We start from the raw sequence: 121,896 nt of genomic DNA, 5'->3' as shown, positions 1-121,896 counted from the left end.
AAAAAATGTTAAGGAGATGTCTACAAACTTTTGGACATCATGTATATGGATATGAGACGCATTTCCCTTACATTTCAGCTGGGGGCAGGACACGCGTCATAAGTAGGCAAATCATTCTGAGCCTGAGCCTGGCTGAGGGATGTTTGTTTTACTCAACCACTGTGTTTTCTGGTGCTATAAATAAAATGGAGGTGAAGCAAAAGTCTTCGTGCTGGCCTGGGACCAAAAACCCAAAGCACATAAACTGCCATGCAGTCAATAATTCAGCCTCCTGGCATTGAGAGATCTATTATTGAAAAAGGAGCAAAGCACTCAAGGCTGACAGAGAGCTATAAATTAACAGTGCAAATCAAATACAAGTCTTGTTCCTCTGTGAATTGTCTCAAGGGACACATAGGACAACTTGTTTACTTGTTTACCTTGCCTTTTAGAAACCAGCTGAATTCTGGTCTTATCAGTTGGTTACTGTCTAATCTGCAGACAACACTAATTTCTGTTTAGGTACACAGTGATGGCTGGTTCCCTTTACACAGGTGCATAAATAACGCCACTGCCACCTTGTGGCCAAGAGGTAGTTCACCCTGTGTCTTATTAAATTACATCACTCCCAATTCACACTTTCACATTTTCCAAGAACTTCAACCATCTTTCAGTTACTGGAATAAAATTACAAATGTATATCCATGTGTGATGTTAGACAACCTGGAAGTCATCAATCAAGTCAACGGTCATCTCCTGCATTACCTTCCTACCATTCACAGAAGCGTCCTTGCCTGATGTAGAGATTGCAATAAACTACACTGGCTGTCTGCAATCTCTGGCTGGAGGACAAATGGTGTTTTCCCCAGGTCAGTTTACCACAAATGATCCCACAATGATTTTCAGCCTTACTTTAATGCAATGAAAGGAGACAAAATCACATAATAACAAATTACAACAATAATTCAAATGTCTTAGCTAGACTTCAGTCTAAATTAACCAGCATACTCTGCGACCTTCTTTTATCTGTATCAACAGAACATTTTTGAGGTGCTGTTGTTTATAAATATTTAGCACTGAGGATACGTCCATGTATGGCTCATCCCATCCGCTTCATCAGTGGCTGTTACATGAATGTTTGATTTCTTTTGTTTATTATATCAACAAACAACCACTGTATAAATCAATCAATTACAGCTTAAAATGTAGATAAAATAGCTCCAGCAAACTCTTTTGGTTTCATGCCAAATGCACTGACAGAGTCACAATTCTGTTGTTAAATCAGATTTATACAATTTCCCCCTCAACTCAAATTTAGTGAATCAGCAATTATATGTTTGATGACCAAAGTGTGTTTTTTTTAGTTTTGCAACGGAGACAAAAGGCTAATGTAGATAACAAGTAGCGGAAGTGTACAGCCCAGCAATTAGCATTGTGCAAGCTTGACGCTTAAATCATCACACACTTGCCTCGAGCTTGTGTCAAGCTGTCAACTAATCTTAAGGAGACCTGCTTGTGCTGTAAATATACAAAATACTGGTGTCAACAGGCTTCAAAACTGTGGTTTTTAGAATGCAACACACATTTATCCACTTTGTGCTTGACACTTTATTGCTCTGTAATTCTCATTTGGACTCAGGGCTGGCTACTGAAATTTTGAACTTTTATGGTACTGATTGAACTTCTTCAATACTACCTAGTATCAAAAATTTCCATGTGCTTCAACACTAAATTTCAGTGCCTAAATATTCAGTCTTATCAGCATCTGTGAGCCAGTAAACATGCTTGTTTTGAAATCTAGATTGTTGATCAGCTGTCTACCTTGCATATACACGTCATTTACCTCAGCACTTCTTAGTTAGTTGGCAATCCATTGAGTTCAGTAGATATACCCAATTGTAGCATCTCACACTCATTTCTGGTTTAAGCCACTCCCGGATTTGGTTAGTAATTTATGAAAGTGACTGAAAAAAGTATCATTCAGGAATCAGTATCAGAGTCAAGGTATCAATATTGGTAACAGTATCAAAATATACCCAGCCCTGAGATTCATTTGACCAAGTATTTAGTCTGACCAGTCAGCGTGTTTTGATGTGCTACACTGATAAACTGATGATAATTAAATTTACATACACTGGAAGTGTAAATCAAAAAAAGAAGCTATAAAACAGTTCTTGAGCCAAACTGGGTGAAGGCCAGTCTGAATCTGGTAGAGTGGAAGAGGGCTGAAAGAAAGCTCATGAAGGGTTTGCATGTTCATCACTGCTCTCCTTCTTTCCCCATCTCTGCTTAGGCATTTACATTAAAATTATTCATGTGGCAGACGACTATGTTTCCATTTCAGGAAGAATGAAGATAGTTAAAGAGGATCCTCCAGTGCAAGACAAAAGGCTACAAGGCACAGCAAGAGTCTTGCAAAGTAGAACTCATCTAGAATTATACAATAAAGACAAGACAATCACAATAGCAAATAATGCAAGTCACATATAAGGCACATATAAGACAGCTGTAAAAACGATTGACGGAAGAAAAGCATCTTGAAGCATCTATTTTTGAAGGTTGCTGGAGATTTTACAAGCTGACTGGAGTTAGGTCACACGTCAGGAAGTGGCTGGGGCAGGGAGATTGGCAGCTTGTTGGCACTGCGCTCATGCCAGCATACGTCAAACAGTGGGTACACTTTGCCCTGCAGCTCAGCCTGATAGGAATAGATAAAACCCAGCTCGTCCGGACTGTCCGCATTGTAGAACGTCACCTCTCCTCTCTCATAGTCCAGGAAGATGCCCAGGCGCCGGGGCTGGGTTGTGAGAGGCAGACAGACCCGTGGGCTAGCGAAAGCCTCGTACAGCCTGCCCTCCTTCAACCCAATCAGCCACACTCCACCCTCGGGGCTCTTGGGCAGCTTGCTCTTGCGGGATGTGGTACCTTTGATTAGGCCGAGCCGCCACTTTGGCTTTTCCCCCACCCGGACCTCCCAGTAATGCTTGCCTGAAGAGAAGCCGCGGCTGGCCAGCACACAGTAGCTGTAGCTGAACCTCTCTGGATTATTGGGCAGTCGGTTGACGATGACACCACACTCCACACTTGTGAGGTCCTCGTTGAGTTGCAGCATGGGATGAGCTGTGAGAGGGTCGAACTTCAGACACTCAGGGGCTGCAGAAATGGGCAGAGTGAGTCTATGTATCCGCACAAGCATACAGACTGTAGTGACTTGCAAAAGCATTCAAAGTTCTTTTAACTTCAAATTTTTCAGCATTTCCCTGAATTACAAACAATAATTACCTACAGTTTTATACATTGCAAAAAAGTATACTTTAGGAAGGGTAAACATCTTAAACATAGTCAATATATCTACTATTTCTCATTATGAGACTGTCAAAAGAATATTGTGAGACTGTTTAGCTTATTTCTAGACATATTTTACTTGTTTTTAAGTAGTGAAAGTTCCATTGGCAGATCATTTTACTTGTTTTAAGCATTATTTCTTAAAATAAGCAAAATTTTCTTCATTATTTCTCAAAACAAATAAACTAATCTGCCAATGGAATAAGACCCTTTCACTAGATAAAATCACTTAAAACAAGTAAAAATGTACAAGAAACAGGTGGAATAATCTAATAATATTCTTACAGGAGTCTCATAATCAGAAATATTAGATTTATTGAATACATTTAAGAAGTTTTCACTTGTTAAGATATTATTTTTTGCAGCGTAATGAGTGTTTTTACTTGTGAACACTACATGTTTGCTGAGATTTTAACAAAAAGGAAAAATTTAAATGTGCGAATTCCCATTCAAACCCCAAACATCAATATTTAGTATAACCAAAAAATAAGAAAGAAAAGATTTAGTGTTAAAGCATATGAGTTCATAATAAAACTCAGTGGAAAAAAACATCCATAAGCAGCATATAGAAAATGTCTATAACTTTTGAGTGTTTAATAGTTTCGCTATGCACTGCATTTGTAAATTTGTTCAAGTTGATTTTAACCAATCTTCTTTTTTTTTTCTTAACAAAGTCTACAAACTACATGAATCTGTAAAGCACGGACATGGACCGGGTCAGTTCTGTACTACGTGCTATGATTTCTGTCAGTGACTGAACTCTCTTTACCTGGTAGAACTCTCCTGTGTAATCGCTTCCATACAGCGATTTTGATGTCACTGTGATTGAAGCCTGGGTTGAAGCTGATAGAGCTGTAGGTCCTCTCCTTCCTCTGTTCCCTCTGCTGGCTCTCTCTAAACCTGCAATGTCACAGAAAGCTTGAGCTTCCCATGCTGAGCAACCCCACCATACAATCCCTAATCATCAGAGGAATGTCGAAGCCAGCTGTCACATGTTCCGTGGTGTCATTTGGAAAGTATTAGAGCAGAATCTGGTTGCTTTCATTCTGCTGGAGCAGTATGTGATGGCTAGATTGTATAACAACTGTCACTAGAATAATTAAGAGTTATAGATGACTTTCAAATACTACTAACACCATGGAATGCTGTTGCAGATGATTCAGATGATACAAGCCAAAGCTGTTTAAAGAATAGCAGCAAAATAAGGCCATTTTTTACTCACTGATATTAAAACTGTCACCACAAAGAAAAAAGCAAAAACAAAGCAAATTAAAAAAAAAGCCACACTTAAGCAAGGTCTTGTTACAGCATTAGTATAGGCACTGTCGTTCAAATCCAGCTGCAAGTGCAAAGTTTTCAGTGATCCATACCTTGGAGCAATGGATCCATATTTCTGTGAAAATAATCAAACAAGTACTTTTAGAAGTCACTTTAATGTGAAATTACAGGGAGAGGTATGAGGACACATCTGCAGCAATTAAAGCCTAAAAATACTACTTCAAATGTCTTTATTTATGTTATACAGTACTCAGCAAATGTCAGAGGCCACCCTATTTATTTTATATATTCAGTCAAAATGTCTATTAAGTACATATTATTCATTTTCAGGAGATATTTGAGAGGAAATTAGACATAAGATAATCCACTTGCACAAGGATGGCAAAAGTCAAAAGACATATAGTAAAAAAAAGGACGTTCCAAAAGTGGAGTTCACACAATTATTAAACAATATCAAAGAAATGTGACTTTTAACAATCGTGTAAGACCCGACACACCATCAGATAAACAATACTTGAAGCTTTCATCTTTGAGAGAGGAGAAAATGTGAAAAAAAAAACTGTCCAAATCAAACAAAGTAGCTGTTGGTGTTCCCAGAACACTGCACTGACCACCCTAGAGTCCAGACCTCAATCGTATTGAATGTGTTTGGGATTATTTGGATCATGAGAAGCAGAAAAATATTTAAAAGTTTTCTATGATATTTAGTTGGTGAGGCCTGTATGTAATCTTCTGTTAAACATATGTTTGTCTTTTTGTGATGCTGTTTTGGCAGGAAACCCAATAAATGAAGGGCAGTCTCTGATTTTGGCACCGTACTGTATATGTTATCATATACTGTTCTATGATATGTTTGAAGGAGGAGCTGTTGTGGTGTTTATTCATGCTGTAATGGCTCTCTGTAAGGGTATAAGGGATTACTATTCAGTGTCAGTTTCATTTTTAACTACCTGAGATATTCATAAAGAATCTTTTAGGAGAAATGCTAGCACAGAACCAAATTTTTCTTTGGCCATGCGGATACTGGCTGGCTATTCTGACCCATTTATACAACTCCGTTTGGTGCAATGGTTTATGAACACAGCTCCACAGTCCAGATCACCACACCATAAAAAACCAAATGTTTTTTTCTATCACATATAGCTCCTCTGTCTCACATACTCCCCGCCCCTCCCTTCACTCACAGTGATAAAGTCCAGATGGCCTTCGTTGCTCAGGGCTTCTAGTGTGCCTTCGGCTTCCTGGAACTTGGCCAGTAATTGGCTCATGTGGTCAGCCTGGGCCTGGATGGAGGAGATGAGAGTGGAGGCGGTGCTCTCCACCTTCTGCATGAAGCGGGCCTCCTCCAGTTCCAGACAGCGCCGCAACTCACCAAACTCCTTCCGTACCACCCACTTCAACACGTCTGACTCATTCTGTGCACACACACACACATATCACCATCAGCTTACAGTCCAGTACAATACAGTTCCATAATAATTGGCACCCTTGGTAAAATGGTCATTTATTTGAGGTTAGCACAATCTCACATTGAAAATATGAGAAAAAAAATCTATTTAATAAGAGCATGTGTGTCACAATTGTTGGCTCCCTGCATTTAGTACCTAATGCAACCTCCTTTTTCCAAAATAACAGCAATGAGTCTTCACCAACGATACTTAATGAGACTGCAGAGCAAGAGCAATGAGAATACAGAGTAAGGACCCTGCGACCACTCATCAACACGGAATTTCTCTAGATCCTCTCTTTCTCCTCTTCAGCTCACTCCACACATTTTCAGTGGAGTTTAAGTCGAGGAAACTGGATTGCCATGTCAAAAGCTTGATCCTGTAGTTACTGAGCCGTTTTATGTGGATTTGGACGAATGTTTTGGATCATTATCATGCTGGAGGATCCAACCACAACCCAGTTTTAGCTTTTTGGCAGATACAGCCAGAATTTCATTTAAAATCTTCTGGTACTTCATGGAGTCCATGATGCCAAATATCTTATCACAGTTCCCAGGGAGTTTGGAGGAAAATCAGCCACAAAACGTCACTGATCCTGCATCATACTTAACAGTGGGGAAGAGCTTCTTTTCTGTATAACTAGCCTTTTTTATGAGTGTTTGTAAGCAAAAAGCTCTATTTTTGTCTCTTCTAACCAGAGAACCCAGTTTCAGTAGACGTTCCAGTAGCGTCTAGCAAAGTCCAGCTGCTTACGTTTGTTATTTGATTAAACACAAGGCGCTCTTCTAGCATGCCTTTCAAATGGGTTGCTGGCAAGGAGGTGACGTCTAACAGATATTAACTGATAAGGGTTTTTGTTAGACATTTACTTTAATTAGAAGTTAGATTTTTCAGTAAGATTCAGCTACTTGACCACATCTTTAAAAGGTTGAATGAATGGAGCTGACCACATTTTCTCTGCATATCTTTGTTTGCAGTAATGAAGTTAACTCACAGTAATGCGAGACTTGTTGTACGCCATTTTACAAGTCTGCTCTTCCAGCTTCCTCTTCTGAGTCTGAAACTCGGTCATCAGACCTGAAATGTCCTCCTGTGAAAATATAAAATGCACAGTGCTGGACTACAATGTGCTGCATCTCACTTTGTGTTTTGCAATCCATAATTGCATTCAGTAATGTTTTATGGATGCAGTGTGAACACATAATGAAAGGAAATTGAATTTAACCCCAGAAAATTCTATTATGGCTGTGCCTGTGACAAGGCAACAAAATCCTGTCTTCTTTCTACTGAACACTGTTTAATATTCTGTTTCAGCTCCCATTAAAGGCGTGCGTATGAGAGTACAGGCCTACAGAGACACTGCAAATTCTTCCTAATTACTGTGTATAGATTTACTGTTCCCAAATAAAGGGCAAGCACTGTAGAATCGGAACATATTTTATATGGGTCCCAAAGGGAGCTCCGAAAATAACGTTAAAGAAGACTTCTAGTCTCCTAGCCTTTTCTAAGATTAAAAAAACAAACAAAAAAACACCTAATCACTTTTCTCACAAAAGCAGCAGGTTGTGTACCTTCATGCGGCTGTAGACGCTGCTGATTGGGGTGACTTTGTGGGAGCGGTGTCCTCCAATGCTGCCGCACAGACCGCAGATGAGCGCCTGGTCCTCCTCGCAGTACAGGCTCAGGGGGTTATGGTGCTGGCTGCAGGTCTCAGGAGGGCCCTGGCCTGGGTCACTGATCTCCCGTAGGGCATCCACAATGCGTGCCAGCGCCACGTTGGGGGGAGGACTGTCCCCATCCACTGCACAGCGGCACACTGGACACTGGAGCTGGCCCAGAGGGTCCATGCCGATAGAGCGGACACAGCCACGGCAATATGAGTGACCACACTGCAGCATGAGAGGCTCAGAGAAAACCTCCAGACACACAGGGCAACGCAGTTGCTCCTCCAGTGACTCCAGACTGCTGCGTCTGTCCATCTGACCCAAAACAAGCAGTGATCGCCTAATAGGTTTGACTTTCTGCTGTAATGTAAGCAGAAATTAGAAAGAGCTAAAACAGCCAGATCAGTCTAAGAAAGACAGGTTGGGCTAGCTCTAATAAAAACATACCTCCTTATAAAAATGGAGAAGCAAAGCAGTTCAGCATGGTCAGATGACAGCGGTCAAGGCCAAAATGTTTTTCTCTAGCTTGGAAAAAGAGAATTATGTCCAGTCAGGCTGGACTCCTCCAGTTGTTTGTGTTCCTTGAGGTGGCTACAGTGGCTGGACCCTCTGCTAAATTAGGTTATCAGCCAAAAGTCTCTCGCAGCTCAGAGATAAGAGTTGCTCTCACCTTGTCTTCAACTACAACTGCTCTGATCCATGACCAGCCTTATGGAATTCAAATCAAACCCCACTGCCTCATTTCACAGTATAATCTAGCCACAAAGGAGAAGCAGTATTTTTACCATGGGTCACCTTCAGGTGACAGACTTTATCAGCAGCACTTTTTAACCACCTGGTCAGGCCACTTCCATTTGTAGCGCCTGATTGTCTGGGGGTTGTATCAGCTCTAGACTCACTGCACTAATGTATCTGTTATCAGCACAAGGTGAGATTAATAGCTGAAAGCAAATCAAGAACTGAAAGGAATTTCAAACAAACACTGCAAATGATAAAACACAACTCAAGCTCTGCTTCTGTTAGCAGAAATCCAAAGGTGCACATAAACATTACATGTACCCAGTGTAGGATGGTGGTTGTTGTGGTTGAGTAAGTTTACTGTTCAAGTCGTTTTCCAGGTTGTATCCTCACTGCAGTAATCGAAACTGTGATCTTACAAAAAATGGAAGATCATAGATCACAACTTATGACACCGATAAAAGCTCTAGAATTTTGGGACTTACTCGCCAATATCTTTTAATTGTTTTTTGTTAAATTTGTTCTTGAGAAAGGTCCAAAGAAAAAGTCCACATCAGATTCCTAAGAACTATTTTGTTTTGGTGTGTAGTAAACTAACTCAGACTAAACTGACTCCAAACAGTACTTTTAAATTTTTAACTTCTTCTTTGTAAGTCAGGTTGACTTCTATTTTAGTTATTTTAAAAGAAAATCTTTGTATGGATGTGTTACATGTAAAATTGTTCTAGTATCATAGTAATTCAAGTTTTCCTGAAGACAGATTAAGCCTAGTTTTGGACTTATCATTTTTACAGCTATAATCTATGCATCCTAGGACCAGTCCAAAGTCCTAAAAAAATCATTGTTTTAAGTAGTACAATCAGTGACAAAAACAAGTTTGTGGTGATAACCCTGTTGCATAAACACAAACACGGTAAAATTACTGTTTGTTTGTTTAAGCAAACAAACACTGTATTGTAAATAAGGCTGAGCGCACAAAAGAGGCTCCGCATTTATTTTCCCATCCATGCTGCAGCAGTGGGTCGCCTGCAGACCATAAAGCCTTTCAAGGTTTTTACTATAAGTAAATACAGAGCCTGTCTTTCATCACTTTGAGAGATAAATCAACAGGCAATTTGCAATGCATTTGATTATTATATTTGCGTTCACTTCAGATATTAAATACGAGCTCTTGAAGGGCCCATATTGTAAAATGTTTATTGTATCGTTTGTAGCTACTGACATGCAAGATTAAGTACTTTTTTTAACCACCTTTACTCAGTGCAACAATTAGCCAGCCTAATAAACTCTATCAGGGAACGTTAGAAAATACAAACTGATTACAAACTAAAGGAAAAAAAAAATAGTGTCTTTATAACGTGTTGGGCCAAGCTATAACAGCAATATCCCCCAAGAGCATAACAGAGCCATCAGATTACCCCAATGCAGGGGTCAAGCTCAAGCATTTGTATGCTCAAGCCTGTATGGTTCTCTTGGCGTACGCCACACATGCTCTCGTCCATTCAGTAGGAATATGGGAAAACTACTCTGCCCTTTCTCCACATCTCTGTAGAGGCAGTGCCTAAAGGGTTTTGCACCACTGAACTATCAAATGTGCATTTGTCTCTGTAATTAGGGGTTTGTAATCTGTAATCTCTGTAGATGTTATCAGACTTTTCTTGCTGACACAGCCTGGTCACGTCCTGCACTGACGTTCTCATGACAAGATGAGAAGTTACTGTCTAGACACACCTTTCCTCTGAGTGTTTCTAGTGTGCACAGTGTTCAGTGTGGCTTCTGCTATTTTTTCCACACCCAGTTCTGAAGGATGCTTGTAAATGCCACATTTTGGCCTCACTTCAGTGAGTGAAGACATACCCCAGTCACCCACAGTGTATACTTTTCAAAGATATCCTTTCGTATTCACTTTAATAACTGAAATGCATTGGATACTTTAGTCAACACAACCACTTTTTCAGAGTAACATCAGAACAGAAAAAAACCATTGGATCCACTGGACCGAGAAACCCCTGTATCAGTTCAGAGCTCCAGGTCCTGATAAAGTGTGATTTTTGATTGAAAGATGCTTTTACAGCCTCTGGAGATGTTATGGAATAAAGCAATCACAGTTTTGTGCTTTCTCTGCTCTATTACACCAGAGTCATGTCCAAGACCTTTATGATTTGAATGAAATGATTGGGGGGAAAAAATAAATTACACAAATTCATCCCTCAAACAAACGCAATTGCTCGCCCAAGACATGTTTGATCCTTTATTTTTGCTGTAGCAGTACAAGACTATAACAGAAGTGTGTTACTCAAAGATTATGGATGACAAATTTCCATTACTTTTTAACTACAAGGCTACAAGATCCAGTGAAAACCTAAAAAGCAAACTCTGGACATCAAGCACATCTTTATGAGCTATGACTGTGGTAAGAGGATAATTGTGCAAGTCCCAAGAGGGGCTCCAGAGCCAGACTTGGGAAACAAAATAAGAGACAGATCTGTCTGTAGGGGTCAACATGTCACACATTTTCTGAGCTGGATGTGACTGGCTGGACAGCAATGAAGGTTACACAGATTAGTTTTGCTGGAGGTTTTCTGGTGCCACCTACTGGCAAAACTCAGCCTGAAACTAAGCACTGAACTAGCAAATACCACAACTGTACACATGTTTAAAATCTCCTTTATTTTAAGTTTTTCATACAGATCTTAAGGCATCTGCACAAAGTACAGTTTCTGCAGAGGTTTAAAAAAAAATCACTTCCCTCATATGGCAGATGGATTTGAACACAAGGTTGATAGACATTTTTGGTGTTTGTCTTCCTCCCCTCTCCTTAATAACATTTCTCAAAAATCTTAAATTACAGTTCTTTTATATATATCTATATATAATAATATCATAACCTTGATTTATTACAGCGGTCAGACATAGTGAGTGATAACAGGAAAAAAAGTGTCTTTAAATCCATTAAATATGTACAGAGAGACTTCACATCATGGCACACATACATACACACATTCTCTCTCGCTCTCTCTCACTTTCAGACATACACACAGCAGGCTGCACAGCACTATAGGAGGGAATAGACACCAACTTGATGCTCCGACACATCTATTTACAGGTCCCTGCTTACTGCACGATGTCACAAGCTTTGTGTCTTACGGAGATGGCTTTGAGGAGGTTCAATGTGAGTTTACTTGTATTTTTTCCCCAGTGAAAGGGTTTGTGGGTATAAGTGAAGAGGTGTTAAATTAATATCTAGATTATGTATATTACGTTGCCCCTCACACACTATTTTAAGAGCAGCCCATTGCCCCACTCTGAACCTACCTCTATTGTACAGTACAGTACAGTACAGTAAAGTCAATCTCCCTTAAGGTGTTGGAAGGTAGATCGACATGGGAGGAGCACGGGTGTGCCTCAGGTAAGCATGTATGAGAAGAGAGGTGTGGGGTTTGAATGTGAGTGATGGACATCGTGCAGCTCCTGTGAGTGATCAGGGCTACTTGGTTACGTGGACACGGAAAGTGACTCGGCCCAGGAACTTGTCACGGTCGTCGTTGTTGCGCAGGTCCGAGCCTTCCACCTTGCACTCGATGGTCAGGTACGTGTCATAGTCCTGCTCATTCAGCAGCAGCTTCACTGCCACCACAGGCTGAACATAATTAGGCTGGAAAAGAAGACAGAAGAACCATTAAAAAATCTGCACCCTACAATTCCACAATCTGCCACAATTGCTCCAGCTAAATTACCCCTTCAGAAGTCCTTGACAGCTGGATCAGATGCATTAGTGTTGTGCGGTGGGAGGGCATGTTGGACACAGGTCGGAATTGAACTCTGCAGTAAAGCAGATCTACAGGAGGACAGTGACCACTGACCACTGCCCTGATCCACAGACATTACATGACTACGATCATCAGGCCTACATTTGCAGTTTCAAGCGGCTATCTGACTACAGCTGCACCCATATCATCTTTTCCAGTGCTGATACCAAATCCAGGCACCAAATCTCAAATAGGTTATCTGCTGATTGTCATCATCAGGGATGGGACAATATGAAAAATTCCACCATAATATCAGATTTTTTTTTTTTGGACATACAGTGTTGAGAGTAGGCTTCATCACATTATTATCACCTGGATATTACAGGGATGTGTATCATTTTGGTATGAAACCTTTCATATATTTACCTCATTTACTAACACAGCAGTGAGACACACCAAGGGAAACGTGTCACATGGCTACACAGGGAAGGCCATCAGAAACAGTATTTTTCATGCTTAATGTTAGTTTACTGTTTAGTCATCATGAAGTCTTCAAACAATGTTATTATGGATGAAAAAAGTGGATGCATTTTTTAAATGCACTGAAACTTCCACTCCAATGTGCTGCTTTGTTAACACTTGTGCAAAGAAGAAGGAAGAAAAAAAAGAAACCATGGAGCTATGATTTTTCAAAGAGACACTAACATAGGCTCACTGAAGCTATGTAGCTGTGCTGTGTGTGTAGGAGTTTGAGCTTCTGCTTCAGTGGCTTTAGCTTGGGGCATTAAAAGGAGCCAACAAAATCATGAGCATTTTGGACTGTAAACTTCTGACTCAGTGAGAAAAGGCCTTGGGCTTTGTCACCCCCCTCTGGCACAAATGGAAACTGTCCTAGATATGCTGGATGTTAGTATAAAATACCTGTGCCGTTAAATAATAAAAATATCACATAAAATATGTTTTTTAGCCTTGTCCACATTTACTGATTTCTCAGAATTGCTTGTTTTTTTAGCACTAGTAGTTACAGGAGTCTTCATAAACAAACCTGAATGAGCTCAAGCCGAACAATGCAAATTGACAGATTTTAACACTACATGAGATGGAATTAATGCAATATCAGAACATACTGACATTTCAGATAACCCATTATTATGGGTACTGACAGTGTTAGTATCCAGGATCAGCGCTGGTACATCTGACTGTGGTACTCACATGTGCTTTCTTGCCATAGTAAGGGAAGTACATCTTGTCAAATCGGCCCTCAGCAGGGAAATACTGCATCTGCAGAGGCATTTCTCTCTGAAACAGGAGAGAGAAGGAAGGGTGAGATCACACAGCTATTCTTTATGCAGGATGCGCCTCGGTGTGATTTATGCTGTTGCCTGTAGCAACAAACTGTTCTCACCTAACTGGCTGATATGGGTGATGACAACCAAGTGACGCACTTTGTACAAGATGCTACTATTATCGAAAATCTCACAACCAGAAATGCTAAATTTATCATCTCTCTCTCGCTCTCTCTCTCACACACATTCTCACCCACACACACAGCCTTTCAATTGCATTCAGTAGAGCATGGAACATATCACAAACTCTAACTTCAACAAATACCCCTGACTTTGTGATGTGTTCACATTCCTCTCCAGCCTATAAACTGACATGAGATGAGAGGTATCAATAGTTTCACATGTCCAGATAATCCAAGTGTTTTCATCTGAAAACACTTAATGTCAAACTGCTCACCATTGAACAAAATAATGGAAACACCACCCTATGAACAGATTTATCAGTAAAAAGGTGTTGAGTCCCTTGTGGTCTTTAGAACAGCGGGAATCTTCAGAACAAGGCAAGCTAATTTATAAAATACACAAAGGCAATTCAAAGCGATTTATAAACAAAAGCAATTTAAAACAGCAGCGCTCTTATAAAAAATACATAACATTAAATTAAACAGAGTAAAAAGAACAGCAAATAAAGAGTAAAGTGCCAAAAGATGCAAACCGCAGCTGCTTAATAGGTCTGAAAGACAGAGGTGAACAGACACAGAATTACCATACCGTGCTAAACACCGGTCCTCCAGGACTAGTGATGCTAAAGACAATGTTGGTTTAAACCTGGTCAGGAAGACTTGAGCTTTTTTTTCCACATTTCCTTCGTACCACGGTTTGAGCTTTTGAGACACTTTCTTTTTAATTTGTTTCAGTTTGACACTGTAACAGCTAAAGAACACCAACATACATGGGTGTTGCTTGTATCCCTGCCAAATTCCTCACTAGTCAGCACTCATATTGCATTCATTAGTGCCAAAAGAAATTACTTATTTTCACAGCTTTCACTAGCTTATCACTGTGATAAAATAATTATTAACCAATTTGAATCTAACCCATTCCTTGGCCCATGTGTCAATATCAATATTAAATTAATGCTTAATGTCACACAATGTCATTTACTTGTATATATCTGGTTAGAATTTAAATTTTACGAACATTATCACCTAGGATCCATTTTCAGCTGGTATCCCATCACTTTGTTCACACCTTGTCCAAAATCACTACAAGCAGTCATTCGGGCAGCTACTCCAGACCTCTAGAAAGCAGTTATCAGTTGACCTCTATAAGTGCTTTTATGCAGCTGTACAATGCAACCCAGGCACAAAGCATAAGTGCTGTTATTGATGGATCATAATGTGAAAGGGTCACATGTGAAAATAATGTGTCACATGCACTGACTGTGAAAGGTTTATGTCTGAAAAACAAAGATGGAATATTCAATTTCAGAGTCTTGGTTATAAACTACACCTCAAAGTATTAAACTAACTGATTAAATTGAAGTTAGCACTGAATTATACCTGAATTAATGTTGTTTAAGTTGGCACAGAATGAAAACAAGGCTCATCCTTTAGTCCATCTTTATAGTATGACACCCTGGACTAAACTCTGATTTAACTACAAGCCTCAACATGCCACAGCTTTGCTTGGCGGTCATTCTCTGCAGGCTGGTCCACATACATCCTGGCACAATATGTTTGCTTGCTCGCTTCCACACAAATGAGCGGACCTACATTGGCTGCCAGCGTAACAATGGGGCACACGACACACGACCCTAACTTCTATAAATAACGGCAAAAAACCTCACACTAACAAAAAGCTTAAAGTCAGTGTTTCAAATTCACAAGACAGACTAAAGACTTCAGCCGAAAGACCAGTAAGATTTATGAGATGGCACGTTCCTATAACCAGTCTCAGTATAGGATTGACAGCAGCAGAAAATGCTGGATTGGATATTGGAGGACAATAAATGAATAAATCTTCCCTGAAACAGCACAGAACTGCTTGCGGACCACATTAGCACAACAGTAACTATTTATAATGTCATGAGAGTAGCCACACAGCCTAATATTAACAGCCACAAGCACATGAAGATGAATTCTGATATTCATATGTTTGATTTACCAAGCCAGAGGAAACAGAGTACAATTTCTTTACTGTAAGACATGTTGTTGGTTATGTATTTCTTCCTGTGGATTACAATATTTGAGTAGTCTGAATATGCTAGACTACTTGATGTGATGTGCTTCACTTCTCATTTTAAGCCTTATGAGTTCTTAAGAAACAATATTACATCAGTACTGATAACAGCACTGGAAATGAAAAAGTGGTATAGAGCCATCTCTGATATTTTCCTCAAAAGTTCACAAAATAAAGCATTATTCCCCAAAAGAAATGTACAGTGAGGGGAAACAGAAGCCCTCTGGACCGGCTTGACCACCACTGAGCTTCTTGTTGTACAACGGCGTGCAAACCTCACCCCACTGATGCTGATGCTGCCGCCGCTGCTGCTGCATGAACTAAACTAATCAAATTAATCATTGCTCCACCTGTTTTCCTTGTTTTTGTACTAAGAATGTTTACTATCCGGTGTCGACCAGAGGAGGATGGGTTCCCCTTCTGAGTCCTCTCAAGGTTTCTTCCTGTTCCTAGGGAGTTTTTCCTTGCCACTGTCGCCACTGGCTTGCTCATGGGGGCTTGGACCCGGATTTCTTTCTGTAACGCTGATTTCCTTGTTAAGCTGCTTTGTGACAACACTTGTTGTAAAAAGCGCTATATAAATAAACTTTACTTACTTACAAGTATTCAGACACTTTTGTTTTTATTAATTAATCTACTTTAAATCTTGACTTTGTGCTTATAGATATGAACAAAAAAGTATGTATCAATAAGCATTACAAAATGTTTAAAAATCACATTGGGAAGATTTCACACAACCAGTAGGTGAACGTAAAGGAGGTTGGTGATCATGCTTCACCACCCATGCTCACAACACTCCAATGAAAAATGCTTCACACCCCTAACAAAGACATCCCTGCCTGTCAGTATAAATGTAAAGTTCATGGAATCACAACCATTTGTTCCCAGCAGGTGTAACGCTTATTTTTGAAATCTAAATTACGCTCTCGGACTAATGATAAGGAAAGTAAGAGAGAAGCCAGGAGTCATTCGAAAAGAGCTGCTGGTCAACCTGAAAGCAGCGGAAACAGTCAACAGAGAGCAAGTAATGAACTGCACCCCCAGCATCATCTTCATTCTAACATCCCACAAAATAAACAAGTACACACACACACACACAGAAATCAGAACTCATTTGTAACGATATAATCTGGTTAGATGAAAAGGCTCGTCAGTAGGAGCATCATGATACGGGGCTACTTCTCTGCAAACTGTATTGAGGCATTACACATCATAGAAGGAAAAATGAATAAAGAAATTGAATCTAGAGAAAAAGCTGGATGTATTAGTAGAACAAGAACCCCAAATATACATCTAAAATAAGTCAAGACAGGTTTCTAAAACAGAAAGTAAAGGTGCTTGAAAAAAATCAAAACACAATGCTACAAAAACTACTTTAATTACTTCTCAGTCCAGACATACTAATGTTATTTATTTGTGGTGTCTGAATATTATTTGCCTTGAATACTATGAATGTCTATGAATACATATTTTTTGGTCATAAGTACAAATTAAAAAAACACAGATAAATATGAGGTGAATATATTTACTTGAAGTATGTTACATAACAAAAACAAAAGCGTGTGAATTTTTATTTCCCTTATTCAGCCCATAACACTGCCCATTTGCTATGATATTGGCTGTTACACTCCTAAACCTCAGTGACAGAATTATTATTTATCACCATTTTGTATTCAGTCATAATAGTAATTGGATGAAGGCTTTGCAGATAGAATGAATCGTCACTGCAGGAGATGTGTCCTACCTATTGTAGACACTGATTCATTCTGATTGTCATATCAAGCTTTCATGTAAATATAAAAAGCTCGGCTCTGCGATATTTAAATGGAAGCAATAAAGCATTCGAAGTATTACAGCCACCTGCAAGAAATGTCTGGTTAGTGTGAGCAGCAATCATTCAGTCTCATTTCTTTTCGTGAGGAGGCACACTAGTGAAAGCAGAAACAGCCTGTTCTTACAGAGAAAATGACACCCTTCTTTTGTCCTCTGTATACCTTCAAAAGGTCACATACAGGTGACAACTCACAAAGAAATCACTGCCAAGAGGGGGGTTAGGCGCTCAAAGCCAGGAAAGGCATTAGAATAGGGGTTTGGCTAGTAGGGGTGTAAAGTGGTTAGGCAGGTTTCCCCCAGCCAAAACCTGGCACCATGGACAGCCAGTTGAAAAGTTCACTTGCTTTACAATTAGCCTGTCTCTGTTTTTTGTAATTGTATATATATGTTCCACCTCCAGCATTCTGTGCTCAAATACTGAGGGACAAGTACATAACTGAACTAATAACTAGTTGATCTTACCTAGAAACACCTGTATTTCCACATTAGCTTTAAAGGGATGCAATTTTGTTGGCTGTGTTCAAAATAGCATACTGTGTACTGTATACTGCACAAGTACATACTGTACACTGCATGCCAATCTTTATAGTGGTAAGAAGTATAGTATCTAGTATATGACAAAAGCCGTACTACAGAGAAGAGGCTGACATTAAGGACTGAGCCAATCAGATCCACCACGTTTTTCTAAGCCCTCTAATCAATGCTTAACAACCGCTTCTAGCCACTTTAAAAAACAGCAAGGAAAACCGATAGGGCTTAAGCATTGCTCACACAGTGCTGTAGCAGGACAAATGATTTCCTGTCATTTAATTTATGTGCCCATATAAGGTTGAATCCCATGCTGTTAAGCTGTTGAGAGCTAACTAGGTAGTTATGTAAGTGGTTATGTTCTACTGAAATGACTGCATTTTGGGATGATGAAGATAGGCTGCCTACTGGAATATTTGTCCAGAGCAGTATGTCATCTCAGTATCTTTGGCGTACTGGAGACATTCATGTTGATCACCCACTGCATACTACTTACTACTATAGGGCACAATCAGTACATGAGCAGTGTGTAATAATTTTGAACACAGCCATATTCTCCAATCAGCACAGTGACAGGCTGAGTGCCATTATCCACTGCTTATAATCCCACAGCATTAAGGCCTGTCCCAAATGGTGCTGCTGTGCGCTCATTCCTCAAGCTAGCACTTGATGATGTCAACAAGTGAATGTACTGGATTCCTTAAAAGCATGCACTTGGGACTCAAAAGCACACATTTGGGCTCAGAACTGAGCATTGTGTTGGTCTGTCAGCTCTAAAATGTCTTTGAACATTAAGATAAAAAAAAATCAAACACTATATGGCCTTGTGTTCTTGTGGTCATGTGCAAATGAGGACTACAAGACCCCACATACACCAGTTGGGACATGGCTTATTGTAAGGCCTGGGAAAAGGGACATCTATGCTCCAGTGTGACCTCTGGAGGACAAAGGGAGCAGGGGTGAAGAGCCTGGCTCAGACAGACAGTACTGTGAAGTTATAGCGGCACCACTGGTCCTAAGCTTCCTCTAGCTGGGGGGTTTGAAGGTATACAGTATGCTGATTTCTTGCATGAGGGCATATTAAAGAGCCAAGCAGTACAGGATAGGAGCTACACAAAAGCAGCAGAGATATGGAAAAGGGTCAGAACAAGGTTCCCTTGTAACAGCAGGGAAGTTGGGCCTTAATTCTTACCACAAAGTGAACTGCCAGCACCACAGGCAGCGTGGAGAGAAACCACATATAAACAGATGTTTGAAAAACAAGATGAAAGTACACATACATTAACTGTGATAAACAAAAAAGTCATCCTGCACATAATTTACCATAATATTCCACACACGCACCTTCATCAACACACAGAGGTAGGCAGACATTACCTTGGCTGTGCAGTTGATATATGGATCTCCTCGTGGCTTGAGTCCAATAACCTGCACAGGTCAAAACAAGCACAAACAGAGGGTTTACAAATAACACACAAAAAAATAAAAACAAAAAAAATTAATTAATTAAAAAAAGTATAACAATATAACATTCCTGTGAATTCAACTACATTTTCAAGAATGTTCCACTCCATAGTAAAAAATCCAATTAATATGATGTACAAGCCAAAGTCTTACTAAAATGCACACACATTAGCACAATTTAATATATTAGGTTACACAGTTTACTGTTAAATATTGTTAAACTATAGTACTGTACAAAATTCAGAGATGACGTTTCATTTATTTGATATATTCATTTTATTTTCTGTTAAATGGCCACTGAGTACAAGATATTCATTTTTTAGTGCCAGGAAAAAAAGAATGAAATTTACATTACATTTACATTAATGAAAATTACACCCAAGACTCAACAATTAAATATAACCTTTTTCAGTATTTAGTCCACTCTTTGCCTTTATTACAGCTTCCAGTTTTTAATATCTTTTTTTTTAGATATTTATATCTAAAAAAAATTATAGATATTTTCCCCACACCTTCCAAAGTTGGTTGCACTTTCTGCTTGTCATGATCCAAGCAATCCCAAACACATTCAAAGATATTGAGGTCTGGGCTGTGTTCAGTTTCTATGTTATAGCTCAAATTTTCTTTTTTGTGTGTTTCCTTTCCTTCTTTGTCTATTTGCTTTCCTTTCGTTTTTGTCTACTTGCTTCCTTTCCGGTAATGACTTCTTGACAATTATACATTCTTTCAGATTCATAGTGTTGAGTTGTCGTCTCACAGTGGAAGGATGGACAGAAACACCTGTGGATTTTTTCAGACCTAAAGCAAGAGTGGAGCTTGATTTTCTCCTCTCTCTCAAAGATGAAAGCTTAAAGTCCTTGTTTTTTTTGATAATGACTGTCTCTGTGGTCTACCAGGTTCTGTATAGTTGTTAGGAATTCCATTTTTAAACTCCAGTTTCAGAAACTTTTGTTTTTCTCTTTTTTCCCTTAACTCTTTTTTTCCCCCCTAACTTAACTTTCCCCTTCATTATGTAAGCGGATTATCTTACATCCAATCTCAGAAATAACTCCTTGTGCCATTTTAGATAAGCGGTTTGGGTAGCTGCTTGTGTGAATGTTCATGTCTTTTTGGAGGGGAAAATACTCAATAATTCCTTTGGGAACAGCTTTTATTGGGAGGACACAGCTGTAACTGGGTGGTTTTAAGACTGGATGGCTGGAAGTGGCAGTAAAGTCCACAAAAGTAAACAGTGGACATATTAAATTCTGATAGATGTGATATATTTACTGTTGGAGACTTTTGTGTTTGTGTTTCTGTTAAGTATGTTTCTAGCTTTTTTCTGACACTGAAAAATGAATAACAACTCACAAAATGGTACTTAATGGCTTAAATCACATTTTGACTGGAACGTAAATAAACAAAAGGGTGGTTGCAGCGCTATATATCAACTCCAATGTGCTGCCCAAGATTTTTTTTTTCTTCATCAGCATGTCCCCATACTTGTTAAAGCATGTACACTACAGATGGAGCAATCGATCAGCTATGTATTGGCATCGGCCGATCTTCACCTCAAATATGCGAATCATGATCAGCCGATATTTCTCTAACTTAGCTGATCCGGAGAAGTGATCAGTGACGTAAAATATATGAGCCATATTTACTTATTGCTGCCGCCCTGCGTGAGGCTCTTTGGTCACAGGAGGATCTCGCAATTCCTCTTTCAAACACTAGATGGAAATCCAGACCTTTTGACTACAGGAGTAAAGGCCTATTTTTACGGACGAAAAAATGCACGTCAACTTTTGAAAATGAACACACACTGATGCCGTCTGTCACACTGACTGACAGTGAAGCTGTGTACATTTTTAAATCAGAGCCTGCTCTATTTTTTGCGTTGTACGGATGTGTTAAAATCAGAGCTCTGTTGTCATGGTTGCAGCCCAAACAAACATGCGCCAGGATAGTGGCAGAACTCTTGTAGCAGAGCACAAAAGCGTATACAAGCAAAGGCTGACTAAAAAATGCGGAGGTTAAAGACAACATATGGCAGGCGAGAGCTGAAAGGCTATGAATGACTGAGTACGTTACAGCAACTGAGTTCATTAGCGCCTTTTAATGAGAGAAGCAACAAGCAGAAGCAGAGCCTCAAATTCCCCCACTGACTGACAGAAATACCTGCAGAATCCCTTGTTACGCAGCTTCAGCTAGCTCTTATAAAAGGCAAAGGGACTACCTGTGTTGCTGCCTTTTTTGTAGAATGGGATGTACCTAGTGCATGCACTGTTTAGTGCAGTGCTTAAAAGGAAAAAAAAAAGTATTCAGTAGTGTTTACACAGAAAAAATGCTTCGGAATGTGAAGTTCACATTATGTTAAAACTGCAATCGTTTTTTTGTCAGAAAAAAAAAAATCTTTTGGTACTTGGTGTGATTAGGCCTTAACAGTCTAGCCCCACTCTCGAACGGTTTCGGCCATCAGCCGATCGTGCTGAAAGGTGATATCAGCCCCGAAAACTGATCGCTCCATCTCTAATGTGCACGATTATTTATCTTCGGCTAAAACAAAGAATCAGAATCTGCAGACTCAATTTCCCTGGGTTCTGTTAGTCCCCACAAGAAAATGAATGTGTGTATGTTGTGAACTTACCCGGTTCATCTTGATCAAGACGCAGGGCTGTCCCTCAGCATAGCCAAAATTTGTATCAGCCAGGCCTGAGCACTGCCGCAACTGACTCCGCTTGAACTGACAAACGCTTTTCTCCTCCTTATCATCCTGCAGATTATACACGCCCTCTTGGCACAATGTATTCTGCTCCTGCACACTGTCATTGTACTCTAGATTGAAGAAAAAGTGTAAATAATAAACCACACACATTTTGTTCATTTTCTTTTCTACATATGAAACACCTTAGAAATTAGCTTAACATACATGTTGACTTCTGCCACCATTTCTTAACTATGGCTCTTGAGTTACAGCAAGGCCGTGAACATAAGCACTGTGTTTTCCCCCGGCCATTCAGGACATTGTCACTGCTGGGACAAATTCTTGCATCTCCCTTTTCTTTTTTTTTTTTAACATACATCATCTGAAAAAGACAGCTGTAAAGTTAACATTTTTGAGATGCGAGGATTTGTCCCAAAAGTGACAGTTCAACGAACTCTGCATTCTTGTAGAAAATGTAACAACATGGTCCTTTGTGCTATGAAACTACCTTTGGACTCCCGTTGGGACCTTTTTCTTCTCCCCAAAGGCTACGTTGCTCTTTCTTATTAATCTGCAAGTCACATTTTTAGGGCTGGGTCAATATCCTGACGTTTGTAAGACAGCAGATCATGGAGTGCTGTACAGGTTTCCGGAAACTCATACAGTTTGGGTACTTGTGCCACCTGACAAATCTTGTGAAGCCTCAGGTTTCTACCCTACTAAAGCTGAAAGATTTTACCTTCCTGGCATTTTGGGTTGGAAAAGCCAGACCTCCTACTCTGAAACACTTCCGTATGGGCTGGCAGGCTTACCTCTCCAAATTGCTATGCCTGCAATTCTCTAGAACTGATCCAGGGAATAACGTCCAGCATAATCCTACTTCCTAGCCCACAAAAGTTACTTTATCTGGTCAGTGCTATTAAAACACCAGCAACTGATTTTTGAAGACTCTGAAATTGTTTGCCAAATGCTTTCCTACTCAGGAGCTATAGTTTTCCACTATTACTTTCTAGCAAGTATAAGTGAAGAAGCTTTGTTTTGTATTGGGGAGCATTAAACGTCACATAAACATCTCTCAAATCAACTTAAACCCCTTTTACCCGCTGTCCATGACACTGTTATGCAGCTCTACACATATTACAACAGTTGACAGGACTTACCCTGCAGAAACTTCTCCAGGTTACTGACATACTTGTTGTACTGCTGTGGGTTAGAACGGTTTACCATGATGTCCAAATAACTGGGCCGGATCATCAGACCTGTCGAACACGGCAGGAAGACGTTCATGTAGTTGATCAGTTCATTTTCATTTTATGGACACGTTTAAGTTTAAAGGACACAACGGCACCAGTAATGATCACTTTCATTCCTATAAAGCAGACCGCTGAAGGCAATATTTTGACTTCTTACATTTAAATATGGATTATGGTGGATCAGATCCAGGGCTACTTGACAGGTGTTAATAACATCAACAATGAAATTTATAATAATTTGATTGTTTTAGTCTTAACAATGAAACAAACTAACAAACAAGCGGCTTTCACAAAGTCTTTCTCTGCACAAATGATTAAATTAATTAAGTGTGGATGCACCTGGTATTTTTGGAGAGCGCTGCAGTACTCAAGCTATACTCATGAAGCAGGTCAGTAAGGGAATTATGGCATTTTGAGCTGGAATCACACCTTAGAGTAGGGATGCACTGATATGGGTATTCTAGACCGATGTCAATGCCCAGTATCCAGTATTTTTATGTATTTCTGCCTATGCTGATACTGATGCAATATAAACATGAAAACTGGAATTAGACCCACCTGAATTAGCATTACGGAGGAATGAAAATTAAGGGAATAAAATATAGATATTTTAGCTCAGTAGCCCAAAGCCACCTAAACATTCTGCTCTTCAGAAGCACAACAAATGCATCAAATATTGGTTTAAAATATTGGTCAAATTTAATGATAATTAAATACGACGCAGATTTTTTAAAGCAAATAACTGCCAATACTGCTATGATTACGATATCACTGTACATCCCTACCCCAGAACTATTCATGTAAGGTCAAGGAACTGGATCAAAGCAGTACGCTTAAAGTGCTGAATTTATAGATCTTTGGTTCATAAATGATGAAGACTTATGGTACAGATATTTCACGAATCTAAGCACATTTTAGAACTGAAAGAAGCTCACATTTACAAAAAAAAACCCAAAAAACAAAAACAATGTGCATAACTATTCATTCAGAATTAAAGTGTATCATATAACTAAATATATGTTAAAATATGGATATATGTATACCAATATGGTAACTGACTAAGCAAATATTGTGTATATTATGAATATATTCAATTAAACACAAACACTCAGCACTACTCCTCCATTTAATCACAGTATTGAACATTGAACAGTGCACATGGTGAACAACATAGTACATGCATGCATAACAACTAGTGTTACAAGATACTTCAAGTACCACATAACTGTGTCCATCCATTTAGAGGAATATGCTTTAAAACAAATTTAAAAAGGCACAGATAAACAGGATGAATAGTGGGGTTCAGTGAAAGGAGGGAGGGATGTGTTCAGGCGTTTGAGGGGGAGACAGATTAAATGTATGAGAGCATTAAGTCCTGGGTTCAATTTCACTAATAACATAGTGCCACTTTCATGTAAATTTATGATGTATGCCACAACCTGAGAGACACATCAATTTGCCAAATGGAACTGAAGTGTCAGTAAAAGCAGCAGAGTATAATGCTTCCTGCTATGTAGCACCTTTAGTGCTACATATGTACTATGAAAATGCTAATGCCCTCAGTATGAATACAGAACTCCACCACACACACAGTTTCACTGTCTACGGCAACACAACACAGATTTTTAAAAGAAATCTGAACAGGGTGCAAAAGGGGTAACAAAAAAGGGAAAGTTAAAGCCTAAAAGAACAATGACATATTCTGCTATGCAAAGGCACTTAAAGAGATAACCCAGTTATGATAGAGAGCAAGAGGAGGATTCATTAATGAACACTGAACACTCAAAGCTCCTGACTGATACTGGTTTTACATGAGGAAATTATAGAATGGCTAACAAAGTGGCCAGCATAGAACAAAGACCAGTTTAAAGTGACACAGAAGATTTACAGGTAGAGACTGGTATACGATTATAATGGTAGATAGGCGAAAGCAATGCTCTTCAAAATGCTTCCATCTTCCAATAACAATACCTTGACTTAGATACTGATTCCTGAACTTCTATTCCCAACACCTTCTTAAAATTACAAACAGAAAGTGGGGATGACTAACTAGATATCAGTGTGCTGGAAGTGGGTTTATTTACTGACCTCAACAGATTGCACAACAGACTAATCAAGAAGGGCCGAAGTGAATAAAATGCATATGGAACATATTTTGAACAGCAAATTTACAGTCTAGAGTTTGGAACCAGCATTTTTATTGCCTCTCTGACTACTTGGGTACTGAAATTTGGGACTGACAAAGATTTTTTTTGGATACTTGGTAATATTGAAATACTTCAGTCAATGCCAGACAAATACTGAATTTCAGTACCCAGCCCAAGTTAAAAGCATATTACATATTCAGTTTACCCATTTCTGCTCCTGATCACACAGTTTTTCCCTTGTAGTTTCTGATATGATGTTCTTGTTTTACCTGATGTGTTGTGTTTTATAGATGTTATATATGAAGATTCTTAAGACGTTACGTTATCTGGACATTACCTGGGTTGGCCACTCGGTCCCTGTACCTGGGGGTGTAGTCATCCAGTGTCTGCAGCATCACCCACATAGTGAGTGAAAACATCCCAGCGAGGAAGCCATAGAAGACCACATAGAAGAGGAATATTAGAGCTGGGGAGAGAGAGAGAAGCAAGTTAACATTCTTGTAGTCATAAAAGTTGAGAACATACATAAAACATAGACTGAAGGACACAAAGCCTGTGACCATGTATGTATACATACATACATACATACATACATACATACATATTCAAACACACAGTGAGAAATAATACAGGTGTACGTTTTTAGCCTGGATATCTAGTACATCTAAAATACAATTTCAGATGCTCATGAAAATGCACCCACTGATATACCACTGACAGAAGTGTGCATAATACACAGACTAATCCTCTTTTTTTTTGTTCCCCCTGGAACTTGAGATGCACCACTCTTACTAGATCATTCTCTCTCACCATTTAGCACAGTGGTTCCTAAAGAAAGTCCTGGGGAACCCAGTGTCCGCTATTACGATTCAATCACAAATCAACCAAAAGTTCGTCACTGAACAATAAAATCAAGCGGCCACCAGAGAAGAATATACTGTAGAAACAGATAACCACTACTGTAGAGGCTCCTAAATGAATCGTCTATGACTTGATCCTGATCTCCAATCTTTCAACTAACTGCACTTAAGGAGGGACAAATCCTTCAGAAGTGCTTAAGAGAGGGTGGCCTTAAAGTGCTGTTGTTCAGGTGCCTTTGGAAACTATTACCCCAAACCAATTAGCTTCCACTCCTTTCAGTTCTAAGGCGTATATTTTCCACACCCAGATGTGTCCGTTGAGCTTCTAAAGGCTGGAACAGAGCAGGAAAAAAAGAGGATGAGTGGGTGGGTAGAGAGAGAGAGGCAGGCTGAGGTTACTTATAGATGCATTTCGTCTTTGCTGATATCTGAGGTAGACTGCTGCTACTATAAATAGCGCATGGGGGTGGACAGTTTAGTGAAGGCACAGCAACGGCCTGTAGAGAGGAGATACCACAATCGCACACATGTTGTATTCTGCTTCTCACTAGAAGACCCCTCTTAATCTGTCTCAAATCACTGCGTCAGCACCAAGGGACTGGACATACCAGTGAAATGATGAAATTATGTTCCTAGATTAAGAAGTCTGTTTTGTCTCCAGGAGCTTCCAACAGGAATTTCATTTACTGTCTCTGATCAGATGGAAAACATTTGGTTCTCGAATGATACTTTAGTAGTTAGATTTGTGCTTGCACAAATGGAAATCTGCTATTCATACACAACTGAATAGTTAGGATTACTGCAAACAGCTCAACACTAAGCAATGATACCGGAATCTTAGACAGTTCGATTTTACTCATATTCAATTATGTTTTTATTGTACTGTAGAAGAGTATAATGTTTAGGTGAAGCTGGGCTAAAATCAGTGTTAGTAATTTTACTATAGAAATATAGTATATAAATAAATGTTATCTCTCTATATAATGCTAATCCTGGTGGATTTAGTCCCAACTTCTACATTTAATAAATACTTATACATGTGCATCAGAATCATCAGATATGTACTTGAAAAATATCAGGTATCTGACATCAGCCCATCCCAATACCCTGCGTCCCTACTCAACATGCTTCTACATTCCCTTAAGAAGGCTTGTATCTGACCTTAAACAACCCAAATGAAAGTGAGATACAAGCCTTAAATCATCTGGCTTTGTGGCACTGCAGTATATTATATACACTATCATTCCACTGAATTGGTTAAAAGTCAGAGTTAAAAACACATTTTAGACTTCAGACATAAATCATGATGCTTTAAATCAACCTATACCATAATTATGTTTATGTTACTATGATAAATGACTGACTATTCTATTAATACAATAATAAAGCCTCTGAAACTTTACCAAAAGTGTTTTGGCAGTGACTGTTTCATTAGTAACAATTTTCGCTAATTTTGAGCAGAACTCAAAAACGCTAGCCAGTACATGACTAACAAACACAGCTGTGAACAGCCAATATAAAATCATAACTTTGACATTAAAACACAAAACAGTTTAATCAATTGCAGAAATGTGTCTTCAGTTCTATCAATTCTTAAATTTACACCCTGATTTTCAGACTTTGGCACACATTTACTTCAAAACAATGAGATCTAACTGTTCACCATGTGGCGATGAGGAACAGGGACACAGTTTCACTTCCTGCTCCGCCTATGCACTAAAACTCAACATACTACTAAAAACAGCATACTACTAAATGGTTTTCTAATGTTGATGTAGTACAGAAAGATTCACTCGAAAGAGGCCCGGAGTATTCCGTTGTATCTCCCGTTAAGATTAAAAAAATACGCTACATACCTTGACGTGTAATCGATTGCATTACATGCGATGCTGGAATTGATCTCCGTTTTCTGGCACACAATTTGACACAGTGATCCATGTTCCTGAACGCATCGACAAGCATTGGAGAGGTTAAACGTTGCGACGGCTGTCCGGCACCTACCTCATCGCTCCAACGCAGGGGGCATCCCAGCTTGTTCGAAGCTCCATATACTGAGGAGCACATTGCACATTGTTTTGTTCAGATTGCTTCTTCTGAGCAAGAGTTATCACAGAATATTTGGGGCCTCTTTTGAGTGAATCTCCCTGTATTTCCGATGTACTATTTAGTATGTATGCAGTTCACAGTAATTCACAGTAAGTAGTTTTGCAGTACCAAGATAAAAATAAAGAAACTGGCAAATACTGAGGTTAGATAGCGAATGGCTTTATCATGAATTATAAATTATAAAATATAATTATAAAAATGACTAATTATTAATTTATGAACTTTAAAATCATACCCCAAAATGCTAACATTACTAACAATAAATGAAAGATGGGCCTTTAAGCAAATCATGTAATTAGCTTTCACAACTGTTAGCCACATTAGCATTTTTGAGTGAAGTGCCCTTCAACAGTCATTGACTCACTGGTCTATTAGGTGGAATGATTTTCAGAAAGCTGTTGCTGCACAAGTAAAATGTGATAATCATCAATAAAAACTGTCTAGTACATGCTTGGTTCTTGAGATTGACATTGTTTTTAATGCAAAAACATACACAAACTGAGGGAAGTGTTTGTAATGTCATGGGAACTGAAATGCATGGCATCTGAAATGCATGGCATGAATGGATCTGTAAGAGTCAGATTACACAAGTCTCACTGCAGTTGGCTGACAGTTGGCTGCCCCCTAATAATTTTGATGAGACTGCACATTTTAAAGTAGCCCCAGCACACTGCACTGGGGTGCCTGGAATCACCCGACTATGGGAACAACTGATTTTTAAAACTTTCTACCAGAACAGAAGAAGAACTCTAGAAGTTTGAAACATGTTTATTAACATGCAGGATTTTCAATATTCCAATTTTGTTTTCAGTCATAAGAAATGCACAGTAATCAATAAATTCTGAAACTCTAGCTGCCAAGCTATGACAACCCCACCTGGTCCAAAAAAAATAAATAAATAAATAAATAAAAAAAGGTTGGAGGTTCCAAAGACCTTTAACGTAATCTGCCTTGTACTACATCACAGATCTTTTCCTCTGTATCAACCAAATGACTGTCTTTAATCCTGCTAATGTCAACTTTATGCACACCGTGCTGATGATTTCACTACATACTGCTGCCAGATGAGGGTTTGTCTTCTGAGTCTGAGCTCCTTTTAAAGTTTCTTCCTCAAGCCATTTCAGGGAGTTCTGCCTTGGCATCATCACCTTTGATTTGCTCTTCATGAATTATACCCTTAATTGTTTTCAGAGCTGGATTGTGATCATGCTTATTATAACGTTCACATTAGCTGGCGTATGGCCATTACGAAGATCACCAGCCTCGCCACAAAAAAATTTACAAAGTACGTGACTGCAATGCTTAATGCATTTATCTCCTCCATAGGGAAGCATCTTGGCCTTTTCACATGAGAAAAGCGATCATGTCTGTCTCAGAAAATGAGGGGGAGACACTAACTTCTGCTTCCTGTGGCCCTCTAGGACTGAGGTTACTCAACTCCATATATATGTATAACAGCACAAAAGAGAAGACAGAAAAACATCAGAGCACATTAGTTTATCAGTAGCTCTCAAGCTGCTCTCAACTGCTGAAAGACTTCTTTTCATTCTCTCTCTCTCTTGTAACAGAACCCGAAGAATCCAAATACTCTTCTTCCTTCACTGCCCAAGCTGGCACACTAACAGCGATAAAAATATCCCTCAGCAGCAAGCTTAGGGGCCATCGGGGTGTGTGCTATACCCCAAACAGGCCAGGATGAACACAGTTCATACAATGAGGACAGCAACCTTGGGGGCTGTTTAATACCTTTCATTCATATATATATATATATATATATATATATATACACATACACACATATACACGCATAATGCATACACACCATGACAGCATTCATGGCTTTAAGACACACAATAAAGAGTGGTGAACAGACTGCACAACACAAAACCCACCCTCAGACAAACACTATATGGCCAGAAGTATGTGGACATCCCTTCTAATTTTTGAGTTTATGTGCTTCATCTGCACTCATTGCTCACAGGTCTATAAAATCAAGCACGCAGCCATATAATCTCCATAGACAAAGGCAGTAGAACGGGTCATTCTGAAGAGCTGAGTGAATTAAAAATATGGCACTGCCATAGGATGCCACCTTTGTCTCCTTTGGGACAAATGTCACAAAGTCAGTTTGTGACATTTATGCCCTGCTAGATTTGCCCCAGGCAACTATAAGTGCTATTACTGTGAAATGGAAGCATTTAGGAGCAACAACAGGTCAGCCATTAAGGTGTAGACCATTCAAATTCTCAAAGTGGGGCCAGCAGATGCTGAAGCAGCTAGCCACTGATGCATCAGTGACTACAGAGTCCCAGACTGCCTCTAGAAGCAACATCAGCACAAGGACTTTGCGTCAGTAGCTTCATGAAATACATGAACCTACACACACACCTAAGATCACTAAGTGCAATGCCAAGCATCAGCTGGAGAGGCATAAAGCACACTGCCACTGGACTCTGGAGCAGTGGAAACCTCATCTCTGGAGCGATTGCTTCACTATCTGGCAGTTTGATGGACAAATCTGGGTTTGGAGGATGCCAGGAGAGCACTACCTACCGGAATGTGTAGTTCCAAAACAGTAAAGTTTGGTGGAGGAGGAATAATGGTCTGGGGCTCATGCTGAAAATAAGTTATCACATCCTCAACGGTAAACAAACTTTCTATTTTCTGTGCGTTATTGTGCATTAAAATGTGAAGTGTGTTCTCTGTAGTGGACGTGTTACTTATTTTCACTTAGAAAATCAACAAAACATGTAATTTGACCAGAGGTGCCCAAATGTTTACACATGACCATATATGCCAATACTGATACATAAGTATGTATAAGATATAGAAATTGGGACTGAATCTACCTGGATTAGCATTCACATAGAAATGTAACATCTAAACATCAGTCTATCCGCTAATATGATACCAATATGTTGCCTATATCGTTATCGTTATCCTTAATTACAATTCATGAGCAACCAGTCTACAATGCATCTCTCTACCTCTGCAACTTTCTACAGATTAATGTTACATGTCTCTGCACATACAGGTGCATTTAGTGCCCATTTCTACACTTTATAAATGTTTGTGTTGACAGTGGTATCTGCAGATATTTACATAGAAATCCTGGCTCTCAGCATCAACCCACAATTCCTATAACAGTGCATGCCTAATTAAAGATCTTCCAGAGAGGTCAGAGGGCAGCCGATGATTTTTTTTGAGCTGTATTAATGACCTTCTGTAGAGTTTTCCTATCTGCTACTGAGCAGCCAGCATACCATACTGTAATGCAGCATGCCACTACATTCTGTCGAAGGCCAGAAGCAGCTCCTCCTTTTAGAGGCATTAAACTCTTCAGCTGTTTGGTTCCTACCGCCACCACCACTGTGAACAATTCTACAGTTTTTCTATAATGAATGGCTTCCTTTACATCTTACAAAAAATGTAAATAAATATCAGTGGATCCCCCTTAAAGTCAATGTGAATAACGCTTTTTTCCTTCTGTATCTTGATTTATTTCTAAACGTGAAACACAGCATCAGAGAGGGTCTCTGAGCCTGCTCAGCATTTTGTGCCATGACAGGTGGGGGTGGCGGGAAAGAGAGGTTAAAAATTATATTATTGGATAAATATTCATTGCACCGCTGTTGCACAGTAATGCAATCAAACATTATAAGGCATTTTCGAGGCAGAAAAGTCATTACATTTTAAACGAAGGTCATAGAAAAGGAAGAATATTGCCTTTTAAATGGCATGGTATAATGAACTGTGCTATATCTGACCAGGGACATAGACTAGCAAAGTATTAAAAAAAGTTAAAAAAAACGAAAGACGGATATGTTCACATAATGCAAGTGCAGCAATGCATTGTTAGAAGACAAAAATCTGACTGACTGCAGCCAGGGGCAAACGTTTGCTAAGACTAAGAACCACATTTGTAATACCCTGCGGTATTTAAACTGAAACTTTTCTTCATGAAATATTCACACTGTCTTAGCTCCGCTTGCTAATTTGTGCTCTACAATAACGAAACACACAAATGCTAATAATAAAACTGGCAAGTTGTTCAAAACCATCACTGATCAAATTTAAGAATTATGGACCAATCATGAAAGACCCAGTATGTTCACAGTGTGCACACTATACTGTAACCCGGACTAATCCACTGGGCTGTAAGAGTGTTCAGGACCGAGAGCCATGGGTATGAGAAAGCAGGACCTGTCCATTAAGTTAAACCCAAGCCTTTTATTCCTTCAATACTCATCACTCTCGTCTTCTCTCCGGGGAGCGCAGCACATCTCCAAGATGAAAGCTATGCAGACATGACAGTTTCTCTTATGCGCACGTTTTTCCATTACTCTGTCATAGCCTGGTCACGCTGGGATCTGCTCTGCAGTTGGAGCAGAGACATCAGATATGAAAATGCAGGAGTAAGAATAAGTGTTATACAGGCCATCTTTCACACAACCAGCCCAGAAGCATGTCAGCTTAGTTGTCACCAGTTGTCATTTGATCAGTCAGTCAAGTTCCTGCAGGACATGCAGGGGGCTGCTCACCTTGCCTAAGGCCAATTCCAACATGTATCAAATACAATGAACAGCCAGTTATAACATATAAACATATAAAAAATCTTAAGACAGAATGACATTATATTTACATCATACAAGACACTGGACGGTGGCCATACCTCCCTGTTACTGATACAGCAACACCATTTAAAAACAAAAATGTATAAAGTTGACAACTAGCTTTTTAGTTTATTTAGGTGGAAAAATTCTCTCAGTACCATATCACTAATGCCTAACTTCTTTATTTCTTCTTAGAAAATCACTAATCATCACAGCCATTAAAAGGTGGGCAAGATCATTAAGGCCACCCAAAAAAAACAAGAGGATTAAGCTTGCCATATTACAGTAATAACTTCCTGTTTTCTTGGCAAAATTGGACTATTAGCATTACAGGGAAATGTACAATTTTACTGGATTTCAGGATTAAATGCAGTAAACTGAATAATATGCAGAAGTAGCCCAGTGTTGACTACATGTTCTGCTTCTCCAAAGTAAAATTAATACATCATTAAATATCAGTTTGACATACCAGTCAAATCTAAACATACATTCAATGCCAATATCTGTTTAAAGCAATTATCTGTCGATACCAATATGACTCCAATATCATTACATACCCATACTTTTCTAAAATTCCTGTGGACCCTAAAGCCTACATTTGTAACCCTTGTCAACTAAAGGAATTACAGACAGGATCAATATTTAAGAACACTGACAATATTGTATGGTTGAAATTAACGAAGCAAAACAAATGTATGCAAAAAATGCCAATAATCTTAATCCCTACTGCATTTATAACAATCAGTTTAAGAGAAATCTGGCCACTCACTGCTGCCGATGCCCCTTCAAGCAGGTACTCTGAGAAGAAAGCTGTTCATATTAGAGGATAATTATCTGAATATTTCTTGTGATAATCCTACAGAGATTTTGAGAATGATCATGAACAGTTAAGGGTGGTACGGATGCTGTGATTGCCACCATCTCCAGCATTTTGATGCATGGGTATGTGCAGCTGCCACTGGAAGCAGCTCATGAATCTTCAGTGATATGACTGCAGAAGATAATATCTGAAGTCTAAAAAATGATCTTGTTTGCTCAGGCACAAAGTAAAGCCTCACGAGCCACTGGATTATGGTACATCATGCGGCAGGACAAGGACCCAACACATATGGCTTCAACAACCAAGGTGCCATCAGGGAGAGACAAAGAGCAAACGGGTGCATTTTCGCAAGACTTAAGCGCTACAAATATACTTCATCAAAACAATGAGACAAAAACCCCAGAGAGACTATGAAATCGGAGAGTTGCTAGGGAAAAAAAAATCTCAAACTCCAAGCAGTGACAAACAAATAAATGGTCTCCCGTCTTAGAAAGGACCATCCATCACAGCAGTAGAAAAAGCCAGGGAAAAGGTGGCAGCAGAGTGAGCTGAGAGAGCATCACGATGGCATCTGGTGCCCACAGCACTGTGTCACTGACATAAAAACATGCAATAATAGTTCATTTTGTGCCTGTTGTTTAGTGTGGAGTTAATATGTAGAAAAGATGCTACACAGATGCTTTTACATTCAGGTCTATCCTTTAACCTTCACAACCTTCACAGTGTGTCCTTTAGGCCTTCAACTACATGTCTACAAGCATGTGCACAGCCTGTACAGTATATTGGTCTTCTCTCCTGATTAACAAGCTGCCCGGTCATCTTTCATAGGCATTCCCATTCAATCAAGGGCCTCCCTTCTCCAACAGCATGGAGAGAATCAATTTGACCTTGAAAGGCATGGGAGGGAGGAAGAACAGAGGGTTGGGGGGGGGGGAACTCATGCAATGCATCGAGGAAAACCCGTCCCGGTGAGAAGGAGGGGGACTGCAGAGCTCGGGATTTGTGAGCTGGGGAGCACAGAAAGGCTGTTAATTTGGTCTACGGAAGCAGCAAAGTATAACCAGCCACATGACATTTCATTTATAGCTGGTAACCAGGCAACTGGGGGTAATTTAAGAAACTTGCACCCTAGCCCCCCTTTCCAGGATCCGTCTTGCAGTATCACTTCAGACGCACCGCATTTTATAAAACATACTTCATGGCACAGAGTGGCAGGACATGATGCATTCATCTTAGGGATGTCTCAGCAGCTGCTGTAATGCAAATTCATCCACAGCAGGAGAAAGAGAGAGAGAGAGAGAGAGAGAGAGAGGAATTTTCCTCTCACTGCAGCAGAGCCCAGTGGCACATGCAGGCAGAGCACAGCTACGTCACAGCCACCAAACTGCAGTCATTCAGTCACTCAGCTGAGAGGAAACGTGAATTTCTTCCTAAGAGGTCTTAAGATGTCTGTACAGCAATACGCTTAGCCTACTATTGTGCATTAATAAAAGACTATGGAGGGGATGACATCCCCTGACATCACCCCCCACCACCAAGCCTCGTGTGAATGTGGCAGCTCGGTGTGGAAGAGAGCCGTCGTCATGTATTAATGCTGAAGCCTCGTGCGGTTGGGGACCCAACATGACGTGTGGTGCCTTTGATTTCAGTAAGGGTGTAATGATAGACACGTTTTCAGATTTTTGATACACAGGTCGAGATTTGATTTGATATTACATACAAAATATGACTGGGTTGGCTTAGAAAAATAAAGTTCATTGTTAAACAAAGAAGACAGCAAATTAGCATGACTTTGTGTGAAACAGTGATAGAACAGTGCAGATGTACAATATTAAATGCACCCAGACACCTACAGCCCAAAAAACATGGTTCAAGTGTTTTTAGAAAAAGGTAATAGTTATATAGAGAATCATGAACACCCAAAGAACCATGCAAAACTGTTTTTTTCTCTATGATGGGAAAATCACCTCTTCAAAGACCCCTAAAAAAACTGGTTCCTCCACTGGTGTAAGTCTTTTTTGGTTCTGTAAAGAACCAAATGCGATTCTGATCACTGACCATGTTTTTAACGAAAGCTGATAAATGACAGACCATCAGAAGAGACAGGGGGGTGTACTGGTGACAGTTTTAAAATCCATGTTTTTTTATATTCTGACACTATATCGAAATCCTTGCATCTTTAGATGCAGATTTCAGCTCCCTCGCCGGTTCTGAAGTGAATCCCTGTTGGGTATTAACATAACACAGAAGGGCTCCTGCGGCATGTGGCAGGCCTGCTTAAATCATGCATCACCATGCAGAGGAATCACTCACTGTTCAGCACGAGTTCACTCAGCTCTACATTCACACTGAAGAACAGGCTGCAAATCTGGAGATAACGTTATTCTCTTTGGGCTTCATTGGACTGATCAATGCTATCAGCCACCTATGCAGCAGCACTAAAAGAAAGCGTCGGTTTTCATCGATCCTAGGCACCAACCACGTCTGCCTGTCGCGCATTCGTTTATATAAAACAATATTAGCTAATACTCAAATCTGTATTATGCTCCAGCCGCATGGACAGTGCCACTGTTCTTCTAAAAGCATTCGTGGTTCTGATGCTATTCAGTGCCAAATACCTTCTGTACCAGCACACAGCCCAAACGCCGGACACTGTAGCACAGACTGAGCATTAAGTGAGTGGTTTTGTCTTATCCAACGGGTAGCCAGCACAGATGTTTAAGAACTATCGGACAGCCAGATATTCACGAGGCTGAAACCAGCTTCTTATTCGCCAGCTTCTGGTTCGAGTTTTCCCGTTCCACCTTAAACGGTGCAGCCTGAGGCGCCAGAATGTAACTGCTGCACCATTTAAGGTGGAACGGGAAAATTCGAACCAGAAACTGTTGAACGGGGAGCCAACTTCAGCCTCGTCAGATACCCACTCTCGGAGGTTTCTTACCCCAACTACTCGCAGTGCGCCCGATGAATTCCCCGGTTCTCGGGTTGTAGATAAAATCTTTCCAGCTCGACTCTTTCCCCTCAGGTTTCTCCTCCTTGTTCGCCATGGCGAGGTTAAGACGGACTGTTCACTGACAGCGGAGAGAGAAAAAAACTAAAAACAAAATGCTTTTGAAGACACAAGCCGGGCAGCCGGGATGCCACTTAGGAATCAGAAAAGAAACGAGGGGTGTGTGTGAAAGAGAGAGAATGTGTGTGTGTCTATGTGTGTGTGGAGCTCAGCTCAGAAGCCGGCGCGCACTGCCTCTCCACAGAACCGCACCGTGCGCATGCGCAGTGCGACACCACGCTAAGACTGAGAAGATCCGTATGAGAATTAAACCATCAGATATGAAGTTGTATCAAAACTAAAAACCCCAGCGGTCCTCGTCATGAGCGGGACTCTCACAAATGAAGTGCAGTTTAAGTGCTTTCTGCCTGCCGCATTTCCCCTGAGTAGCCTATGGCTAATCCCGCACCCCACCCTCCACGGCATGGTCTAAACCAATTAACACCACAGATTAGATTCACCAGCATGATTAGATTAGAAAACAAGTGCTTCGATTAGTTCTCTGAGAAGGAAAGTCTAAAGACGTTTAGCGAAGTTTCAGCACTGCTTTGTCAGGGCACGCATTGAGTTTAGTGCTCGAATAGTCATGCAAATACACAGCACTGCTCTGGTTCACATAAATGGGCTTCAGCTTATGAAGAGCTTCATCATTAGCTCATGGCTAACAAGGGCTGCGTTTCAAATGGCTTTATGCTCCCTACGTACCGCACTTCATAGGCCTATGACATGAAAGAATGACTTCCACACCAGATTAGTGCACTTTATGTCCTGACTATTCCCTACTGAACGATCAGCCATAACATTAAAACCACCTCGTTTCCACACTAATTTGTTTACCAGTTCCACTTAAAGGTGCACTTTGTAGTTCTACAGTTACAGACTGTAGTCCATCTGTTTCTCTGCATACTTTCTTAGTCCTCTTTTACCCTGTTATTCAGTGGTCAGGACCCCCACAGAACAAGTATTATTTGGGTGGTGGATCATTATCAGCACAGCAGTGCTGCTGGGGTTTTTAAACACTGTGTCCACTCACTGTCCACTCTATTAGACACACCTGTTGGTCCACCTTGTAGACGTAAAGTCAAAGACAGTAGCTCATCTGTTGCTGCACAGTTTGTGTTGGTCATCCTCTAGTCCTTAATCAATGGTCACAGGACGCTGCCCACAGGACGCTGTTGGCTGAATATTTTTGGTTGGTGGACTATTCTCAGCCCAGCAAAGACGGCAGCACTGCTGTGTCTGATCCACTCATACCAGCACAAAACACACTAACACATGACCATCACGTCAGTGTCTGCAGTGCTGAGAAAGATCCACCACAATGATCCAAATGATACCTTCTCTGTGGTGGTCCTAAGGGGTTCTGAGCAATGAAAGGAGGTTAACAAAATATGCAGAGCAACAAATGGACTACAATCTGTAATTGTAGAACAACAAAGTGCTTCTATATCTAAGTGGAGCTGATAAAATGGACGCGTGTAGAAAGAAGGAGGTGGTTTTAATGTTATGGCTGCTCGTTGTAGTCACTGTTTGGTTGGCGAATTTGTTATTTCAGTGCACCATTTATATGGAGTAGGGAAACATTCAAGATTTAGCCATGCTGTCTTTGAGACACAGTGTGATGAGTGCAGTGCTGCACCAGCACTTTAGATGGCCACTCATACTGAATACAAATGAGAAAGGAGACACATCCATGAATACTTGTTTCATACGTCAGTCTATGAGGACCACCCCCCCCCGGATCAGTCCTTTCAAATTAAAGCTCATTTAACCTGAGATACATGCTAACAGATAAAGGTTAAGGTATACACATTGTTAAAGTGGTGAGTTTTCACAGGATTAAAATAAGCTGAAGTTGCAGTGAGAAGCCCTCCTCACCATTTGGCGGTGCTGTGGCTCAGCCCGGCAGTATGCTCACAGACGCAGCTCAGGCCTTCATGGCTGTCACTGTGTGAAAACATGAAGGACTCAGAAAGGGTCATTGTTGCAGAAGGCACACAGATCTAAGAGTAATTAACGATGGCTTAACTTGCTTCACTTGTAATCAGGAGTCATCTGAATCACTTTAAACACTCATTTATGAGTGTGTGTATTTTCCTGGTGGGGAAAAGACACAGCACAGGCCATCACGCATTCATGCTGGTTTAGCTGGCCACCCAAAATGGTCATGCTGGTTGACCAGCATACCAGCATCCAAAACACAACATATGCTGATTTTGCTGGTCACAAGGCATGCTCATCTATGCTGCTTTTGAGTTTTCTAGCAGGGATGTTAGTATATGCTTGTGATAGTCAAATTCCTTGTGGAAGGAAGTCCTAACATACTTGGCCAGTAATTAAAAAAAATGCTGCTGCTGCATATCATTGAAACAGACCTACAGTAAAAATGTGGTCAGTAGGCCCAGCCACTGTAAAGTCAACTGGAAATCAAAATTGGCCTTTGTTTTTTACATAGTTTGCGTGCCTGGTCATAATAAGCATGATTCATCATATGTAATTAAAATTCTTGTTTCCTTCTATTCTGTGATCAAAGTGTATTGTCTTTTGCCTGCCTCTAAAATGTCTTCTCAAGTTTTAATTACATCAGCGCTCACCAGCAGGCAGGGAAAATATTATTAACCAGTAACGTCATGTTTCACCTCACCAGAGGACGTCTAAAGACCCTCCCTGATAAAATGAAAATGCAAAAACAGTGATTGAACGTCATTACGGCATAGCAAAAGTTACTTTTGGCAGTGTGGAAAGATATCTTTGACTCATTACTCTGCCATTCCATCTAATGTTCACTTTAATAAAATGTGTGGTTGGAGTCCAAGTTTGAGCCCCACTCTCCCTTAAAGTACAGTTTTGTTTGTAAAAAACATTATCTGATTATTTTTTGGAGATAACATCACATTATCTTTGTTTAAATTAGTGTATAATTTGTTACTACTGTAATGGTGGTAACTAATTTAGTCTGAGCTAAACCAAGCTGCATAAAAAAGCAATAGTTCATTCTTCCAATGTTTTCTTTCTGAAATGGCAATTTTCTGCATAGCTATTTGAGTGAATAGTTACCAAGACCCTTTTTAAGTCAGAGCTCTACATGAACAGGAGCACAGTGGTAAAAAATATGAACAGACTGTGAATTGTGCTTTGGGGATAAGTAAATGTTCTGTTCTAAGGGCAAAGTATCAAGTCTACAGTTAATACCTGAGACCAATGTCAGCCATCAGTCAGGACATCAACTCAGGAAAGATGTTTAGGATGGCAAAGACTTCCTTTTTGTAATAGGTATAGCAGGTCACAGTTTTTTTTCTAAAAGTCCTTCCACACAAATATAAACATGGCTAGTTGTACACAATATGGAAATGTGAACACACAGGAAACCAAATAAGGAACTGCTGGAAACACAGAGGTAACTAAATAAGAAGTTAGTGGACACACAGGTAACCAAAATTATAAGTTTATATGTATATATGTATATACACATAGAGAATTACATTCCAAACCAAAAGTAGAAACCATCAGAGAACAAGAAATATTCATTATCCTGTTGGATTTTCAAATAAGACTCCATGTTTAAAACACTGACCTGAGCAGGTCACAGAGGGCAGTGTCCCTGGGATAGGCCTTTTCAGATCCACTACAAATTTCTAGCAAAATTAGACATTGGCAGAAGATGCTACTCTACACACCACACTTTACAAAATCACTTCACTCCCCAGCATGCGTCTTTTCATACCATATGTACCCAGAAAAATACAGTCATCAGTTATTTCATTTTTTCCAACTCATTCTATTGCAGGAAATGGCAAGAATATAATAAACTAGGTAATGCACAACAAAATTAAGAAAAAAACATAACCCATATATGAAAGATCTTTTTCTTTTTGAAAAAAATGAAACAAATTCCTTCCAGTGAGTAAACACAGAAACAGGTATAGACAATGCATTGAATTCTTAACACCTCATGTGGGGGGCTGGTGGGGAGAAACAAAAGAACATTTGGGCTTCAGCTCATCAACACACAATGGACTACAAAGATAATGATTTCATATTAGAATATGACAGCAATAAATACATTGATACTTTATACTTAATGAAAAGATGTTTGGAGGCAGTATGTCAAACTACTGAAGGCTGCCAAAGCGAAATTTCTGCTAGCATCTCCCTCTTCTATGACCTGCAGCTTGCTGGCTTGTTTGAGTAGAAAAGCACCATTGAAACACAACTGACCAGTTCTCATAGATGCTGTTGTCATCAGTGTGAACGAGAGCAAGCAAAAGTCCAATAGAAAGAAGATTTAGAAACAATCGCATTGTGAGCAAGTGGAAGCCTATTCCCTGTGTAATGTTCCACCCGTGCACTTGGCAGAATGTTGAAAGGTGGATTGGAGGCCCAGTTCCAAAGAAGAGCAAAGGTGTCAAACCCAAAGGGTTGGGGATCATTCAGGGGAGGAGGGGTCATCGTCGTCGTCTTCGTCATCATCATCGTCGTCGTCATCTTCCTCGTTAAAGGAACTAGGCGTCTGGCCCCGAGATTCTGAGGTGTGTGAGGATGTTGTGCTACTGTGGCTGTGGAAAGAGATGACAACACTGAACTAAGTATCAACCAAAAATGTGCATCCAGAAGAATGACATACTCATGACATACTCAACTAAGTTGTTTAAAGAAAGCCATTTTATAGTTTCTGCAGTGTTACAATTGCAGAACCTGAAAAATAGTACTCCAGAAAAAACTAACTCACATTCATGAAGCACTTTTAACCATTCATTTTTGCTATATTTCTCAGATTTCAGCTTAATATGTCTATTTAAAATGTTAGCTACGTTTATTGAGTGCTTGTATTGGGCTAAATTCCTCTGAACTGACAATACAGAATAAAACATTTTATATAATTTATGCCAAATTTTATACATACTACAATACCTTATGCAGCTCATAACCATTAACCTTTCACAGATACAAGTGTTTGTGCTGTAGAACAGTTCTACAAACATCCTAGACAGACTAGATTTTATTTAGTTTTTTAAAAGCTAATTTGTAAAATAGCATTTGCATTTGTTTACACTCGACAGCTTTCTGACTTGTGACTGGACAATCGTATCAATACAGATTGAATGAATTGATATAGAAGGTTAAACCTATAGAACCTATAGAAGGTTTAACCAGTATTCTGTTAAATAACAGCCATGAATGACAGTATTTGTGTTTTGACAGTTTTTTGTTTTTTCATTGGTTCATCATTTATTTACTATACTGTGATTTGCTTAATGCCTATTCTAGGTGCAACACCACTCTAATGCTTAACTGAACACAGCAGCATGTGAGGAGGTATTTGAAATCAAGAATGCGAAAATGCTGGCATCATAACCCATGCTGTTCCTAGTTAGCTTTAATGCTGAATGCTTAGTGCTTCTTCCATTTCTAAGACTGTGGGTTGGTCTGCTGAGCACATTTTGTATGTTTATATGTTTCTTCTAGTAAGACAGATGTCATTCTAAATACGCTGAAAGAAGGAACTATACCTTGTATGGCTGGGAGGCGTTCTGTTGGTATTTCTGGCCATGCCTGGGAAAATATCAAATACAGAAACAAGGTTATTAAGTGACTGTAGTACAAAAGCCAAATTCAAGCAGAACCCTATAGTTCTGTTATTAAAATAATTGCTCTTTGTCAATAAATCACTCAAAATAGACAAATGATTGCTAGTGACAAGTTGACAGTTAGACTTTACGTAAGCTATTCATTTCTGTTGTTTACTTATTCATGTCGCTTGTTTTAATCATCACATCTTTTATATTCTGGCTAATGTTCATCAAGCCTCCACAAAGCTACTGTGAACAGGCACGTGCAGCCTGCACAAGCATTTTTCTCAGTAAGACATACTCTTTTAAACTTCTATGTGTCAGGATTTCTGGAGTGACCTACCTGTAACATAGCTCTCCAGGGATTTGGGCACAAGAGACTTGGCAACAGCGAGGTTTTCTGGGGTACATTTGCCATTCTCCAACCCAAGAGACATGCCCATGCGCTTCAGAATCTCAATGTCATCATGGATCTCGAACATATTGTCAAAGTTAAAGAGGTATTCACATCTGCAATAAGGAATGAAGTGATACAAGTTAGAATAGAGGCAGAAAAAAGACATTTATTACATGGATCATTAATAAAATGTTTTAAATGTCTTATTAAAAAGTTATATATTAGTTAATAAAAAAAATAAAGGAATGTGCTTGCCTTACGTTGGCTACCAATAACAAAATATAAATAAGACAAAAAAAAAATTAGACTTATAAAATAATGATCATACTTGTCACTGGAGATGGAGCAGTCGATGACTGTGCGTACGTCTGTATTAATAATAATGAAGGGCAGCTGAATGACAGATCCAGGTGGTGGCGGTGTTTTCGATGACGCTTCGTTGGCCTGGTTCCTCTGCACTAGGTTCTTAAAGGCTATCTGCTGCTCAAGGAAAGGGATGCAGTGGTCAGTACATTAAGTAATCTCTCCCACACACAGCCTCCATTATCAATCCACAGAAACAGAATTCACTGAACTAAATTAATGCAACCAATTTAGAATGACAGTGTTTTAAACTGCAGCATTAGAAGAGCTCTGTGAATGATAAAGCACCTGCAACATTTTCTCAGACAGGACCTCCATTAATTTCTTTAACAGACACTAATGTGCTTAAGTGAACATGCTAAGGGCTACAGATTTGTGACTGGGTGGTTTTCTGTAGGAGAGAATATAGTATCAAACTGAACATGCTGTAATGATTTACTTGTAAACACGTGCAGCGGGAGTGAGGAGGTTGTGGGTTGTACATTCTGGAACAGTGTCCAGTTTCAGTGGGCGAGGCAGAGGACACTGGCGCCTCTCCCTTGCTGAGGCAATTAATAAACTGAGAGTGCAGTTCTCCACAGAATTGGCCTATCCATACTCCGCCTAAAATGTGTTCTCTCATATCAACTACTGTGGGGTTGAACAGCCGAACCACCAAAAACCCCATTTAACCTAATGGGAAACTCAGTTTTTGTCAAATTATGCAAATTATTATTATTCTTGTATATACATACTACATTTTTCTCTTCTCTTCCCCTCTCCTCCTCGCCCCAAAGTGGTGTTATGCACCAAAATCAGTAGTAATTCTTTTTTACATCACCTTTTCCAACCTCTTGTCAGGTCTCACAATGAAACAGGCCGCTTTTGATACTGTACCTTTAAGAATGATTTTTAAATGACCTCTGTTCTGATTGGCTGCCATGTATTATGTCTTACATAAACAGCGGTTCAGGTTGAAACACTCTTTATAGCTTCAGTGTGAATGGGTGGGGCTAAATCACTGTTTCCCAAATATGCGGATGCAAGCAAACATCGGTTTTTGTGACATCACAAAAGCAAACAGTTAAAAACGGGATGTTTTGCAGCTTAGTTTCCATAAATGTGGATGGTATGTTTTGAAAATGTTATTACCACCACTCTAAATGTAGATGTTTTGATAAAAACTGAGTTGTGCGCTAAAGTTTCTCATTAGGCTAAAGCTCTACAGAATGCTGGGATTTCTGTCAACCTTCAGTAAATCTTGTCCAATTGTGTTTATGGGTGGAGCACAGACAGATCAATTGAGCAGTGATGCGATATGACCTTTAAGTGCCACTGCATCTTCTCTCAGCTCTTCCTGTTCCTGCACTGGTACAATGGTTATGATCTGTTTTGTATGCTAATGGTGATGCCATTCATTCCATCCAGTGGGATCATTCCAATCATTCCACATCATAAGGTTGATGACCAAACGTACTGCTTGAAGAGGCATGTAAACAGGCACCATCATACACAGTCCAGGCTGGTACAAACCTGTAGTATAAGCTCCTCCAGCTGACTTCTTTTCTGTCTGATTCTTTCCAACCGTTTCTGCTTCTCCAACTGAAAAACATATATACAAGCATTCAGAGGAGAGAAGATAAATTTGGACATTCATGCTGATGTTGCAGTCTACAGTCTGATGCAATTCCAGCACACACATACAGAGCTAAAAAAAACTATGCTATACAGAAGAAAGTCAGAGTGAAAGCCAGTATGAGATCCTGAGATTTATATAGACTTTGTAGTGTTACAAAATGGAAAAATTACAAGCATCTGATGCTCTCCATCCTCTCTCTCTGCTTTATTCTTCATAGTCTACCTCAACCCCTCCCTCACATCTCTAGCACCATTCGCTCAGTTGTAACAGTACCCGATGTTGTCAGAAGGCCCCTCACAACACCCACACAAACATACAACAGTTAACACAAATACCTAAAACTTGATTCACAGAATAATTCAATAACCTTTACTGTAGTAAGACTTTGACTGCTTGATTCTCCAAAATTCCCTGTTTCTCCAAAGCATATACGCATACACTCCTCCAAGTCTGCTGCTTCTGCTACATGTGTGGTCTTTTTGTCCTCATTTTCTTCCAATTTAACCACAGCCAACTGACCGTTTGCAAAATTATGAATGACATGCCTCTCAGCCAATCACAACCATATGTAAACACTGCTTACTCAGTCAAGTGAAGGAAAAAACCCTCAAAACAAACCTGCAGTGAGAACAGCAGTGGCAGTAAATTAGTCAGAATTATGAGGCTAACATATGGTGGAAAAGTGCTACTAAGGTGTGTATAATGCCTGACACAAGCTTATCATGTGGAGATGGGTGTTGTTCATTCCTGAGGCTGAAAAGGTTTTGGATACTACTATATAGAAGACCACACTCACAAATCAGTGACAAAACTGTTAACACGCATAATTATGCTGGCTCTGAGGTTAGCTAAATTTGCATAGATTACTGTGAAAATCATTTTTATATGATGTCTATTGATAAATGTTCTAGAAAAATGTTAAGATTGGTTAGCTAACTAGTTAGCTTTTCATAACTTAGCTGTTCACAGTTGGCTTGATAAATCAGTCAGATTAAACAGGACTGCACAGTGCTCACATATGTACTTAAAATACTGTATTAATGTGCTCTATTCTTTGTACTGCCCTGCGATGGACTGGTAACCTGTCAAGGGTGTATCCTGCCTTCATCTGTTCATCTGAAGGGCTAGCTCCCTTCACAAAAACCTCCTCCTTATTAGACATAAAAGCCTACCACTTTAATACTGAGTGACTAAACTATTTTCCAGGTTTGATTTATGTAAAATAGTTTCAGGAATCCTCTTTTGTTCATTTTAAAGGGGCCAACATTCATATAATCCATATGTCTGCAGTGAGTATAGTGTAAAGCTAGTTTGTTTTAGAAACATATTTTCAGAGGTACCCTTTGTGTGCTTCCAAATTTTACTTTGTACTACTGAAGTTTGTGCTCTTAGTACAAGTACTACGGATGCTACCAGGTAACAACAGTGAATAAGGGAGGTGGCCCAAATTTTTACAAATGGTCTATCTTGCTGCAGTACAGTTCAGACAGACAAAGGCCAGGACACACCACTGGCTGGATGTTTTACATCTTGCCACTGCATCTTTTTGAACTAACAGTCATGTAGCGGCTAAACACATTCAGAAAACAACAGGCACTCAACACTGCCACCTGGCATTATATTTAATGAGAGAGAGAAGAGAGGTCCTGCAATCATTCCAGCTGCACGACCCTAAGTGGTACAGTTACAGATTACGCCCTCAGGAAATGGTTGTGTCTGCACACTTTAGTTTTTTGGAATATTGCAGTGAAGAAAAGTAACCCAGCGGTTCCAAAACCCAGTCCAGGGGAGTGCATACTGTGTTTTCCCTACTTTAGAACACCAGATCTGGCAGATGTGTGGCTTAATTAACCCATGTACACATTTGTCTGTCCATTTGTCATCTTTCTCTTGAACCCACCTCCAGGTTGCGAAATTCCTGTGCTGAGTTAGTGGGTAGACCGATCCAGCGAATCTCTTTCTTCTCTTTAGAGATTATGTTCATGGCCATCAACACATTCAGTGCGTCATATACACGTCTGCGGATGTTCTTCTGGTCATACACCTGCTGCTTGTACAAACACAAACATGCAAACACACACACAGAATTAACACAAATCAAATCTATGACAGCAACTTCGAGTCTTTCTCTAAAGCCCCTTCACTCTAAGGCTTCAGACCCCCCAAAACCAACTCTAAGGCCTAACCAGCTGCCTGCACCTGCCGTTAAACCTTTTTTAATTATACTTTTAACATTCCAGAAGAGGTAAGGAGATTAAAACTCCAGCCTGGGCGACATCGGGTATCCTGTCAGAACTAATACCGGAAAGTATTTACTACACACTGCCCTCGCATACGCCAGGGAGAAGCTGTCTTTCAGCGCTGACCCTGAACCTACACTCCTCACTCAAACCATAGGCAGATCACTGAAGAATCAGCACAACTGATTTGAAACCAACAACAAAAGCGATTTTGCCTTCGGCACAGACTACTGCAGTCTAGTAAGAAGTCAAGCAGTAGATCTCGGCAGATCTGAACCTGGGCTTGTCCTTCCTTATACATGAACACGAGTGTCCAGACGACCAGCAGGTGAAGTAAGGGAAGTAAGTTTTATTAACGTTTGAATGAATCAGTGACACACTAAAAGGCACTAAAAGGTTTAAGTGTCTTTTTTGGCATTGATTCATTTGCATTCTTTAATATCATTGATGTTAACACAAAATCTGCAAGATTAATGCAAATAAGTCATTTGAGGTGTTTAGCAGCTCGACGTTCACTCTCTGGAGAGGAGATACTCACTGAATTTGTGTGTGTCAGGTTGGCGTGGGCAAACTCAGCCACCAATTCATCAGCCACTTCGTTATAGGATGTGGTGCCTTTCTTCTGCACCTTCTCACAGACCTTCATTGAGAAGTGCCTGAGGCCCTTCCCATTTTTATCAGCCTTCTTCATCCTTTTACTGCAGAGAGAGAGGACGTAGAGGCACAAGCTGTTAGATTAATTTATGGACCTCCATCAAGTTGCCAGTTCATTATTAGGGACACTCCTACCTTGTACCAACATGCCTTGGTCATTTTATCAGATACTACCATATCAGTACATTATGTAGGTTTATAGTTACTGACTACAGGCCATCTGCTCCACAATTTCTCAGTGCTCTACACAATCAGTTTATCACTGCTGTACTGAGAATGGTCCACCATTCAGATAAGATCTCATCAGTGGTGGTCCTGTGGTGGACCACTCTCAGTACAGCAGCAATAACAACATGGTAATGTGTGTTAAGCTAGTATGAGTATATCAGGCACAGCAGACAGTGTCCCTGCAGGGCTGAGAATAATCCACACTGTAAAATATCCAACCATGGTCCTGTGTTCAGAATCTGACCAGTGATGAAGTAACAGCATTTATCTCCAGACAGTGTGGTATGGCACAATATGGTTACACTGTAGTATGTAGTATAGTTGTTCAATGTAGTATAGTTGTCCAGCACAACAGTAGCACCAATGGAGTAGCTGCAAGCTCTGATTGATCTTTTACACAGCATTTTGTTACATGTGAAGAGTCAGAGACAGCAATTCTGACTAGCTGGCATTTCTTAGAATCATATATAATGATTTTGGGGTGGCTGTGCATGACCAGTCAATGGTCTGCACTATTAACAGCTCTACCCAAACTTCCCAGTTCTGTATGATTGTACCCTGGCAAGAATGGTTACCAAATTCAGAATTCAGTGCGGTTCTCTTGGAACTGGACAAGATTTGTAACTGTACCAAGGCGTACAGCACGGTTCAGTGGAAAAGCACTACATGTGTACAGAATCATAAATAAGTCACTGGGCAAAGGTTTCATTTAAGAATGTAATCCTGCTAACAGACCGATGGCAGGGTGTCTTAAAGCAGAATGTTTACCTTCAGATGCTCACACAACACACATTCACACGAGCATGCACACAAATTGGAGTCTAGTGAATATTGCACCAATACAAGCACACAGATATGCCTTCACTGAAACTCCATATGACATCTCTCCCTGCTGCTACACTCAGCTCCTCTGCTGCTGACCCACAGCATACTGCTACACGTGCTGTGGGCGACTGTGTTTCAGGCGCACGTCCTGCAGAGAAAGCCAACAAATGGCACAGAGGGAACACGAGTAGGAGGAAAATTGAGGTCTGAGAGGAGAGGAAAGAGTCTGTGCTCATACACGGGTACTCATGGATTACATAATCACTTCACAAGGACCTGCCTGGCATATGCAAAAGAAAGGCTCCTTCCAGATAGGCTGTAAATGCACCAACACATCAGCACTACAGTGGGGGAGGGGGATGCTATTCTATACCTGAGCAAGGCCTTTTTGCCAATCCAGAACAAGAACAAAAACTACACTACAGTACTTTTTTGGTGATATGTGTCAGACGTTCTCTTTGGAGCCTATTTTCCCGGATGCCTAATTTAACTACAGCACTAGCTGTCTTAAGGAGACAACTAAATAATCTCAGTGGGTGTGAGGAGAGTGAGTGAAAATATAATCACTATAGCTCTCTGCAAATTAAAGAATCCCATTAAAGTGAACAAATGCATTCACGTGGGCCACCTTACATATGTTTTTCAAATGTAAGGGAATGGCACAGCTGCCGGTAGAATTAATTTAATTAAATAGGCTGCATAACCTACACATTATAGCCATCCAATGTCTAGGGTGACTAATACTGTTGGATAATAAAGCGAATATCACTTTAAATGCACTATGAAAACCATTACGATGCTTAAGGTATGGGGCACTCTCATTACAGCAAATCTGGCAAAACTAGAAGCAGTTTATGGAATCTGAGGTGAGTGTATATATATATATATATATATATATATATATATATATATATATATATATATATAAACAACAACAAAGAATTGTGTAAACTATATTTTTTTTGCAAACTCCCACTTTACCAGTATAATCATGCACCTGTAATGAACATATATGCGTTTTATAGTCCAAAGGGGGATGAATGTACTTCAGTGTTCTTGTGTGAGCAGAAGACAGAGCAAACTGGTTGGCCAAGCAGTCATATATGAATAAATGAGTAGGCACATCCATTCATATTCACCCTGTCTCTCTCTCTCTCTCTCTCTCTCATGTAAGAGTAGTGTAAAAATAAAAAGCAGCACTGCAGTGAGCAGTTAATTATAATACTGCTGCTGAATGGAGGAGTGGAGGGTGGGGGTTGGGGGTGTTTCACAGTGGCAGCTTGGGGTTCCAATTGTCAGCACAGATTAGTTCCAGACGCCGAGCGCACAATACTGGCTGTAATGAGAAGTAAATGGCAGCCATGTGGTAGTGTAAGGGGGAGGGCATTTAAAGTGTGATCAGAAAGAGAGAGCAGTTGTGCGCACACATCACACATGCACGAGTTTAAGAGAGAGAACATATGAGCGCACACACATTTCTCCGTAGCAACAGTACTGAGGCTCTCTCTCCTCTCCTGTGAAGAACTGAATAACTGCAGTCTCAGGAAAGGGGGAGGGGGAGGAAAGAAAGGAGAAGCATCTGACCTTTCACAAGAGAACATACATCTACCAGTTTGTCGGTATTCAGCAAAAAGGTAGGGGACAAGGTACAGACAGAGATGAAGGAGGGCCTTTGTGTGTGCGCATGTGTTAAGGGCAGGCGATAAGGCAAATTTATAATATCATAATTAGGGTTGTAAACAATTGTTCGACCAAAGCTATCTGTGAAAAAGGCATTAAAGTACTTTTTATGTCAAAAATTGTGTGTGTAAAATTGTAGAGGAAGGACCCGGTGGACTGTAAAGACTTTCAAGAACTCCTGAGATACACTGAGTTACAGCTATATATGGTCACGGCATCCGTGTTTGTTTCAACTTACAGAATATAGAACTATCAGTAGCCCATCACTATATATTCCATTTTTATTATTTTTATTATTTGATCACATAATCATGAGCATACAGTTGTCAGCCCCCTAGTTTAACCAAAATGGGTTCTTATATAGGGTATGTTTAATACCATGTTGGGTTGTTTGCCTCATATATACACTTACGCCTGGCCACACCTATCAGTATTATGTTCCACCACCCATGCAAGGAACACTTTAATATATTGTGTGCACTCAAAAGCAACATAAATGTGCGTATATCAAGTATTTTATAATGGCTGTGAACATTGCTCAGCCTGTTAGCTTTTAGATCTAGAAGTTTGTTTTATAGTTGATATTTTGAGGAGTTGTGTCCTTAATTTATCAATGAATAATGATAATCGGTTAATTGGTTGAGTCAAAAAATGTGTCCCGGTCACAATAATTGATGATTTTCACAAAAATGTGTCCTATGATATGATACAGAAGAGTAGTTCTATATTTGGAATATTTTATAGAATATTTTCTATATTGGTTTTACATTTACAATGATAACTTACTTATGAAGGAACAGGACGAAAATTATATTAAAATAAGACAACAGGCTGACAGAGATGGCACTCATCTGATGTCAGGTATCAGTATTAAATAAAAGCAAAAATGCTGGGAAGGCTGGAGTCTGATCCAATCAGAAGTCCTATCTCATATTACCTGAAACAGTACACATTCACATTGTGTGATGTGATGTTGTTAGCTGTGTAGTGTTTGAGTAGCTTGAGCATGATAGCATACTTTTAGATGCTCATCTTAGGTGAAGTGCTTCAGTTTAAAATAACTCATTTTAAAGCTTAGCAGTTTTTAGGTTTTAGGGGGGGTGGATTTTTTCCAAATGTCTCCCTAATTTAGTCACATCCAGTTTCAGCCATTAGGTAGGTCTCCCTCAATCACATAATACCACCAGTACTAGGAGGGCAAAGGCAAACACAAGCTTTCTCTGAGTCATGTGAAGCCACCCTTGGCATCATTTTGAACTGACAGCATACAACGTCATTGGACAGCTGAATGTTACGTCAGCTAACAGACGCCTAAGCTGGCTAGCATTGCTCTGAGTGATGGGGAGAAGGAGGGCCATTCTCCCCAGAGCACAAATGGCCTTGCTCACCTACAGAGCAAGGCCATTTGTGCTCTTTTGAACTTGCGATCTCCTGACAAGAAGAGAAAAGATGACTGTGACAATTCATAACATATCCCCATGTTACCCATCCCCATAAGAAGAAAACTGATTGGAGAGATCCTAGGCCCTGCAGTGAAAGACTAAGAGAGGGAGAGAAACCTGCAGCTTCAGCAACACAGCCCTTCATAAAGAGTATGCGCACCAAACCACACACAATGGCAAGGCATATGAGTGTGTGTGTGAGAAAATGAATGTGAGTGCGTGACTGAGTGAGAATGCGACAGTATGAGGGGGGTAAACAGGGTCAGACTCTGCTCACTCTTACTATGCACTGAATAATTCACTGGTAGCTGAGGACATCCTGCAGGAATAGCATTCTTTAAAATTTCACTATCCACAAATCGCCTCATGCTCGCAACACTAGCGCTCCACCAATCGCTCCCTTCTCCCTCATAAGTCAATGCAATCTCTGCAGTACGTCAGCAGAGCACACGCTCCAATATGTCATCAAGTACACAGTCTGGGGGTCTACACTAACTACTGCTTTCAAAGTAATGACTGACAACATTTAAATTTTTTGTTTGCTGACCAACTTGAGACACTCCAGACAAGTTTCTGTGTGTGATTGGATGAATCGAGGGATTCATGTCGCCCAACAAACATAAATCATTTTGGTAAAAAATAATACTAATATTATGCTATATCAGCATCACAATATGTAACAATGTAATTGCTATAAAGAATCAGTGAATACACAATTCATTGAACAACAGCATGTCTAATTTCTACACTTAATATCATATGTTGCTCTTATGTGGGAACATGTGATACTAACTATTCTCTATGTATGGGCTATATAGTCATAATGGCAGTAGAAAGTAGCCTCCAACCTGCATTAGCGTATGAAAACATTTAATGATTTGAGCACAGATTACTTTCCAGTTTTATGGGATGTTTAATGAGAGTGGTGTGGTTTGGTTTAGTTTATATGTGTGGGGAAGAAAGACTGCCTGCATTGAAGAGACACAGCAGTAAAAAACAAATGGAACTGCAGCTGTGCTCCTCAGCAATCCTGCTCTGAGCTTCATAAATCCTACTGGGCAATGAAGTGACACAGACACACACACACACGCGCGCGCACGCACACACACAGCCCTTTTCATGAGCACATGGCCACTCTCACTTGAGGGGGGTGTGTGTGTGTGTGTGTGTGTGTGTGTGTGTGTGTGTCTCTCTCTCTCTCTCTCTCTCTCTCTCTCTCTCTCTCTCTCTCTCTCTCTCTCTCTCTCTCTCTCAAGTAAACTTTTTGCTTTCTTCCTCTCTCCAACACACACTTCCCAGCATGCATTAATATACAACACAATAAGTTGTTTGTTTACCTTGATGAGGAGTCACTAGAACATAGCCCATCCCTGAAAAAAGACACATATGCACACATTTATTAGCTTTGCTAAATCACGTACCACAAATGGTCAACAAATAAATGCATTACTTTCCACATAACTATTTAGAAACACTGAGAATTAATGGATTTGACAGATTCTTAGCAACTAATTTGTACCAAATCTAATTATCAAACTGCCAACACAATTGCCACAATAGCCATGTAAACATCTCATTTAGCTTGTCAAATTAAGATCATATACAGCACTGTGCAGTCTTAAGCACCCAGGAAAATTATACTAAAAAAGCTAATTAATTGGGTAGTAAATATTTACTTGCTAAGAAGAACACTAATTTTAGAACAAACACAATAGACATTAATACAAAAAGTATGGATTTTATGTATGTAATCTGTTTTCCTAACCACTTCCAAACCTCTACACGAGGAAGCCGTTTTTTTTGTAGTTATTATCCAATACCTGGAGTGGCTAATCAATACTTTTTCAATTAAATCAGGTATGCCTGTGGTGGATTTAAACAAATCCATGTGATGGCTAGAGCATCGAGGACAAATCTATGACAAATTTTTTTTTACCAGGCCTCAATATATTAACTACTTTTTTGAAAAAGAAATTCACTAATTTTATATCAACGTTTATATACTGTTTTTACTGGCAAGGATATTCTTACAGCTGAGATAAATGATTTGGTCATCATTAACAAAAATATTATTCTATGGACTGTGTTGTGTGAAGTCACATGATTAGATGCGGAACTGTGGTTGTCAAACAAATTGTCAAACAAACTATTTACTATAGCCTACTATATGAATTTACTATGAATTATTATAAATTAACTGCACGGTCAGATCCAGATTTATTGGCTTCTTAATATTACCTAGTTGCTTAAAATAAACAGTGCATATAACAAGCCACATGCTGGCTTTTACACATTATTTTATTTTTACACATTTTTTGATAAGCCAACGTTTTAAACTGTATATTTTTCCCCTAAAGCATGGGTACTAAAATATGGCTTCCTGCTTTTAGCAAACTACTTGCTGAGCCATCTATGGCAGTCCTAAGCACTTTCTTTTCAATGTTTAATAAGCCTACGGTTCCTGAGCAGCTCAACTGGACCAGTAAAACCGTAGGCCTTCTGTGATGCTGAGTCCATGAGGGTAAAACTAGTCCTGCTCTCAGTGGGTGAAATAGACAGCAGAGGAAAAAAACAATGTGGGTATTCTGTTTTCAAAACCTCTTTGTTTTAATGCTGGTCAAGGGTGCCAATAATTCCAGACCTGACTGTAGTTTTATAGAAAGACCTTTCCTCATCCTACACTGAACATCAGCTGCCACTCACCTATCAGAGTAATAGGAGTCTATAAAGTCGTGTGTCCGTTTCTTGTTCCTAGGGAAGAGAGCAGAACCATTTATTAATCCAAAAAAAAATTTACACTATGTGACAAAAGCATTTAGACACCTGACCATCACACCTATTTGAGCTTGTTGGACATCCCATTCCAAACCCATAGGCATTAACATGGAGTCAACCCATTTTTATATCTTAACCACTCTTATGGGAAGGCTTTCCACAACATTTGAGTGTGTGTGCCCATTCAGTCAAAAGAGTATTTGTGAGGTCAGGCACTGATGTTGGATGAGAAGGTCAGACAGTTAATCAACTTTCCAATTCAAAACAGAGGTGTTCAGTGGAGTTGAGGTCAAGGCTCTGTGCAAGCCACTGGAGTTCCTCCACACCATATTTGTCAAATGATGTCTTTATGGACCTCGCTGTGTGCACAGGGGCACAGTCATGCTGGAACAGGAAAGCATATGATTGCTTGGCCATGAAAGCCCATTTCATTAAGATTCCAATGCACAGTGCTGATGCTGCTTCCAGAGGCAGATCTCTGTAGTGAGTGATGAGACAGAGGATGGGCTATTTTTACACACTATGTGCTTCAGCACTCGGTGGCTCCACTCTGTGAGTTTGCGCGATCTACAGCTTCATGGCTGAGCTGTTATTGCTCCTAGACGCTAGCTTTTTATAATAACTGCACTTATAGTTGACCGGGGCAGATCTAGCAGGACATATTTCACAACCTGACTTGTGGCAAAGGTGGCATCCAATTACAGTACCACATTTGAAAAAAATAGCAAATCAGTACAACCCATTCTAGTGCCAATGTTTATGTACAGAGATTGTATGGCCATGTGCTTGATTTTACACACCTGTTAGCAATGAATGTGGCTAAAACACCTCAGCTCCATAATTAGGAGGAGTGTCCACATACCATTGGCCATACAGTGTATTCCTTTTCCTGTACACAGTCAATGCAATCTGTGCTCTGCTATGAATAATCTTTAGGAGGTCAGATTCCACAAGCCTTCTTCTCACAGCTTTCTCCATCCATTTCTATTAAGAACACTCCTCTCTCCCCAGTGTCATACCGCTGGGAATTTACGAGCAGTTCAAGCCAACATACATGTGGGGGAAGGGGGAGTACTCACCCTGGGGTCCATTCGATGCCTTCTGGTGGGCGTACTTGTGTTACCATGGTAGCAGGTGTAGTGTGTGGTGTGAAGGGGCTGCTGATGAGGATACTTCCTGAGTGAGCCACTCTTTGAGGCGTGCTTATAATCTAGAGAGAGAAGAAGATAAGAATATCCTTAGTCTAAAAATAGCAGACAGGGTCTTTCGGTCCATGCGTACACATGTACCATGAAAGAACATACTGCAAAAACCTGCAATCAAAGGTCTTATCTCTCACATACATGCACACACACCCTTCCTTTCTTAATGTTGGGGCTATCCACTCATGATTTTATGCTCTATCCCCTAGAGACGAGAACAACCTAAATCAATGCAGATCATCAGTCATTTTCATGTTGCATGGCTCCCTCCTGCCGCCCCTTCTACCACCTCTCCTTTTCTCTCCTGCATCTTTCCAGAAGTAGACTGATCTAAAAATTTCCACTGGCCACTTGGGCCACTAAATAAATCACAATACATAAGAATAAACAACAATACAAACATGTTTATTTATTTATTTACAATTACTAATTATTAACTTGCTTCAGCACCAAGAACAGTCAGGTGTAACTTGATCTCAGTTATGTCTTTAGGTACTGTTTAGCTACTTCATGAAATACCTTCTTTTATTTAAGACCTTACTTCACAGAATGATATTAGCAAACTTCAGTCAATGGAACAGCATGTTTGACGTTGGGCAGACATATTCGGCAGAAATGATCACCGCGGTCATCACATCAGCCATGGTTAAAGCTAATGAATTCCTACATAAACTGATTTGATGTAGTTTGTTCCTTGTCAAACCAAACAGATTTGTTAAAAGAAAAAAAAATCTATGAGGCAAGCAGCCAATTGGGCCACAGGCTCTGCATTTTCAGTGGCCAAAGCATGAAACTATGTGGTCAGGGGCCCAGGCCATAGGCCTGCTTCTATCCATCTTCTTATGCACTGCAATGTGCTGGGCCTCCTCCACCTCTCACGGTCCCCGCTGTAGTGTACAGTAAGCCAATGTGTGAGTGCCACATTGCTGGGAAGGCTGCTCTATGTTGCAAGGATTTGTAAATGGGAAGTCACGCATGTCCCCACTAACGAGCTCATTAATGGAGCACGGAACACACAGTGTTCTGTTCTCCACTAACCAAGCTAAAGGGGGTCCCCATTTTCTCCTCCAAGTTCCCCTCTTTTTCAATGCTCAGCTACCTCCTTTGCTCCTCTTGTTCTGAACGTCCTTCCTGACCTCCTCTGCAATACACATCTTTTCCATCCTGCCACTTCCTCTCCCCTTCTCTTTTCACCCAGCTGAGCTCCCCATCACTCTGTTCGCCCTGCAGAGCCCCAGTGACCTCTGCTGTTCACTCTTTCTTCCTTTTCCATACCCAGCCCTCTCGCCCCTCCTCATTTCCACTGTGCATGCATACATACATAATTCAGTGACTCAACTCATCACTGCACACACGCAAAGGCTGTATAAGTGATAAGGCTGAGCTGGAAACACATGCAGTCGATCATAATGTGTTACTGCCCCCCTCTGGTTGCACAGTGCACTGCGGGAGTCACTTTGAGAGTTAATCACTAGAATTGAAATGCAACTAAAGTGAACTATGCATTAGCCTGTAGATGCCTCCAATATGAATTTTTAATTCTTAAAATAATTCTTAAAAACAAAAGCACTGATAAGGTCCAATGAAAATTGTTCTTCTTCTAAAAGGAATTTATCGAAACACAATCAAGCCACTGTTTCTCTCAACGCCTGTCTTTCAACCTAAGAGGTATACGCTACACAAAAGACACAATGAGGCAGAGAACGAAACAGTAAGTGTGGTTACCTTTTAGTTAAGTTGAAGACATTGTTTGTTGCCAAAAATAAATCAAGACCCTCTGCTAGTGTGCTATACTAACGATAAATTAGCCTGCGAAAAATAGGCTAATTATGAAAGACAACTGCATAGCCAACTGTATAGATATGAATAAAATGTAAAGATCTAGCAAAATTATATAAAAAAAAGGAATCAGTAAGAGCAGTAGTAAAGTACCCATTAGTCTTGTTTGGCCAGACGTGATCTCGTAATGAGACAACCTGTTAAACTTTGGGTGCTGAACTGTGCTGAAATCTTCTGCCAGATACGTCACACTCATCGTCAAATTCCTCTAATCTGTTTAGCTTGAATACAACTCCAATAGCTTGTCTTTTATCAAACACAGCTGCCAATTCTCTACACATCACATTCACTTCTACTGTACTGTCGATACGTGTCTCTGGCTCTGGAGCACCTTTAAGTACTGTTCCTGTGCCAACGTGCCCAACGCAACTAATCAACTAATTAATAAGTCCCTCAGGTCTAAGTGATTGTTTTAACACAGCAAAAACACTGTACAGGGCAAGGGGACTCCTGGACCATTACTGCAAACCATTATATGATATTAAATTACACAAGACTGACTGCCAAAGAATGAGTGCCAAACTTGGTCACAAACATGAATTTATGCTCCTAGAACAGAGAAAATTTTGATTTGGGCACATCAGGCAGAAACACCCTTTACATATGTGTGTTTACGAGTTTGGAAATGTGCTATCCAGGGATAAACAGGACTAGCCAAAACAAAAATGACAGCTTAAGATCTGAGGTGCCAAAACAGAGAGCCACAAAAATTGGTTACACTCTTGTATTACTTGGATCTATTGGAACTGAATGGGGATTTACTAATTCATCATCACAAGTGGCATCATTCTACCTGTATGCAAGTGTTTTCCAGAGTGTGCATAAGAGATGTTAGGGCAGAAAGCTCACCGTCTGTGCTCCCACATTCGCATTCACTGCTCCTAAAGTAATCTTGGTGGCAGGGCTGTAGTTGGACGGCGTCACAAGGGAAATGTTACCTGCATAACAGAAAGAACATACAAACAGAAAGAGCACGTCACTGAACAATTATCAATAACGACAAATATAGAGACAGTTTTATATTCAGTTATCCCACCACATTTTAACCAGTGCTTTTTACATTAGCCTAAAGCTGACAGATCTGACAGCTCTCATAAAGATGACTGTAGATGTAGCTTTATTACAATGAACTGATACCAGCTTTGCAGATTAAACTTCAGGAAAGAAAAAATGGTCCAAAATGACTTTAAAAGGGCATCTTCAACAAGGAGTGATCATGTGTAGGAGGCAGTGTCGCAGTGCTGTTGAAAAGGCTCAGTGTGGTTCAGTAAGATACACAGCAGCACTGGATGTGACGTACTCAAAGGGCAAAAGGAGTTCATTTCCTTGGGTTCCCAGTGTTTGAATAGGAATGCAAATTACATCAAGACTGCTGCATATGAATGAAAGGAGATACAAATGGGCCTTATAACATGCACATTCAAGACAGCAGACACTATACACAGTGCATATACAGCGTTAAATATCAAACACGCCCACACACTATGCACCCTAAAAGATCACGTCATCCAAAAATGCTTACGTTGCGAACAATGAATGAAAAGTCAAAAGATCTGCCACCATACAAAGATCATTATGCTTTCAGTAGAATTCCAGCAGGTGGCATTAATTGTAAAATGTTTGAATATAAAGATTAAGTATTCCCTGTAGTACTGTATGTATTGCTGTTATATGTGTGAAGTTTGAGTACCAACATCTCAGTCAAAGTCTACAGATACTCTTTCATTCCTCTGCAAAACCCAAACCTGGACACTGTTCTCTCCTCTTTATTTCTACTTTTCTATATATGTACTAAAATGCTATGTCTTTGCTGATATGAACTATAATCAGGGACTACATAAGTTCTTACAGAGCCGCCAAGTTCCGGAAGATTATATACACATACACACCTTAATTGTCCTTCATATACTTTGTCAGCGCAGCTGTTCCTGTAGCAACACTTCACCAAGGAACTTACTGATCAGTTAAAAAATGGTTTTGTGGACCAAGGATACAGGTCAATCAGTATTAGGGAAGTAAATGATTAACTGATCAACCATTAACCTGCAAATAAACTGTCTGACCAACGTTTTTGGATAAGAAAAAAAAAATGATTTCCAATGAACAACAGTTTGTATTTGAACAGGTGGGTTTATCATTAAAGTAATGGATCATTTTTTAAATTGTTTGCAAGAATGCACAAAAACAATGGTTTTGCTAGACAGGCTTTTGAAAAAAAAAAAAGGAAGAATAGTGCTGTTTGGAACCAGTTTTTGAGTGGACAACATCTACAATGATGTACCACAGAAACCAAAAATCTGCAAGTGATATGACAGGTAACTATTTCATAAATGTTCTCTGAGGGAACGTGTGGTGCATGGCAGTGTGAGGACATCACATGAGTGTGCAAAATTGTAGAGAACATGATGGATGGTGATGGCTTTCAAGCGCTTCTGAGGTACACTGAGCCAAAGCCCTGGACAGGGCATTTTTGTATGTTAACTTGGACTAGTAATGAATGCTAAGTTTTCATTTCAGAACCATATATTCCAGTCGTTTCATCAACTTTTTAGTTTAGTCATAATCAACAACACATTATAGCTGTCAGCCGGTTGTTGGTTTAAACTGGGTTCTTGTATAGGGAATGTTCGATATGGCTTCAGGCCATTTACTTCGTAAACACACTTACGTCTCGCCCCACCTATCAATACTACTTTCCATGGTCCATATATCTCTTAGTGCATTAATATAGAATCCAATTGATGTGTGCACTCCTAAGTGTGCGTATATCAAGTATCTTACAATGGCTTCAAATGTGGCTCAGTCAGACCTGGACCGTCCGTTTCATAATAGATTTTTTGATGGGTTGCATCCTTGTTGTCTCATGGTGACACTCTCTTATGGTTGAGGTGCTGTTATGCTTAAATGTAAAGCACATTTCCTAATAAATTATCCTGAAGGTCATACACAATCATCTTGTATCCTGTTCAGCATTAACCAAATCACAGTTTGATTTTCAACGCATTCCCAAAATTGTCTCACAGTTGAAATTTATGCAAAGGTTTGAAGGACAACTATGAATAATGGAACACCAGTTTTACAGGTTCCATTATCCATAGCACTGCCTACTACATCACTCACTTCATCAAATGATAAACACTTTGATTAATTTAATTTAGCTGAGAGACAGATGTGACATCTTGTATATTACACTGGACAGATGCATCTCCGAGTTCCTATTAGCAGTTGTACTCTTCATTTATTGATGCATTTTATTTGAGACAGCAATCATGAGAGCCGCCTCCATGATGCAGCAGATAAAGAACTACTACTACTGCTGAACAGCAGCTTCATGTGTTCATTTAACTACAAGGCTTATAGACCGAAGCTTGAAATTTAGTTCCAATTTAAATATAACCAAATTACTTTTAATTCGAAATGATCTGTTTAGCTGATAAGCTTGATATGATTAAAATGTTTGGGGACAGTGGATGAACTTTAATGTATCTAATCATCATCTTTATTGGGCACAGTAGCAATAGGAGCATAATGAACAGTATCAGCATTCACATGTCTAAGTACAGATATCAGAAGCTAAGTAGTTGTTACCTATTTATTTTTGAGCATTTTAATAAATCTGATTTAGCATTTGAATGTAACCATGTTTGGTAGCATTAAGCATTATTATGAGACAATCTAGGGCATAAAGGCTAAAAATTACTTCCCCTAGATTTAAAAAAAACAAAGAATTAAGAATTACAAATGGATACTCGGTCAAATTACCCCAAAACAAGTGTTACTTGTCAACATTTAATGCATAGGATTTCGAAATATGAGTGAAAAGGAGAATTTTGTCCCATCAGTAAAGGTTTTCTGCACACTGCTGGGCTGGCGGCTGAGCCTGTGTGCATTAGACACGGCTGCAGCAGGATGGGCCTCAGCAGAGGAATGCGTCAGTGCCTCACTCTATAGAGCAACAATGAGCACTGCTTCATTAGAATACAGCTGAGCTTCAGGCCAGCATGCGTACATGTGCAAGCAAACGCGCGCGCACACACACACACACACACACACACACACACACACACACACACAACGCAGCCAAAGTCTAAATTACAGTCTGATATCTACATTCGCCAGAGAAACTCATATCTGCATTTCTCCTTCTCTCAAATGAATGGCAAAACAAACAGAAAGAGCAGAGGAGCCACACAAGACCATGCAAAATATTTAAGAGGATAACTGCAAGTTCACTTCATTTACATTGCATAAGCTACACCATAACTGGACTATACACAGGGAACATGAGAGAACAAAAGAAAGACACCTAAGCGTCCGTCTGGTGTAATATAGTTACTACAAAGTCAGTCTGAGTTGTTTACCTGCTTGTTTTTGAAGAGGAACGAGCAGTACTTCCATACTTCCCTCCTTTCTCCCTCTGCCTACCTCTCTTTCATAAGCCCACCACTCAAGCTTCAAGCCCAGTCCCACACATACACACACATGCAGGGTAGACCACTCCTCCCCTCCCCCTGGACTTGTTGCTACAGAGGAACTACAGAGTAGAGGTGGAGTGAACAACTCGGAATACCGGAAGATGCCTGAACTCAGACCATTGTACTTGCTTTACATGCTGAGGCACTAAAAAAGTAGCACTTTTCTAGGACGACACTATAAACTGACCTGATCCATAAACCGACTGGAGAAGAGGCCTCCTTCACCATTTGCTATTTGATTAAAAGGGTCTCCAAGATAGTAGCTTAACAGAAATTCAGTCTGTAAATTATGACAGTACAAGAGATTTTGGGGGCTTTTGATTCAGGGCTTTGCATGCTTAACTAGGTGAGGCTACAGTAACGACAAAGCTCTTGTGCCTCATTATATAAAAACAGGTCCTTGAATTATTCAGTTTTTTAAGGGCTCCAATGGAAAAACAACTTTTTCTTGTTTTTTGAAATAAAACAATTTGATGTACTATGTAAATGGCTCAAGTTTCAAAACATGCTATTCACTCTCCTGTCCATACATGGAAACTAAGCTGCAAATTAACCTGTTTTGAATCAACTGTTTCTGTGATGTTATAAAAAACAACACATTTACACAGCCACATATTCAGCCAACTGCAGTCAGGCCTGTCCATTTACACTGGAGCTATAAGAAGTGCTTTAGCCTGGACTGATTTATGAATGAGGCACAATAAAGGGCAGCCAATCAAAACAAAGGTTATTTACATAGATCAATCTTAAAGGCACAGTAACAAAACAGCCTTTTTTATTCTAAGAGATAAAGAGAGACTAGAAAATGGTCACCTAAAACGAATGATGACTGTTTTGGTACATGAATGTACAGAGACATATAATCGGATTTAAGGGAAAAATAAAATACAAGAAAAATAGGATGTGGACCCTTTAAGATATTTACAAGAAATGAAATTTTCAGTTAGGTTCACAAAATTTAGGCAGATAATTCTTTCAGTTTTTCCTCTTTACTCCACACATTAGCTATTCGCCAACTGAATGTATAAATGCTATTAGTGTTTAAAGAGCAACAGAGGAAGCTGAGAGAGAAAGAACAGAGAAGCAAGGAAAAAAAGAAGGGGAGCACATGGTTCTAAAAGGTTCTAGCAGTTCTGCCAGGCTGTGGCGTAGCACCTCCTCTCTCACACATGCTCGCTCTCTTTCTCCCCTTTGTTACCATTTAGAAGAAACTTGAGAAGCCAGTGAGACATTGCCGGACGAACACAGAGTGAGTCCACCATCTCACAGGCACATGGCTTCATTCACAGGAAACCCACCAGCCTGCTCAGTCCCCACACATGCAAACACACACGACTGTGTAGAGTGAGATGGGTAATCACTTGGTCTGGCCTGACAAGAGCTGTGGGAAAGCTCTAGAAATCCTAACGACTAAACGCATCTTGACATGCACAGCAGACCTCAGGGCGAAACGTAAGAACATCCCTAAAACAAAAAACAAAGGAGAGTAAATCTAATCAAAACAAATGTTCAAATCTAAAAGCTGTATGGGCCTAAATAGAAGCATGTGCCTGCTTTCTGTATTCCTTCATACACACAAGAACATGCTGTAATCCAATAAAAGATAGAGACTGAGCTTCTCTTGATATTGCAACATGTTACATTTAGGTATTTAGGAGAGAAAGATTGCTGGGTTACATTTTAGCAGGACTGCATACAAGAAAATAAAAAATATATAAATGTGACAGCTTAAGCTCCCCTATATTAAGTGCCTGAGCTTGTTCAGCTTCAACTCGATTTAATCAGCAAAGCAAACAGAACTAAAACATCCACTGTGCATGTGAACTCAACCTTAGACCTCACCTTACAATATGCTTAGAGTTTATCTAATCAATCTAGACAAAAGCATTATGTGAACGACAGAAAGGCAGTTGACATATAAAAACATCTTTACACAGATTAACTTGAACATATTTGTAGATTCTGGACAAAATGTCTATTTTCCATCCACTGCTATCAATATATGAGGAAAACTGTAGAGAATTGAGGCCTTTTTGTGCAACTCAAGAGGTCTGGAATCAGTACTATTTAGCCTACCCATTAAACATTACTGAGCTATTATATATAATAATGTCTGGATATCAGTTATTACTCAATTATTAAATAATGCTCTCAACTTACTGTCAAGTTACTTAAGTTAAGATTTAAGTTACTTGTTAAGATTTTTCTTCTCTATGTCATTATTCTGCAATGACACGAGAAGAACCAAACTATAAAAATATCAAACTTTGTGTGCAGATGCCAAATCCCACTAACAAAGCAAGTGAAATTATTTGAGAACACACAGAGTTTAAGTATGTAAATGTTGTCATAATTCCAAAACGTACCATTAACTTGCAAGTCTGTACAGTCCATCTATGGAAATCAAGCTGCAGAAGCAGCTCATTTTGGATATGCTGCTTTAATGATGTCACAAAATTTCCATAAATTAGCCTATTCAGCCTACAGCAGTTCTGCCCTGCCCATTCACTCTGATGTTATACAGCCTGGACTACCTTTGGAATGAGGCTAAATACAGGGCAGACAGCTAGAAGTCACTGACATAGCAGCCTTAAAAGGCACAAATGAATTACAATTAATTTAGGCACATAAAACCACACAAACATCAGCATTTTTATTTATATAGCACCTTTTCCAGCTCAAGAACGCTTTACAGTCAGTCACAGTGGATTTCAGGAAAAACAATACAAAAAATGTAGAGCATGGGTCCTTTAAAAACACTGCTGTATTAATAATATATAATAGTACAGTAATATTAAAAAAGGAATTATTCTTACCTTTTGGTAGGTTCTGGGTAGTCAGAAATGCCTTTAAATCAGCACAGAGAGGTGTAGCACCAACCTGAAAGAAGTAAGCATTTTGGAAAAAATGATTATTAGTCAGAAACACACATATAAACATCACTTTTAGCTGAGTGTTGTGAAAATAAACACAGCCATAAGCCTCATCCACCTTGTACTGAAGCTGAACTCCTCTCATGTGGATAAAGAAATCTCGTGCTTTTAGTTACTGTGGCACCATGAACTTTTGTTCATTGTAAAATACTTTACTGAACTATCCTGTAAAGCCTTTTCTGTGTAAAAAAGTAGTCAACAGTTGTCTAAAGCAGTGGTTTTGAACCTGTGGGCTGTGGTGAGACCGCTAAGGGGCCGATGGCCATCTTTTTTATATAGCAAAACTTTATTACAATATAGATATTTAACCAGATTTTAAATATGACAAATCTTGTTGATTATTTACAAAAATAAGACATTATATTTACAACCCCACTTTCAAAAAAGTTGCGACGCTGTGCAGAATGTAAATAAAAATAGAATGCAATGATGTGCAAATCATGTAAACCATATTTTTAAAGGAAAATACAACATATCAACATATCTGTAAGTGTTTGGGAACTTAGGAGACACTGCTGTAGTTTTGAAAGTGAAATGTTTTCCCTTTCTTGTTTGATATAGGAATTCAGCTACTCAACAGTTCTGAGGCTCATTTGTCACATTTTTCATTTCATAAGCCTCCAAATGTATACACTGGTGACAGTTCTGGACTACAGGCAGGCCATTTTAGCACGTGGACTTAAATATGGAGTAATGCTGCCGCAATACATGCAGAATGTGGTTTGACATTGTCTTGCTGAAATAGACATCGTCTGGATGGTGTCATATGTTGCCAAAACGTGTATATATCGTTCAGCATTAATGGTGCTTTCACAGATGTGCGTGTCACCCATGGCATGTGCACTAATGCACCCCTATACTATCATGAATACTGGCTTTTGAACTGCGCACTGATAACAAGCTGAGTGGTCTTTAGCCCGGAGGACACAGTGTCCATGATTTCCAAAAAGAATTTCAAATGTTGATTCGTCAGACCACAGAACACTTTTCCACTTCCCCTCAGTCCATTTTGAATGAGCTTGGGCCTAGAGAAGGTGGCAGCATTCCTGGATCCAGTTTATATATGATTTCTTCTTTGTGTTTTAAGAGTTTTAACTTGCATTTATGGATGATTAGTGATGAACTGTTTTCACAGACACTGTTTTTCAGAAGTGTTTCTGAGCCCATGCAGTGATTTCCTCTACAGAATCATGTCTGTTTTTAATGCAGTGCCGCCTGAGGGCCCAAAGATCACATCCAGCAAATGAACCTTTTAATGTACCGTAGATGATGAAAAGCAGAAGTTCTTTGCTATTTTATGTTGAGAAACATTATTCTTGAATTGTTGCACTATTTAATTGTGCAGTCTTTCACAGAGTTTTTTTTAGCATTACACTAAACTTTACCAGTCTTTTGTTGCCCCCATCCCAACTTTTTTGGAAAGTGTTGTTGGCATCAAATTCAAAATGGGCAAATATTTTTCAAAAAAACAAAATTTCTCAGTTTCAACATTTGATATGTTGTCTTTGTACTATTTTCAATAAAATATTGGGTTTCGATTATTTGCACTTTGCATTTTGTTTTTATTTACATTTTGCACAGTGTCCCAACTTTTTTGGAAATGGGGTTGTATATTAAGCTCACTGATTGTCTAGCAAAGTGCTAGTTATGTTTATATTTTCAGTGCAATCATAACCGAAACAAAGGAAATACAGAAGTGAATACATAGCGCTGGGCTTTATATGCGTGAGAACTGAAAACCAGTAACTACAGTTCAGCTATAGATGTAAGATTAGCTATCTCATTAGGTGAGTCAGAAGAAGATGGGTGGTTAAATCTTGTGGGCTGTGGAAGCTTATGTGGTCGTTTGTGTGGGCTGCGAGTGGCAAAAGTTTGGGATCCCACGATCTAAAATTTTAATTTTCTCTCTATGGGATGCATGCGCTCCCTTCAACTGAGGCATGTGCCACCTACAGCTTTATTAACTCTTAAATGATTGTAGAACTACAGCAAATGTCATGGACCCTCTGCATTAACTGCTGGAGCTTGTTTGAAACTTCAACTTCATTTCATCAGGAAAGTCCAAGAAAATTTCAAGTTTACCACATCGTTCAAGAGAAAGCCTCATCTCCAGCAGTTTTTAAATTGAGATTTTTTCATTTCAATCTAACTTTCTACAACCCATTAGCAACAAGTACAACTTAGTTCCACTCAGTCAGCGAACAGAAAAAAAAGTCTACAGATGTCAGTAGAGTTTACCGAGACATCCATTCATTAGGCAGGAAGGTCATAAAGGTCATTGTTACATCAATTTGACACAATGCAGAATGACGAAGGACAAAGAACCAGAGTTAAGGAAGGACGGCATAAGCAGACAGCAGCGAACCCACATTCAGAAGGTAGAAGTAAAAGTAAAAGTGAAAGGAACAACAAACAAAAGAATGAAAACAAAGAGTAGGCCTGACCAAGGAAGGGGAAAAAAAGAGGGTGAGAGGGTGAGAAGGGAAAAAATTGGTCATCACCTAATATTCCAAATATACCGAACAGTGAGTCTGCTAGGACTGAAAGGGGAATGCAAATGGGACTCGTTCTTGGCAAACAAATGACACTCTTGAAGTGAACATTCTGTATCATTGGGGATGTAACAATGCATCAAGACATTTTGAAATCACAATGCAAAAGACACAACAATATGCATCACAGAGAATGGAAATTCTATTAATTTCCATCTAATCCAGTTAGTTGCACCAAAGCTGGCAAACAACCAACTCAGTGATGAACCTCCCAATGATGGTGACTTTAATCATGATGTTACACAACTCACTAACAACATCTCTAGTGTCATAAGTTGAGCAACATTATTATAGTCATATTTTATTCAAATCAATATATTGTTCAAAATATTGTGAGAGTAACAGTCACCATAAGACAGTTACCATAACCCTCTCCACACACAGCATTCCCGTTCTAAAACATCATCACACATGCTTGGTAAAAAGAAAGTGATAATACTCACTGCGTTGGCCATCATACAGGAGATATGATGGAGCTTCTTCTTCTAGTCACCACCTCTCCAGCTCTCAGAACAGCTTCCTACAAACAGAAAGACACAAACAAGTCAGGAGAAGATATCGTCGCTGTCCAAAGAAAAACAAGTATCTCCAAAATAGTGACTTTACAGCAGAAGGCAAAAACACTCTTTCCTTTCAATGCAAGTTAATGTAAAGAGGTTTTATTCCAAGTGATTTGGAGCATTTCTGCAGGTCAATTAATCATGAAAATTTTTTACACAATATGAAGGACAGCTGATGTGTTGAAATATGCTTGATGAAATAAAGGATTTAAATGTTCTTCATATTTTTAGGTAAAGTAGCTTGATGTTTAAAAAATAAATAAATAAATAAATAAATAAATAAATAAAAGCCACAGCATGAAGTTTTACATTATGTTTAGGCCACATCTTATTCTGTGAGTTTATTGGCTGGTTTCGAAGCAGAAATCCGATTACTGCCTGACACATTTAAACCCAGAGGTTTCCCATTATCTGTTTCCCCAAGAGCATGTAAACGTAAATGTGCTGATCGGATTACTGACAAAATCTGATTTTCTGTAGTTATCGGATTATTAAGTGCACATAAATGGACTCTTTATCACAGATTTAAGAACTTTAAGCAAGGCCTCTATCATATAACCTCAGGTAATATGTGTAGGCCACAAATTGAAGGTTGTCAACTGGCAGTGTTTTGCTATTCTTACCATCAGAGCAATGTTCAGGAATAAATAAGTATATTATATTTTTCTACAATGAAGCAAGTGGCAAACATTCATGTTTTAAGAGAATGTGACTGCGAAGGCAGAGATAGTGTGGCTGTAACTCCTCTAACTACTCTAGCTGGCATTAGCTAGAAAGAAAAAACAACAGAGATATTTCTCTGTTCTCAATGTCACCTAGACAAACTGGCACTTCATCCACTGAAGAAAGAAAAACAAAAACTTCCATGTAGAAAACGGCATTTATCGCCGCGTTGGTTAGCCCTAATGTTAGGGTTATAGTTCACCGGCTCATTTAAGGCAGTCTCCATCACCAGGCCCAGATCATCAAGTTATCGGCCCCTGGGCACAAATGTTTGGTGGGCGCCTGCCTGGCTAGATTTTTTGGGTAGTCAGTGATTATTTTATGACTTATGATAATTAGCAGGTTTCACGAGACCTATGCAGCAGATGCCTGTGTGGGACTGTTTTTTCAGTCACACTCCCGCCCACTCCCGCAGAAAACTGGAATCATGTGTCCCACCCCCACCCGCAACAGAAATGTTTTGCCCCGCTCCAGCCCGCGCAGTTCCATCAAAGTGAACTGACATCCAATATTTAACATCGAGTCTATTCACAAATACATTATTCTCTGCTGACATGATGACAACACGGTAATCATTGGGCTTACTGTGAAATAACTTCATCATACGCCATTTATTCCCAGTAAACACAAAGCAAACATTAAATCACAGAATGGTTATTTTTGGTACTTTGCTGGGCTTGGCAGCTCTGGCCATCAGACTGAAGGCTCCACCATCTCTGTAAGCTACAAAAATGTGCATTATGTTCATGTGACTGGTTGAATCAGCTGAACTATTTAGAATGACCATTTATTGTAACTGTTTCACTGTTATCATTTTATATAGTTTCTATGCATGATTTAGAGATCATTCTACTTTATTTAGGTTATTCATTAATTTATGGGATTTCTCTTCATGTGTGCTGCAGTGGGCTGGTTACCCGTGAACTCCCAGGCACAACAATGAAAATTATTCCAGCACCGCAAGATATTTTGGTGGGTCCCATGGGTCTAGCGGGAACCCCACGGGAGTGCAAACCTCTGCTATGCAGCACCACGTTGACAGCACATTAACTGCAGTTTTTTCATTTGAGGCAAAACAATAGCAACATTACACATACATTAATGAGATCATAGATTAACATAAACCCAACAAACAAGGCAATATTTTCTTATCATGCATCTGCTCTTGACAAGTATAACATTTATCTCAAAGAAAATGAAAAATTAAAGGCAGACAACTGAAACATACATAAAGACGGAAAAAAGCAGCACATTTATATCTTACCTCTGATGACAGTTTGCAGATCACTGTCAACAAGAAAAATGTAACTTTTTTCTTTCACTAGGGTGACATTTTATATTTGGCTTTAGAAATGAGCATACTTAGGTTTTACAGGCCGCTTTTACAGATCCAAGGCACATCATCTGAATATCTGGCTCTCCAAAATATATTAAAAGAAACTAATGCTAGCTCACTACTAAAAACTGACAGCTTGACTGATGCAATAACGATAGTGAACTACTTACTAAGCAGTAACTGAAGGAGAAAATGAAGCTGGCATTTAGACTGTAAGACAATGACAAATTAGCTCTTTTTTCCACTGTGCTGCTACTAAAGATCCCACCACTACTGGTACAGCTGTTTAGATTTTGTCAGAATTGCTTGTGGGGGCCCCCATCGGTTCAGGCCCCTGAGCATGTGCCCATAAAACCCATTGGATGATCCAGGCGTGTCCATCACTCCACCACAGTGACGAAGACTTTTCTGTTGGCTATTTTTGAATAATAAGACACGTTCAAATGTACATGTATGTGAGCTGCTAAACTTCTGTTCGTGTCACCGATTTGTTTCATCTGTTTAGCACCAGTGCACCAATTTAGAGCGTTTGTGCATCATAATTTTTCCTTACTCACAGTTAACCGAATATTTGTTAATTATATCATACAGTTACTCAAGTTTCAGACTTCGTGGGCACATCCCTAGTTGGGAGCTTATTTCTGAAGACTTTATCAGACTCGTTAAACTCTACACAGCTCTAACGGACAGAAAAACACATTTCCTAAATATGATGCAAATTCACCACCTGCAGAAGGCAAAAGTTGTAAATGGCTTGCCCCACTTAAGTCATTCTGTTTGCACTCCTTTAATGCACCTGCTGTCTGTTTGTGAGTGTGGCTGCACAGCTGCCTTAAGCCTCTGAGGAACGTTGTCTGATGAATAATCATCACTTCCATTCAGCTAAGACACAGCCTTTTCACATAAGACTATTTGAGAGTTGATTAAGTCCATTTGTCACTGGAGATGTATGTTGACAACAGAAATATAAAAATAATGCTCACATAAGCATTTGTCACTATTGTACGGGACATTCATAAAAATGACCGTTTTGAAATGTCTACGTATTGTAGTGCTGCAATAATACAGGTAGTGAACAAGACTTCAAAATGGATTAATTTTGCAAGAAACTCCAAAACACGGCAAAATAATTCCACTTTTCTACTAAACCAAACTTTCCAAACCCCTACATTTCTAATCAGATTCATTTTCAAATTTTGCGATTGAGGAACAGACATAATGTTTGGTCACCTGCTTTTTTCACAGACTAGGAAGTGTTTAAGCAACCACTATGCCAACTTCACTGTTGTAAGTGAAACTACCAAGAAAGGAAACAGAAGAAGAGCCTCAGACAAATGTTTGGATGAAGGTTGCATTCAGAAATACTGCATCTGAAGGAGATTTAGCACTTGATAATATTTGGCATGACTATGAGGGAACTGTAGAAGTGCATTAACCTGAGCATGTGCCCACATTCCGCTCTGTACCTGACTGTTCTAATGATTTATTAAAGACAGGTAATAGCAAAGCAAAGGCCTCAGCAAAGATGAAACAAATGACCTTTTTAAATTTAAAAGACAAAGGAAAATGATCAGTGACTTCAACATATCAAGTGGGCTAAATTAACCAATCAGATGCTCTCCTGCTTATGATACTCCAGCCAACTGTGTGAGTGTATGTCTCTGCAGCCAGTCTCGGTGAGGACAAGCATGGGAGAGGCATAAAGCCGACAGCTGGTGAGCCTGGCTGTGTCAGAGGGGGAGACGGAGAATGCAGCATGCAGATGAAAAGGCCCTGCTGCCCAGCACCCCCTCCCATATCCCTACAGCCCCCTGCCTGAGGCACGCATAAAGGCCTTTTGTCCTGCGGGGGAGAGGCCGAATAGAGGAACCTCCAAGCCCTTCAAAAGTGGCTGGAGGTCTCCCTTTTTCTCAATGTCTTCCCTTTTCTTTATCATTCTCTCTCTCTCTTTTCCTGAATAAGAAAGAGTCCACCCCCCACATACAATGGAGCACTGGACACAATGGGTTAAGTGCATAGCATCAAAGGCATGACACCAGAGACAACTTGTTGTTGACTAAGAAGTGGCAGCAGGTGTAGCACTAAGCAGCATGGCCTAAAACTATATTTTGATAACAAGCACTAATGACAGTTTCTGCTTTGTGAGTTATTCAAAAGTCTCATCGAAGTTATGTGCTCTCATTTTAAACGCAGCAATCATTGTTTTCAACAGCAGAAAGAGATCGCTGGCAATCTCTAAGCTGACCAGTTCAATCAGCACATGTATGTATAAACTGACAAGTGTGTCAATATATACAGTTGTATGCAGAAGTCTGAAAACCCCTGGTGAAATTATATGTTTGAAACTTTGTTAACACATCCTCTACAAGGAACAAACTAAAATATAGCATTTTTCTGCAAATTGCTGTGCACAGTCTTATTTATTTGCTGAGTTTAACATATTGGAAAACGTGTCAGAACTTTTGCACAGGCCATTTTATTATGTTTCAGTTTTGTTAAAAATGGCTTAAATTCAGCTAACAAATAGTAACTTTGCATTAACGTGCAGAAGTATGTTCTCTGTAGAGGATGTGTACTTATTCTCACTTAGAAAATCAACAAAAGATGTAATTTTACTGGGGTGCCCAAACTTTTGCATAAGATTATAGGTACTCTTTCTTGAAACAAATGCCTTCAGAGGATTTTAACAATTCTTTGCTTAGGCTGCCCCTATAGTGCAAATTTGAATGAAAGTGCAATCAAGGGTGCTGTTCAACAACTTGATTTTTTATTTACCAAAACAGTGTAAGAGGTATGGAAGCATATCAGTATCAAAATTAAAATGATCAATGTTGAGCGCAAAATGAAATTAAAATTCTGCAATTTAAATGATTTAGATGCTTTAAATGTTAACTATTTAGAAGATTTAGATGCTTTATGAGAAGCTTTATTTGAATTAAAATGTATCCAGAACAGCATATTAATGCTTAATGTGATTATGTAACAATTGTGTCAAATGTTAATTAAAATGTAATTTACCTCATATGCATTTTTACTTTCTAATAAATTGCATTATCAAAGCAAACGCCGATTTAGAAAGAAGGCAAAGTTCAAGTATAAAGGGGAAACAGCACCTTTCCTGTTTGCAATTACATATTCTCGCCTACTACACTCGTTCTGTGTCAAAATGCCTCTAAAAATCGACCACACTACATTTTCATTTTGATGGTCTTCAGGGCGGGGCCAACAGCACGCACAGTAGAAAAGCGTTTTCCATTTTACACATCACATTTTCATTTTGATACTGACATGCTTCCATAAGGAGGTACCTGCCAGTCTCTTGTAATAACAATTCTGATTATTGTGCAGTGTTCCAGTGTTACTGCTAAATGTGGAAAAAAGCTACCTTTAGCTCTTCTGGTTTACTTGAAAGGTAATATACAATATATATTGATTATAGGTTTCTTTCATTGCTCTCCATTTCCTTAAGCAGGAATTCTACTGATTGTTCAAAACATTTGCATAACTAAATGGTTATGATGTAACCAAAATAGTTTAAAGCAGAAATGCAATTTAGAGCAGAAATATATTATGTGAAATGATTATGCTGCTTGATGAATGACAGTTCTGAGATTACATTTGGCATAAAACATTTATTAAAATACATTTATGGTGTATTTTTTAAGTAAATAAATACGTTGTGTGTAACTAAGCTTCCCTTTTGGTACTATTTTACGCTACATCAACATTTCAGATAAAAAATAATAAGTTGTGTATATAGGTTCGCTAGTAGTTTTGGATTGTATTTGGGTTGTAGACATTGTGACTCCTGGTTCCTATCACCACCACTGTAAAGACAAACCAAGTTGGCAAGTTTCTCTGCAACGCACCATTTCACATCAAACATGTCAATGACTGAACTATGCAGAAATTTCAAAACATCAGAATAATTTCACTTTAATCTGCGTACAATAACAGGCACTTTGTTTTGTGCAAGTTAAATCTGATCTAAAGAGTCAAATCCCACACTAGATCACAGCGACCAGAAGATAATGAATAAATAAAACACTGCCACTAAACATTCACATAGCAACTATACTGTTTCTACGCATCTCCTTTATATTTTATAAGCACATCTGTAAAAATATGAAACAAAAAGGAAGCCAACTGGAATTTAGACCATATTCAAAAATACATCACAGCAAAATTATTTCAAAGATGGCTGGAGTCCAAATTTGATATTGATCAGTCATTGCTAAGCTTGCTTAAAGGTTGTTACCTAGGACTGATATTTTATTTAAGGCAATAGCAGCCCGTCACCATGGTGAAGTGTCGAACACATGCTGATAACCGCAGGAGTACTCATTCCAAATGGCAGTTCTGTGCCTTTGCTTTACTAAGGTGTTCCAAGGCCACTTCTTGAATGACACGTAAATAAATTGCAGTAAACTGAAATAAACATGGCCTATATGCTACTTTATTTGAATGCTATTCTTCAAATATGTAGCTGGTCACTCAGACTCACATTAGAAGATCCATTACATCTAAACTTTTCACACCGTTTAAACATAACACATTGGATATGAATATGATATGAATATATATATATATATATATATATATACACACATACATACATATACAAATATACATAGACATAAATATATAGATGAATTTATGCGTTGAAACCAATTTTACCTCCTGTTATACATTGGTGTCACTATACCCAAATTCCTATTCTGTCTTTGGACTGTCGCCTACCACACTGACTCAAGGCTGCTGACCTGGAAGAGGTAACTCTGCTAGAGCTGGAGTCTGGCAGCACTAGTGAAGAACAATGCCATTGGAGGGGGGCTGTGAGAAACACTGACCAAAGCCACTCAGCAAACTGCTGGGGGTCTCTCTGTTGGTGTGGGCAGGGGTACAACAGAGGATGTTGAGTGAAGTTAGAGATGCACTGTCATGCTTTTTCAAGGACAAGGACTGTGTTTTCCTTATTTAGGATACATAATATGCATTAACATGGATGATCTTTGGTCCTGACCACACAATCAGAGTCCTTTAACATTGAGTGTGCAACCAGTCTGATACAATATTTGTATTTTTGCAGAATACACCGGTCACTTTAAAATGTTACAGTGAAATCACTTCATTTTCTCAGTTTTAAATTTGCCATTTGTGTGAATATACAGTTTTTTTTTTTATAGAAGTGGTGCAGCATGCCAAGTAAACCAGGAAAAGCATACAAAATGTTTGTTTTTATGTGTGGCTAGTTTAACCAGGTTTTGACGAAAGGTAGCTAGCTCAAATGCAAATACTGCCATTCCAAATTTCACACTGCAGGCATTTAAACCACTTGTTTATTTCTGAAAACATGCCTCGCTACTGGATGTGTCAGTTTACAGCACTTTGACAAAAGTAGTGCAAATCACAATATAAAAGATCGTAATTGGATTTGCCTTAATATAGCAAAATACCCAAACCTTTGAAACTACATCAGTTTCACTTTTAGCAGTTAGAAGGGGTAGTTAAGCCAAAATGAGCCAGCAATGTGCCAATGGAGGTCATAGGCTTTTGTAAAAAAAAAATAAAAAAATAAAAAAAAATTAAAAAAAAAAAGGGTACAGAGCTATAGAAACAGAGGGGTTGTGCTGAACTGGGAGAAAAAGGGTTAACTATGGCCCATTATACTCCACTAGCCTGGAGGGGGAGTTGTGAAAAGCTAGGCTACACTGTGGTGGGGTGGGGGTGAGTTTTACTGAATTTGGGAGGGTGGCGGGCAGTGTTGGGGTGCAGTATTCTCTGTCTGAGATGGACCTTCACTCTCTCCACTCCGTGACCCCCTCCATCTGTCACTAGCACAGCTCAGTCTGTCACCATGGCAACAGGGTCATCCAGCATTATCATAGTATACTTTGCCTTGCACATATCTGTAATATGTGTCAAGCAATGCATTTAGCAGCTGAAAGTAGATGGAATGTTTTCAGACCTTGGGCACATTCACCATCTTCTGGGGGCTGACATTATCTGCATCAGTATAAATGCAGCTGAAGGTACTCTCAAGGCATTATGGGCTCCATAAGCCATTAATATATCATGGTGAGTGACCAGGAAGCCCTTCGCCTCTACAGGCCGACTGATTAGCATGGGATACACAGAGGGCAGCGTAAGGTGGGGGAGGACACTGGGATTAGGTCAAGCCCAACTCCCACATGCTGGATCATCTGTAGAGGATATATGTACACACGCATACGTACATACATACACATATATACACATGTGTATCATCACGTTTGTAACATTATATTTCCAGTGCAAGGAGGAGGGGAAAGAACATTCCTAACGTAAGCGCACATCAACCTAACAAGGTTTTAAACAATACTATAACTATAACTCCATTCATTATGTAACGTTCACACAATATAAAAAACAACTGGTGCTTCCAAACAGTGAATGTAGGAGTAGTTATTACTGCTAATCAGCTGCTTTCATTTTCTATAGTGGAGACAAGGACACGTTCATGGTGAGCAGCTCCATCTTTACCCAGGTTAAATCAAGTGTTAACAATGTTGCTGCAAACCTCTGCTAGAATGAGGCAAATAAAGTAGGACTAAAGTAAGCCCTAGTTTAGTAAGGCTATCTCGCAACATCCTGCAAATATCCCCACCTAATGTTTATTACTGTATCATCCGGCGTCATTGAGTAAGCCTAGAAATACTGCAAGAGAATCTGTATTGAAAGCTGCCAAAGGATGATCCCAGGGGGCTTATTAGAACAGGCTTGACTAAAACTTTATTTTGCAACATTCTGGGGTCAGTATGAGTTCTTCTGGAGATGTGCAGGGGACGTTACTTTGCCAGGGGGGTCATCATCCCCAGGACAATTGGATCATAGTGGCCTCAGTAACTCAATGCCATAGCTACTGCTTTCGAGAACGGCCTGTGTAATGTTGCACTGTGAATCAAGGTTATGTTCTCTCCCTCTGCACACGGGCTCATATGCACAAGCTCACACAAAAACACCCGAGTGTCTGCAGCGCCTGCACGTCCCATGGGACATGTTACAGTGACACTAGAGTACGCAGCACTGAGCAAGACAGCTGGGAAATGGCGCCAAAAGAGACGCATAGTCTTCCTCTGGTCCACTGTCATTCACGCATAAGCACACAACCCCTACCACACTCTCGATTTCCTTGACACATGACAACCAAATCAGAATCAGGAAATTTTTAAGCAGCACACTCCTAGAAGTAAAGGAGAGTATGTTGGAGTAATGCTATAGAATAATCACCTTTGGTTTCCTAAATAACCTTTCTGTGGATGGTTCTTTAAAAGGGCCCATTTGCTACATTTTTCTTGCATTTTTTCTCTGAGGTTCACAAATGATGTCTTAATTTGTGCCTCATTCTAGGCTGAAACACTTCTCATGACTTCAATGTAAAAGGGTGGATATATGTAAATGCATTGTTTTTTGTGACATCACAAAATCAATAAATAATCAAAATGGGTTGTTTTTGCAGCCTCATTTTGTGCACTGCATGGACTGGGGAGGGAACGTTACGTTTTGAAGCACCGAAAAAGATTATATACAAATTCAAACATGTATTTAAAAAAGGAGGAAATTTTGGTTTTGCATGGTACAGAGTGTGTGTAGGAGTACAACTCTTATAGGCATCTTAGGTTATGCCTAATGCTGATTTGTAAACACTTGAATATTTTGCAGCAAAGGCTACACACTGGTGAAATCTGCCGCTCTTCCGCCATTTCTCTCCACACACAAACATGGTCACGCTCCCGAGGTGCTAAGTACCAGCGAGGGGGGAAGACACCTGTCACTCTACGAGCTCCTGGTGGGGGGGCTTGTTTCCCCTCCCCTCCACACAAGGGATTAAATGTACAGGCTGTTGGCTGTTTGCATAGGACCAACCCAACAGATGTCTGCTTCAAATCTGACAGCATGCACTCCACATTCAGTACATTAAGCCAGCCACAAGCCACAGACATTACTCATAATCTTTCTTCACTAATACACCAAATACCTTCTCATGCACAATTTAGGATTCTAACAAAAGGTCTTCTACAAGTGTATCAGTCTAATCAGTGAACACCAGAAAAAAGTGCAATCCTACACTCTCAAATGATTGTCCGCATGCTGATGCATATTAAAGACAGACTAAAGCACACTTCATGATATATCTGTTCACAAAAATGAAGTATTTATATTGTGAACAGTATGTGAATTATAACAGTAACACCCTGATTTTATCAGACTTCACGTAGGGTAAATATAGTCAAGAATTTGCTTGATAAATTGATGTATTTGGCAAACAAAATTCTGTACTTAGTATTTTTTTTTTTTACAAATACATATAAGTTGCTGCAAGCGTTACATTTACCCAGATATAAAATGAGAGAACAGCTAGACCACCCAGCTAGCAACCTTTAACTTATATGGCATTTCACTTAGATGCTATGTCGACTAGCTCATATCTTGCCTGATTATTTAAAGTCACCATGAATCAGAAGGCACTACACATTTTTCTTCTGTATTTCAGCATAAAACAAGGTGTCAGGTAGGGTCTCTGAGCAAGCTGAGCACTTTCACTCTATGACAGGTGGAACTGGTGTGAAAAGATTATTTTTCCCAATAGGCATGTAATCAATAAGATGTTTCAGAGGCATCTTGACAGAGGATTATGTGAAAAGAAGTTAACAAGGTCAACTTTGATTTCAGACTTTAAATCCTTATGTTTAGGTCATACCTCATTGGTGTATTATTATAGAGAATAGATAACAGACTGTAAACGACTGAAAATATTCACAATGCATTATCAAATCCCTAAACAGTTTCTTCAAAAGACTGAGTAGCTGGTTATGCCAAAAAATTCCATAAGTAAACTAAACAAGATTGGGTTCAGTTGGAACAGGGCTATTTTTGGTAAGCTAGTGAGCTCTAGGAGCAATGATCAACATGAAACCCATAATGATTTATTTTCACCATCAGCCACCAACACTGACCACAAGCACAGTAACTTTAAATGGGGTAAAAAGTTACTAAGCTTTAACGGGCTATCTCCCAAGCTGTAAATCCCCCTTAGCCAACAAAATGAAACTAAATGGCTTTAACCCTTATACTATCCAATAACAGTCCTAGTTTAGCAAAGTCCATGTTAGCAAACCAGGCATAAAACCCGGAGGTCAGTTTTTGTTCAGCATGAAATGTCAGTGAATTTACAGCTGATGTGTCATAAAATCTCCCTACAGAAGTAAGACAGGCTACATAATAGCGGTAGCACCTTTGTCCTGCAGTAATGTTATAGCAAATTTAGACAACGACTACTATAGTTTACTACAGGACACCACACAAATATTATAGAATACTATAAGACAGTAACATGAATATTAAGCAAAACCGAAATATTACAAAACACTACAGAAATCCTGTAAGAGTATTGTATTGTTTTATTGCCCTAAATAACATCAGAGGGAAATGCACGAATATGCAACAGAACTCATGCAGCCTTAGAATTTGTAAAGGCAAAACACAGCTACAAATTCAGTTTTAATCTAGTCAACAACAGGCCAAGTCATGTCCACACGGTCCCTACAAAATGAGCGGAAATGTGCAAACTGCAAGCTGACAGAGCAACGCCCGGCTCAGAGCAGCAGCAGCTCAGCCAGCTCTCTTTACAGAGCAACCATAAACACAGCAAACTGCCGAGCGTTATAAACACACGGAGATACCCTGAAACACATCCCGGTAACCGTGGCTGTATTTCTTACCATGAGCAGCGCTGTAGCTCTGGAAAAATGTACACATAACTAACGTTAAACGCTTTCGCTTTAAGTGACTTTTAGAGAGTTGCTTAGCTAACCAGGAGCTATAGGAACTTAAACATAAGCCCCGGGGTGGTGACTGAGCCACCCTATAGACTCCACTGAGAGCTTTTTTTTCACTTTCATAATTGAACATTTGGCCATACCCTAAAGCATTAAATAAAACATGATATATATATTTCTATCACACCCAGCCTGCTAGTTTGCTAGCTGTCCATCAGGTGCAGCGCGTCCAAATTAACGACACTGTTGTTGTGTTCATTAAACCGTGGCTCTGCAAATCCTACCAAACTCGAGCGAATATGTTCAGTTAGCGAGCTGGCGGGTGTTGTTTCTCGTTCGTTCTGAGTTAAACGAGGTTTGTTTTGGACTTCAACGTCAGTTCACAGAGTATTTTAAAACTCAGTTGCAGAGTCTAAGTTGGTGATATGGCCGCAGCTAACTAACGTAGGTTAACTAACTTAGCCGTCCGTCCGAGCAGCGCTTTAAACGAACAGCCGAATCGAGCATTAACTTCACTCAGCCTGCAAATATCCACATCCCACAGCGGCTCGCCGCAAAACACACCCACCTGTACTGTACGGGAGGTCCAAACCGTGTACTCGACCTGAGAGATCCCGAAAATGAAGCGCAGAACCCCAAAAAGACAACTTTAAGTAGGAAAACCCCTCTCCGCTGTCTGCCCCTCTCGGCCCTCGGCTCCACTTCCTGAGAACCTAACTCTGCACACAAGCTTGGCGGTGGCAGGCAGCTCTCCTCTCTGATTGGCCGAGCCCGCGTATGACGTAAGGCGCTAGCTACAAGCCGATTGGCTGTTTGCTCAACGAGACGTAAAAACGTGCAAACTGTATGACAGCACAAAGGCGTCGCGTGCTAGACAGCAAGTAAATAAAGTAAATGAGTGTAAAATATGAAGCTTAATTAACTTTGACTTAATTTAAAAACCGAGCCAACTGAAAGTAAAACAAACTTAAAATAAGGCAACTGAATAAAAAAGCAACTTGATTAAAAAAAACGTAAAAGAACGTTTAAAACAACTTTACCTAAAAAGCTGTTTTTTTACTTTTAAAATTTCATTTTTAGACTTTTAAAATTTTGTTTTTAAAAATTGAGTTACATTATAAAATACTTGGGATAAGGAAGAGCTGCTGCTTTATTTGGGCTTGCAGAGGTAATTTGCTGTAACATATGGTAAGCCATCAGGGAGTATGGGAGGGATATTAATAATGCTTTTCAGTACAGGAGCGTGCAGTAATTTTACTACAGGAGAGAAAGCAAGAAATAAGATTTGTACAAGTAGGATACAATACAAATTGCTTCCTGTGTATATCTTCACCTTGCTGCACATATTGCACTTTCTGCACACCTTATTGCACATCTTGCACATCTGGACACTCCTCAGTAGACACTTTATTTTGGTACCAATATCTGCACATATTTATTCAGTATTGTCATTATATGCCGTTACCTGTGCCTCATTGTACAGTCATTATTGCACTGCGTCTTTTCATTTCAGGTTAAAGATATTATTCCAGGTTGTTGTATTTTTCTATTTGTATATATGTCTGTAGATAGGATTTTTGTTTATATTTCTTCTTCCTGTTATATTGTTTACATCCTTATTACTATTACTGTCCTGTGTTGTGTGACTGCTACTGGCTGCTAAACTTCCTTTGGGATCAATAAAGTATCTATCTATCTATCTATCTATACATACACACACCGACTAACCCTTTCATTAAGTACAGCTGAACTCACCATAAAGGTGCACTTTGTAGTTCTACAGTTACAGACTGTAGTCCATCTGTTTCTCTGCACACTTTCTTAGCGCATTTTATCCTGTTCTTCTGTGGAGGTCAGGACCCCCACAGAACCACCACAGAGCAGGTATTATTTAGGGTGGTGGATCATTCTCAGCACTGCAGTGGCATTGACATGGTGGTGGTGTGTTAGTGTGTGCTGTACTGCTATGAGTGGATCAGATACAGCAGTTCTGCTGGGGTTTTAAACACTGTCCATTCTATTAGACACACCTACCTTGTTGGTCCACCTTGTAGATGTAAAGTCAGAGATGATAGCTCATCTGCACAGTTTGTGTTAGTCATCCTCTGGTCCGTCCTCTGTGGTCACAGGATGCTGCCCACAAAATGCTGTTAGCTGGATATCTTTAGTCGGTGGACTATTCTCAGTCCAGGAGTGATACTGAGGTGTTCAAAAACTCCAGCAGCATAGTTTCACTGAGTCAGTGTCAACTAAGTGTTGGATGATAACTACAAATAATACTGGGTTTTCTTCTGAGGAGAAGTTTGGAAATAGTTAAATAACCACATCGACATAGGTAAAATCACTACTGATTGCATTAATGTTATTTGTATGTATTATAATATTCTTTTTTTGTTTTTGATAAAATATGTGCCTAAAGTATTTTTAAATGTATTTTGTCAGGTGGCTAAAACTTTTGCACAGTGTATATATGGATGTATGAATACATACTGTGCCTAAAAAAATAACAACTGTACCAGTACCAGGTGTATAGCATATAATGCAGCATTTCTAAGGCACTTCTAACACCAACAAAAACGGCAACTCAACATTTAACAGAATACTAAAAGTTTAGGCCTAAAGAGGAGCAGATTGGCACATTGATAAGCACTTTGCAAGAGAAACCACAGGGACCTTAGGGCACACCTGCTCTGTATGTGTGTTAGCATATGGGTAAACGCTCCATTTCGCTCTTTATATTCAGCAACAAATTTTCTGCTACAGTGCTAAACACTGTACCTCTCCATATGAGACAAAAGGCCTATTAGGTATATGTTAATTATTCTGAAGCAATGTTACCTAAATGAGGTGATAGATGGACAGATTTATCAACCAAGTCTGCTCTGATCATTTTTAATTCCATTAATAATCACATTATTTTCACAGTAATGCACATGCACATTGTCCATGGGTTGATTAAAAGGGAACTTCATAAGAATGCATATACATTTACTAAGCACTTTATTATTTCTTCCACATTTATTGCCCATTTTATCAGCTCCTCTTATCGTATAGATGCACTTTGTAGTTCTACAATTACAGACTGTAGTCCATCTGTTTCTCTGCATACTTTGTTATCTTTCCTTTACCCCATTTATTAACGGTAAGGACCACTGCATAGCAGGTGTTATTTGTGTGTGAAGCGCTGGTCTGAGTAGATCAGACACAGCAGCGCTGCTGGGGTTTTTAAACACTGTGTCCACTCAGTGTACACCTTGTAGATGTAAAGTTAGAGACAACATCATCTGTTCCTGTTAGTCATCCTCTAGGCCTTCAGTGGTCACAGGACACTGCCCACAGGATGCTGTTGGCTGGATATTTTTAGTTGGTGGACTATTCTCAGTCCAGTAGTAACACTGAGGTGTTCAAAAACTCCAACAGCATAGTGTCAATGAGTCAGTGTTGGATGATAACTACAAATAATACTGAAAAAAAATAATTCCTCTGATGAGAGGTTTGGAAATAGTTACACATATATACATTATATATATATATATATATATATATATATATATATATATATATATATACATATATATATATATATATATATATATATATATATATATATATATATATATGGATAAGCAGCATTCGAATATACGACAAACGTCTTTCATTTGGCCAAATGTAAATGTGATAGTGGTGAACTCCTGAGCTGAAGTTAAGCTACTCATTCGCAGCTTCCGATTCGTTTGCTGAACACCTCTGCGGTGTCTGTTCAGCCAGAATCTAGTTCATTTCGCTGATCTAAGTAGAACACAACCATAGACAAGAGCAGTGGGGAGCTGGAGGGGCTGCAGCGCCCCTTGTGGCTAAGTGAACTTGTAATGTAGTCTCTATTGCAGTTACATATTGCTCTTTATGTAGTTGTAACTGAAGCTGTGTTTTCAAATTCGGAAGAAAGGCTGTTGCCTTAAGTGTCCTTTTACTTGTAAAACTTGTCTTGACTTTCCTAAAAGAAGTGTTATAACATTTTTTTCAAGACGCTTTTACAGAGTTTGTGAGTGTACAATATATTTTTGAGGGCCATCATCTAAGGATTTCAGCGGATTTTACGAACTCAAGGCCCATTTGCTTAATGTTTGTGCTCAAAATGCGTAACTTCGTAGATGAAACGAGATCATTCAATTGCAAGAAACTCCTGCTTTTCTAGTCACCGGTTCAGACTTGCACGGTTAATGTAGTGTTCCGAAAAGTGAAAGGTTTGCTAAAATGTACACTGTGGTTCTATTAGTTGTAAATCAACTTTCATCCACCAGGTGTCACTGTTGTCGCGTTCAGTTTCAGATTCGGTTGAGCTAAATTACTATTTAAACGTCCCTGAAATATTTCTCAACCTTTCTTTCTTTTTACTTATGCATAATAATAAGTCAAAAATGTGATTGGTTTGTGAACTACTTTTAAAGAAAGTGTTGTGAAACTGTCCAATAATTTCCTGATGACAACCATGAGACTAAAATTAGTTGTGTGAGCTAATTTAAACACTAAAGCAAAACAATACACGCAAATGTCTGTTTACTCATTAAAATGAAAGCATAAACTGCAGACATGGATTGCAAAATGTGATTTTTATTTCTAAGTTTGCAGCTGTGACTTTTCTGCCATTTGATGAGCTGGAACTAAAAGTTCACTTCACACCAAGGCACTCTTACATTGCACTTACACTGGGCCTTTCTCACCCTGATGAAAGCAAGTGACCACAATAAGTGCATGAATGTTATTTCACATGGTGGACAGATTTTTTTTTAATTCTGAAAGCATAACTAAATAATAAGTAATCCTTAAGAACTTAGTGATTAATGATACAGGAACAATTTAATAGATTTCTTTTTTGTGTGCAGGGTTTTCATGTTTGCTTTTCTGAGATTATTCAGGAAGATGAATCACTGGATTTACTTCACACGTTAACAATAACCTGTAACCTGATAAAAAGTACTCCACCCAGCACACGTGCAGCGAACACGTCTGCCTTTTAGCTCTGTTTGATAAGCTCCATACATATGACCATTTGATACATTTATCCACTGAGAGTTCAGTCTGAACACTGAATGACTAAATCACGCACATCTGTGGTCATCTTACCAATACATACCTGTAAACTGGTCAAACTGGCTCTACTTTCAGCTTTTACATACCACAGCTTCTTTCAACGGCAGAAAAACAAGTCAACTACAAAAGTCCAAGAATATATGTTTTAATACAAAAATTGCCAAGTCTGAACAAGAAATCTCAATTTGGTTATTAAGTAAAGATTTTTTAAAGAATAAAATTATATTCTCAAAAAGACTTTGCCAATATTTTACACCACACCTAGTTCAGAAAATGGAACAATTATCTGACACAAATCAAATCACACATTTACAAAATCAAAGCATGTTCTCTCTGTTAAATAGAAAACTCAGTCCAAAACATTCCTTGGACTGAAGTATCTTGAAGCCACTCCTTCCCTGTTAAAACAAATTCCACAGAAAACCCAGTTTCTTTCCTGAAGTCACATTCACAGAAAAATAGAGCATTAAGGCATTAAGGTACCAACAGTTCGTCTTCAAAGACTAATCGCCTGAGAACTGTGTGGGTCCCTGTGTTAGTATCCAGTCATTCCTCAACAGGGTAGCAGACATGGGAGCAGGGCCTCCTTTGAGAGTAAAGCCCCCAGGCAACCAGTTGACCAGTTAGAGCAGCCTTTCGAGACCTGAGTAAGGGCTGGCTGCAGGATTGGCAGTTTCACAAAGGAAGTACAGAATAGCAATAAAAAGCCCTACAAGAATGCTAAGAAGAATATGGTACTCCATCAATTACACACTTACTACAACCCAGTAATTGAGATCTCACAACATCTGTCATGATTTAAGGTGCCATTTTTGAGGTCATCAACAGTTATACCATCTCTGGTACACATGGGTTGGTTTCCTGGACAGAAACTAAGCCAAATCCTAGACTACACAGCTTTTTGAATGAAGATTCTCCGTTGAAAGGAAAATATAGTACAGGACTAGTCTAAATCCCTTTTGTGGAAACTCCATATGTCCAAAAATGTATCGAAACTGCTTTTCTACTGTTGTTGATGTATTGTTATAAGGATTTGATTACATTCAGCCACAAGTGCATTAGCAGGGTCAGGTACTGATGTTGGTTGAGTTCTGGATCACTCATCAAGGTATTTAATGGTACAATTGGTTCATTTTAAATTAGCCAAATTCAGGGTGCCTGGATACTTTTGAACATATAGTGTACAAAGACCTATGGTTGCCCAGCTTGAACATTATCAGTTAACCCATCCTCGGATCAGTACAGAAATATTCACCATTCGCTCAGCTCTTTAAGTGGAACAAGTAAAGGCACGTTTCTTTTACAATGCTCTCCACCTCAGTCCTTCAGCACAAGTAGCTTAGAACTTTGCCCATTTATATCCACTAATCCTGGAACACTCAGAGGCACCAAGATGTATTATTAATCATTTAGCCATCACGTGAACCTTAGAGCACCTTAAAGAGCTAAGATAATCTTGTTTTGGCACACTGATCTGGACCTCCATGTAATGTCAGTGCCCAGTCCTAAAGTGGTGCTAATATTTCACTTACTTCCTCAAAGGAGGGTGTGGAGATAAGAAGCTGTAAATCTGCCTGCTCTTGCTAGGTCGCTGGATACAGCTGGATGATTCAGTCCAAAATGTATTTTATGAATATTGTAATTGTAAATTTTTATTTATATTCTGTTATATTCAACTTGAGAGTCCACACACTACCCAGCTTGACACAGAAACAAGCTCTTTTCAAGACTGTATATCAGGGGTGTCCAATCTTATCCACAAATGTGATCACCTGATCAGCAGTTTGAAGACTAAGACCAACTGATGAAACAAGTGGAATCAGGTGTGCTCCAGCTTGTTTTGAATGAAAACCTTCAGCCACACCGGCCCTTCATGGATAAGATAGGACACCCCTATTGTATATCATCAGTACCACATACCAATAAAAGTCAGAACTAAGGCTAAAAACCTGCGCAATCAGTTTCAGTCCCAACTCTAGGACTCTCTGATATGACTGAATAGACCATTTTCTACAACATCTGAGAACTAATCCACCTATCTATAATGCTAAAACACAAACCACATATTAAGCAGCTTTAGATGACAATTCTGTCTCAGGACACAACGGTTTTACATGTTTGTTGTCATTATTAGAAACCTAAATCCATGTATATGCTCTTGGTTTGTCTTTAAAGAGTGAAAGAAACAGTTTTGTTCTGGAGATGCAACCAAAGTTTCTGTTTCCCAAAAGCTCCTCAGCATTTCAGCTATGGCAAATGTTCCAAGTCAGACTTTCATTACAACACTTTTGGAAAACCCTTTTGGATGAGGTAAAAACCTGTAAAGTTAGGTTCACTCTTTCCATAAAGCAGTAAGAATCTATGAGCAATCATTTTCAAAAGTGCCTTGACATATACATCACCACTGAGAGAACATCCTTGCCAGGACTTCAGTCAATTTCCCTTTATTTCAGTATATTTAAGGCAATTGTTAAGTAATCAACTATGTGTGTGAAGTAAGAGACTTGAGAGAGAGAGAGATCAAGCTGTGTTAGGATCCAGTTCTGTTCTTTGGCTTGACCACTCATAAATGAATAGAGGGGGGAAAAAAATCACAGTTTCACAAAAACATCCAAAATTTGGACCTGAAATAGTCTTGAGGATGAGTTTAACTTCATCGTCATCAATCATTTCAGTAGCATACAGCAGCAACAGTACAATTTTTTGCCTTTGCATTCAACTCCAACCAGTGCATCAGCTGGCAATAACCTTTACAAAAATACAACTACTGACATTTCTGAGTTAAAATGGAGTTGTTAGCAGATGAGTTTCTTTCACAATCAACACTATTTCCCAAAGCCTAACAGCAGCACACCCCATCGAGCACTTTAGTAGGTGCAGCAGTTTAAAGCAACATATTGTAAAAATCCTTTAACAAACCCTTTAGCAACACCATCTCTACAACAACAGAAATATGTGAATAATTTGTTATTGCTAGTGTATCCAGGTGTCAGTCACACGTCAACTAAACATATGCTGGGAAGTGTACCAATTCTGGATCACCAAGGTCAATCAGGGGAGACAAAAGTGGCAAAGATGTTCATATGTTAAGATTAAAAGTGTATGTGTGTATATATATATATATATATATATATATATATATATATATATATATATATATATATATATATATATATATATATATATATATATACACACACACACACACACACACACACACGACTTTATTTCTGCTCCCAGTTTAACAAGCACTGGTTCAGGATCGGAAAACGTGCACAGCCCGAACCACGTACTGTCTGCAGATGGGGCATTCGTTCATGAGCTTGCCGCATTTTGTGCATGTGACCATATGTCCACATTCCAGCAGCACACAGTCAATTGGCGAGTCCATGCAGATCTTGCACAAGTTTTCTTCCACACTAGGTCTACCTGTTGTGTCTGAATACAGGAGAAGACAGACAAAATATTTACAATGAGTGCATAACATATTACAGCATACAATACAGACTGACAGACCCACAATATTAATACTACACATGTGGTCAGTGATATTCTCCTCAGGTTAAAAGTGGTTGCATAGCATAGTGGATAACACCACTGCATCGCAAATGGAAATCTGAATGTTTGAGTTCCCGTTAAAGGGGTATGTCATTGCCATACCAGCAAGACTCTTTGGTCGAAACTCCTAACACTACATTCACCTGCTATTAATAAGAGTGTTTGCAAATGTCAATTAACCAGAGATGTACACAAAAAATGTGTGACATGAATGTAACTGGGGCCTAAAGAGAACCTAAATCCTAGTGAGCAGCAGGATATACTAGCATCAATGAAGCTTTTATCCTATTTTTCATGAGAACCTGAAGGCTAGAAAACAAGATATTTTCTGTAGTTCTCCAAGGGCAGATTCAGAATTGTCAGGTTTTGTTTGATTAAAATGAACCCTTGTATGATGGCACTGTTAGGGTGGTTCATTAGAGGTGGTGAGAATGCTAATGCAACGTCATTGGGCAGTTGAACGTGCTTGGAGGAGAATGCTAACCACCAAAAAATCTGTTACGTCAGCTAACTGACGCCTGTGCTGGCTAGCATCGTGCTGGGTGATGGAGGGAGAGGGAGAGAGAGCAAAGCCAATTGTGCTCTCTTGAATTCCCTATGGATGGCTGTAGTATCACCGGGGATCGAACTTGTGATCTTCCTTGGTACATGAAAAAGCTGAGTTTCGCATTGCTGTTTTGTTTCTGTTTTTGTTCTTCATAAGCTCTGAATCAGTAATTATACAGCAGTTTCAGTTTCAAAATGAGGCTAAGACACATTTGAAGTCATAAGAAAAAACTCAATATACACATTTGACTGTACACATAAACCACATTATGCATTAAGGTGCCAAGGTTTCTTTATTTTGTAAAAGCAGTAAGCTGTTCTAGGCTGCTACAGAGATTTCACCCTGCTTTGCGTTGTGCCAGACCATGGTAATGTAAGGAGTCTTGAGGCTTATTGTGCTAATATCACAAGACAGATAAAACAAGACATAAATAAAACCAAAAAGACCAGACAGAACAGAGATCAGCATGATTCAGAAAATCTGGTGGACACTGTCACTGTTATCGTACGTATCCTACGTCAAAAAATCAGTTGTAGGGATAGGTATCTAAACTGGTACCGGTTCCTGATTGGTCAGTATTGAAATATCAGTCAAGTTCCTGAACAAACGGTGCTGCAATCGGTATTTATGTAATGTTAGTTCATTCTACATCAGGCATTTTCAAACGGCTCGCGCTAGACCGGATCAGTGGGAGGGGTGCTGTAAAAGTGTAGAACTTTCAGAAGTGTGGGCTGGCTTTATGAAATTTAACGATAATTCAGCTAAACGAAATATATGTAATGCAGCAGCTTAAATCACCTTAGCAAAAATGCTACCAGCACTAAAACTATGATGCTGAAGTCAGCTTCCTATATGCTGGCTTCTTTTTCAAATTTTCCAGTTCCAGCTTAAATGGTGCAGCAGTTACATGCTGATGCCTCAGGCATTATAATAATAACTGCGGCACCACTGAAGATGGAACAGGAAAATTCAAACAAAAAGCTGGCGGAAAGGAAGCTGACTTCAGCTTTGTGTTAAAACTATAGGTAGAATAGTTTGATAGTATAAATGTCCTTATCAGAAAATGTTTCCAGCATTAAAAGAATAATTAGGATATTTCGATAACCTAAATCAGCTTTGCAGAGCAGAAGTAGTAATATTAACAGTCAGTACTGAATATAATTCAGTAGCTAGCACAGCATAAATTGCTAACTGCTTGGTAGCCTATGTTTGAACTTATTGTGAGCTGTCCTGACAACCAGGGGTAAGTAATCTTGTATTGCTTAAGGTTGTTAATATTATCAACTGTAGGGAGATGATCACAGCCTTTTTATCTCTTTTCATTTTGAATCTTTTTACATTTTTTCATGCCATGTCCTTGTTTTTTGCAACAAATTATAGAGAGTAGTATCAATAAGAATGTCTGTAAGTATTGTATTCACCAGCAGCATCAGTATCAATATCCGTATTACTAAAATCCTACTGATACTTATCTCTAATCTATTGTGACCTTCTATTTGTAATACTTCTGTTCACCTTCACTGGTTTGATGATTAATATGTTAGTGTGAACACTAAGTGAACACTAAGTGAACTAGAGGTAAAATGCAACAATGTGTGATGCTCTGCTTTGTTCCGGACCAAAAAAAACAAAGTATAAAAGTATAAATGCAACCTAAATGACTTACAAACTGAAGTCGTTTATACACAAGAAACCTTTTAAGCTCATTTGAGTTCTTATCAGCATATGAACAACTGTGATCAACCACTGGGCTTCCAATACATATGAAACAATTAAAATGAACAGACATAAATCAAGACTCACCTGTTCCATCACCGGTATTAGAAACTGCAAAAAAGTAAATAAAGTATTATGAGAATGAGCAAGTAAACAAGCTCATAAAACAAAGCCCTACATTTCTTTGTATTTTGTATCTGTTTCTACAAAAAAAATAAATAAAATAAACTTCCCAGTACCTAATTTTACATGCAGCCTCATTTCCAGAACAAAAACTGTCACCTCACCTAGGTTCTGCAGGTCCTTCTGGTCATGATATAGGCGTGTGACTCGCTCCATCAGTTCCCATTTTTCACAGCAGCCTTTGTAGTTGACAAAGTTCCTTGCCAAGATTTCCTTTAATTGGCGCACACTCAGAGCCTCAATGTCCTCCACAGACCCTAGGTCTGACAAAGATGCCCGTCGACCAGAGGGCAAGACCTCCTCAGAGTCTGATGACTAAATAAACAAGAAAAAAAAAAAAAGAGGTACATAGGTAATGAAGCTGTTTCCTGTTTTCTTCATCAAAGTGCGTTTCACACATTGTGACATATGCATCTGTCAACCAGCATGAATCTGAGAGCGAGTCGTTTATGGAAAAACACATTTAAGTTTTAAAGACTGTCAAAGCCAAATAATAAGACTTTCACTTGGGGATGATTTTATGGTTATCACAATCTAGTTTGCTATTTCCTCTAACTCAACCTGAAACCACAACACAATCTGCAAAACGCTGCACAAGACTAGACTGATCTCTCCCATGTGGTAGACTGCTGATTACCTCCTTGCTCTCTTCTGTTTGTACAATAATTCTGAGCTTTTTTCTTGTTTTTGTCACCACCCTGATCAGACCAACTGATGAAAAATAATCATCCAACTGATCTGGAATAGAAATGGTGCATCAGTGCCTTGTTGGAGTACTGACCAATTAATACTGGTATTTATCAACTTTCAGGATGGTTCAAACAGAGAAGTGGTTCTCAGTCCTGGTCCTGGGGTACCACACCTAGTGCAACAAATTCTAAAGTCCCTCCTGAGGTGAACTGGGTGTGTTGGAGTAGGGAAAGCACTACAACATGAAGGGCAGTGGTACCCCAAAACCATTAACGAGAACCACTAAACTGGGGAAATATAATGGACAAACAGATTAAAAAGTGCAAATTTAGAGGTACTGGGGTACTGCAGGCTTCTGTGCCTTCAGGGTATATGGTCTTTTACCTTATCTGTGACATAGGACCTGAAACAGGAAATTAAAACTGTTATGAGATGTAACTAATGCGTCCCACTTGGTTATAGACGTCGCTGAGCAACAACCAAACAGGAACTTCTTGGCTATTGCTTTTATGAGATCTGTGTCGCTTTTATGAGTTTGAAACCTCAGAATGTGATAGAATTTCAATGTGGGACTGAGTGCAGTTTCAAGTCTTAGTAATAATAACTGGCTGCCCACTGAGTGTAAATTAAGAAGGCAGCAAATTCCATTTCATCACAATTGTAGTTATCTGAAACGTACATGGTGCTCCCCCTTGATACAACTGACTCCTTCAAACATGAGGCTCTGCCACTTCAATAAGCCAGACATATAAGCTGGACAATTTAGAAGATTTATGTTAAACACTGTCAGGAAGCAGAAGCAATTACTTCACTTCATAAAAACATTTAATGCTAAACACAGCCATCTCAGTCAGATGCATGCTTATTTTGAAAATTGTTGCTGTCTGTTCTCAGCCAGCTATGCAGCAGCTGCTGACACAGCAAAACCCCCTAGACAACTCATCAGCCACGCCACAACCATTCAAAAGGATACTGTAAAGAAGAAGGAGAAGGTCCTTTCTTGTGTTATATAGTGTGACATTAGGCTTTGTGCTGCCTAGCATACCAGGCTTGGTCTCATGATTAGTGACAAACACATTATGACCTACATTCAACGTCAACATTTCTAACTCAATGATAATCCGAGGCATTTCAACAACTCGGACTGGTGTACATGTGAGTACATGCGTTTGAATTGTTGACAAGATCTCTGGGTGTGCCCTTGTGAGTCTGTGATTCAGTAAAATTGTGTTTAGTTTCACAATACGGGCAGTCAGTCAAGCCAGGTTTTTGCCTACATGTTTTCCAGTAAGCTTTTTTTCCCCAGTGAAGTCAAGGGTTATATAATGTAATGTGGTCTGGACAGCAACGCCTAAAACGTCTGAAAACCTTTCTAACCTACAGAAACTTAAACAGCATAAACTAAATAATATCATAGGTCATCGTTACTCAAGATCAAGGTCTTCTTCAGCATTTACACAGTGTCTACCTCTCCAACTGATAGTCTAACTACAAAACACTAAAATATGAATAGCTGAACACATACACTGAGAGGTTCTCATGTTCTCAAGTGAGCATCTGAAACAAAGCAGAAAATTCCCCTGAAAGGCCACAGACACCACAGCCCAGGACAAGCAGTAAGATCACATGCAAAATGGAATTGGTAAGATAAGTGGAAAGCATTTTAAGCAATCAAACTGACTTAAGTTTGAAAACAAGCTGCCAAATTTACATATTTTACAAAGTGACAGAAGTACCCTTTTAATAATTAACTATTAGAACACCTAGGGAGCCTTCCTGCCCACTTTTGGCTTGTTATCTAACTACAATCCCTAACTAGCCCTTAAAATTCACATTTTTATTTATGAAGCCGATATTCTTGTAAATCATCATGTAAAAACACCTTGCTTATCAGACTGTCTTAACTTTTGGTAAGTACAGTACTGATGTTCTACCCCAGGAGACATTTTAACAGCAGGTTTAAGGTCAGGATTAGAATTTGACTTAAGAAGTATAAAGAGGGACTGAAACTAGGGCTGTCACAATCATGAAATTTTATCTGACGAGTAGGCCTAGTTGCCATATAAGTAACCGCAATTAATGATTTGTCTTTTCTTGTTCATTGTTTGCAACTAATATAATACAAGTACTTACTTCCTAGCTATGTGTACTTAGTAGCTAACACTGGCTGTACAGTCCAATCAATACTCATAATTAATAATAAAAGTGTGTAGAGCTGAGTAAAGGACGTCCAACACAAGAGAGTAAATACAGGCCAAAAAACAAAACAAAACAAACAACAACAAAAAAAACTTTCTGCCAGTATACGTACTAAAAATGTTAGAATAAGCTACATATCCAACAAATAAACAAACATTACTCTGCCCTCTAAACATGTTAGAAGTTAGAACATGATGTCTCAATGAATTTACTACTTTCATTCACATTTACTTAGTTCACATTTTGTTTGTTGCAGCACAACATAAACTTGATAATGTAATAATTGTGACAGCCCTAACCGAAACAGCTTATTCTGAAGAGCTTAAACCAGAATGATTCATGCCTTTCATACAGACTAGCTAGGAACAAACTGAAGGAGAGGACATCAAGATCAAGAAAGTTCTCCAAGTAAAGTTGGTTAAGAATGCACTTTTTAAGAAGATACATTGCACAATTTTGATTTCCCATCATGCTTCTGTCCTCTTCTTCATTTTACAATCCTAGCTCTGTTGCAGCAAGAGGGAGACAGAACACTGGCTTAAGTCCACAGTAAGGCTACCTGGGACTCCTGTTCCCCCTGAAGCTCTGTGTCCACTTCAATATGAACTGGTTCCTCTGCTACAGATGGGCTCTAAAGGTCAAAAGTCACACAGCCAGGGTCAGCCACACCTAACTCTCCACAAATGTACGACTACTGACACAAATATTCCTCTACATAAATATCATGGCTTGAAGAAAAAAAAAAACACAGAAATATCTATAGTGAAATGGATGATGCCCATTTTAAACCCACTGGTTAACCTAATTGGTTAGTCACAGCCAACCTAGTCGATTTGTTGTAGCATTTTTTTTATGCAAATGTTTTTTTTATGCAAACAGTGAACTCCATTAGTACTTTTTACTTTTTCTGTATTAGGAGTGGGTAATATGGCAAAAATATATGATATTTTATATTTTCATGCCGCAAACAATATGCATCATGTTATTTTAACACCTTGATAAAATGCACCAGTGGTGCCACATTTAATGTTAAAAAAAATATAATAATAATAATAAAAAGAACACAACCTGTCAAAAACAGTAGAATGCTTTTTATTCAACATTTCACACACTGCTATGCACTAAATCTAATTATAAGAGAGCTAATTATGCTCTCTTTGTAACGAAACATGCAGTTGGTCAATGTTCTTTAAGTACTAACGATTTTCACTATATGCCCAGAAAAGCACATCCTGATAACAATAATATATTATCCCCCCGAAAAAAATTACCCACCCTTATTCTGTATACCTAGTTACACTGATATTGAAAAGACAAACAGGTGAAAAAGTAGAGGATGCCTTTCTTTGTTTCTAAACAAAAATAAGAGCATTTCAGCCTCCCTTCTTTGGATGTGACCTATTTCTTACAAATGGTAAGTACTGAAAAGTTGATAAGAGAACACAAAGTGAAAATATGCTCTCATTTATCTCAACTGTTTAGTATTCTTAGGCCCAATCACGTTTGACCCCTTGCCCCTACCACTTAGCCCTTAGCCCTCCGTTTTGCGCGTTCACGTCTAGGGTTAGGGTGTCCCAATTTTTGTTGAGATGGAGGGGTAGGGCGAAGTGTTAGGGCTACATGGCCCTCCAAACGGAGATTTTTCAGAGGCACACTCCAAACGGAGTGTTATCAGAAAAAAAGAAAAACCTCCAAGACGGCTGCGCAAGCGACCAAAGAAACCCACAAGAAACCCATAAGTATTTTCTCCGTTAAAAAAATTACTATAATTATCGTATTATCTTAGTTTAATGTCGTTACAATGTATTATGGTCGTTTTCTTCATAACAAGCATAAAAATCGCTAATAGCATGCTAATGTTTTGGTAGCTAGCTAGCTAACTTTCCCATTCCACCTTAAATGGTCCAGCAGTATTGACGCCTGAACCATTTAAGGTGGAACAAAAAAATTCAAGCAATTCAAGCAAGCTGGCGAATAGTTGAATAGCTGACTTCAGCTTCATATCACCAAAGAATTTGTGATGGGTGATAATAAATAATTGCCCCCCTCTTTGAAAGCATGATGCTCTAAACGTAACTAAAGTCCAGCAGCGAGGCTGTTGAAGTTTTCCCTTCTCTACTATCGCTGAAGACGGGCCGGGTCTCCTACAGAGCACCGCTAGAAGCCTGTTAATGAAACAATGTTTTACTTGAGGGTTGTCCCATTTCGTAGGGCAAGATTTCAACCACAGGGTGACACTTGATAACAAGGGGTAGGGGTAAAAAGAAGAAATGGGATTGGGCCTTAGTATATATCAAAAGCCACTGAGACTTCAATGCCGCAATAGTTGTGAAAGACCTTGTAGAAAGGCTATTAGAAGGGTATACATCTGAGAACTTGTCAATACTGAGGACCTCCTCTTTTTATCTACTTACCTGTTCATCCACTGCTGTGTGTGACTGTGAAGCCATATCTGTTGTAACACTGTTCCCTGCATGGGGCTGCACAGTAGCTGGGGTTGGTACAGAGGGGGCTTCCTGCTCAGATGGCTGTGTGTGATCATGTGTCTGAGTTGGTGTGGAGGTGTCAGAGGTAGGTGTGTGTTGGCCGAGGACCAGGTCAACGAGTTCCTCCTTCTCCCTGCACATTTGTGTGGGAACTTCATGCAAGTGTAGGTAGTCCCGCAAGTCCTTTACTTTTAGTTTCATTAGCTCCGCTCGTTCGAACATGGTGCCATGGAAACGATGGCAGGTATGGCATAGCCGTGAAAGGGGCGCTGACTGAGCAGAGCAGCGGCCACAAAAACTCTTCTTGCAGTCCACACATATATGCTGTAAAGAGCAAAAGAGTGGTCATTTCCCCATGCAAATACACTGCAGTCTTCTTAAATACCGATATAAAGTGAAACAAAAGGTCATTTTACAACCAGCATTAACAGGTTGAACGATTTTAGTCTGTTCTGTTAAGTGATTAAAATGATCATGAATCCTGTTCTACAAACAGAAGTTCAAATTGATTTTGTGCCAAAAGAGCAACATAGCAAATTTGGTAAATGGTTCTCTAGCTATGAGCTACTGGAGAGAAAAAAAATAAAAAATAACACCAACCTAACCATAAATGCAAATTCAATACAAATATATAAAACAGGTCTACTATGTTTGAAGCTAGCCAACTATACTGATACGCAAGTTAAGCAAACAAATGCAGTTTCAAATGATTTAGTTCTCTTCAGCTTAAACGAAACAAGAAAAGTCTATTTGTGCTGTTTCAGTGTGCTTAGAAAAATTCACTGCTTAACCCCAAGAGGACAATCACAGTGGATTAGGATTCCTACCTAGGTGAATAATGTTGGACAATATATTGCCTGTACCATTAATGATTTGTTATTATTTGAAAACTAAATAAATACATGACTTTTCTGGAAATCTGGGGCTGTATTACAGAAACTTCTTAAGTCTGAAATCTTATCTGCTTAGTCACCATGAAACTTTAGTTAGGACTCAATTTAGGACAGCTATTACAGAACAACAGTTCTTAAGTTCATAATCTTGTCCTAACTCCAGATAGGAAAACATTACAGAAACATCCTAACTCGACAGAATTTCCTAAATTCTGTCCTAACTTTAAGAAAACCCCAGATCTGTCTTCTCTTCTGCTTTAACCGTCTGTTTCTATCGTTTTGTGCAGTGACAGGCAGCATAGTTCTCTATAACTAGCATAATGACGCTACGTTACACTTATCTACATTGAAAACGGTGCTTTGACTTGTGAGGTTTCTCTTTCTAACAGCGTTTTTAAAACCTCAGACGCTAATATCGATGAAAACTCGTCAGAAAAAATGCTACAGTGATGGTGGTGAAGAATGAAGAGACAGAGCTGAACGTGTGTCTGTTTATTAGGAGGAATAACGTTAGCTCGCTCAGCTAAAGCGTTTGGGAAACGAAACAAACATCGGCAACACTGATAAACAGCACGAAGCGCTGACACAGTAGTCTTAACTTTCATTTTATCGCGCTTTAGTTTTATTTGACCTTTTTCACATCAGTAACGGAAGCTAACGTTAGCTGTCTGGCTAACTAACGCTAACTTGATTAGAGAGGGGGTTCAGTCCCGAAGTGGCATCTGGCAGCAGGATGTGGCAACTCCGCCGTCCGGAAATGGCACGTACTAGCATGTGCCACTTAGCGAATGGCACCTGACACCGACGACTGGTAACGAGTGGCACCTGCCACACAGAAACGGCGTGTGCCTCTCAAAACAGGCACATACCAACAGCTCCTGTGAGTAAAGCAAAGACTCTGGACAGTGGCTACTCGGCTCGGCTAACTAGCAACACATCATAGCTCCACCATCGGCCATCAGAACCTGGGAAAAGTCATGGAGGAATGTTGACCTAAAGACTCTGTGCAGATAGTCTGTCATTTTGGGCTTTTGTTGTGGCACAGAGAGCTGAAGAAAGCAGCTCGTGTTACAGATGTACTCGAACTAATTACTGAATTCATTGTGGTGTTATTCATGCTAAATCTGAAGTGTGTATAGACTATTTATCAGCGTATTTATTAAACAGGACAAGAGGAACGCAGGCTTGTGTTCTTGGTTTTAACGTTATTTATTATTTTTTCAATACGCAGTGCACTTCGTGGATCATGAAATAGCAAATCCTTCACCCAAAGAGTGCGTGAAACGTTCGAGTCAGTCACCTATAATCAACATTAACAACAGGTTACAAACTCCCTATTTAAAACTCAGCTGCTTGTTAATGATGATCGTGTTTGTTTGAAAAGTAGCGCACTATGTAGGGGACACTGAGTGATTTGAGACAGTGTTATTCTCTTCTCAGACAGTAAACACTGCACGTGAGACGAGAAAGGGGAGCTGTGCAGATTGAACTTTTGCAGCATCTCGTCCCGGAGCTTGTGTGACTTAACTCAGAGCTCATTTTGGAGACTCTGCTCCACAGAACTGTGTGTTACAAGCTTTAGTTTCGATTCACAGTTGATTGACCGATTGTTTTTTTTTGACGCTAAAAGCTTCATTTAACATTATTAACGAACCATAAGCAAAAGTTAAACCACACAAACCGTGACATTTCTTCTATTTCGAAGTCCCCACAGACTTCTATGTTAAAGTTAACCTTGCATTCTCTGAAAAGTAGCGGGTGGTGGTCGCGAAATGACTCGTAAGGTTTGATGTGTTGCCCCCCTTTCGCCGCTATTTTCTTTCGGCCTGTTCTGCAGACAGGGTAGTCATCTTCAATTAACTTTTCTTCTGCATTCTTATAAAACCCAAAACATGACCAAACGTCAGACTTGGTCTTCTTAGAAGGCTGAAATATCTCCGAATCTCCGAGTTTTTCACACCGCGGTAATCGACCGCGGTTTTAACGATACTGTAAAGTTCAAACGGTACTACTAACCGTCATTAATTTTACCGCAGTTTACCGTGAAACCGGTAACCATTTCATCTCTAGTGTGAACATAGTTGTTAATGTCCTAATGTCAGCACAACAGAACAAAATAATTAAATCAAAACAAGCCGTCAGGTGTGTAACATGTTTTTTAGCATGTCAGTATGCCCAGTACTCAGACTGCATAGGTTCATTAACTTACGGAAAACTTAATCATGATCTGATACACTGATATCTGGAAAATGCTGTGATCTTGAATTATCAAAACAGCCCTGTAGCAGTGTGCAATATATTAAGAACATAAAAGACCTCCTGAAGCTGAGCAGAAAAAGGCTGCTGATGTTCTTTACCTTCCTGGCCAAAGTGTCAAAGCGTCCTCCGCAGCCCATGCAGGTGTGGTCTGGGGGTGGGGGAGATGGGTAGCTACTGTAGCCAGAGTTGGTATACGCCTGGTGGCGCGAGTTAGTTCTAATTGTACTGCTTTCCTCCATGTTGGACGAGTCCAAGCAGAACCAGTTACAACAACTGGCCCACATACTCCACACTTACTGAAAATAAAAAACACAGAGGAATAAAGAAAATAAAAAACACAAAGAATGAATAGGACACAAAAACAAAAAGCAGGATGTAGGTGTAATAAATGCAAACAAATCCAAAGTAAAAGTACTGTTTTCCTTCCCAAACATCCAAACATCACTATGCAAAAGCAAACTACACTGGCCTTAAATTACAGCGAAGCAAAACAGACAATACAAAGAATACACTGTCACCTTGAGGTCGGTTTGCTACACAGTTTGCTGTGATAGTGATCAATAGGTTTTTCCATGAACTCCAAGCGACAAGGCCACAAGCATACTATCATTTACACTAATTCAATATATCACCTTTAAAAGGTCATTTGATGTCTAAGCACTAAAATACAAAGAAAAGAAAGATGTACAACCACAAGCATACGCCATAAACAACTATGAAAATTCATTTTCATTGCCCATGCAATCTTAGAGCAGTCCACCCCTCCCCATCCCCTTTGGTACATGGATATGAATGACTGAAGGACTGTTTTACTTTTTATACTACATTTCCTTATTTAAGATCATGCTTATGCTGATTCTCAGTCTCAGTCAGGATTAGCATGAAGGTTTTTCTCTGAATTTCTTCCCTGGACTTCAGCCATTAGCTGCTATCGTTTATGGGTCTATTTACTTAACAGCAAACTACACATTTCATCTTATTAGTGCATGGTTCAGCCATCATTAGCAAAACAAAATCCACAATTATACGCTAATATTACCTCCAAGTATCATAATCCACCATGTGATCTTCAGACTTACAGGTGGGAATTAGTCATTTTACAGACTACATCGTCCTTCCCTTATCAATAACAGCATGCTGGGGTACCTTTACGCTGTCTGCAAACCAGTGTGTAGTTTGGCGCTTGGCTGCTGAAGTAGGACTCCCATCATTAATTCAGAGACTGTGTGCAGGGTGAGATACAGGAGCCCTGCAACACTGCTCCTACTAGAATGACACCATCATTTTTAAAGCACACACAAAAAGCTGATGTGTCTCTAGGTTTTGTCTATATCCATTCAAAATTCTGTAAAGTATCTGAATTGTTTAGAATTTCAACACAGAGCTTCACTCTGTTCATCGTAGAGGAGAACAATGTTAAATGAATCTGTTGTTAGTTGGATCAGGTCAACAATCATCCCCATCAAAATTAATTTTGTTAATCGTTGCACCTCATTAGACAGCTAACTACTTTATTTGCTATAATGCAGAATACAGGCCAGCCTAACATTGGAGAATTAACAAATTTTAATTTTAAAGTGTTAGCAATTAAGATGGTATTACTGTACCTCTTCGAGATTCAGAGGAAACTGGAAAAATGCAGCTGTCTTCACTGCAGCTGGAAAACAATCACCATTCAATCAGTTGACATCCTGTTGATGCATGCATTGCACAACCCCAACATACACCAGAGAGACTAAAATACTGCAGCTACTCGAGATTCACGTTGCTAGAACAGTACTCTACTGTATGTACAGTCCTAATTGCCTGTACAGTTACTGCAATCGTCTGTCTCTGTCAGGCTGTGTCCAAGATGTGCGAGACATACATCTAAAATGATCCCAAATAACTCCTTTTCTCATTTCCAGATACAGAGAAGTATAACTTATTCGCAGGCTTCTGCTGAGATACCCAGAAAGTCGTTTAAAATTATGCATTATCCTTACACCTGCAACAGCATAACGAAATCTTTAGCATTTTGCAAAATGAAATAATGCTACATTTTAAAAATCTTTTATAGGTCTAGAGAGCACAATCATTTGTGACAAGGTTTTCACACCAATGTGCAAAACGCACATGGAAATGAACAGCAACTGGGTGAGTAAAGATGATGTTTTTTTTTTAATATCCATCTAAGAAACAATAAAGTCCATTCTTGACCTGCCTAACCATCCCTAATGAGTCACTCAGGGTTTAAAGTTAATTAAGCTTTGAGACTTTACAGCTGGAAGGGAGCACAAATACATGCTATACACATACAAAACTAATAATATAATTACATAAGTTAAATATAAAGTAACTGTGCATTAACATTTGCAGAAAAATATATATTTTTTAAATGGTCTGCGGCAGAGGTTTGTAAAAATAATATAAAATAGAAAATCTAAACATCTTGATATAAGGACTAGGCCATATGTGTGAGTCAGCAGAGACTATTTAAAATCATTGTGAACAATGGAAACAAAGATTACTTAAGTTAATAAATAACAATGAGACCAAGATGACGTTTATTTTTTTTTTCTCCTTGTGAAATCCTCAGTGGGAAGCCCGTGTGTATGCAGATTGGTCACAGATCACGTGTTGAGCCAAACCACAAAAGACAATGCAAGAACAAACTGAAGTGTCAAATAACAAGGAAGCAAAGTAAGAGCAGCGCAAGTCTGTCCCTCCATGGTTCCCTATTAATAGCCTGCAGTGGTAGTCAGTTACAAAGACACAAAGCTGCTTCCATGGAGACAGAGACAGACTCACCTGGCACTAGAGCAACAGCTCACAAAGAAGCCAAAGAACATATTCTAAGGCCGCTGCAGAATTAGTTCAAAGTTCTCACTGAAAGTCTTTGCACTTCTAATTCTAAAGGTATCCAGACACCTCTTCTAATTAGTGAATTCAGCTGGACTCACTGCTGACACAGGTGTTCAACTGCGCACATCCCAGCTTGTACAGTCTGCTTGAAAAAAAGCACTGCCAAAGGAACAAGACCCTGGAAGAGCCGGATATGCCTAATGTCACCATATCCAATACCGAGTGTTGGCTAGACGGGCAAAAAGCTCCCCAACACTGAGTTTTGGAGTGTTGGAACTGTTTTCTCTGGACTGAATGAGTACCATCCAATACCTTTGGGATGAGCTGGAGTGGTGTTTGTGACCTCATTAACGCTCTTGTGGCTGAACGCAATCAAATCCTCACCTCTGTGTTTGTTTTTAACATGTCCTCATCAACCTGGCCTCATTATTTCCCCAACGGCTGTTTCATTACTATATTAGTTCTAGTGAAGTTTGTTAGATGAGCCCATAACGATGACTTCAGCTGCAGAACTGGCCCAAAAATCACTGTGATCTAATGCATCTCCTTTTTCAAACTTCAAACAAAGCTGTCTGTAAGCCATGAGATTAAAATACTTAAGGTTTCAAAACTACAACACACCATTTGCTATGCTGGGACAGCTAGCAAGAACAAAAAAGAAGAGCAATACATCACAATTCTAAACCAAATCTTATAGTCAGATAAAGCAATTATTCACTAATTTTACGTACATTATGTTCGGACTTCTCAAAAAATAAAAAAATAAGTTCTGCATTACAGAGTTTCCCATGACTAACTAGCTAATTAGCTCACTGACGCTAACCTAGCTGAGGGAGAGCACATTCAGAGCTGAAAAACTCCTCAGTCTTTCTCCCTGCCTAGTGTGAGAATGGCCACTTGTGTAACATAGGTGCAACACACTTTTGAGTGGCCAGTCAAAATTGGTGAGGGCATGTTAAAAAAACAAGGCTTAAGGCTTCCTAGAAGAGTAGATGCTGTTACCTTAAAGAAAGAGGGGATAACCGTTGGATGAAGTTCTAAAACAGGTTATAAACAGCTGGAAACAACAGCAGAAAATCTTTAAAGCAGAAAGAAACAAGCCACAATCTGAACTATTTTTCATACTGATACCAGTGGCACATTACACCACAACCAACAAGACAGACCTTTTGTTTGGAGATTCTTCCAGACCAAATATAACAAAAAAGCTGAGGCTAAAGAATTTGTTTTATCCTTTGACGTGTGCTAAAAGCAAACTCAAAAAAAAACAAAAAAAACATTAATTCTGAACAAAGATCAGTTTGATGATCCACAGATTGTTTCTCTCGCTCACATACGTCAGTGTCAGCAAATGTGGCAGGCTGTACAAAGTTCAACAAGGCAACAAAGGCACTCCCACATTGCCAGCTCTCCCAATGATGCACTATTGTCAATGTTTCTGTATAGTCCCACAGCAGAGGCCCACACTAACAATGGCACTGCTTTGGCAAGACAGTTCACAGAGGAATATAACGCCATTTGACTAAGACTCAGTGTTCACAATAACAGTTTACAGCTGTATAAAAATAATAGAAACAAATTTAGGTCCCTTATTTATCCCTACATTTACAGACTATACAGTATATATAAAAGCACACCTACTTTAAATTTTATTTTAGACTACATGAATTCTGTTTTACATTAAATTAAAGCTTTTGATCTTTTGGAAATAGACCTAGAAATAATATCCTGGGTGTGCAAAAATGTGTATATTTAAGCTACTTTGTATGTTTGCACAAAACATTCTTAAAAGAAGTGAGTTGTCATGCCTGAAACATGATACAATTCACAAAAGTTAAGTTATATATTGTGTTGCATCTCTGGCATTATAAAAAAGTAATCTAAGAAAGGCTCCCACTATTGCTTAGCAAGCTTTAACAGGCAATCAGTTATAGTCATATTTACACTCATGTCATCATTTTTCATTTCTGATCTTGGCGATAATGAGCAATATAACTTTGCAAACCACTAAGCTGCGTGGCCCTACCCATCCGCTGCAACAGACATCTTATAACAGCCTGCACATACAAGCACTTCTGGTTCTTGGAGATGCCATTACAGGTTTCAAAGTGGTTTCACAGTTATATTTTGCGGAATATGTAATGATTTAACCCAATCTCAATTTCAGTTATTAAAACAACCCACCTGTGCTGGAAAACTGGGAAGTGTTTTTTGAGTGCCTAACCACACAAATGAAAATCTGCAAAACCTGATGCTTCAAAATAGTGGGTTATGGTGACACCTTCTCCATTCAGTTTGACAAGCATGTCTTTAGGGTTTCAAACTGCTAAGTTTTTGGCTCTGCCACATGACCAGGCAGGTATATGAGTCTCATCACCAGAAGGAATGAATGGCATTAACCTTCCTAAAAAGAACACAGCCAGTTGTACCTGTTGGCCACAGACTGCACAATCCAAACTACTGTACTCTGAGTTACTCTCCTTTTAACCAGCCATATCATTGGTAAACTAACAAGAAACATTTAGCTGACAAAACATTAACGATTCTCAATGACCAAACTGATGATAAACTGACAAATCTTAGTTGTCCCATTGTTCTTACCTTGACTAGGATCCAGAGGTGGTACAGCAGTGAACTATCTTGAGAGAAGTGCTGAGCATATCACCGGCATGGTAGGGAAGAAAAACTGAGACATGAGAAGCGAAGAGGAGCATTTACCACAACATGTAAACAAAAATTCCCTAACACAATCAGTTACACTCCTCTATGAAGAAACCTGATAGCTTACACTATTCGTCCGCTTGTCAGCGTACATAACTAGGCACAACTAGAGGAATGTGATAGTAGATTGGGAAGTCATGTTTTTAGTTTCTGTTAAATATGTCCAAGTCTGCAATTATTAGCTGTAACTGAACCAAGAGGCTAAAACAACTGTTAAGGGTTTGAGATAGCAAAGCAGCACTTATTCTGGCTTGTTAGCCAACAGCTGCTGTCCGTCAAACGAAGCCCGAAACACACCCAGCATTTTGCAGTGGCTGTAGTTCAAGCAATGAGGAAAAAAAATTGCTTAAACGTCGAAGAAATGTTAACGTTACTGAACCAAGTCAGAATCTCTCTGCCGATTTAAAAACTTGCTTTGCCATGTCATGAGCACGGCAAGAGCTGGCAAACATGAACTCGGTGAAAACACAGGAAGGAAGCAAGCAGGTCATACCCAGCAAAACCTACCTGTGACTTCAGTTTCTCAGTATGAGCAAGTCAAAGCGATGTATGTCTGCCCTTGTGGCTTCACTTACCTCTCCATATTCAAGCGAGACAGCTACTAAAAGTTAGTGTTTCACAGCCGCTCCAAACTTGTTGAGGGTTCCAAAGTTTTCAGTAGACGGTCACAAACAAAACAGGAGCTCCGTATTCCAGTGCATACAGATACCGAAGACAGAAAAGATCCAGATATCCCACTATTATCAGCGCAACCGCTGTTACTGAGTAAACTAGGTTAGCTATAACTTCTCGGTCCAGTCTTTCCTCTTCCACTTCGAAGTTCAACGGTCCAGCCGTTGCTGTTGGTACGTGCGCGTAACGTTGGAAACGTCACGATATCGGGAACGCGCACGTAGTATGAATTAAGAAATGTTACGCAACGGCGCCCTCTGATGGCTGCATGAGAATCTACAGCCTGTTAAACTTGTTCAGCAGCCCTCCCGGTGGCCTGGGGAGCTTCATTCCAGCCCCAAACTCTCACACACCTGTCTATAATATTTCAGCGTCCCGAAGAACTTCATTACTTGTGTAATTGTGTTAAGTTAGAGTTTAAACTAAACTCTGGAGGGCAGGGCTTACATGGGCCTGTGCTTCTCCTCCTATTGGTTCTAAATCCTGGTCCTGGAGATCTTCCCCTGTATATTTTGGTGTTTTCCCTTCTTTAACACACACATTAACAATCCACATTGACACTGACAGGGTTGCAAGTACATTTTAATTTTGGGAGAGCTGAGGCGCAACGGTGTGGAAATGCAATTACAAACAGTACATTGTTTTTCCATTTTTAATATCAGACTCATACCATTAAAATTATACCATTAGAATGAAAAGTAAATGTCCAAAGATCTTTGCTTTTCCATATTAACTTTTTTCCAGCCACTACAGACAGAAATGCAAACACATGTTGCATTTGAATTAGGTCTTAAATAATGCACACTCACATGGGAAACGCACAGAACAAGCATTCAGTTTGGACATTTTTCTGTTTAACTCCTTATCTAATCATTAGATTTAGAGGGTGTGTTAAAATAAGGAAATCACCAAACTCCATTAAACACCAGAGTGGACACCACCACTGCACTAAATCGTTCCAATCGACATGTACAAAAGTATCAGGACACACCTCTTAATACTTCAGGTGTTTCATTTAGTCCCATTGCCACAGGTGTGTTAAATGAAGAACCTAGCCATGCAGTCTGCCTTTACAAACATTTGTGAAAGAATGGGTCGTTCTAAAGAGCTCACTGAATGTGCGTGGTACTGTAATAGGATGTCACAGTTGCAACAAGTCAGTTCATGAAATTTCTTCCCTCCTAGATAGTTCACGATAAACTGTGAGTGGTATTATTGAAGAATGGATACATTTAGGAACCACAGCGACGCAGCCATAAAGTGGCCAGACCACGTAAAGTTACAGAGTGGGGTCGCCGAGTGCTCAAGTGCACAGCGCATAAAAGTCACCAGCACTCTGCTGTCTCAATAACTGCAGAGTTCTAAACCTCCTCCGGCATTAACTTCAGTACAAACACTGTGCGGCAGGAGCTTCATGGTGTGGGTTTCCATGGCAAAGCAGCTGCATGCAAACCTTACATCACCAAGCACAACGCCAAGCATCGGATGGAGTGGTGTAAAGCACGCTGCCACTGGAATCTGGAGCTGTAGAAACATTTTCTGTGGAGTGATGAATCACACTTCTCTATCTGGCAGTCTGACAGACGAGTCTGGATTTGCCGAATGCCAGGAGAACGTTGGGGAAGGCCCTTTTCTGTTCCAGCATGACTGAGCTCCAGTGCACAAGGCAAGGTCCATGCAGGCATGGTTGGGTGAGTTTGGTGTGGAACTTGACTAGCCCACACAGAGCCCTGATCTCAATCCCATCAAACACCTTTAGCATTAACTAGCATGGAGATTGCGAGCCAGGCCCTCTCGCCCAACATCAGTGTCTGACATCACAAATGTTCTTCCGGATGAATCTGCAAAAATTCCCAGACACACTCCAAAATCTTGTAGAAAGCCTTATTAGAAGAGTGGAATCTGTTATAGCTGCAAAGGGGGACCAACTCCATAAAAAGCTCCTGTAGGTGTAATGTGTAGGTGTCCCAATACTTTTGTTCACGTAGTGTAAATTTCCAGCCTTCCCAGACTTGCAGACTCAGACTTAACATGCACATCACCTTAATGTCCACAGCCACAGGTCAGCTGTTTATTTTCTGCCCTCCATATAGTCTGCAAGAGAGCAGACTTCTTGTGAACCTCCAAAGAGTCTTCTCAGGGTGCACACCCAAACTTGGCTTGTGAAATTACCCTAAATTCAAAGTGTTCCAATTTAAGTACAACAATTAATGTGCCAAGAGTGTGTATTTTGTTTATTTAAATTTTCTTTTTAGTAAATGAGCAATGAGTTTTTTCCTCTCCAAAAAGATTTTTGATCTCTACTAATTTCTCAAAGAAACACAGCAGCATACCTATTTTTATTTGTCCTGAACAATAGTACAGCTAGGCCTAAATCACTGCGGTCTTCCATGGTTTGGACTGCAATTGTAACTCGTACACTGGCACTTCTTGCCTGCTTTATTTTGTATTTTTAGCCTCTTGTTGTAGAAGCTGCATTGTCCTAATACAGAACAAGCACGCCTTTGCACTCTGAAATATTCTTTATTTTTTTTTATTTAGTTGTGTAATTAACGACTGAAGTTTGAGTGTTTTTTCAATGATGCAAATGGTTAAAGGAAAAATAAAAATGCAATTTATTAAAAAAAAAGTAAAAATAAAATTCAAGTTGTCCACAACAGCACACTCTTTATAATTAACACATTGCAGTATAAAACTTAAGGGTGCAGTTCCAGGGTGTCAAATAAACCCTGTGTCTGTCTGGGTTATTTTGCTCAGGAAGTCACTGTGCTTAATTAAGTCTAAATTTATTACCCAACCTGTTAAAGTCAGTGAACTGCAGATAATCCAAAAAAGCTAAAAGCTCAAGAAAAATGGCAAGGCTGGTATTATAGATAGGAAGTCAAAGTTTAAAATGATAAATTCTGATTGTAATTACTGGTATTGGGGGCGCAAACCAAAAGTCTCCATTTGATTTATACTGAATGTAACTTTACATTGGCTCCACTTGAAAGTTGCAATGAAACGCTGATGCGGAACCCCCGTCTACTCCCTACATTTTATGAAGTAGAAAATGTCAGCAAACTCCAACTCCAGTTTAACAATCAGCTTCCAAACAAGGTAGTATAAAGATTCAGGACTAAAATTAGGCAGTACTCAGGAAATGTTGAACAACACTTTATATGGCACTAAGCTTTCTTAATCTGAAACAGAATCCCAATACTTCTTAGTATACCACCTTAGCTAAGTGCATTTTCATTGTGAATACATATTCTAGGACAGACATCCCCCATTTGCTGTGCACTCTACATCTTGTCCAGGTGAACACATTCATTTGAAACACTTTAAGATGATATATTTTATTGCCATAAACAGTGTAGGAAAAATGAAAAGAAAAACAAAAGAATAAAAACAGCCAATCGTTCTATAGTACAGTAAGAAAAGGCTCTACTTCTTCCATTTCATGTCCAGTAAAATGTAAAATAAAAAGGTTGCAACACATGGATATCCAAAGAGAAATCTATTCCTGATCTAATAGACAAGACTAGTGCCTGGTACCACCTTGATTGGAAATGTGCGGGTGATTTTATTTTATTTTTTTCACACTTTTGTTCAATAAGCTTCCTATGTCAAGGCAGTTTTTACTGTCCATGTTAAAGAGTGATCCATAGTTAACTTTTTGATGAAATACATTACTATCAAGCTGTGAACGCTGACAATTGCCTGACTGAGACTGTAGCCGCTATCCATGTTCAAAAGCTAGCACGCCTTCATCTCACTCTTCTAAACAAACTGGCTGTCTCGCATCATTGCAGAAAGCATCGCATACCTGGATAAAACAGACTTGGTCAAAAAAAAACCTTTCAAAATGATTATGCCAGAATTACATACGAAACAGAAATGAACATTCAGATTCTCTTGCCATTTAACCATTTAATGTTTAAGACAGTGGTTGCTGAAAGCCCAAAAACGTTATTTCAGAAACGGAGCAGCAATTTAGTAAGCAAAATATAAAAAGACACAGTGGGTCTGCATTTACTCCCATGTGTCTAGAATTTCAATTTCAAATGCTTTAACATAAAGATGCCTTGGGAAAGGGAGAGAAAAGAATACACACAGTAAGGTCCTTACCCAAAGGCAACAGAATCAAACTGAAGCCACTGTCCTTTGAGTCTTGCTTAGGTGTGCGAGGTTCACATATAGATGACAAGACGCGGGTAGGTATAAGCCTAGGCCACGTCTTTTTTTCCCCATTGGCCCCAAGTCCAGCTTCTTTTTAACCAATCACACGAGGCCTTGTTTTGGGTTTGTGTGCAAAGGGGGGGAGCTTGATACCTCTCACCCTCTGCCCACACGTCTTTGAAAGATTTTTCGTGGACAAAGCCCGTAGATCCAGTCTAGCCTTCCAGAATAACGCAGCCACACGGCTATATCAATTCTTAAAGAACGGGAAAACAAAAACAAGAACATAATGATTAGACAAGGGCCTGTTTCACAGAGGCTGAAATGTAACACTTATTCTGCACATGAACAAAGTGACCAAACAATATAAAATCAGTCCCATGTGAACAGGAGATTGCAGTAGACTAATAAAATGACCTGTGTCATTTCTACTACTTATATTTTACATTCACACGGCCCCAAAACTGAACGCTGCCTGTACGCTTCTACTACCACAGCCTTACTGCGTCAAATCACTATTGCACACAATCAGGGCTAGGAAAGCACCATATGTGTAAGTGTGCATTCAAAATGTTTGAGTCTGCTTCAACAGGAGGGTGGGCCATAAAACAGTTGAGGGCTGGTGCACTGACTGGGCTTGTGATTTCACTATGCTTTGTTCACAGGAGTAACTCACAAAAAAGGGGGGAGGGGGGATGAGGCGGGGATGCGGGGGATATTCACTGACACTATTACCTGCGTCACAGTCACAAAAATGAATATGGATTTAATAACAAGCACAAAGTAATACGTATCTAACCTCTTAGGTAAAAGGCTGAGCCAAATTAAATCCATATCCAAACCCGCATTATTTCCATCGCACAGTAACGGGGTATAATTTGAGTAATAATCATGTATACATATTTAAAAAAAGAAAAAAAACTTTTGTTTAAAACTACAGTTTGGATTCCATTTAAGAGAGCAGCTCTATCAAACCCTTTTTGTGTCACAAAGAACGTGAATGAGCCTTCCCCTGACAAAAACTACAGCACAGAGCAGGCACTACTTACAGGGAAGCAGAGGTGGACGTAAAAACGATTTATCAGTTTGACATGCATTCACGAGCTGCTCGTTTTGTGTATGCGTGTGTAGTGCAAGTGTGTTATGAAGGTGTTTTTTTATAAATTTTTTTCCTTCTTGAATAAATATATTCACTCAAATTCAGAAGAAGGAGGGACTCCAGAAGATTCAGAAGAAGGAGGGACTCCATTCATCTCTAACTAGGAGGAATGATGACAGAGTCTTATCTTATTCCCATTGGCATGATACGTGTTTTGTCGTCCCAGTCCTGCACTCTCCTCTCCTCTCCTCTCCCCTCCCCTCCCCTCCCTTTCCTCCCTCTGTCCGTCTTAGCGCACTGAGGGAGGCTGCAGTCTCTTAGTGTTTTTCTTTGGATATTACCTCCTCCCTGGGTTTGGCACCCCCAAAGATGGCCGAGTTTGGATTGGCCACTTGGTTTAGGGGTTCAGAGACTGTGCGAGGCTTCAACTGTAGCCTTGGTCTCTGCGCTCTTTCCTCTGAAGATAAAAAGAAGAGGAAAACAGCTGTGTTAGTGCAAGACTCAGAAACAAAAATCAGTAAAACAGAAAGCAGTTTTCTGAAACGTCTTTAAAAAAATTTGAACTTACAGCCTGAAAATGCCTGATTTGCTTTTAATACATCAACATTTTAAATATCAGCACAACCAGTAAAAGTAGAAATTAAAGAAAATACTAATCATTTTGCACTCAGCAATCCTTGTACTACAGTAGATGTACTTTTTTACATCCACACTGATAAAGAAATGCTGTGACTATATGTTTGCTTCATACCACTCATAATAAATACCTCCCCAAAAATCTAAACTTATAGCTTATCTAATACAGTAGAAGCTAGCTCATATTCTGCATTATCACTCAAGCCATCAGTGTTTTATGAAAATAATCACATCACCATCTGAACATAAGCTACAACATTTTTAATATTTTTTTCCTTGTCAGTCATTCAAACACTTTGAAGCTATTTAACATCTGACCAGTAGTGGGGGCACTCCTGCTCAACCTCAAACTCCGACTAAAAAGACAACCATTCACTCACTGTCAAAACATCTGCATGAATTATGCGTGCTTCATGTAAATGATGGGTATATGAGGGCAAACTGGGATGTGTTTGTTGCAAATGATATGCAAGTAAGTCAACTGTGCTAAAAATCATCACTTTTTTCATTGCCATAGGACAACTTCCTAAACCAGATGCAGAGTAGTTCATACGTCATTAAGAATGGTCCAATTTGTGCTTGTTTCAACACAACTTTGATAAATAAGGGCCTACATGCCTGTAAAAACTGTCCTCCATGATTGAGCATTAAAATGTTTCTCCAGTAACAAAGCCTTCCATAAAAAAAAATAAATAAATCTCATTACTGAATTATTCAAAATATAGGCATTCTGGTCAGACACTTACACATTTATAAGACATGTCCAAAACTGTTCTTACAATACCAGCTACTAGATTTTGAGAAGTTTGAGAACATAACTGCAATATACAGAATCTGACAACCCTGATATGTGGCAGCATCATATATAGCATTACATTTTTAAATACTGGACCCTGATGGCAGAATCTGTATAAATAATGATACTGTTTAAAAGCAAAAAGCCATTAAAAGAATGAATAAAGATGCAACACCTTCAGAGGGTTCTCTGAAATCCGTCTGGCCGCGTGGAGGTCCATCTCTGTAGCGACCCATTCCGCTACCCATCCGTCTGTCACCAGGACGACTGCCTCCTCGACCCCTCCCGCCCATGAAATCGTCCTCTCTAAAGCCTATGGTTTTCATTAAGAAAAGGTTAGTAACTCTACTAGCACTTCTCTTCAAATGCTGGAAGTTGTTCCAAAATACTGATCCATGACAAGTGCAGCACGCAGCACTTAAATTCACAATAACAGTTATCTTAGATCAGTATTTACAGACAACTCCTAAGAGAGGGTTTATGTCCACAACAGCAGTAAAACTCCTGTAACAGTATGACTGATGGCAATGAGATGGACTCCCTGTACGGTCATGAAGGTGACAAAATGACAAAAACACAAATCTATAGGAAGGACAAGGAAAAATTACACTGTTCCAACAGCATCATAGCTTGTAACCAAAAGTCTTCAAGTTTGTGTGATTCAGCAACAAGGTCTGAGTGCTTCCTAAACCTACTCGCTAGAGTATCTAGACCTATGGGTATTTTTGCAGAAATGCCTTTCTGACTTTGTTCCCGCTCATCGCACCTCCTCCAGAATGGTCGAAGTCGTCTCTAGATTCGCGTCCACCTCCTCTGGACCCCCGTGTGCCACCGCGGCCTGAAATGGACAGGGGGCTCTGTTTAAAACAAGCTGCAATCTAAGGCAGGGAGTGGGGGTCAAGAGAGAGCCTCCCACTCAGTGGTTCTGGTAAAATGACCAGACCTCCTGCCGTGCCCTGGTTAGTTGCACTGCTAAACAGGAAGAATTGGCTCGACAGACAAAAGGCAGCCCTGGGAGAATAGTCTTTGTTAGTGTGAACTAAGAGAAATGAGCAGGAAAGCTCATGCTGTAGACATTTATTTTACTATCAAGAGGAAATGACAGAAAAGAAAGACAGTGGAGTAAATGAAGAATGAGCAGAAAGTGAATATAGCCACCTACTCGAATCCAAGTTATTTGGCTTGGTTTTAAAACACTACAGTCAGAATTCTTTTACAATGAAAAATTACATCTACTGAAACACTGGACAACACTTCACATTACACTAGATACCATCATGGAAATACTTGAGAAAATATGGAATATAAATTAGATGAAAGCGGCATGAATCTTATCTATGAAATTAATACAGGAATCTAATCACTGGTGCCTTCTAAAAATCCTGTGTTAAAGCTCAACATTCCTGATGAAAGTAGTGCTTTCCATGATGAATCCCTTCAACCACATTACGAGTGTTTGTTGTTGTTGAACGTGTAGAGTCACTAATGTTTTCAGCACCTACTTACTTTTATCTTGTGGCCCTTAGTTACTTATTCTATTATTTTGTTATTTAGCCTGTAGCGTTGCAACTCTAAATGCTGTATTTTTAAAAAGAAAAGACAAACAATAATTGCTTTGTGTATTATTCATTCTTTTTAAGACTTGGATTTGAGCAGGCAGCCAATAGCTGAAATACCAAGCTCAGTGCAGTGTTAAAGAAAATATCCTGTGAATTTCCATCCATGACCAGTACCTCTTTCATCTTTTCGGAAGCCAAACCCTCCACCTCGCTCTTGTCTTCGACCCTCTGCAATGTCCACCCTCAATGATCGCTCTCCAAGGAGCTGTTGAGAAATTCCAGCAGGCACCATATAAAAACTGCACATATTACTATTAAACTTAAGATTTCAGAAATGTAGACTACTTACAGCACCATCATATGTCAAAGCCTCTTTCAGAGATTCCAAGTCATCAAACTCTACATAACAAAAACCTGAAAAAGAAAAATGTGAGTATGCATCAAATGCAGACCCTAGTACTCCTTTAATTAACGTATTATTAAAAAAATTCAAATAAATATTGTTAAATCATAAATGTTTTCTAGTCCAACTCACCTTTGAACTTGTCTGTCTCTTTGTCTCTTACTAGTCGCACACTCCTAATACTGAGATCTCTGAAAATGGCATCTATGTCTCCTTGTACTGTGTTGAAGGGCAGGTTTCCCACATATGCTGTGTAGGGGGGCTCTGTAGGTAGCTCCTTCTGCTTGCGTGGTCCTCCTGGGCCGGCTCCACCTCGGGGTCTAAAGTCCAAAAAAAAACAAAAAAAAAACAAAAAAACAAAACAAAAAAAACACAACAACATCTAAGCCAAGAAACTAGTGAAAATACAAGGCAATATCACAAAATGAGAAAGCATTTCTATAAGTCTCTCAGGATAAGAACACCTACTAAATGCCTTAAATGAAAGATTGACATTCATTTACATAACTGTAAACATTCACAAATCAATTTTATAAGTGATCATGACTGACTTCTAAATTAATCTGTATCCCCTTCAATAAACAAGAAGGCTGCCTCCACTTCTCTGACTGTGATTGAGACTGAAATCAAGGCTACAAGGCTGAATATCCCAAAGTGACACTCGGTAGACCTTGACAAACCAGCATTCATCAGTGTTTATACTTAACCCTTTGACAATACAGCTTTAACAAAAAGTCCTTCCACACTTTAGAAGACTTTCTCTGTGAGCGTAGCCTTTAGCTCTCTTTTCATCATTCCTCTTTACCCTCTCAATGTAACCATATTTCTAGCTATGCAGCAACCATGACAATTGACAGAAATAACTGCCGACTATTTTTTAAGTACCTCCTGTGTTGAATAAGTCACTGTTGTAACCCTATTTTTTCATCTATTTCTGCTACTCACTGCAAAAGTAAGTTTCTGGCACTACTACATTCTAGACTGGTTGGATAAAGCTGGCTCATTTTACTTCTCTGCTCAGTCCTGCTGTGTTGTTGAAAACAAGACCAAAGGCTGTAGCAATAAGAAAACACCCTCTTGTGGCCATATAAATAAAAGCAGCAGAGGTTACAAAAACTCTTCTCTTCAAATATTGGCAGTGTGGATGGAATAAATGTTGACACCTATTTATAACAACAAGAAGAATACTGGTACAGATACATATTGAATGGGATCCACCCATAGCACACAACCAACCAGTGTATAAAACAGCAAAGCCTGTACTGACACCAGCAGGTTTGTACTTGGAAGAAATATTTGGGCCTCTCTGGCATGCAATTCAAACATTTATGACCATTCAGTCTGTAAGCAGTAAGTTTTCGCCTGTCCTCTACAAAATTTGGAACACGCTTCTGGATGTCACTGTGTTTGCACCACTATATTAACCAACAAGCTCCACGCTTAGCAAGTTACTCAGGAAGGTTGTCACGTATACTGATGAAGAAAAAATAAACTGGAAAGGTATATAATCTTCTGTCTGTCTGATCACAAGGGACATACTATTGAAAATTCTTCACCACAATCTGCAATGTAAGAATATCTTTATACAGATACTGGCCATTTTATACACTCATTATTATTATTATTATTATTATTATTATTATGCCTTTTTTGAAAGAAATGCCAATTAATAAAGAATTGGCACAAATTAATGTTAAATAGTTACACAATTAACCAGTTTTAGGACCACTATCAAATAAAATTGAACAACGTCTATGTTGGTTACCAGATCCAAAGAGAAGCTTTGTGGCTACAGTCTGTTGTTTAGAACCTACTTTGTCTGTGTGCATATCTTTCACACTTCACTTGTAATGCTCACAAAGATTATCAGTCATTAGCTGGATTCTGACAAAGTTACATTTCAATATCCTGCACCTTTCTTGTATATGAAATGTCTTGTGGATGCAGATAATTAAGATTTCATTTATTTTGTTGCTGCAAACTATAACATTCAAGTTTGTTAGCTTGTTCAATCAGCAGGTGCATCAGCTTGGCTGTGAAAACATACACTATTCCTCTTTGACAATATGCCTCAAGTTGCGGTAGTACACGAACATGGTTCAGTTAACATTAAACTACTTTTTTGTAACAAATACTTCAGTGCAATGAAATAGGTATAACTTTCTTAAAGAAAAACACCTTTTCTCCTCTTTTTATGTGACTTCAATGAATAACCGATGCATGATTGATGTACACTGATACAGGCACAGAAAAATAACTTGATTGTTCCCTTTGAGGATTCTGCAGTGCATTTTCTTTTTCATGAAATAGTCGCTGGTGTACTATAAACAGAGAAATCAACCCCCTGTACAAATTTCTATCTATGCACTGTTTTATGCTACACTATGCCAAGATAAACAGCTAGATATGCCTGTAACATAGCTTCAGAAAGGGATCTGGGAGCCAACCTGCATCAAAATATTATAAAGGGAGCAGAGCATGTTATCTGAAGTCAGTGTCTCAGTGCAAGCAGTGATATGTTGGCAAATCAAGACACGGGGAGATGCAGATGCCGTCCAACATGCCAGAGACATTCCACTGGTGTCAGAGTAAATGAATCTCTGAGGACACCCAAGTATCTGACTTTAACAGATAGAGTGACACCTGGATCTTTCCCACATAGAACATGTACATGCGAGTTGTGTCTGCTTTTGTTTTATTTTCTTGTTTTTAATTCTCACTGCATAACAACTCCCCTTTAAAAAAACCTTACTGTACATTACTGAACACACCAGTTCCTATTTTTGCGGACACATTAATATGGAAACAGTGGGCCAATAAAGGCATTTTTCCATGCATATCTGCTGATGCTGATATATAAACATTTATAAACGGTAGAAATTGGGACTACATACACTTGGATCAGTACTATGGAACAAAATAACTTCTATAGGGTTACAAATGCTTAAAATAATAAAAATACAGACATGCCAGTGTAGTATTGTCATCAGATGGTTACAGGCTTCTGGTTACAATAAATACGTCATTAAATATGGAACAAATATGTAAACATTTTTTTGAAACATCACATCTTATGGACAGAAAGGCTTCCCAGAAACATCAAGACAATACAAGCTGTTACTTCAGTTAGTCCACAATTTAAAGAAAAGGTGCTTTGCATTTACATGATCCATCTAAGCTACGTCATGCTGTTGCACACGAATAAAATGTGTTCTGCATTCACGATTAACATGTGTTTTGGCAAGACAAGTCAACTGGAAGACAGTCATTGCGTTGGTAACATCTTAGTCGTGTGCAACCACACATTTAAATAATGTAAAACTGAAAAGCACAGTTTTTCTTCACGGACTGAGATGAACCTACATCTTCAGCAAATTCGTAGCAAATCGATGAGCGACTGACTTCACGAAGATCGTCGCAAAGCTGCGTTTTCGAACCCCGCAGCTACGAGGCTGAAGTTGGTTTCCTATTCGCCAATTTCTTGCTCGTATTTTCCCGTTCCACCTTAAATGATGCAGCTGTTATATACTGGCGCCTCAGGCCACTGGAACGCAACTGTTGCACCATTTAAGGTGGAACGGGAAATTTTGAACAAAAAGCTGGCACATAACAAGATGACTCCAGCTTCATAAACCTCGGTTTGATCTGATGCACTCAGGGCCAATCACGTGTTCAAAAGCCCCGTCACGTACAGAAATGTGGGCTTTGTGCTGTGAGCCTCAGTGTGGCGACTCAAACAGAGCTCACTTTCCTCAACAGCGACAGTTAAACGCGATAAGGCTGCAGTTGGATGCGTGAGGGACGTGAGTAATGCAGACCAGGCCCACTGCAGCCACCGTGCAGACCTGCTTCAGACCTGTGTCTGGGGGCTAACTAGCTACAATTAGCCAACACGTACCCTAGCTAGCTAGCACGATTCCAGCCATGCAGAAACAACAATAAAAGTCGAGTCTGCTGCAAACAAAACTGTGAGAAAACATTTCCATGTGAACACGTCTGAAAACACAGACATGCACCAATACGATGACTCTGCTATGCGCAGCCCATGTGGGCTGTTTTTTTCCTTCATCCCGACTCCATACCTGGCGCCAACTGCCTTGCTGGCAACAAGCCCCACAACTGATCCGAATCCAGCCCGCTTCGCCCATCGGGGGCTCGTTAAGACAACAAATACGTCGTAAGAACAACCCCGGAGCCTCCTCCGCCACATCTGGCTGCAGAGGGAGTCCACGGACTCGCGTCGCTCCGCCGCCCGCCTGCCCATTCATCCCGGCGGGGCCGCGCAGCCTGAAGAGCGCGCTCGCGTCGCCTGGGCCTCGGCCTCCGCTCCGCACAAAACAACCGAACTGCGACACGCTCGGCCCGCCTGCCTCGCTCTGTGAGGTGTAAACACGCCCTACGGTGCTCGTCCTGCGGTGTTTTCTTACCCTCTGCCGCCGCCGAAGCTCCCGTAAGCTCGGTCGTCGTAAGCATCGTAATCCGCCATGGCCGCGTTCTCCGTCCACAGAAAGCGGAGTCTGAAATAGGGACCTTCAATATCGCTGCTGCTGCTTTAGCTGCCTCAGCAGTGCCTGCACAGCCTCACCGCGCACTGCGAGCAGGGGCGAGACTGCACACCAACAGGTCGAACAAAAACCGACACCAGAAACGACACGCTACATGTTTTCACTTTAAAGCTGCCCAGAAAACGTAGTTATAAATGATAATTTCAGTGATGTTCGAGTTAGGCACCATTCGGGGAAGTCGTTACCAAAATGAAAATACCGGCTCGCACAAAAATCTAACAAAACAAAACAGAGACACCAGCTCAGAGTTCAAGTGATTTTCAAACGTTTTTATTGAAATATATATATTTTTGCACTATACTGCAGATGTATTTGCGTACTCAAACATGTCTGTCGCTGTACTGTGTGGTGGGCAGTTTCGAACGATAAATAAAATATTATAAATATCCACTGGGGATTTACGTGGTGTTTTGCATTTGCCGTAATAATGTAATGTCATACGGCTCTTTCTATTTCTTTTTTTCTTGTTCTGAGTAAGTGGTGAAAGTGGCCCTTTTCCATCAACTCCACTGGACATGTCCTATGTGGAGTTACAACAAGCCCTGCTGACACTAAGCACAGCCCAGAAGTGAGGAGATGATGAACAAAAGGGCTGTGAGTCCTACATTGTTCACCCAATATAAAGGCGAATACTGTCTGTCAGCAGTGTATCAAACTGATTTTATAATGAACAATACAACAAACGTATGCTATGATTAACCCTTGTGTGGTGTTGATGTTTTTGTTACTCAGTGGTCTGGTGGACCCACCGCATTATTGTTTTTTTTTTTTTAATCAATATAGCTATAGCAATTTATGTAAAAATACCAGATGTTTAAAATATCACAAGTGGTCAGCATAGGGTTCTCCTTTAGCCTCTGTACCTAGTCAGCAGCCTGCCCATGTTGTCCACCCTCACCCACACACTAACAGCAGGCCAGGTAGGAGGAAAACAGAGTGAAGGATCACAGCACCTCCACACGTTTATTCCCCGCGGGTTCACCCAACACCGTGTGTACTGTGAATGTGTAGGGGGTGTACAGTGGAATAGTCTACCGTAATACCACAGAACAAAACCCATAAATAGCAGTGAAGTCATCGAATCAATCTAATTCATAAAAGTAGAAAATAAGTAATTAGTAAGTATACAGAGATAAGTAAAAAGAAGTACTGATGATTTAGAAATGAAAGTAATACAAGCATTAAATGCTAAAGTAAAAAGTTTTGAGCTGTTAAACTGGTATTGGCCTAACAGAGAGTGCCACATGTGGAAAGGTGGCACATTCCAAATCGTCCAGCTTAAGGCTGTAAACAAAGTGTGGGCAAAAATTAATAAATAAATAAATACCACAAATCAGGTCTTGTCTGTAGAGCCAGCTTTTCTACTGACTGCTTAATATGCCTTTCTCTTGATTCACTGCCAATAAAGAAAATTTCTTCAGAAATGTAGCTGTAATATTATCTTTATGTTTGACCTGCTTTTACTGTTCAGACTGTGTAAACTGGATAGGCAGTGGTATCAGCTGGCACTATAATATACAGTCTGTGGTTACTGACCTACTGGTGGTATAAGCATGAAAGTGGACCGAGTATAGATGTCTCCCTGTTTCTGTATCTCAGTCCAGCATAGTTTAGTGTTACTGTTACCTTTAGCATACATTAGATGAGTTACAGCATTTTATTTAATTCCTTTTTGGTAATTACATGAAGTTAAAATCTTAGTAATTGGACAACTGGCTGTTCTGCTCTTTCATGGCTAGCTGAGTGTCATGGCATCACTACAGTTTGTGCACAAGAGCAAATGAAAGGCATTGAATCTATATGTAGCTTTTGTACCTGGGGTTTGCCCCTGAAAATGAATAAATAAATAAATGCAAACCAAGAATGTGAGAAAAGAGGAGGAGAATGGAGTTGCTCATGAGCTCATGATCCAGACCAGACTATGTCATCTAGTACACATGGTACTGTGGCTGTGTATGGCTGGGCTCAAAAAATAAATCGTTGTATAAACTTAGTTCAATTATGCCACACATTTCCATTCAATCAAATAGAGTCAGTATACACACTTTGTTAATTTTGTTTGTTGTTTTTGTTAACTCAACATAAAATTCACCTGCTGACAGAACAAAATTTTAACATCTCAGTGCAATTTATTTGGTTAATGGAATGGAATTCATTTTCATGTTTTGAAATAAATTTCTGTCCATTTTACATAAATGTCAGAATTGTTTGTTAAAATTAAAAGAATTTGCATTACTAAGTCAAATTGAAAAAATAGCTAAAATATGGCGTTCTTGTGCTGCTGCGAGTCACCCTGTAAAGCCTGGAATAATCGTTCAAAAGTCAGAACTATCAGGTCAGATTTGGCAAGAGTTTTTCAGGCCACATCAGGCGTCTTTACATAATGACATCACACTCACATACTCAAAAAGAACGTCCACCACTAATGGGCTGGTTACCTGAGCAATGTTGGTGGACGCGTGGCTCACAGTGCTGATCTGTACAGAGCTGAAAGTGAGTGAAAG

General features: G+C 39.5%; 5 protein-coding genes across 11 annotated transcripts; all 5 read right to left on the bottom strand.

Annotated features, from left to right (window-relative positions):
* Nucleotides 1-896: 896 nt before the first annotated feature.
* On the bottom strand, nucleotides 897-8,485 carry LOC118827722 (E3 ubiquitin-protein ligase TRIM50-like). Of its 2 annotated transcripts, XM_036599171.1 has the most exons (7): nucleotides 8,162-8,485; nucleotides 7,622-8,074; nucleotides 7,045-7,140; nucleotides 5,787-6,017; nucleotides 4,695-4,717; nucleotides 4,094-4,224; nucleotides 897-3,132 (listed from the first exon to the last, which is right to left on the bottom strand). In XM_036599171.1, the coding sequence occupies exons 2-7, from the start codon at nucleotides 8,027-8,029 to the stop codon at nucleotides 2,573-2,575; spliced, it is 1,449 nt and encodes a 482-aa protein (XP_036455064.1). In that variant the 5' UTR covers nucleotides 8,030-8,074; nucleotides 8,162-8,485; the 3' UTR covers nucleotides 897-2,572. The 2 variants fall into 2 exon arrangements, with proteins under 2 accessions (XP_036455064.1, XP_036455056.1); XM_036599163.1 differs by having other exon boundaries at nucleotides 7,622-8,485.
* A 2,618-nt stretch (nucleotides 8,486-11,103) lies between these two features.
* atp1b3b (ATPase Na+/K+ transporting subunit beta 3b) lies at nucleotides 11,104-37,306 on the bottom strand. The gene is made up of 7 exons (XM_036563096.1): nucleotides 36,977-37,306; nucleotides 25,974-26,102; nucleotides 23,397-23,495; nucleotides 22,180-22,367; nucleotides 19,467-19,517; nucleotides 13,414-13,500; nucleotides 11,104-12,107 (listed from the first exon to the last, which is right to left on the bottom strand). The coding sequence occupies exons 1-7, from the start codon at nucleotides 37,080-37,082 to the stop codon at nucleotides 11,940-11,942; spliced, it is 828 nt and encodes a 275-aa protein (XP_036418989.1). The 5' UTR covers nucleotides 37,083-37,306; the 3' UTR covers nucleotides 11,104-11,939.
* A 3,207-nt stretch (nucleotides 37,307-40,513) lies between these two features.
* tfdp2 (transcription factor Dp-2) lies at nucleotides 40,514-81,019 on the bottom strand. 2 transcript variants are annotated; one of them, XM_036563077.1, is made up of 14 exons: nucleotides 80,883-81,019; nucleotides 68,321-68,397; nucleotides 65,209-65,272; nucleotides 58,767-58,855; nucleotides 55,956-56,086; nucleotides 54,805-54,852; nucleotides 53,439-53,471; nucleotides 47,811-47,970; nucleotides 46,933-47,079; nucleotides 44,927-44,995; nucleotides 43,380-43,531; nucleotides 42,998-43,164; nucleotides 42,595-42,637; nucleotides 40,514-41,640 (listed from the first exon to the last, which is right to left on the bottom strand). In XM_036563077.1, the coding sequence occupies exons 2-14, from the start codon at nucleotides 68,333-68,335 to the stop codon at nucleotides 41,511-41,513; spliced, it is 1,248 nt and encodes a 415-aa protein (XP_036418970.1). In that variant the 5' UTR covers nucleotides 68,336-68,397; nucleotides 80,883-81,019; the 3' UTR covers nucleotides 40,514-41,510. The 2 variants fall into 2 exon arrangements, with proteins under 2 accessions (XP_036418970.1, XP_036418976.1); XM_036563083.1 differs by lacking the exons at nucleotides 65,209-65,272; nucleotides 68,321-68,397; nucleotides 80,883-81,019 and adding an exon at nucleotides 62,279-62,431.
* A 7,567-nt stretch (nucleotides 81,020-88,586) lies between these two features.
* Nucleotides 88,587-106,357, bottom strand: rffl (ring finger and FYVE-like domain containing E3 ubiquitin protein ligase). Of its 5 annotated transcripts, none has more exons than XM_036563067.1 (9): nucleotides 106,077-106,357; nucleotides 105,382-105,466; nucleotides 101,544-101,593; nucleotides 100,035-100,232; nucleotides 96,713-97,108; nucleotides 94,858-94,929; nucleotides 91,514-91,724; nucleotides 91,314-91,337; nucleotides 88,587-88,843 (listed from the first exon to the last, which is right to left on the bottom strand). In XM_036563067.1, the coding sequence occupies exons 4-9, from the start codon at nucleotides 100,218-100,220 to the stop codon at nucleotides 88,662-88,664; spliced, it is 1,071 nt and encodes a 356-aa protein (XP_036418960.1). In that variant the 5' UTR covers nucleotides 100,221-100,232; nucleotides 101,544-101,593; nucleotides 105,382-105,466; nucleotides 106,077-106,357; the 3' UTR covers nucleotides 88,587-88,661. The 5 variants fall into 5 exon arrangements, with proteins under 5 accessions (XP_036418960.1, XP_036418962.1, XP_036418961.1 ...); XM_036563069.1 differs by having other exon boundaries at nucleotides 105,382-105,432; XM_036563068.1 differs by having other exon boundaries at nucleotides 100,035-101,593.
* Nucleotides 106,358-108,797: 2,440 nt separating this feature from the next.
* eif4h (eukaryotic translation initiation factor 4h) lies at nucleotides 108,798-119,389 on the bottom strand. Its single transcript, XM_036563066.1, has 8 exons — nucleotides 119,255-119,389; nucleotides 114,960-115,147; nucleotides 114,774-114,838; nucleotides 114,599-114,689; nucleotides 113,632-113,703; nucleotides 113,041-113,178; nucleotides 111,775-111,890; nucleotides 108,798-110,590 (listed from the first exon to the last, which is right to left on the bottom strand). Exons 1-8 carry the CDS (start codon nucleotides 119,311-119,313, stop codon nucleotides 110,585-110,587), a joined length of 735 nt encoding a protein of 244 aa, XP_036418959.1. The 5' UTR covers nucleotides 119,314-119,389; the 3' UTR covers nucleotides 108,798-110,584.
* Between the last annotated feature and the right edge of the window lie 2,507 nt (nucleotides 119,390-121,896).

The sequence above is a fragment of the Colossoma macropomum genome, unplaced genomic scaffold (assembly GCF_904425465.1).
Source record: "Colossoma macropomum unplaced genomic scaffold, Colossoma_macropomum, whole genome shotgun sequence".
In the NCBI taxonomy this organism is placed as follows: Eukaryota; Metazoa; Chordata; class Actinopteri; order Characiformes; family Serrasalmidae; genus Colossoma; species Colossoma macropomum.
The sequence above is the reverse complement of the archived record's forward strand: the minus strand, read 5'-3'. Positions and strand labels throughout refer to the sequence as shown.

Bases quoted from the DNA above. Each gene is read 5' to 3' on its own strand.
- LOC118827722 (XM_036599163.1), bottom strand. From the start codon at position 8,029: ATGGACAGACGCAGCAGTCTGGAGTCACTGGAGGAGCAACTGCGTTGC. The intron at 6,018-7,044 runs GTGAGTTAACTT...GTGTGTGCACAG, and splicing joins ACAACAAGTCTCGCATTACT to AATGAGTCAGACGTGTTGAA. The intron at 4,718-5,786 runs GTGAGTGAAGGG...TTATTTTCACAG, and splicing joins GCCATCTGGACTTTATCACT to AAATATGGATCCATTGCTCC.
- atp1b3b (XM_036563096.1), bottom strand. From the start codon at position 37,082: ATGGCGAACAAGGAGGAGAAACCTGAGGGGAAAGAGTCGAGCTGGAAA. The intron at 23,496-25,973 runs GTAATGTCCAGA...CGTGTTCGACAG, and splicing joins GGACCGAGTGGCCAACCCAG to GTCTGATGATCCGGCCCAGT. The intron at 12,108-13,413 runs GTGAGTACCACA...CTTCTTTTCCAG, and splicing joins ACTATGGCAAGAAAGCACAT to CCTAATTATGTTCAGCCTGT.
- tfdp2 (XM_036563077.1), bottom strand. The intron at 47,080-47,810 runs GTGAGTATCTCC...TTGTACAAGCAG, and splicing joins ACCTGACACACACAAATTCA to CAGGTGTATGACCAGAAGAA. The intron at 43,532-44,926 runs GTTTGTACCAGC...TTCCTTGAGCAG, and splicing joins TGGAGGAGCTTATACTACAG to CAGATAGCCTTTAAGAACCT.
- rffl (XM_036563068.1), bottom strand. From the start codon at position 100,220: ATGTGGGCCAGTTGTTGTAACTGGTTCTGCTTGGACTCGTCCAACATG. The intron at 97,109-100,034 runs GTAAAGAACATC...TGCTCTTTACAG, and splicing joins TTGACACTTTGGCCAGGAAG to CATATATGTGTGGACTGCAA. The intron at 94,930-96,712 runs GTAAGTAGATAA...TTTGACCTTTAG, and splicing joins ACACAGCAGTGGATGAACAG to AGCCCATCTGTAGCAGAGGA.
- eif4h (XM_036563066.1), bottom strand. From the start codon at position 119,313: ATGGCGGATTACGATGCTTACGACGACCGAGCTTACGGGAGCTTCGGC. The intron at 115,148-119,254 runs GTAAGAAAACAC...TTTGGACTTTAG, and splicing joins AGCTTCGGCGGCGGCAGAGG to ACCCCGAGGTGGAGCCGGCC. The intron at 113,704-114,598 runs GTACTGGTCATG...TGTCCATTTCAG, and splicing joins CTTCCGAAAAGATGAAAGAG to GCCGCGGTGGCACACGGGGG.